Source organism: Saccostrea cucullata, unplaced genomic scaffold (genome assembly GCF_032062105.1).
Source record: "Saccostrea cucullata isolate Sc308-1 unplaced genomic scaffold, CSIRO_AGI_Scuc_v1 ctg17, whole genome shotgun sequence".
Taxonomy (NCBI): domain Eukaryota; kingdom Metazoa; phylum Mollusca; class Bivalvia; order Ostreida; family Ostreidae; genus Saccostrea; species Saccostrea cuccullata.
Genome location: NW_026932411.1, coordinates 218,772 through 350,933, shown reverse-complemented (window position 1 = coordinate 350,933; position 132,162 = coordinate 218,772). Strand labels below are relative to the sequence as shown.

At 33.6% G+C, this 132,162-nt stretch overlaps 8 protein-coding genes and 1 long non-coding RNA gene across 16 annotated transcripts; 2 read left to right on the top strand and 7 right to left on the bottom strand.

Annotated features, from left to right (window-relative positions):
• Positions 1-1,933: 1,933 nt before the first annotated feature.
• LOC134235048 (neo-calmodulin-like) lies at positions 1,934-7,733 on the bottom strand. Its single transcript, XM_062717129.1, has 4 exons — positions 7,644-7,733; positions 6,036-6,179; positions 2,249-2,494; positions 1,934-1,971 (listed from the first exon to the last, which is right to left on the bottom strand). Exons 1-4 carry the CDS (start codon positions 7,720-7,722, stop codon positions 1,934-1,936), a joined length of 507 nt encoding a protein of 168 aa, XP_062573113.1. The 5' UTR covers positions 7,723-7,733.
• A 5,642-nt stretch (positions 7,734-13,375) lies between these two features.
• On the bottom strand, positions 13,376-15,241 carry LOC134235047 (uncharacterized). The gene is made up of 4 exons (XM_062717128.1): positions 15,106-15,241; positions 14,415-14,558; positions 13,783-14,025; positions 13,376-13,579 (listed from the first exon to the last, which is right to left on the bottom strand). Exons 1-4 carry the CDS (start codon positions 15,239-15,241, stop codon positions 13,542-13,544), a joined length of 561 nt encoding a protein of 186 aa, XP_062573112.1. The 3' UTR covers positions 13,376-13,541.
• Positions 15,242-16,981: 1,740 nt separating this feature from the next.
• Positions 16,982-19,517, bottom strand: LOC134235077 (uncharacterized). The gene is made up of 4 exons (XM_062717161.1): positions 19,372-19,517; positions 18,957-19,100; positions 17,225-17,470; positions 16,982-17,103 (listed from the first exon to the last, which is right to left on the bottom strand). Exons 1-4 carry the CDS (start codon positions 19,484-19,486, stop codon positions 17,063-17,065), a joined length of 546 nt encoding a protein of 181 aa, XP_062573145.1. The 5' UTR covers positions 19,487-19,517; the 3' UTR covers positions 16,982-17,062.
• A 1,848-nt stretch (positions 19,518-21,365) lies between these two features.
• On the bottom strand, positions 21,366-23,997 carry LOC134235076 (calmodulin-like). Its single transcript, XM_062717160.1, has 4 exons — positions 23,915-23,997; positions 23,615-23,758; positions 22,634-22,876; positions 21,366-21,465 (listed from the first exon to the last, which is right to left on the bottom strand). Exons 1-4 carry the CDS (start codon positions 23,985-23,987, stop codon positions 21,428-21,430), a joined length of 498 nt encoding a protein of 165 aa, XP_062573144.1. The 5' UTR covers positions 23,988-23,997; the 3' UTR covers positions 21,366-21,427.
• A 950-nt stretch (positions 23,998-24,947) lies between these two features.
• Positions 24,948-31,370, bottom strand: LOC134235046 (calmodulin-like protein). Its single transcript, XM_062717127.1, has 4 exons — positions 31,256-31,370; positions 28,921-28,956; positions 28,405-28,650; positions 24,948-25,197 (listed from the first exon to the last, which is right to left on the bottom strand). The coding sequence occupies exons 1-4, from the start codon at positions 31,368-31,370 to the stop codon at positions 25,157-25,159; spliced, it is 438 nt and encodes a 145-aa protein (XP_062573111.1). The 3' UTR covers positions 24,948-25,156.
• A 7,198-nt stretch (positions 31,371-38,568) lies between these two features.
• LOC134235063 (ELKS/Rab6-interacting/CAST family member 1-like) lies at positions 38,569-44,619 on the bottom strand. The gene is made up of 13 exons (XM_062717150.1): positions 44,409-44,619; positions 44,032-44,318; positions 43,794-43,808; positions 42,534-42,663; positions 42,011-42,115; positions 41,657-41,735; positions 41,346-41,460; positions 40,947-41,131; positions 40,362-40,517; positions 39,936-40,097; positions 39,657-39,815; positions 39,300-39,467; positions 38,569-39,059 (listed from the first exon to the last, which is right to left on the bottom strand). The coding sequence occupies exons 2-13, from the start codon at positions 44,195-44,197 to the stop codon at positions 38,850-38,852; spliced, it is 1,650 nt and encodes a 549-aa protein (XP_062573134.1). The 5' UTR covers positions 44,198-44,318; positions 44,409-44,619; the 3' UTR covers positions 38,569-38,849.
• A 216-nt stretch (positions 44,620-44,835) lies between these two features.
• LOC134235061 (vacuolar protein sorting-associated protein 11 homolog) lies at positions 44,836-70,884 on the top strand. Its single transcript, XM_062717149.1, has 29 exons — positions 44,836-44,865; positions 45,170-45,244; positions 48,725-48,898; positions 48,994-49,044; positions 50,029-50,094; positions 50,261-50,358; positions 50,527-50,671; positions 51,121-51,210; positions 51,684-51,820; positions 52,003-52,144; positions 52,470-52,549; positions 52,733-52,886; positions 53,409-53,555; positions 53,700-53,891; positions 54,208-54,313; positions 54,483-54,512; positions 54,606-54,706; positions 55,133-55,216; positions 55,670-55,720; positions 58,032-58,120; positions 60,416-60,490; positions 60,772-60,863; positions 62,831-62,916; positions 63,276-63,397; positions 65,745-65,843; positions 68,729-68,788; positions 69,083-69,149; positions 69,354-69,419; positions 70,595-70,884. Exons 1-29 carry the CDS (start codon positions 44,851-44,853, stop codon positions 70,661-70,663), a joined length of 2,763 nt encoding a protein of 920 aa, XP_062573133.1. The 5' UTR covers positions 44,836-44,850; the 3' UTR covers positions 70,664-70,884.
• LOC134235060 (uncharacterized) lies at positions 66,165-68,406 on the top strand. The gene is made up of 4 exons (XR_009985318.1): positions 66,165-66,552; positions 67,147-67,202; positions 67,627-67,707; positions 68,134-68,406. It is a non-coding gene; the product is annotated as an uncharacterized LOC134235060 (long non-coding RNA).
• A 2,427-nt stretch (positions 70,885-73,311) lies between the features above and the next one.
• LOC134235059 (potassium voltage-gated channel protein Shaw-like) lies at positions 73,312-106,191 on the bottom strand. 8 transcript variants are annotated; one of them, XM_062717141.1, is made up of 8 exons: positions 106,035-106,191; positions 91,251-91,907; positions 86,521-87,433; positions 85,875-85,910; positions 82,507-82,530; positions 81,012-81,188; positions 79,669-79,842; positions 73,312-75,473 (listed from the first exon to the last, which is right to left on the bottom strand). In XM_062717141.1, exons 2-8 carry the CDS (start codon positions 91,761-91,763, stop codon positions 75,316-75,318), a joined length of 1,995 nt encoding a protein of 664 aa, XP_062573125.1. In that variant the 5' UTR covers positions 91,764-91,907; positions 106,035-106,191; the 3' UTR covers positions 73,312-75,315. The 8 variants fall into 8 exon arrangements, with proteins under 8 accessions (XP_062573125.1, XP_062573129.1, XP_062573126.1 ...); XM_062717145.1 differs by lacking the exon at positions 81,012-81,188; XM_062717142.1 differs by lacking the exon at positions 82,507-82,530.
• Positions 106,192-132,162: the final 25,971 nt, after the last annotated feature.

Sequence of the window (132,162 nt, the reverse complement as noted above, 5' to 3'; positions counted from 1 at the left end):
TAGCGAATAGAATTCACTAAATCACGCCTTCAAATGCTTCCGTTTGACATTAATTTCAGAAAAACCGTGTGTAGAGAGGAACCTGTTATCATGATGAAAATGCCATGAAACAGTTCCAATTATTAGCACAGCACATACAGACTTCTGATAACATGGAGGTGGGACCAGATGTAATGAAGTTGGGAACGTTCTTTGTTAACCAGTTACATCCGCCTTCTTCTATTTGTTATACATAAATACATAATTGTGAAATAATAACAAAAACATTTTAATATTTATATAGAAAAAATCTGAATGAATTTTAGTAATGAAATGTTTGGAGATACTATTCAAGCTCAAAGGTCCATTAAACAATTCAAAATAGAATCAGAGCAAGCATGGACCTCCAAAATATCAGAGGTGGGAGCAGGTGCCATGGTGGTGTAATCATGAAACATACGGAAATAAGGAACAGTATTTAAGCTCAAACGTCCGTAAAACAATGCAAAATAGGCGCAGAGCAAACTCGGACCCCCAAACATCAAAGGTGGGATCAGGTGCCATGGAAAAGCATCGCCTGCTGACCGGTTACACACGCCGTGTGCTGCTGCTCCTTGTCATGATCGGGAAATAAAGGAAACATCCGTCGTCAATTCAGTTTTTGAATGACGACTAACATTAGTATGAAAAACGTCAGTCAGTATTTGACTCAATGACAAATTGTATTTGCTGACAAGGTCATTGTATCGACTATAGAACTTACAAAATGATGACTTTAAACAAGACTGGTGAAATTCATGTTTCATCAGTAAGTTACCTCGTTTTAGAAATCGTTCATACGTAGAGCATGCTCTTACGTATCGAATCAACTAAGATATATAAACTCCGTATGCTTTGTTGTTAGATTACCATTAACGTCTTTTGCCAGTAAAATATCCAAATATGAAACGGATGTGTCAGATTTGTGGTATCTTTTATCTCGAGCTCTACTGGATATATCGTATAAATCTAAATGTAGATTTGAAGGCCACAGTAAGTATTTCCTTCTTTTCAAGCAAAAGATTTTGCACAAATTCTGCTTCATTTGAATACAAAAATATGTCCGCTAATAACGGGGCGCAATTGGTACCCATGGGAATTGCAATAGATTGTTTGAAGACCTGGTCTCCAAAAAAAAAAACACACATAGATATTGACAATCAGGAATTCAAGCATCTTTTTGATGTCAACTTAATGAAACGCTAATATAATATCTGGAGTTTTATTTCAACTTTTACAACACCGAGTATTTGTACGAAAACTGAATCTTTCAATTAAAGAAGATTTGATTTGTCCTCAGTTCATTAATTTATAAATTTATACACTTTAAAAATCAACAATAAAATATATGTACAGTTCTAACAAAATTACTAAGTACTCAACGGTATCTACAAATTAATTCATTAATTTGTGATTAAATACAATATTTGCAATGCTACATAATTTAAAATATGAAAACTTGTATATCATACTTTCTTAATATTGTATATTTTCTATTCAAAATTGCAATTTCTCATCATTTGCATGATATTGAATTACTGTAATATATAGTCAATATTTATATTTACAATCATATTTCTAAAAAAAATCTTTTCAGTACATCAGCTTTATTCCAAATCCACTCTTATTTCCCACATATATTATCAAAGTACCCGTAGTTTTGTGTCAAAAATTAAACTAGAAATAATTTACGATGATAATGTTATCAATTAAACCATCAATGTGACTAAGGTTGCAATTTCTAATATATAGAGAAAAGTAATTATTTTAAAACTACACATACGTATCTGCTATCAATGGATTTTAACCATACTCAACACAAAGATTTCACAATATATGGTATTCAATCTTTTGTACAACTTGGACATGGCTTCGACGATACAATCATCCCTTCCTTTCCCCATCAATGTTATGGTCAAAATACACTATTGCATAAATCGGACTCGATGAATTCTTAAAAGAAATATTAATATAATAAATTTCAAATTCTTTTACAGGTTCATAGGTAACATGTGTTAAGTAAAAACACATTTTGATATAAGTATCAAAATTGAAAATATAGAAGATTTTTCATTTTCAATTATATTTTTTGCACGCATAGGCCTAAAGGGATGCTTAATAACTTTCCTTTTTTTTTTTTCAAGTTTGGGAGATCATGTTATGATAAATAATCTATCAAATGTACTTTAATTAGAAAAAAATAAACCATAATTAATAATCAACCAGTTACCTTCATAGTCGATCTTTCCATCCCCATCTATGTCAATTTCTTTAAAGAATTCCTCTATCTCCTGTACGGTGATATCCTGGTTTTTGTGACAGAGGACTACTTTAAGCTCCTTTAGTGTCACATAACCGTCATTGTCTTTGTCTATATAACTGAACGCAGCCTTCATCCGTTCTCGTTCTAAATCTACCTCCTTGTAGTTTTCTCTCATTATGTTGAGGTATTCTTTGAAACTTATAAACCCATCGCCTAGAGAGATAAATACACGTCCATTATTCACAACAAATTAGATGACTTCTCAAAAGTGTGTAGTTACAAATTAAAAACTAAAAGTTCAATTTAATAAAAGAAGATTTGTTTGTGAAACTCTGGTGCTACTGTGTTTCAGCTCATGGCAACGTTTCTCAAATATAAATCAAACTAAAAGTTCAAGAGAGATAAGAAATTCTGGTACCAAAAGAAAGATCTTTTCACAAATAAAACGTAATTGAATATGAAGACCCTAGTCCCAACCATTTTAAAGGTATGGCTAAGGTTTTCAATGGTAGGCCAGCTTCCAAGGTCAAAAGAGTCAAAATGGTTTAATCCCAATACGAAAGACCTTTAACAAAGTAAATACAATTGCATACGTATATTAATATAAAAGCCCAAGCTCTAACCATTCGAAACTTAAACTCAAGGCAAAAGATGTTTTCAAACGTTGGTCAATCTCAGCGTTCAAAGTAAAAAAAAAGTGTTATCAAGGAGATGTCTTTACAAACGAAATTCACAGGTAAAGTACTGGTATAAAAGATTTAAGAACAATCATTTACACAGATAGATCAAGGAAGATTAAGGTTTACGAATATTTTGCAGTGGAAGTCAAAATCTAAGGTCAGGAAATCAAATATTTGGTATCCACGGATTAAAGAAAGGCCTAACCACAACGTATACCCGTATGACATATGAACCATAGAGCTAACCAATCAAAAGTTGAGAGAAGTATTTATAATTTTGTGGCGAAGCAGACAGACAGAGATCTAGAAAGACGCAAGGAAAAAGCAAAAACTGTATGCCTCGAATTTTCGACTTCGAGAGCATAAATGAAACACATGGAGATATCGAACATTATTCCAGATCAAAAATCCATAAAACAATACAGGAGAAGAGCAAACACGGACCTCCAAAACATCAGAGGTGGGATCAGGTGCCTTGGAAGAGTGAGCATCCCCTGACGACCGGTCACACCCGCCGCGTGTTTCTTGTCATGATCAGGAATAAAGGGAAAATCCGTCGTTAATTCAGTGTATAAAAAATGGACTAACAATAAGTATATTAAAAAAAAAACCTCAGTCAGCATTTGGCCCAATAATAAATTGTATTTGCTGACAAGGTCATTGTATCGACCATAGAACTTACGAAATGGTGACTTTAATCGAAACTGCTGAAATTTTTGTTTCATCAACTTGTTTGCCAATAATTTACCTCTTTGTAGAAATTTTTCGTACGTAGAGCATGCTCTTGCGTATCTAATCAATTGAGATATGTAAACTCCGTATGCAGATGATGAAGGTATATTGCTGCATAAGCAATTCATTCTATATTGTCCTTTTTTAGAAAGAATTTCTTTTTTATTTACCTTCTGTTTTACGCATTAGAATAAATTTTAAAAATCCTATAGAGTAATGTTCAGTTATTCATATCTGTTTTGTACAATTGACAATTAAGATGGAGGAGGTTCAAGTTTTTCTATTTCATTGTTTTTTTTATTTTCATTGCTATCATCTTAATTTCTTTTTGACATATGTAACAATATTGTTTCTATGCTCAGAACTTTATTATTTATAAGAAGAAATTATTTAAATGAGTGAACCGTTTGGATTACCTCCATCAGTCCTTTACGTCTTAAGAACAAAATGTCTTAGCCTTCTTGTCTTGTCGCAATATGGACTATTTCCATTAAACGTTAAGGGCGTGTATTGATTTTTGTTTGATGATTGCCGCTTGGTTCATTTTAATTTATTTATCCTGAAGAAAGACTGCTACCGTTTATTCCGATTCTTAATTAAGTGTAAAATCGCAAACAATGACTAAATAATTCAATATCGTGTAAATTGTTTCATACTACGATCAGTTAACAATTAGTTCATCTGGTTAAGAAATTTTCACATTTAAATTATGAACACCTGCATATGAAATTTCTTTAAGCATTAATATCAAACAGTTTTACAGATCTGCTTTGACATAAATGGCCTACATTATAGGTTATTTTGTCAATGTCGTTGTGACAAAACTGCAAGCAGTCGACGAGCATGTAGCTAATCTCATTATCTACGGCTTAATGCGCCTAATTAGATACGTCAGTCAAAGGTGTTTGGAATACCAATTTAACTTACCTGCCTTAATTTTGTCTTAGGATAAACATTTAAATTTTGTAAGCAATGGTATTTTATTATCTAATAAATCAATTTAAAATTGATGACTTAAAAATTGATGACATCATTTAACAAATTTAATATCTAACAACTAGTAATAAATCAATAAAGAGAGAGGGCTTAAAATTTGTCTGAATTTAAATAATTAAATATCCAATAACTAGTAATAAATCGATTGTTTGTCTTGGTTACGCATATATCAGTATTTTTATCATTGAATATATTTTGTATTATTATGTTTTCCTATATTATGGATCGATGATGTGATGTTTTATTGTAAATATATATATTGTTGTGTGATATGATGTTTTATTGTTTTATTATTTTATTATATTATTGTTGTTTTTATCAGTGATTGTTTGTATTTAACCTTATTTTCATATATTATTGCTTTTTTATGGTTGAGTTTTATTGCAAAGGCTTTTATAGTTCACATGTCTATGCCTTAATTATTTTTTTAATGATACCAACATGTGGATCTAAATTTCTCGTTGATGTCCTTTGAAGTGACGAAAGTATTATCCCAAGTTCTGTTGACTTGCAAAATTTTATGGAAAGAGATTTTAAATCGTTTTTTTCAAGTAAGTTGTTGCATATTTTAAAACGTTGTATGCACTGCAACATGTTTTCCGGCTTCCATATTTCAAATGTGTATTCTTGTGATAAGATCTTTCGTTGAGTAAAAATATTTGACTTTTGACCTTGACCTTTCCTTTAATTTTTTTACTATTTTTGATTTATTCGCGCAAAGGACATTATAAAACATTAAGCCTTAGCCATAAGTTTTGCAAAGGTAGGGCTTCTAATTTTCGTTTAACATTTTTACCTTGACCTTATAGTTTTGCCTACTTTAAAAAAACCGCTATTTTCCTATCAAATATCATTGTTGTTTTTATCAGTGATATGATGTTTTATTGTATTATTATTTTCATATATCATTGTTGTTCTTATCAGTGATATGATGTTTTATTGTATTATTATTTTCATAAATTATTGTTGTTTTTATCAGTGATATGATGTTTTATTGTATTATTATTTTCATATATTATTGTTGTTTTTATCAGTGATATGATGTTTTATTGTATTATTATTTTCATACATTATTGTTGTTTTTATCAGTGATATGATGTTTTATTGTATTATTATTTTCATAATATTGTTAACTGCGTCTAAACCAATCAGATTTTAGTATTTAACATGAAAGTATAATAAATATTATTGTTGTTTATATCAGTGATATGATGTTTTATTGTATTATTATTTTCCTATATTATTGTTGTTTTTATCAGTGATATGATGTTTTATTGTATTATTATTTTCCTATATCATTGTTGTTTTTATCAGTGATATGGTATTATTGTGGTTTATTTCCTCACCGTCCTTGTCGACGTCCTTCATCATCTTGTTGACGTCTTTTTCCGTGGGGTTCATACCTAGGATGGCTGCGGCCTTCATTAACTCCCTCTTAGATAACCGGCCGTCTCCATTCAGGTCTATCTTATTGAAAGACTCCTTTATTTCTGGTAAATAAAGATATTGGAAAGATAGAAATTAAATATATGTTTTAAATACGGTGCTGAATAATTTAATTGTAGCTAAAACACATAATTTCTTTGGATAAAAGATTTAAGTTATATATATTGTATAACATAAGTTGACTACATCACAATGTGTTACGTCAAAATGCGTTGCTTTTGAAATATGCTTAATTTGGCGGGAAGCTTGTCTTATTATTTTGTCTACACTGAAATTAAATTATCAGGAATGGAGCTTATTTTAACCTATGCAATACGATATAACAAAACTTTGGGCAGTTCAGGCTTTTTTACGCTTCGCAATTAATATAAGACATAAACTGTCCCAAGATATGTATATAGTATAACATACGTTAAAATAAGCTTCATTCCTTAAACAAATAAAGAGAAACCGAAATTTTCATTATTTTTGTGGGTTTTTGTTTGTTTCCTTGTAATACATGTGTGTTTCGAAAATATTAATTATTTCAAACGGTCATCAGTAGAATGCTTTTCCAACGTACACAAACATTTACATACGAAACGTTGACATGAATGAATTGTTTGAACATGATACTTAACATAAATTGCTTCCTAATAAAACGGTCTTAAATATTTGTTTTTAGAATTGTTTTTCATCTTCAGATTTTTTTTAGGTCAAACAACTTATTATTGTCATTTTGCCCTAGTTTCGTGACTATATATGACTATCGCGTTTATATTCCATTTCATTTCTTTTTAAAAATAATTTTACATGATTTCATAGAATTTGTACTTCTAAGAATTTCTCTTTTTAAAAAACTACTACTTTTAATGCTTTTTTTAATGTACTAAGTGCGTAACTGCTGGTAATTTCTGCGAATTTGTTATGCTTATTTGCTAAGAGGAATATATCTGGGGCGATGTCTTTTAACTTTAATGAACTGTGGTTGTACTTTATTTTAAAACATATCAAATGACCCAATTTCTGAACAAACTGTCGTTGACGTGAAACATCATACTTATGAGGTACGAGAACACGACTTGTTAATGTTGTTTTGTGGGTGAACGAGTGCGTTGATAACGGATGTTAAAAGTTTCGTCGATATCTGGATCGATATCATGTTCAGTCTCGATGGATTGACTATATGTTGTTATCCAAACATTTTTTAAATAAAAAATGTGTATAACAATCATAAAATAATTTTTAAAAATAATTTTAACACTCAGAAGAAAATCAGCATTTCTGACCTTTTTTTAATGAGATGGAATATATCGAGTTATCGAACAGTACTCAAGCTCAAAAGTCATTTTAAACAATACAAATCAGGAGCAAAGCAAGCATGAACATCTAAAACAAAAAGAGGCGGGATCAGGTGCCACGAGGTAGTTAGCATCCCCTGTCAACCGGTCAATCGCAACGGGTTAATAAAATTAGCAAATGAAATGCATATTTTTTTATTTATATAAATGAAGATATTCTGGACTTACCCTCAAACTGTTTGTCGGTAAGGTCACTGGGTATGACGACTGTCTCGTGTGGTGTTATCTGACTCGTCCGCCTGGCCATCGCTCCTTACTGATATCAATATTCTCATAGATCTTCTCGTCTTGTAGAATTCCAAGAAATAGCACAGATAAATCAGGAACGTGTTAATCAGTCTGAAAATCGTTTCTTTTTTCAATTCAAGTCAGTTATCCTGAATCGGGTGACTACATTTCTTTCAAGGTGATGGATACTCATCAAAGTCGTTCACGAACGATCTAGAAATGGCAAACAAATCTTAGATATTTTTCTACGTTCTTCAATCATTATTGGGAATTTCAATATCTTCACGCTATATCGGCAATTTTTTTATGTTCTGACTTTTTTAAACGTTAGCTAGCCCTCCGGTGTTCTAGAGTATCGATTTATCAATTAGGACTATTTTTGGAAAATTCTTGATCTATGTCAATTTTATCGAACAAAACAGATCCTCGATTGATTATTTTTATTGAAGCTATTGTTTTTAACATTATTTCAAACCTATAAATAAAGACCTTTTATATAAATAAAGGCATAAATAAAAATACATGTCTTTAAAAATGCGGAAAAATACTAAATTTTGACTGAGTCAAATCTGTGGCATTTGTTTTTGAATAAAAAGTAAATTTTGACAGTTCTTTTTCATTGTATCTTTGTCAATAAGATCATTTTTTTAAAAAATAATTTCTGCTTACCTAACCCTGTTATATCACTATAAATATTTATATCAGATAAAATCACAAATGTCGTTCGAACTTTGAATTTTGATTGTCGCACTCTTTTGTCTATTTTTTTCTGAATGTCGGGCTACAATTATTTTGTTAGGGTCGGGCATATAATTAAATAGTTCCCATATAACCAGCTTAATTTAAAACTCTTTAAGAGATTATTAATGTAGGATTTTGTTTAGTAATGTGTTAATATTTGTTAGCGAGATAACAGTGCGTAATAAATCCTTTAATTTTTGAGTATCACATAATATTTACAGAACTCTATTATAATCGTGGTTTAAAAAGTTTTAATTTAGGTATTGTCTTCATAAGGAAGATGCAGTTTACATTTGTAGTGCAGTTGTGTAGAGATAAACTGAACATCACTGCCTTTCATTTCCCTAATTAAAACAGTTTAAAACCGAAACTTTTAAAGTATGTTTTAATAGCGTGTATTTTTACACATTCCAGTAGTCATTAATGAATTTTAACATTTGCTTCGAAACATACATTTTTTTTATTTTCTACATGGTAAAATTTAACACTGGCTGATTTTTCAAAAGTCGAGATTTTATACATTGTGTGAGCCATAAAACAAATTGAATTAATTAATTCATATTATGATTTTAAAAATGATTTAAGATAAAAATTGAAAGAAGTATACTCACACCTCCATGGCACTTGATCCCACCTCTGATGTTTTGGAGGTCCGTGTTTGCTCTGCTCCTAATTTGTATTGATAAAAGGACTTTTGAGCATGACTATTGTTCTTTATCTCCATATCGTGTGTTAACATTTGAACATTTTCAGCTGCTTATGTCTTCGACGTTTTATCATTTATTTATAGAATTCATTTTCATATTTTTTGCACTAGGATTTAATATATCCTTTCAAACATGAATTAAAGGACACCACAAATACACTAGCTTTCTATTAGGATTTTTCACTAGGAAAGGACAAAGGGACAAAAGTGACAACCTAACAACAAACCTTTTATAAAAAACGTGATGACTTCAACTTCCCATGTTTTTGTTGCAATATACATGTAGCACTATCACCTGCTTTAGGAATTTAGGCTTCCCAGTTGATTCGATTCTTCCTATAAAGTATGTGTATTCTATTCTATTTGTATGAAATATATGGAGATATTTCGAATTGAAGATCCAAACAAGAAACTTGTATATAGAGTTTTATTTTTTGAAGAAAAAAAATCGCATTATAAAAAGTAAAAAATAAAAATAACTTATACAGTGTATTCAACAGTAAGTAGATATCGCTGGACAAATAAGTCAAAATGGACTTCCCTGATGTGATCTTGGAGAATTAGCAATGTTCTAGTAAAACCCATACCCTACCAATTCTTATCTACAGATATTATCACGAAATTAAATAATCCCAGAAGTAACAGACTAGACTGAGCGTCAACTAGTCTGGACTTAAAGTGTGAAAAAATTATGAGGAATTTAGATTACGCCATGTTAGTTTAAAAACGCAGAGAGAGGTTCAATTGCTGGTGAATATTTCAAGCAGACCTACTGACATAATTAAAAAATATAACTTTTGAAAAAAAATTGATATTGAAACAAAATTTTTATCATATATTTGAATTTAAATGTTATATAAAATTGCAAATTTTTAAGCAAGTACATGAAAGAAAACTCAAAATATTAAAAATCAAAATTTTGACCCTATTCTCAGATTTAAATCTGATTCATAAGAATTAAATCATTTTATCATTTTGCTCAGCATTTACTTTGAGAGGTGCAATGATAATGGCCTTTTCATTAAGAACTTTACATTTCTCTAAGGTTTTTTAGCACCCATTTTATCAATACCCACGATTACTTAAAGTCAAGGCTTTTCGATATCATTGACAGCTGCTTTTCAATAAAAATGGAACATCGTAAATACTTATTTTCTCATAATTGATCAGTGGTCATTTACAAATTTAAATTATTTTGTACACAGAAGTACTCTGAAGTTTATAATAAAAATATGCTTAAGTTTCTGATTGACAATTTCTATGTGGTTTTGAGACCATGTCTTCTACAATCTATTGGAATGCCCATCGGTACCAGTTGCGCCCTGTTATTAGCAGACGCATCTTTGTAATTGTGCGAAGCAGAATTTGTCAAATATCTTACACATAAAAAGAAGAAAACACTTACTGTGGCCTTAAACTCAACATTAGATTATATTGACGATGTATTGTCAAGTAACAATGGTTATTTCCATTCTTATGTCAATACGATATATCCCGGTGAGCTTGAAATAAAAGATACCACAGACCCTGACACATCCGTTTCATATTGAGATATATTACTTCAAAAACTGGTTATCTAACAACCAAGATTTATGTAATGAGTGAAACATATGGAAATAATGAACAATATTCAAAAGTCCAATAAACAATACAAAATAGGAGGAGAACAAACTCCGAAACATAAGATGTGGAATCAGGTGCCATGGAGGAGTTTGATAATTGATTTATGATATTGACCATTATGTAGTTTTATCTTAACCATTTATACTGGTGTCACACCCGCCCTTTTGTGTGCAAATTTTTTTACTTTAACTTTCATCAAATACTATCCATAAAATAACTTTTTAGGAAAACGTCAATTCCGTGTTTACATAACAGACTTACCTGTTCCATATCGAGGACTCACAAAGGGTTTTACTGGTTTACAGTGGTGTTTGGTGCTTCTTGACTTTTCCCCATAAAAAGTGCTTCCAATATGATTTGTGGTGTGCAATGGTAACTTGAATAATTGATTTATAATATTGACCATTATGTAGTTTTATGTTAACCATTCACATTTTTTGGCCTTGGTCAAGATTCATTAGTTTTGAAATGAGTACTCAGAATGAATATTTTGAACAAATTACAATAACATTAAATGAAATTAAATATTTTAAGTAAAAGTCCCTCTGAAAGGGATAAAAAAAACTTTCAAAATATTATTTTTTGATATATATTATCTTTTTCTCTTCAAGTGTTATGTAAACAATAGTTACATGTATGCTCATTAATATGTCATTCCGATATATCCAAGTGAACTTGAATGAAAAGGATAAAAATCTATAATCGGTATAATTATGTAAAGAGGGAAAAACACGGATCCCTGAAAATTCCGATGGTTGGATAAGTTGCCCAGGAGGAGTGGGCCACCGAGAGCCCTATGTATTGATCAGGTAGGCAAAACTTTCCATAGTCTAAAAAAAAAGTAAATAATGTATTTCCATTGCTAATTTTTTTCTCTATGATAACTCTTTGAAAGTTAGCAGTTTATTTCCTGCCGGACCAAGAGCCAATGCATTGAACTTTCCGTAGTTTAAAAAAAGATTAAATAATATCCCTTGTCTTAGAGCCAAACGTTCAGGTGAATCTTTCGGATAGAAATCAGTCGCTACATGTTGTTGTTTTCATCGTAAACCTTTTCTCTTTTCTATTAGGATGGGATTATAATAGGCTAACAAATAATTTACTTAAAAAATATCTATGATACTAAAAATCTTTAACAATAAAAGTCATCATCGTTAAGAATAGCAAATACTTGATGTCATGTTTATATGGCAGCGTTATCAGATAGTTTTGATTCAAACACGTTCGTTTTATGACCACCTGGGGTAGCAAGCGCCACATTTGGCGAGTTTGACATTAATGTACATAAATAATCTTGATTATTTTTTCAAGAACAGCAATGTCATTACTATTCAGTCTGTCTTCGGGTTAGGCTGGGACTAAATAAGCGATCAATTTGATATGGAAAAAACTTCTTCTTATGGACAGCAAACCTATGGTTAGTCAGCTTTACAAGCATGCATCATACTCCAGTTAGTTTAGATTCAAGTTTACTTAAATCATAACCCCTTGGAAAAGGTTGAGCTAGAAAATGTGATGTTTTGCATTACAGGAATATATTTGAGAAACAGTAGATAGGGCGATAGTGTCCACAAAGAGCCTAGCTGTACATGTATATCGTTCCTTTTCAGTTGCAGAAGTAGGAATGGCCGTGTTTATTCTTGATAAGAAAGAGGGCTATTCATCAATGAGAACATATGTATTTATCCTCACACGGTTTGATTCTAATAGTCACAAACATATCGAAGCATTGCAATAGCAGTATTTGTTGCTAATTTTACAATGCATTCTGAAAATAATCTTTAAAATAATATATTTGATGTGTAAGTGTTTCTGTTTTGATTTAAGCTGATTACAGATCAGATTTCGATAAGGCACAATTTAATATGACCTCTATACAATCAGAAACAGTAATCCACAAAATATCTAAGAAGGTTAAGAGCCCTCGTTGACATCTCTTTTGTTTGCAAATCAAAACATTAACATTCACCTGTTATATATATAATCTAAAAGAAAAGTGAAAATCAAGTTATAAGAAGGTATAAAAATGTTCATTTTCCTTTTTTGCACAATTTCATCAATTAACATTTTATGCTATAAATCATATTTACTTAAAATACCACAGAGTGCAGGTTGGCCTCTCTGAAATTCATCTTCTATACATGTATATATGACAAAATTGTAGAACATGTCATTAAAACAGCTTGCTATCTGGATGGTTAAAGATGTATCGAGGTCAGTGGTTAACTAGTACACTAATCCTGTAAATCCTTAGGCAGGACTCTCGGACTCCACTTTGCATTAGGAAACAAAGGGAGTTGTGTAACGTTTATAGCTGCTTATCACGCTTTTGTGGAACTTAATCATATAATCCTTCTGAGCACTTTAAAATGACATAGTTTGTACATGTACTAATTGGGTTACAAATTCTAGTTTTTTATTCGGAAACATTGAGTATGAAACTAAGTCTTGATAAAAAAATGTTTCAAATGACCATTTTGCCATAAGTACAATTGATGTCCACATAAGGAAAGCTCTTGACATTCTACTTTTTGTGATTTTCTTGTGCCATTATTAATTATCATATGCGGGGAATTTTCTGGTAGAAAGAATTGGTAGTTTAGGCGGCTCTGAAAAGACTCACAGATTCTATTTAGAGAATTTAAATCTTATTCAAGCGTTATTGAGATGTAAAGCCCATTTTTCCATCGATAATTGATTAATCAAACTTCACCATTCAGCCTTGGAAAAGCATTATCCAGTGCTGCAATACGTCCATTCATAGGGTTTTAGAATACTTTGGTACATAGAGATGAATTCACAAAGTCTTCATATGAAAGTAAAAGAATGATATTTAATGCTGATTAATCCCTCAATATAAGAGTATATTGTTATTTAAATGTGAATTTTTTACTGTTTGATACTTAATAATAAAAGTCTTTAATTTGAAATAATAACTTATTTCCCTTGAAAGAATAGTTTATATTAATTGTTATTTACCTGTAAATAGTACCTATTTATTCGCCTTACCTGTGAAGTTTATAAAACCCTGATTGCTTGTGTCAATTTCTTTGAATAAAGATTCGATGTCTGTTGCAGAAAAAGAGTCGTTGTGTTTCAAAACTAATGCCATTTCCTCTAGTGAAATCTTCTCGTCACCATTAGTGTCAAACACTTTAAATGCAGCTATCATCCTCTCTCTTTCAATGTCTATAGATACATAGTTAGTTTTCATGACGTTAACGTACTCCTCTCTGCTTATGAAGCCGTCCTCTGTGTTAGGAATGCAACTCATAAATTTGATATTATCAACAAATACTTACAATTAGTTAAGACTTTTAAAATGAATTACCAAACATATGTATTAACATTAAACTTGTGAATAAAAATGAGAATAAACAAATGTTTAACAAATATTGATTTATGTAAAAAAAAAAAAAAGTTAATTCGTCAACCTAGTAGACATTAGTTAGAATCAAACTAAAAGTGTTCAGAGGAATGATGACCTTAGAAATGATGTTCCTACAATAAAAAATAAAGTGCTTTACCATAACTAGACTATGCATTGTAAAGAAAAATGGTTTTTATGTACATATAGTCGTTATTGTTGAACGTGGTAGATAAAGTTTTCAGATATTTCTTTTCGGGTTGATTTTACTCACGATTACTATCGGCTTCCGTCCACCATGCCTCTAGCTCTCTTTTTGTTGGATTTAATCCAATCAGAAACGCCGCATCCCTTAACTCCTTCTTAGAAATCCTTCCATCTTCGTTTGAGTCAATGATTTGAAAAGTATTCATTATTTCTAAAAGATTGAATGAAGGCAATCGAAAAAGTTAGCATGGTTACTGAAAAAGTATAATTGTTAGGTATTATTCCTTTAGAAAACTTTTATGTATAAAGAATATCAACGTTATATCTTTTGAAAAGTATAGGGTATTTTGAATCATTGATCTTGACTGTCTTTTGATCAATTATAGCACAAGTAAATAATTAATATTTAATATATGTACATCAAATGCCAAAAAACCTTCTTTTTTTGTAAAATACTATCCAAAGGAGAAAACTGCTTTAATTTTCCTGATTTCTTATTATCATGATTATAATAATTATATGATTTATATTGATATTCTATTCTTAAGTATTTATTTATTTATCGCATACATGATGGTGAAAACATTTCAATTATTGAAATTTGTTTTGTTTTTTTAATAACTTACAATTAAATGGAAAAGATGTTTTTGAAACATGTCGAAATTATTCAGTCAATTTTTTTTTTTTATAACGCACTATTGAAAAAAAAAATGTTCATCAGCATAAAAGGACATGTATATATGGATATTATACATCACCTTGAAAGTTTTCTTCAGATAAGTCCTTTGGTTTTTTCGGTTTTTTTAGACAAGCGGAAAGTGATTCTTTTCTTCTCGGTTTCCTAGCAGGGCGAATGATTCCTACCAAGTCTGTGCTCGATGCTTGATTCTGCATGGTGCACATTTGTTCCTCTCCAGTTAATGTTAAAGATCGATAACTGTTTGGTAGTAAGAGTTTTTTCCTTTAAACTATCTTATCCAGGTCCACTTGATGTTTTAACCAATTTATATATGTGTATGGCTATTATATCGCCTAATTTTGATGGGATAATATGTATATTCAATGTTTAATGAAGTAAAAATATAAAACCGAAAGGATAGTGTATCAGTTATAAGAGGAAAGCTCTTAATAAGGGTATTTAAACTATGATTCTTTCAAAACAAAAACCTGACAAACACGACAGACTAAGTGGCGCAAGTGAAATTAGACTTCGGTCACCCTAATGGCCATGAGTGATATTATTCGGTCCCTGACAGATTAATTAATCTTAAGATTAAATGACTAAACCACTTCTGTAAATGCTGTTATACGCAGGCTTTAGCCTAATTCATTCTGACTTAAAAACCGCACTTAATGGATAATTTCTTTTATTATTAATGATTTTATAACCGGGTGTTAAGCTTTTCATAGACCTTTAAAAGCAATTTATATTTTCAAATGATAAATAGATATTACGTACATTACATAATTTGTTTATCTCTGTGCATATTTGCAAGATATTAATTATCATTACCTTTTCAAATTTTGTAAGAAACTTTTTGAATTATCAAGTGTATGATTGAATTCAGTAAAATAAACAACATAAGAATCGCGTTTAATTTCAAAGATTATTTTTTTCCACCGAAAAATATTATTAATCCAATCAAATATTTTATTTGGACGTGAATAAACGCGATAACCTTTATTCAACTGAGAGTGAATGCCATGAGACACCTTCCCCCACCAAGTTAATGTCTAGAGTATTTAATAAATTAATATACGTTTTAATATGACTTAAAAATAGAAATAAAATGATTTTTGGATTTATTTCCCTCTAATACCACGCCCTCATATGAATTTAACTTAAATTCATTATTTATTTTCTTAAATTACTTCATTTTAAGTTTTAAAAATTAAACTTAATTTTGAAAAATATATCTTATGATTTTTAATATCAAAAAACATTTTGTATAACATGTATTGTTAGTTTTACATTTTCATAAGGCATTTTAGCTAGTGAATTTTTACTTTTGGTTTGTGATTATATTGGTGGCACTAGCTCTTGGGCTAATAAGTAGATAAATTTTAATGGCACACTTTTATTTAAGCCAATGGAAAGATCTTTACAAACCTACATCACCCGACACTTGACATCCTCGCAATGCCAATGTTCCTGAGTCAATATGTTGCCGTAGGACCCCCGGCAAATTTTATTTAATAAGTCGTGGGCTGACTGAAGCGACGCCTTTGGGGGAAAAATACAAATCTACTTTGATTTCTTATCCTACAAATCCATTTAGCCATTTTAATATAATCAACTTGTAATACGTGCATTTAAGGTGTGAACTGAATCCTTTCTGTTTACTTTACCTCACCATTATAAAAGCTTTAATTTCTTTGGTGCTTTTCATGAAAGCAGCAAGACCTACATAAATTTTTCAGGGGTCCAATGGCAACGTGTGGACTAAGGACCCCTTACTATGCCAGGGTGCATACATGAAGACGCGAGAAAAGAAAAAAAAACAAATTAACAGAAATCGATTAAAAGTGCTCTCGATGGAAACGAAAACAATCGGGGTTTTTTTCTCATTTTAATTGGTGATGATGAAAAGATGAGACTTCAACAAATGAAAAGAAAATTTCATTTTTGATAACACATGAAATAAAATTCAGAATTGTCTTTCTTTAACATCGAATATCCTCTCCACAATTCTTCGGTGAACAAATGCAAAATCTTCACTGAAAAATCGATGTGCATAGCTTTGAATCGACAAAATCTGAAAAAAGAAAAATGATATTGAAATTTTGATATGAATAAGTAATTTTGCATTGTTGATGCTTAAAACCAATACTATTACAGAAGTTTAATACAAAGTAGTTAAATCTATCGCATTATACCTTTGTAGACAATGAAACCTTTTCTTGAAGTATCTGCTTCTGTGAACATTTTGTCCGCTTCCTCTTTTGAGATAGAACTATTGTTACAGGTTAATATATGAATAAAGTCCACCCTGTGTATTAGCCCGTCTCCGTTCCTGTCTAGAACTCGGAATGCCGCCTTAAGTCTTTCTTTTTCTATGTCTAACGTGCTATAGTTGGATTTCATCACGGCTACATACTCATTGACGTCAATAAAACCATCCTCTATTGTAAAATATGTTTTAAAAGGTTAATTTGTATGGAAGAAGAGTACACCAACCATAATAGTGAATACAATGTATAGTTAGGATAAAGGTTCTGAGCAATTTGTGCTGAGAGAGAGAGAGAGAAAGAAGATAAAATAATTAAGCTTTAAAATGTGTTGGGATAATGTTTTGGAGCAGTGAGCTGCTAACATGAACTTCCAAAACTTTCAGTTGTAGCATGAGGTGCCATGAAGCATAAAACATCCCCTTTTGACATTTCTTGTATTAAAAAATTAATGAAATTTTCATAGAATCAAGAGGACAATATCACTAAGTGATTGTATCAGTGAGAATAAATTTGACCGATTATTATTAGAGGCAAAGTCATGTCAAGGTCAATACCTTTTTCCTGGAAATTAAGAATAAGAAATTACTGTTTCAAATCATGCTATCCCTACTTGTAATTCAAAAGATTTAATGTTTTTCTTTTTGCATAAAAAGATACTACCATATAGGGCCTATAAGATGATATTACCAAATTGACATGCATGGATAATTTACATAAAATGGATATTTGCTAATCCGAATTTCCTCTACTTTTCTTAAATTTTTAGGATTTATTAGTTATTTTTATATGCTTAATATATTTAACTTTTTCCAATTTTCACATATAGTAAAGTTGTCACATAAAGGTACAAAATGATACAAAAACTAAAAGTTTTGAGTTTACAGAATAATAACACTTTTTACGGATTTTTGCTCACTTTATTTGAAGCATTTAAAAGCCACATAGTTATAGTATGTGTGAAAAATCTTATTTATTTGATATATTTTTAAAAATTTAGTCCCTTATTATTAATTTAACTTACATTTGGAATTTTGTCTAGTATTTGATTGCGTAAAAATAACTAAATTCAATTTTCTATAATAATTTTGAGAGGCAGAAAAGAAGATATTTTCATACGCCACCATTCCGCCAAAAATGTAGTCCATGATAGTTTTCAAACGTTGACCATTTCTATTTAAAGTTGTATAATTGTATGATTGGTCTTTTAAAAATTCTTACATCTAAAAATACAAGACATATCAACAAATGTACTTTGAATATTCCATCTAGTCAGAAACCAGAGAAGAATCCTACCTTAATGCTCAGTTTGTAGTTCTTTTCTCATTTATATCTTTTTGGGTAAGAAAACGAAATAAGAAACAAATATGCAATTTTAAATTGTACAAAATTTAAATATATGTAGTCAAGCGGGTTGATACGTTTTTGACGTATCTTACTGTGATGTAGTCAACAGAGAATATATATAAAAAACTAGTTTTTCAGGTAATCAAAATGTGCATTTCAATTAGATTTAAATAATTCCGTTTTGTATGAATACAAAAATAAGTCGTCTAACGATAAATATTTTTTCAATTGAAACTCAAATAGATTGTTGGAAATATTATCTAAAAATACTTAGATACTGTCAATACTCCAATGCTTCTTCATTACTACTCACGATTGGTGTCTGCAATCTTCCACCACGCCTTGATATCTCTATCAGTGGGGTTCATCCCAATCAGAAAGGCGGCGTCTTTTAGCTCTAGTTTGGAGATTCTTCCGTCCTTATTAGCATCAATAAGGGTGAATGTGTATAAAATGTCTGGAAAAAAATACATCAGTTATATAATTCTTTAATGAATTCCATTTAAGCTAAATAAAATTTGGAAGAAAAAAATGTATCATAGCATTTTCTAGATAGAAAATGACGAATATTTAAATCATTAAACTACATGGTTCCACAGCCAAAAAAATTGTTTTCTTCTGCTAAAGAGTATCATTTTGTTCTGTGTTGAGTATACACGTATCATAGTAAAATATTAATATAAAACTGTAGATATATCCAAACCAAATAAAAGAAATATATGACATACTTGCAAACTGTTCGTCTGATAACTCTTCGGGCTTTTTTACTTTTCGTGCGTAAGGAGTGGCACTTATTGTTAAACTTCTTCGTTGACTACGGTCGTTCTGTTCATCATCAGACATTTTACCATCCACCGAATTATCTTCTTATGTTAGAAAAGATTTTCCAATAGGATCTTCACTTCAAGTTTTTTTTCTCACAAATGTTCGAATCATAACAAAGATTCACATTTCCATTGTTTATCAAAATGATGCATTACAGATAGTTTTCCTAATATTTTCGGTCAGAAGTTTTGTACCTTGAGGTCAATTTTGAAATTAAAGATCAGGGAGACATATTTTCAACACTGAACAGACCTTACCCTCACGACTTAATCCTAATTAATACTTCTCTATATTTAACACGTTCGTAATGCTCACTTAGGGTTGAACAGGTGTCTTAAAGGAGTGAAGATTAAATAAATAAAGCATGTTTCTAAATTACCCCAAAAGAACTTTAATTTTTGGATATAAATGGTACACATATCAAAATAAATGGTACAAACTTTGTCAGAAATTTAACGATTAGCGAAGAAATATTAACTTCTGACTGCTTATTACATATTTTATTAGAAAACTGTAAGATATCAATCAAGCTCAATACTAGTATATTTTGGACATTGGTATGGTAGTTTTTCTATTTGAAATATATATTGATGGCTTCTTTTTTATGTTAACGCCATTTACGACTTCAGTTCCATTACGAATCATCATGTATGACGGAATAAAATGTCCAAAATATTACTGAGATTAAGAATTTCCACGAGAATGTAGAAATCCTACTAACACCAACTTATTTGACAGTAACCCTTCTTGATTTAGACATAGTTCTCACACAGCTAATTCTAACGCTTATAGAGTTGACTGGAATAAATTTTAGCGATATTTGTAGACAGACATGCCATTTTAAAATCTGTGTTACTTGTATGTAGGTTTTTTTTTTGCTAAACAACCTGCATTCCCAGCGATATACGTACATGTAAGCAGTAAACAATGTTTTAAGATGCTTCACCTTTGGTTTTATTTCAATACTTTTTTAAAATCGATGTCATAGAGAATGTATCCTTGTGATCACCTTCTACACAAGAAATACTGAAATCTGAATTAAAAAATTAAAAGATATGCATTTTAGAGGGGAACAATCACAACTTTAAAAAATACAGGCACTTTTTATACAATATTAATCTTTTTTCTTAGACTGAATGATGTAAAATGTATGGTTAGTAACAAATCACTGAATAAAAATATATTTAACAAATAGTTCCAAAGAGCTGCATGATTGAGTTTTTGCTTAAATTAAAATTACAATTTAATCAAGAGTTAAAATAAATCTCCATATTTCATTTGTTTGATATTGATGATAGTAGCAAAATCTGTTGTAAAATGCGGATTTGTATTCTGATATTTTTTGATGTAAGTAAAGAATGGTGAGAGCAAGTTCTTTTAATGAAAGGAATATATGATGCACAATAAATACTGAGTAACCAGAAAAAAATCGGGGATTTCACTAAGTTTATCAAAGAAAAGTTATGATATTGTCGATATATTAATTAGCCGTTTTCTACAGTCTTTGACACATCATACTGCACTACTTATTTGGAACAATTAATCAGTTAAAGGGATAAAGGGTTAATTTAGCAGTAAAGAGCTTGATGTTTGTCCTCCATAATTGAGGTCGTAAGTTCATTAAAGTGTTCTTTGTCACTTTTTAAATTAAAAAAAAGTCTCTCAAATTTTTCAGAGTTTATTATTTCATAAGTTATTGTTATGCTACATACGTGATACAATAATCAAAATTATATTTAAGATTGAAATTTACGATGAGTCATTTACACATACTTCTAAACATATCATGATACATATATACATTTCCCATATGTTCATTTTTGAAATGTAATTTATATATAGAATATCTTGAATAGCATGAAGTTATATACAAATTACAGTTTCGTTTATCTTATTATTATTTTTCTGTATACTCTTCATATCATCTTATCATCAAACTCAGTCTAGGAAACGTGTTTCTTAAAAGAGAACATCATACATGTGGTTTGAAATAAAATCTGAAAAAAAAGAAATACGCGTATGTTTAATATTAAGATCTTAATAACAAAATATTAATAAAGTAGAGGAATATCATCTAAAAAATAATACCACACATAATGCAGATTGCACAATTAATAAAATTAACGTCTGAAGACACCCCCGCCCCAGATCATTGTTTTTTTATTTCCTGATGATATACGAAAATGATTATCAAATATCATTATCTTGTTATCTTGCAGACTCAGAGAAATGCTCAGTCCTTCAGGGCACCTGATCCCACCTCTGATGTTTAAGAGATCCATATTTGCTCTGTTCCTGACATGTATTGTCAAATGAACTTTAAATCTGAATACTGTTCGTTACCTCAATATAATTCAATCTTAACTTTTTACTAAATGCACAAAATTACATAAACAAGCCCGTTGTAAATTATCCCATGTTTCCCATTTGTTGATGTCCCTGACATACCCTCCTAACTAGACAGTATGTTTATATTTGCCATTTCATTGTGAAATAAAAGTGTAGACTTAGACATTAAGAATGTAGACTAATCGATTTAAATTACACGAGGACTTCCATGCCAATTTCAATAGTCCTCGCCAACCGACGTCAAACACAAAGGCAGCCGCACGAGATTTACATATATTTGGCCTTTTAAAGACACAAACAATGCAAAAAAATTATTAGTCCTTAGCTCCCAAGTCTATCGACCTCCCTAATTTACATTTTTTTATCAAGAAATAAACTACCCCTAACTTTCAGAGAGAGAGAGAGAGAAAAAAATTAGAAATGGAAATATTTTAATCTAAACTCTTTACTAAATGCACAAAATTACATAAACATTGTAATATTATAAATTGAATTTATATATTATACCATAAAAGCCCCTCTGGATTCTTGTCATATGTTTGGTAATGCACCTCAGATCTTTGCGAATAAGCTTGTTAAAGAAGCCAAAACGATTTTAAAAATAATTTATTATTGAGTAACATATTGTTGACCTTAGAATAAAAAAAATAAATAGGGAGCAATGTACTCAAGTCTTTGCAAATATATTTGTAAGCTTTTAAAAGGAACAAAGAAATAAAAAAAAATAGTTATTAAGTAACAAGTCGTCGACCTAAAGTTAGTTTTTTAATAAGAGAGAGAGAGAGAGAATTAAGATCTTGAGAAGTTATGTTTTACCATTATAATTGATATATCCTTTTCCATCGGAGTCCACTTCCTGGAATAACTTATCGGCTTCCTCCTGTGTGAACACATTATTGAACAACATGACTGTTCGGAACTCCTCTAGGGAGATTTTACCATCCCCGTTCTTATCTATCACTCTGAATGCTGTCTTCATTCTCTCTTGCTCAATGTCCACAGTCACATAGTTATCCGACATGATGTTGATGTACTCTTCCAAACTGATTAAACCATCACCTGAAGTAAAGTCAATTTTTAGTCTGAACAACGATCATGCAATTGAAGACTGCTGGACACATACTTATACCTTCTCAGAAATGACTACACGCTTTGACCTCTTGGTCTTAAACGCAGACGTAGTTGATTTGAAAGAAATTATATATGATGCAAATATGATTATTCGATCCAAACCAATAGAACCAAATTATTACTTACAAATATTTAAATCTCGAGGAAGGAAAATACAAAAAAAAACTTCTTGGCCATACACAACATACTTGTTCACAAACTCTGTACCTTTTTCACTGACATATCTATTTCAAAATCAAAGTCCCACAAGATGTTGTTACAAAAAATCAGCATACAATACCAGGAGTTTTTGCTGGAGATAATTTTTTTTTAAAAATTAAAAGAAAAATTAATATAAATATAGTTTAGCTGAGTTTTCGTATAAATTTGATGTACAGGATTCATACAGTTCTCCCAAGCATCATAAAATCGCAAAAAGTTCCTTCAGTTATTGAAACTTTTAAATCAAACAGGGAAAAAAAAATAATTCAAGTTCAAAACAATGTTGTGTTTGTGTTTGTTCTAAAAGCAGAAGTCAGAATCTTTGATACAGAAAAGCTAAGAGTATCCGAGCTCTTTATCAGACTAAACAAACTGTTACACGTGCTATACAAACTTTACACCCAAGAAATTTCTACAATTATTTGTGGAAGCAGGCATTATCTATATCAGAGTCAGGACTAGTACCGTTAGTATCGGCCGCTATAAACCAGTCCTCTAGTTCCTTATCGGTAGGGTTCATCCCGGCCACTCTGGCTGCATCCCTCATCTCGGCCCTCGACAGACTGCCATCTTTGTTTGTGTCAATCACATCAAAGGATGTCAATATTTCTAGTCAAAGATTAATAAGAAAGGTGTCACCATAATCAGTAAAAATATCGATAGTAGGAGTCCTTTAGTGATGCTTACAGAATTATTTCTTACATTCTAACAATAGCAAGATCAAGAAATAACAAAAAACATGGCTGACACCAAAACATGGCTCACCTTTGAAGTCCGTCTCTGACATTCCCTCGGGAATTTTTACCTTCTTGGACATTTTCTTTCTTCTGCTGCTCATAATCACACACTGTTATGTCCAGTTACTCAATTAATTATCGGTTTAAGCGCAGCTATCTACACGTTGTCGCCTGAACAAGGTAAATCTAGCCTCGATTGAATCCCTCTCTGAATAATTGAATTTCACTATCCTAATTCAGATACTTTTTCTTGAATTACATAACCCGTATATTATCATTACTTTCAGTCAACACCTGTTCAAGAAGGTTTCTTGCAATTTAATAAGTTCTTTTGTTACATGATTTGATAACATTTGGCGAATTTAAACATTACCTCTGTATGAAAAACATAAACTAATTAAAAGACAATATGTAGCGTATTAAGTTTTGGAAGTACTCAAGTAGCATGTCGAAGTTAAGAGGCTTATAGTATCTGCATTATAGGTATCATATAGGGGACAAATGGAGCGGTTATACACAGATTTCACTTGCACAAAGACAAAAGGGTGTCCCTAACCTATGAGTGCAGTATACACAGGTTCTAGGACACTTCAGGTCACAAATAACTTGAATCTGGAACAACTTTGAATCGCTTCGTGCAACCGATTACATCTATGTCAAATTTTAAGAGTAATTAAGAATGAGCATATCGATTTTGCATTACATCTTCATCAAAGACTCTAGTATCATCTTATAATTCATGCAATTTATATACGGAATTTTCATATTTTTTCTCCATTTATAAAAAGCAACCAGCTCTGCATCTTTCCAACAAAATGAGCTCATGCATTGACTTGTTTAAAATGTCCAATCGTTTGTGTCATAGAGCAATATTACAATATTGAAGATATAACCTTTGAAAAAAATTATGCATTCCGTTTTTGCAAATAAAGAGTTTAAATTCATTTCGTCACAACAATCGTTTTAATTACATTTTCTCTACATACTACATTATACAAAGCAAAAATACAAATAAAAAAACATTAGTGTAAAATAATATTACATTATTATTCTACCTACAAATTATGTACATCTTTATGGATATTTTGTCCGTATGCATTACCCTCACTGCTGATATTCCAAGTAAGCAGGTGGATATAGAATATCCCGTACTAGTTATGCATATTATAGTTCACTTTGTCTTTGGTAAGTTCTTGACACTTATTATTGACACTAATTATCATTGATAATAGAATTGATTCGTAGAATCGCCCATATGTATATGATGACATCACTGGAAGACGACTGAGCAAATATGGCTGTCGATAAAATCTAAAACATATTTATTAAAATAGTTAAAACTACAAACAGGGTTCCATACATAAGTCATTCGATTTTTAAAAGTGATATGCTATTCTGAATAATTTTGACTTTGCTCTTGATTCTTTTTTATCATAAATCATACAAAGACAATTGAGTGCTTACATTTGAAAATCACAAGAGCCACATTTGTGTCAGTGGACGTCTTAGTATTTATTGCCATTAAGTCATATCACCTACTAGTTTTTGCTTTAACTATTACTGCTTGTCTGCAATCACAGTAGTGCCTTCATTAAATTCATTATAATGAATATCTGCGCTAATTTTGCCTTTAAGGTTGATTTATACAACTGTACTATATGAATGAAACATATGTAATTAAAATATTGAAATAAAAGTCTTGTAAAACAATATAAAAATATATATGATCAAAGAACCTCCAAAACATCAGAGGTGCATGGATCAGGTGGCATGGCATCTTCGCTAGCCAAGGGTTTCTGATACGTAAATCTCTCCTCATAAACCCTTGGCCTGCGGTGTTCATAGAAATTGGGATTTTTTTCCAGAATTCTGATTGGATCTTCAGTAAAGTTTTGAACTCTTGCAATTGTTTTTTTAAATGACGATATTTGCGATGTGTACATCTTCACTCTTTAATCTGGAAATGAAATAAAAGTTAATTAGACAAGATAACATTCAATTCTATGAATAGCCAGGTGTCATCCAATATCTTTCTAAATATGTGATTAAGAATCCTATATTGAAGCTTCATATTTGTTCTATAAATAATGAATAAAGATAACTCAATTATTTCTTCTTAATTGTTCTAGAAAAAACTTTGATTTAATTTTTTTTTAACACGTGTCTTTATTTCTGTCGATGCTGTAAATCTGTGCGTACCTGATAGACTTTTCGAGATCAGGTGACGGAAAACAATCCCGTCTTTTTACTTCACCGTATGCCAAGGGTTTTGGAGGAGAGGAGGTTTATCAGAAACCCTTGGCTAGCGAAGATGGTGGCATGGAGGAAAACATCCCCTGCTAGACCAAGGATTCACACCCGCCGTGTGCTCCTTGTCATGATCGGGAAATAACGGAAAAATACTTTAATTCAGTGTATAAATAATGGACTAACAATCAGTATGAAAACCGTCAGTCAGCATTTGATTCAATGATAAACTGTATTTGCTGACAAGGTCAACTGTTCACGACGATTAATTTTCGCAATCAAACTTTTTTGGATGAAGGATATGGAGTTTTAGAAATTGCATTCATACTCAAAGTCCATAAAACAATACAAAATTATTGCAGAGTATATAATCTCTGTATGCAGGTGATGAAGGTATATTGCTGCATAAGAAGGGAAGTTAACGATAGAAAAGTTAAACCCATCACGTTTGCTCCATTGTAATTAACTTTTGAAATAATTCTTTGAATAAATGTTTTTACTGTATACGTTAAGTAGTTCTAAAACCAATTGTTGATGTCGCTAAGAGAGTAACGAAAAACTCTGGATTAGCATTTGACTCTTTGATTAACACTTTCATTTTTGACATTTCTTTAAAACCTTTGAACGTTTGCAATGAAATTTTAAATCTTTACATAGTATGGATGTGTACATCAACTTCTTGTCAATAAATTATGAAATAAAAGTTGTTCATACGTAATTAACAACATGAGCACTACTTCTGTATATATACACTATTTTTGTAAAAATATAATTATATATTCCATTCTTAAACATCGGACAAATAGAGAGATAGAAAAGTTTTCACTTAAAAGTGCATCAAACATTTATCTATAGGGGATTTAACCAATGGAATTAACGGTTTTTTAAATTTACAAATACAACTGTTGAAACAGATGTTTCCACCTAGGTATATTTTTATTCTCTTTTGATACTTTTGGAGGATATATCGGTCAACAGAAGGGAATTAAATGACCATTGTTGTTAATAGACGCATACACTTAAAGGACCCGTTGGTGGCGAGAACCAATTCGAATACTAGTAATAGGTGATATCAACTACATGTATTTATATCAAATAGGTAGAATCCTTTATTCGGAAAGGTTATCAACTACATGTATTTATATAAATAGGTAAATTCCTTTATTAGAAAGGTTATATTACCTATTCGAACACGTAATATCTATATGAATGAGTGATACCACCTATTTGAATTAGTGAAACTACAAAATAGCAATAAATACCAAAACAACATCATACAAATGTGACAACAGAAACGATTTTATCAGTAAAATAGTAGTTTAAGCCTTTGACAAATTTATATCAATCCAACTTTACTTCTGTAATTGGCTTTCTTATCATGTTTATCCTGATAAAATAGTTTCTCTTGCTACATTGAAAGTACAATATGAACAAAACAAGATGTATTAGTGACACACAGATGCCACGTTTGGTCTATCATGCATGTACAAGGTTTAAATTTTCAAATGTAGATCAAATCAATGTAGGAAAAGGTAAAAACCTTAAATGTTGATCATGAATACACAAGTCCTATACAACCAATCAGTCTGTAAATGTAGTCGAGGTTAAATACGATGATGGTGCTCAAGAAAAATATAGATGTATGAAATTAAACACAAACGAAACAAAAAAATCCTCCAACTTCAAACTTTCAAAGATTTAAACCAGATTTTGGTATTTTGTTTGGCAATAGTATGACAAATTAAAAAGACTATTTCAAAGGGTAAAAAAATATTGGTGCCAAAGGAAAGTTCTGGCAACTATGAAACCCCTAGCATCAGCCACTCAAAAGTAATGGGCAAGGTATTTTTTTGAGGACAAAAAGATAAACAAGTTAACAGACAAAAAAACAGACAGAACAAAAACTATAAATTTTCGATTGTGGAGGAATAAAAAATTAACTATAGCGTTCTTTAGTACATATTCAATCCTTGAAATTATTGTGAAACTTTTTAGAGATTTTTATTTAAAGTCAGTTTTAAATTAACTACGATGAATTGCACACTAATATTAAATTAATTCATAATTTTTTAGTGAGTATAAACATAAATATAGTTCCCTTAATTGATGCTTTTATTAACTGTGTTAAAAACTTTGATACTATATAGTAAACTACTGGTAACTATATAGTAATTTTGTGTTAAGACAACTCCTACAAACGTTGTATTGTGTGGATCCTCTGAACTGCCACACATTGTAAATACATGCATCAGAACTCTGTATTAAACTTACCTGTGTAATCCAGATACCCTTTTCCTCCGGAATCCACCTCCTTAAAGAGTTCCTCTACTTTCTTTTTGGTCATCTCATTGTTGTTGAACATCATAACGGCCTGGAATTCACTGAGTGAGATCCTCCCGTCCCCGTTCTTGTCCAGGAGATTAAAAGCCGCCTTCATCCGCTCCTTCTCCATATCAATAGAGACATAATTTGCTGACATTATTTTGACATACTCCTCCAAAGATATAAATCCATCACCTGCAAACACAAAATTAGCATTTACAGAACATATCTGGAGAGGTGTTTGTTTTCGTAGTCTTTTAAGTGCTACTTTTATGTTCTTTATGTGTTTTGTTAGTTTGTTGTTTAAAGTCCCTCGCTAGAATTTTCACTCATATGGAGACACCACCATTTGATCTGAGGTCAGCAACGTCAAAAGGATCTATGAAGGAAAAATTGCCTCTAGCAAGTACTTTCAAATATACTAGAAGGTATGGAATTGAGTTGAGGATATAATTGTAAACTGACCGTCTACATCCGCCTTGGCCCACCACTCTTCGAGCTCTTTAGATGTGAAGCTATTTACATTTTGTGATATTCATTTCCTTTCTTGAGAGTCTGCCATCTTGGTTTGCGTGTTATGGTTTTTAACTCACTATTTCTGCAAAATAAAAAAAAAATGATGCATATAAGACTGACATGTAGAAAATTTACAATGTGTAATGTATGATACGTATGGAAAACGGGAAAAAATTAATATGTTTTTGAAAGTACCGAAGCTTCTTCATCTTAGCTCGAAGTCAAGGCTTGAGTTTCTTCACATAGAGTTAAAACATGATCGATACTCGAGAACATGCCCGAGAAGAATTTTGCAATTCTAAGTCATGACACACTAACCAACTGGAGATGCTCTCTCCTCTTAGTCACCTGATCGCATCCAGAATTTTTGGGCGTCCATGTTTATGCCCTGTTCACATGATTGTATATAGTCTGTACTTTCTATAAGATTGATCATTGTCCGTTATCTCCATCCTTTTTCATAGATATGTTAAAATGTAACAGGGATTCCAACAACCTCGTTTACAGCCAGCATTTTGTTGGTAGGGTCGCTATGTAATGACCTTATTTGAAAATATTACATTTAACCACAACACTTGTTCGCATTTTGGCTGACTTTTATGCTTTAATTTAGGCCTTAATAAATATATAAGTTGACTTAGATATCTTCCGTCCAACTGATATGTAGGGCTCACTTCGGGTATTACCGTCAACATGGGGCACTTAATCCCACTTCTGGAATTCCAATTTTTTAATGTTTTATGCCATCGTCATAGATTTTTTATAGACTTTTTTTTTAGATCGAGCATCTTTCGTTGTCTTTATCTTTTTTTACTTTTATTTCAATTCGAAAAAAGAAACTCACTAAATTCGTCATATAAAAAAATATGAGCTGCATTTTTGAAAATTTTATTTTGCTATTAAAATGTGTAATTATGATAAATTTGTATGTAACTTTAACCTTTATGACGAGGTAAATTATTGACAACAACATTACTTCTTAAGTTGTTCGATACAATGACCTTGTCAGCAAATACAATTATTCATTAGTAAAATGCTAACTGACGTTGTTCATACCAATTGTTAGTCCATTATTTATACACTGATTTGACGACGGATTTCTCCGTTATTTACCGGTCATGACCAGGAGCTCACCGCAGGTGTGTCCGGTCAGAAGGGGATGCTCACTCCTCCATGGCACCTGATCCCACCTGTGATGTTAAGGAGGTCTGTGTTTGCTCTGCTCTTATTTTGTATTGTTTTATGGATCTTATGTAGAAACAAGACTTCTATAACAATTCAATATACAGTGTTATATAAGAAATCATTATTTTATAGGACGATGATAATGTAATTTTGATTCAGTTGAAGCTTAAAAAGTTCTTCCATCGCAAATATGAATAACAGAAGTTTATTAACATTACTGTATGTTGAGAAATTTTCGTTGTCTTCACCTTTTTTAAATTTTAACGTTTAAATACATATCAAAATATAAAAGGGTGAATTTAAAACGTGGCGAGTCAAATAATTTCTTAAACAAAACAATTTGATAAAATTTAAAACGGGGCTAAATTGTTTGCAATATAATTGTACCTAAAAAAAAGATATGCACGGAATGGCGAAAATAACAATGTATACAGTATTTTTCTGTCATTGAAATAGTTATTTACAATTTTGCAACAAAAAATTCCAACATCAAAGTTGCAGCTCATATTGCTTTAAAACATCTCACAGATTTGGAGATATAGCAAACTTAAACAGATTACCAAGTGAACCGGGTTTATTTTGTACATATCGTGTATGTTTTTTTTTTTTTTTCTCTGCAATTTTGGCTTTAAAAATCAAAATATTAGACTGATATAGTTAAATATTTTACAGATATTGAGCTAGTTATTTTCGTTTTGCTATAAATTGTAGAAAAACGTCCAAAATGTGGTAAAATTTTGGACTGTAAAAAACAAAATATAAGACTGATATGGTTAAATATTTGACTGATGTTGAGTTGGTTATTGCACTGCCTTAACAGTTAAGTAAACTACAAAAAAAAAAAAAAAAATAAATATATTTGAAATTGACCTCATAAAAATATTTTATATTATATATTTAGATACTTTAAACCTTTAGATAACATGGATTTTAGACAATACCGATATAATTATGACTATGAATATTAAAAATTAACTAAATTTACTTTAAAATGTTTAGAGGGCTATAAAGGCTAAGACTGCCGCCAAATCCATTTATAATTTAGTACACATTATATGTTCAAATCATAAATTTGCTTAAAATGCTGACAAGCAGCTACCTTCAAAATGTTCCTCGGACATTTCCCGGGGTTTTTTCGGCTTCTTTAGGAAGGGGATGACAGATTCTTTTCTCCTCTCCCTTCTCCTGGGTCCGGTACCGTCTTTATTCTCCATGTCTCGACATTAATGTCTCGGAGGAGGGTTTGATCTTTGGAGTACTTTTGAGTTATGTGGCAATTTTTACAGAGTTATGATAATCTTCGGAGAAGGAAACAGGATTACAAAGTTTAGGAGTCAATTCAAGTGGAAGGGAGATTAAGATTTACAGCACTTAGAATAAGACTTGGTTATTTCAAAATAATGGTATTTGACGATTCGTGTGTGTTAAGTTCCCTTTATAGACCATAAGATTAATCTAATTGTAAACTTCAGAAACTAATTACAATTAGGACTGGTAAATAAGGGTAACTTGCCTTGGTTTCTCCTTAATCTTCTCTAACCCGCGTTACTTGTTTATTTTGTAAGTTAAGGCATAGATTATATCTTACATCTTTTTTATACTCGAACTGCATTTAGTCATAATAATTTTGATAACATATGAATCCTGTTTGTTTCACATCTTATTGATAGTTTTGTTGTTCTCTTTGTATTTGTGACGTGATTTTGTTTGGTAATGCGGCTAAATGTGGAACAAACACGATTTAGAATAAACTTTCAGTAAATAATGACCACATAATTAATAATAACATATGTCCATATATTAATATGTCACATACTATTTCTGGATAGTGTGTGTATCTCCCCTCCAAACAGTCTCACTGAGTGACAGAATAATATTTTTTCCTACTCTTAATATGAAGTTTTTAAGTGAAATATAATAATTATGAACAGTAATAAAGCTCTAAGGTCTATTCAAACTAGGGATGTCAACGAATATTCGAATATTCATTCGATGAGTTGATATTCGAATATAAATTTGTGATTCGAATATTCGGATTTTAAGTATACAAGCATCAAAACCCCCCAAAAAATCTGGCAAAAACTGAAGTTTTATCAGAAATTGAATCAAATCACTGGCGGATTTAAGAGGGGGGCGTGGGGGCGCACGCCCCCCCCTAAAATTTTCAAAGTATGATGTGACTAATATTTATAATGCCACATTTTGGTACAAAACTAACCAAATAACTGTTATTCTGCCTGGTTTTATTCTTAAAATACACAAAAATCCAGGAGCTTTCAGGGGCTGCGCCCCCTGGGCCCCCACCATTCAAAGTATGACATAACTAGTATTAAACACGTCGTACTTTGGTACATCACTAACTAATACCACTATTAGTAAGTTATAAGTAATTAAATCGTTTATTATATAGTGGCATGTGTTACAATAAAATGAAAATTGAGAAACATTCAATACATTTATTATTCAAAAATCCGGACCTATATGCTATAATATACTTTTAACAAAAATAATCGAAAAATATGCACTATTATTGTGCCTGGTTTTACTCTAAAATACACGAAAACCCAGGAGTTCGCCCCCTGGGCCCCCACCTATAAGCTATATACTTTTAACAAAAATAATTGAAAAATATGCACTTGTTAATATGTGCCTGGTTTTACTCTAAAAAACATGAAAACCCAGGAGCTTCTGGGGGCTTCGCCCCCTGGGCCCCACCTATATGCTATATACTTTTAACAAAAATAATTGAAAAATATGCACTATTATTGTGCCTGGTTTTACTCTAAAATACACGAAAACCCAGGAGCTTTTCGCCCCCTGGGCCCCCACTGGACCCACTGGGGGCCTATTAGGCGGCCCCCAGACCCCTTGCCTCAACAAAGTTATCCACGCCCCCCCCCCAACCACAAATCCTGTATCCGCCCCTGCAAATTATTATCGTTGACCAACAATAAGATTTTATTTAAAACAAAATTGAAAGACACTCCTCTTGGATTACCTTAAAGGTGTGAAGGGTGTATTTATTAAAATAATAAAAATTATTCATTTGATCATTTAATTAGAGGTATAACAGTGTCCAGTACTTAGAATTAGTTTGTATTGTTGAAAAGACACATTTTTTAAGTAACATACATGGATCCCTTGTTTATGTATACATCATTTAAAATCATTATCAGGAAATTAATTAGCTTAGAGTAATTGCTTTTAATGTTTCTCAATTAGATAATTGTTCTGCGTGGTATAAATCTGTACGGTTATCAATGTACAGTTTGGTAAGATGATTAATTAATCTGGAACTTATTAAAAGAATCTTTTGAATTTTCGGGGGCAAATTTTTTTTAAATATATTTTGGATGTCAACACTTCATATATTCTGTAAAATATTTTAAGAATATACGTACATGTAATTAAAGTGCATTAACTAAACTCTACATGAAATTTAATTCCAAAATAAGGACATAAAACGTATATTGCTTGACAAAAGAGTGAAGTTGTATTATGCAAGATGTATTTATTTTATCGAATATTCGAATATATTCGAATAGTACTATCGAATATTCGAATATCAATTATTGACAATTTTGACATCCCTATTCAAACAATACAAATCCGTGGACCCATGGAACACCAGAGGTGGACCAGGTGCCATGAAGGAGTAAGCATCCCCTGCCGACCGGTCACATCCGCAGTGTGCTCCTTGTCATGATTGTGAAAACAAAAAACTCAGTAGACAATTAATAGTGTAAATTATGGCCTAAAAATTAGTATTAAAAACTTCAGCCATTATTAGTTCTGACGTAATGATAAACTGAATTTGATGACTTTCAGACAGTTGATGCTCTTGTTTTATCACGAAATGCGTCAATTTCTTCATATTCTGAAAAAGTCTACAAAAACAACCAAATTTTAAGGCTATTTTTCAATATTTAATACTCATAGAGCACAACCTCTGATCTAAAATAAACAACTAGTAAATGACAGAACTGTTTCTGAGGATTACAAGACATATTTTATCTTTTAGATCAGAGGGTGCGCTCATATTATTTTTCTTCTTTGAAAGTACTCAAATATATCTGTTTGCATTAAAATTGAAGAACATTGCAATCCCATAAAGCCTGTGATCCAAGACCTGGAGTTAAAGGAGGAAAAATTTTGATAGGAAATGAATGTACTCAGTCTCTACTTTATTTTGATCGATGTTTAAAATGGAACATAAAGTGTTGTGCAGAAAGTGAACCGAGTTTTTTAGTAACAGAAAGATTGTATTTTATAAAAAGCATTACACGAATTTGCAAGAGATTGATTAGATTTTTTGAAAATGTATATTCTGGAGTGAAATTTCTGATTTCACAATCTTCTTACAGAGGTCTGATATTTGAACTTGAGGAAAATTTTGGCCTAACAATTAGCTTTTATGAAAAATTTGTTTCAGCATTTGACTAAATGATACATTGTATTTGCTGACAAGATCACATTGTACAGACCATAGAACTTAGAATTGATGACTTTAAACGAAACTTCTGATATTCTAGTTTCATCAACTTGTTTGAAAATAACTTACCTTGTTTTAGAAATTGTTCATACGTAGGGCATGTTTTTACAGGTGATGTAGGTATATGCTGCATACGGAAGGGAAGCTGACGGTTGAAAAGTTAAAGTAACCACATTTGTCATAAAGCCATGTTGTTAGATGCCATAAACATCTTTTTTATCCAATTATGAAACAGATGTTTCAAGCTCTGTGATACCTTTTATTTCAAGCTCTACGGGATAACGCATCGACATAAATATGGAAATAACCATTCTCAATTGACAATACGTCGTCAATATACCGATATGTCCGGTTGAAGTCATTCGAGCCATAAGTGATTTTTTCACCTGTAAAACTTTAAACAAATATGCTTCATATGAATACAAAAAATAGTCTACTAATAACAGGGCGCAATAGGTAGCCAGGGTATTCCTAATAGATTGTTGGGAGATCTGGTTCTCAAGCATCTTTTAAAATCAACTTCAGAGTACTTGTATGTACAATCACAATGTTTTTATAACAAAATAACTTTGCAAATGACCAATGACACGGTTATGCCTAGGTCACATTTCCCGGCCGGCGGCCGTAGACCGGTGGTAATCGGTGGTAATCCGTGGTGTTAACGATGCTCCAACATCGGTGAAACTGCAAGCAGTCCTAAAGAATCAGTCACATTATCCAGCGATGGATAAACGATGGGCAACCAATGCATTTTATGATAAAAATGGCGTGGTTGCGGATTGTAAAGGCCCAGCGATATAAGCTATCATAAAAATTTTTTTAGGATAATCGGCCGATGTATATTACATCGCTGAATTCATTGGTGAACATTGTTAGCATCGGATTGCACAGTTTGGTCGGACATCGACCGGTGATCGGCCGTTATCTGTTGAACACCACTCACAGATGACCTCAGATTCAACGGACATTAATTGTTATACATCCAATCCGTGTAAAATGTGTTATCATGGGTTAAATTTATATATCAACCATCGTAGATAATTTTAACTACGAATTATTTCCTAATGACCCCACCGATTCGCAAAATCGCCTCAGTCACTTTTGGTGCCCGGCCGGCAACCACGCCATTTTCATCGAAAAACGCATCGGTTTCTCATCGTATACCCCATCGCTGGATAATGTGACTGATACTTTAGTAATTTACGATTTACATTTTCATTGAATAAGCAGCTGTCACTGGTGTCAAAAAGCTTAAAGTTATTGGGAATAGTTGTTATATAGAGTTGAAAAGTTGTAAGTTTTTGTGTTGATGATTTTGGTAAAATTTTTAGATTTCAAATTGTCCAAAAGTTCTTTTGAAGTTTTAAATGTCCACGTCTGATTTACGAATATATTGTTGCCCATTCCGGGAATTTCTCCTCCACTACTGTTAATATTTTATTTGAGGAGTCAAGAAAGAAACTTGGTTGAATATTCACTGTATCAAGTAACTAAATAATAAGTGAGTCGGGCGGCCCAGTGTTTGAAATTCACCGTAAATGTAGCTAGACATAGTACCGGACTGACTGCTGGTAAAAATCATCAGACTTGCCAAAAATCTACTAGCTCTACTAGCCCGAAAAAATAATTTTCTTTCATAAATTTGTGTTTTTAAATAATATGAACGGGGATCTGATCATCAAAACTTTGATCCCAAATCTATAAGCTTACAAATTCTACCCTTTTACTTGTAAACACTTTGCTACCAATACCATTAGTTGTTTGGGGAGCGATTAATCAAATTAATAATTTGGGTGGCTCGGACGGTGGGGCGCACGGTTTTTTCAAACACTTATCAAGTAACAGTACTTGCCTCAATTTAAATTTTAATTCAATATACATGTATCCAAGTTATATCTCATGACACATCTGTTTCATATTTTGATACTACTAATGTTACTGTTAATTGGATCCTGTTCATGGTGTCCTATAAAACAACAAAGTCTGATAAACTTGATAACTTCACCTTGACTTTACGAGCTTGTCAGCAATTATTTACGTTTCAAATGTCTTTGTCCAAGATAAAATTACAAATAGTAAATGTACTTTATTTCTACATAAATCTGACAATGCATCGGTAGGCGTGGTTAAAAAAATCACGTGCGGGGCGGGACAAATAGAGACAGAAGCGGGGCTTAGAGCACCTGGATTGGTGGAATCAACAGCATATAAATATAAGGAATAACGGTCGGATTTTTTGGTTAATTTTTCGGCGTTTATGCACATTATCACGCAGGCCACTCGACTGATCACATTAAAAAAGCAAAAAATTAGATACTTATTCCTAAAATACAATCTGTCATTAATGGAACGATGAATTTTATATTCCAATTATTAGGACATTATTTTTACACTGAATTTTCAACGGTTTTTTTTCCGTTTTTCCTGATCATGACTAGGAGAACATAGAGGTTGTGACCAGCTTCTGGGGAAACTTACTCCTCCATGGACATGATTCCACCTCAGACTTTTTTTGGGTCCATGTTTGCCTTGCTCATGATTTGTACTGGTTCAACAGATTTTGGATTTGATTACCGTATTGTTTGTTATCCCCACATATGATTACATTATACAACAGACCAATGCACTGTAACCAATAAGACTAATATTCAGTTGTGAGGAGCCTTAATTCTCTAAGCTTGTTGTTACAGGTTTGAAAGAAAAAAAACCTGTAAAATTTCAATTCAGACGTTTATTTCCATCTTCCCATACATACTCTCATAGCAATAAATAAAAGATATACATAATATAAGTAAAATCTGGACGGATTAAATACTTCACAGAATTATGAGATTATCACAGAAATAAAACTATAAATTAATATCACAGTAACTAAAGCTTAAAATAATTATAATGCTCTAAATTCACAAATGATAAAACAGTTAAAATTAGTCTTGTTACTTGAATTTTCATTTTTTTTCAATTTTCGTTCACTAAATCAAATGTTCCAAAATTCTTGCACAATACCAAATAAAGAAGTAAGTAGAAGACATGCCTGCTTTCAATACTTTCGTTCATACTCTTGGCAGTGCTGATGTTAGAAAAGCATCTACATGTGTATAATGAATCATCAATGTTGTGTTGGTATATCAATGGATATACAAAATTTATATATAAATGTTTTATACTTTACGTTTTTTAAAGATCTTTAAAATATATGTATGCATATTCTCTATATATTAAAGTAATTTAAAAAATTATACTCTAACAGAATAATTTCATCATAAAGAACTATTATTCAATTGTTAAAATATTGTATTCTATTCTAATTGTACACTTTGTGTAAATGGTTCTAACTGTAAAATTGGTAAGCTCTAATATTTTATCTACAGGAAAATTTGCATCTATGCAATAAACATGTGCTTTAAACAATAACCAATCTGTCGAAATATATCTTTTTATAAAAATCTATCTAGCAGAAAATTTTGTTCTCTCATAAAAATAGATACATGTATAAAAGTAGTAATGAAAATGTAAGGATGTCAAATTGTTTAATATGCAATGCTTTGTACTGGATCATTTTCAGTTCTGTGCAAATGCCATGTCTGGGAATGCTTGCAAGTATTAACACGTACATACGTAATACTTGTTTTACCATCTTCTATAAATTTATCTTTTCTAGGAAAACAAATTTTGTGACAAATGACATTGACCTCATTAACATTTGTGATGACAATTGACAGTTTAAAATGACATTGTGTTTAAAATCTGTAGTACAATATTTCTGAAGTAACAATTTATAACTTGTCACAAAAATATATAGAAGAAATGTCTTCTTTAACATTCATCAGATACAAAAAATGATTTTTTTTATATGAAATTTATCTATGTGAGGCAATGAACTTTTTCATCATTTATGCCTTCTGTTTTTCACAAGAAATTAGTTATTTATCAATAAAAAAATAATTTCCAGTTTTACTGAAAAACAATCATTAAAAACAAAATGTAGCTTTTTTTAAAAATAAAAACATCCTTACTAATTAGTAATTGTAACTCTTCAGATTTTCTTTAAACAACAGTACAATTAACATCATTTTTACTAGACCTTTAACTGTCTAACAATAGTTGTGACCCTGAGACCTGAGTACTGCCTGACCCTGGGGCCACCTCAGTAATGCCTGACCCTGGGACCACCTCAGTACTGCATGACCCCCGGGCCACCTCAGTACTGCATGACCCGGGACGTGGAGGGGGAGTGGGCCATGGAGTGGGACAGGGTCCGCATGTTCTCTGCCAGCTTCTCAAACTCCTCCCACTTCTGACTCTGGACCGTGGACTCCAGTGTCTTCAGGTGTTCTAGGTCCTTCAGTTTGACCTCCATCGTCTGGACCTGGGTCCTCAGCAGGACGATCTCCTTGTCTTTCTGTTCCAGCTATGTACAAAAACAGAGGCTTAATATCATGTGACATAGGGATTGTCAAGGATTGGTAAAACTGTATATTTGTATAAGTGTAATAGTTTCTAAATCAAGAATACGAAAAGCACAAAACTTTTTTTAATTCATTAAAAAAGTAGAATTTACAACTAGGGAAAATTAATACTGTTTATAATGTACAATAAGTAAATGCTTCATTTTCATGGTGCTATATAAATGTAGCAGATTTGTTCTAACCTTTCTCTGTAGCTCAGACACGTGGTCGACCAGTAGCACTTTATCCTTGCGTAGCTGCATGTTCTCCTTGTCCACACTGCTGTGTAGGCTCTCTAACTCGGCCACTCGACTCCTGCTGGTATTCACCTCTAACTCACGCGTTGTCGATAGAGATTCATACTTTGTCAGCTGTTTGTTAAATAAAAATTACATTCTATAATCATGTCTGAATTAAGAATCTAAAAATTATACCTTTGATCAATTTTAAAAGCATTCCTATGAACACTTGCATTGGTATTAATTCTGTAGAAAAGAAAGGTAATTTTTTTTTTTGGAGTCACAACTCACAACAAAGTGAGATAACTCCTGCTGCTTTACCTGATCTAGAAGGTTCCTGGCTTTTTCCTGTTCTTTCTTCAACAGTTCCTGTGTGTGTTGTAACTCAAAGCGGACCTCCTTCTCCCTGTCCTTGATCTGGACGTACTCGGAAATGCTCTGGTTCTGACGAGACTCTGTCGCCTCCCTATAGGCCTTCTCCTGTAGACATTATAACATCTGAGATACATTCTAAAAGTGGGATATTAATGGCCCAAAATATCAGTAATAACTTTATCTGATTATATTTGATGATTTCTCTGTTACACATGGTTAACTCACCCTTTCTAGCTGCTTCTTTAAGTCAATCATCTGCTGGTTCAGTGCTGCGTTTTCTCTGGCAAGATTTGTACTGTCCTCTGTAAGCTTGACTTTCAGGAAGCGGTCTTGGTCAGCTGCCATTTCTGTCTCTTTTAACTTTTGTCTCAGAAGTTGGATCTCTTCCTACATTTCAGTTTTCATGTTTTGTATTGATTTTTTCCAACATTCAAGTGCTTATTTTTTTTTTAAATGTGGCCTAATTTGTACACAACTATAATATGTTGACTATTATTTTTTGCTATTAAATTTACGGAACTTTTCTTCATCACTATTCTTAGAGATTAAAAGATGACATAACTCACAAATATATATATTGTGGAAGTTCAAATTTATGTTGAGCAAGAAGAATAACCTTGTGCTATTTTGTGACCTTGACCTGTATATTACCTTGAGATCACTGGCGACCTTGTCCTGTAGCTGCAGTGTCTGATTGTAATACTTGTCCTCCACCTCTCTCATCTGAGTCTCCATACTCAGGAGTTCCGAGCGCTTCTCATCCAAAGCGATCTGGGCTAAATTGTGGGCTTCAATTCGTTGTTCTAGCTACAAAGAAATTTATCACAGTGAGATTATACAATTCTTTTGTAAAACAAGAGATATCTATATATGAGCAACATTAAACTTAACAAGAGTTATTTCCCATTTATTGGGGTCAACATGGCAGTTTTAACTTTTTATAATGGCACTTGTGGGCTGGGAAGAATTGTTTTTCAAAAATATACTTTATTTTTCATAATATTTATTCCATAAAGATTTTCCCCCAAATATTTCTGCTACACCTTCTTATATTTGGTAGGACAAAGAGGTAAAATTACCTGGTTGACCACCAAGATGGTGACCAACGGGAAATAACTCTTGTTAATATGGGTCTACTGAAAACTATCTATTGGAACTCTTATATTTTTTGGAAATTAATACAGATGTCGAAACTTTATTTTCTATTATAAAAAGATTACAAAAATTTGCCCTTGCCTGAGTTCTTAGGGTGTCGATTTTAAGTTCTGAATTTTTTAGGGCTGTCGAGCTTTTGTCCAGTTCTGATTTAGCGTCCATCAGCTGAGCGTCACGCTTGGCGATTTCACGCTCCATTACATCCTTGTCCTTCTTTAGCTGGACAATTTCGTCCATCAGCATTCTCTTGTCCCGTGTCCTGGAAGCTGGTCACCAAAACAAACAAAACAAAATCATAAAAAGATATTTTTCACAAATTCATTTTTTTTTTTAAATCACTTCAAATGTTCCATAACCACTTCTTTTACGTAACAATAAGAAGAATGAGACTTTTGCAAGAATATCCCTTCTGGAGAGTTGATTTAAGCATTCTCACTGTTAGGAATAAGAATATAACAACAGTACTAGATAAATAATTACCTTCTTCATCAGCCAATCTCTCCATGATTTTCTCTTTCTCTGTCTTTAGTAAAGCTATGTCTGTTTCTTTCCTTTTCACCTCCAGCTGTAGATCATCTATCTCTAGCTGCATGGACTGTATCAGTTAAGAAATATGGAGGTTGAATTAATTAGATTGCTCATTTTCATACACAGATATTGCACATTACATTGAAAAAATATACAACTAATTTGATCAGGTGTACTACGGTTTTCACTTCTACTGACTGGTCAGTAAAACTCAAAGCAATATACTAAGACAATAAAAATGAGTTTGTCTAAGAAGGTCCTACCCTGAGTTTTGCCAGCATTCTCTCTGCCTCGGCCGTCATCTTAGGATGCATTTCTGTGGCTTTTTTCAGCTGTTCTCTTGTAGGATGAAATAAGGAAAGCTAACACAATAAAGAGTTATTTCCCTTTGCTTAGAGACATACCCCGGTATATGATGGTATTTGAAAAATTTTGTCCTGTTAAAAATATTTTATCTGCTTCATTTTTTTCTTCTTATTTTGAAAAACACTTTGATATTATAAAGTTAATATTCATATTCTTACTGTACCTCTGTCATAATACAAACCCAAATCCTATCCTGGTGTCAAAAACGCATTCAATATTCATTATAATGAAAAGTCAATAACAAAGGATATAAATAGTTTGATTCCAGCTCTAAGAAGTAGATTTGCTGCTGGAGATTTTTTATGTACTCTCCTTCCACATTCTCCAGCATGGCACTTCTCTGTAACTTTATGTTTCTACAAAAAAAATATTTATTAAGTGATATTGTACTCCAAAAGTGTTTCCACAAAAAGAAATTATCAGTCTTAGTAAATGAAAACCCATTCATTCCTGAGCAACTAAGATAATGAAAAGTGAGAATTACTAGTATATTCAGTGGATAATAGAGATCTTACCCAGACCCTCCAAGATGAAGTGAAGATTATTTAATAATACTCTATTGTTTTCTGAGTCTCTAAGAATTATCAGGTATATGAGTGGATATTACAAGAGGTTAGCATGTGTAACCTGTCACCCTTCCAGAATTCAAGGAGTGGATATTACAAAAACTGTTACATACCCTCCCAGAATTACCTGATTATACATTACAAGAAACGCTATGTGCCCAGATCTCCCAGAGTTACATGAGTGGATATTACAAGAAACATTACATACCCAGACCCTCCTAGAGTAGCGGCCAGAGAACCAGTGCTCTTTCTGAGGTTATTATTAGATTTCTGGGATTTCTTGGTGGACATGGTTGACATGGTTGGAACTGAGTTTTGAACATCAGTCAGATAGGCACCTGTACAAATTGAAATAAAACATAGTAAGGAATCATACTTAAAAAAAATGACTAGGGTCACAATGCTCACTAATTGCCCTGTTGCTCTTCATCAACATTTTCATCCATATTTTTGTAAATTTGACCTCATATTGTGCCCAACCTTACCCCCAGGAGTCATGATTTAAATATATTGTGGTCCCATTTTAGATTTTACCCAAGGGTTTGAAGCTATGCTTCCATATTGATATGACTATAATCATGGCTTAGTTGTTCTTGAAACAAGATTTTTAATTTAAAAGAGTTTCCATATATTTTCTATGATAATCTTTGATCACCCATTGTTGCCACACCCTACATCTTAGATGAGTCATGTTCAGTGACAGCACTATGTAATGAAGCTTTCACATCAATTTTATCTTTTCTGGCAAAGTTGTTCTTTTTTAAAAGATTTTTTAAAGATGGCGTTAATTTTTCACTAATTCTTGGTATATTCCTTGGAAAGAGGACATGACCATTCATTTGAACAAACTTGAGTCGCTTCAACCAAAGATACTTTGTAGTTTGGTTGAAATTGGCCTAGTGGTTCTGGAGAAAAGATAAAAATTCAAAAAGTAAAAAACAACAATAATGACAGACAACAGACAAATTTGATTAGGAAAGCTCATTTGAACCTTTGGCTCAGGTGAGCTAAAAAGTAAATTCACTGTAAAGTTGTAAACTGCGTATAGGCAAATAACTGATTTTTATGAAACAATATGATAGATGTTTGAAATAGTTTATTGACTTATTATCTAAAACAATATATTAACATTAATAAATAAATTTCATTTCTGAATACAGATTTCCACCAAAAAGTGACTTGCTGGTGTTGGTTGTGATGTTATTGAGGGGCACTCCTAACTCAATTAGATTATTTTTTCGAGGGTATGTGTTATTTGGTGGCTAAAAGTACCACTGAGGCATGTTAGAAAACTGTGTCAATTTGGAAGTGAACAACATTTCTGTTTACAACAGAATCTGCATGCATTTTTTTAAAAATGTAAACACATCACTGACATCAGTAATATCACTGTCATGAAATGTGCTGCATTTCTCAGATGTGCCTGCATAAGTTTGTTTAAATACAGTTATGAATTTGAGAACTTTACTTTCATCTCCATCTTCTGAAAAAAATAATATGTGTTTTATAAGCATGCAATTTCACACATGAAGATCTGAGTAAAAATTTATTTTTACGTTACAATATCTAGCAGAAATAAATAAAGCACTAAAGCCAATCATATTCCTTGTAACCAAATTAAGCTGTTTTGAAATAAATCAAGAACTAGTAGAGAAGAAGCTGTTTTTTAAGTATGTGTATACAGGATTACTCAAACTAACATTTACCTTTCCTAGATGTGTGAGAACGAGCACTGGTGAGTCGGGATGGTGAGGGACTACGAGATCTCAAATTTTGACGAGTTGGTGAGGGACTTCGGAGAGACCTGCTCCATTCAATCACATCGGGACTCTGTGAACCAATCGGCTCACTTATTCTCCCTCGCTCAGTCATGTTTAATTAGGTCACAGATAGTAGTCAAGCAAGCAAATGTATCAGAAATGTGCTTTGTGTCAAATATGTACCTTCATGCACAACACTGTTCCTCCCTGACACCAAGAAAAAAATCGTGTGTCTACAATGTATTTTAGATAGCCTTTCAATCAAATGTAACGTAAATTCTATACGATCTGTTGCTGCTGACACACAAAACTATGTTATGTACCTAACGTCAAAAGTGCAGATCAGCTGTCAGTGTTGAAATGCAATGATTGCGAACATATATAGGATGGTGATTCCTTTGTCTGTATAATATCAAGCTTACAAACCTCCAGTGTGTTTCGGTGATGACTTTAAACTTGCTTGTTTGCCAAAGGTTGATGATATTCTAGACATATCAAAGGACCGAGAGGAGAAAATTTACATGTATGGACGCGGCATCGGTTGAGAGGCAACAACATCAGAGCTAGGATCCATGTTTTCGTATTCAAGTTATTTTCCAATTGTCTATTCCAAAAAACAAACAGTGAAGTTATCTTCAGCATCTATTTTCAACTAAATGCATATTTAGTTTATTTTGACCATTTCTTGATTTTAATTTAGTTTTGTGCTACAATTTACGAAACTACTTGTAAACACTGAGTTATCACGTGACAATATATGGAAAAATGGCCTTCCTACAAGTAGGTGTCTTACTTTGAGTAAATTTTGGCAAAGTTTCTGGCTTTCTTAAGAAAAGTCAGATGTTAGCTATCAGTCTCAGGGAATGTTAACTTCTCAGTGTGTACAATGCATTGAAATTTTATCAATATTAAGAGATAAATTTGTAAAACAACGGGGGAAATCAAAAGCAACATCATGAACTTCAACTTGCATGCATTTTGTATAAATACCGACTTAAATTGTTCCCAATTAATAAATATGGTGGAAACCTCTCAGTGTGAAAAAGTCATTCATCTTTATTGTCTGTATATAATATCATTTCAGTGGAGAAGATTTAATTTTTTTGACAAGGAGGTTCTGAAAGATCCAGAGACTGACCAGGTGTATGACAAGTTAAAGGTAAAGGATTGCTCCAAGCCTCCAAAGGGATATTAATTATATCTCAGACTAGTTAAAAGAAGCAACACAAATATTCTGTACCCACTGATTGAGATTCAAAGCTTTTTGTGTACAAGGTCAAAGATGCGATTTACAGTGCACAAAGCCAACTGTAGCGACATTCCAACAGGTTCATCTGCCTTCTTATAGCTAAGGCGATCATAATTTGATTTTTAGTTTTACGGATTTTTTTTCAAGAAATGTCAAGTCGGAGGACGAAAAAAAAAAAAAAAAGACAAAATCATACCTGTCGACATAGCCGAAATTTTTTCGGGGGAAGGGGGGGTGAGCTAGCAACGACCTTTTGCACAAACAAAAAGTCACACATTTCATTGTAGTATAAAAAAAAAGCAAAAGAACAACTTACAAGATATATATATTTTTTAATATTAGGCCAAAAAAAATAATAGTCTTGTTTCCTGCTACCAGCCAGAAAAAAATAGGGTAGGTAGGTAGGAAAATTATTTTATTTTTTAATTTCATTTTATTTTTTCCAACGGTATTTTTGGATATGAACTACTACCAAATCAAAATGAACATGTCACAGCTAGGTCAATATTATCTTTTAAAATGAAATTCCATGTCTTTTAATGCACAACTCAAGTGGAATTTTATGAAAGTCCATATTTTAAACAAATATTTCATGTTATACAACTTGAGTATATATATTTTTTTCACTTTTGAAACATGAAATTCCTAAAATTTTGAATTTTCCCCCAAATGCTAAAAAAAACTTTAGGGTCGGGTGCTAAAAAATAGGGTAGGTGCCAAATTTTAGCTCTACTGAGAAGCTTATGCGATTTTGCGTCCGTCCGTTTCTTTGCACTTGTTTTTAAACAATTTTTCAAAATGCTACTCCTCCTACATTTTGGTCCAATTTCAATATAACTTGGCACACAAGTAGACTACACTAAGATACATAATTCTGTGTATCGGTGTGTGAATGGTGTTGCCGTGGTTACTAAAAATAGAAATTTCTGTGAAATTCTTTCAAAATGCTACTCCTTCTACAGTTTTAGTCTGATTTCAATATAACTTGGCACACAAGTAGACTACACTAAGATACATAATTCTGTGTATCAGTTTTTGATTTCGATTAACGGTGTTGCCGTGGTTACTAAAAATAGAAATTTCTGTGAAATTCTTTCAAAATGCTACTCCTTCTACAGTTTTAGTCTGATTTCAGTATAACTTGGCACACAAGTAGACTACACTAAGATACACAATTCTATATATCGGTTTTTGATTTCGATGAACAGTGTTGCCGTGGTTACTAAAAATAGAAATTTCTGTGAAATTCTTTCAAAATGCTACTCCTTCTACAGTTTTAGTCTGATTTCAATATAACTTGGCAGACAAGTAGACTACACTAAGATACACAATTCCGTGTATCGGTTTTTGATTTCGATGAACGGTGTTGCCGTGGTTACTAAAAATAGAAATTTCTGTGAAATTCTTTCAAAATGCTCTTCCTCCTACAGTTTTAGACTGATTTCAGTATAACTTGGCACACAAGTAGACTACACTAAGATACACAATTCTATATATCGGTTTTTGATTTCGATGAACGGTGTTGCCGTGGTTACTAAAAATAGAAATTTCTGTGAAATTCTTTCAAAATGCTACTCCAAATACAATTTTAGTCTGATTATAATATAAATGTTGCATGCAAGTAGACTGCACTAAGAACATAAAGAGACTTAATCAAGGATAATTATTCTATTTATCTGTTGAAAAGTTTCAATTTTCAACTGCTTAAGTACTTTTCTCTTCCTTTGCTATAAGTACAAACCAGTAGAGCTTCAGTCTCGACAGAGACTTCTGGTTTATTTTGGCCTTAATACATATTACATGTAGTTATTTATAAAAATGACAACTTTTTATTCAAACATTGTTTATAAGTACCATGCAATTTTTTGAAATTATAAAAATTTATGTTCTTCACTGTATAGTTTGCACGTTCATTAAGAGTGTCATTAATTTTGAATAATATTCAGGGCAAATATCAAAGTTTAACATGGCAATTAAACAAATTAATAAGATTCTGCAGACAGTCTGAGTTTCCAGCTTTGAACTGATGGATGAATGGATTTTGCTCATTATAAGGAGCAAGAGAACTGTTTTCTGGATTTAATAAAGATCTGAAATTGAAAGAACTGGAAGTAGTCAAAACTTAATACTTTATACATTTTTTTAAAGAACATGCGTAATCTAGTGTGAATGAAATACATGGATTCTTAGATCCTGAATTCTTTCTTTTACTCTTAGTACATTTGATATCAAAGCATTATTGTAGTCATGTTCCAATATGATAACTTTATATTTTAAAATTAAGAAACTTTATTACCCTGTTTATAGCTACATAAATTCAAATAAATCTTCTAGAGGTACTGTCAAGTTGCTCTGCAGTTTCAAGGGCTTTTATATGCTGATGTTGATGTAATTTGCAAAGTCAAATCTCATTATTGATGTTCCCTCTGCAGACTCTTTATGAACTACCATGTACTTGCTTTCATTTCCTCGTTAAATTAATAATAAAGTACTGTAGTTCATGTCTTTCCTGATCACCGTATTATTTATGGAGGAATTGTTTTGTTTTAGGTGCATATAAACTTATTTGCAGCAAAGTATCAAGTAAAATCCATATCGCTATTTACCGTCCTTTTTTTGCAAAAGTTCCACATCTGGCATCTCTGTCTTTGATAATATACACTTTTAATGGGAATAAGGAGCACTTACAGCTGCAATTACATCTGGTAGCATAGTTGACACCTTGATGATTACCTGTTATCAGTGGCAATAAACAGATTAGCTACCGAGAAACACTGCATGACCTCCATTTTTGTGTTGACATGTCGGTATTTTACAAATCGAAGTAGGTAAAAAAAAAAAGAAACAGCAATTAAAAAAAAATATTGCAATGGGGAGGGTTCAGAATAAACTCTATAAATTCGAAGTTGACAGCTCACCTTCTTCTATCATTCTGCACATGTGTATTTTTACGTGTCTGACTGTTTGCTTTTATAAAACACAGGTTTGACACGAGCGGCTTGAAAAATTCTGATTTTTTTTTTTTTTTTGAAATGCAAATTTTTAGAGTCGGCGGATCCGTAAAACTAAAAATCAAATTATGGTCGCCTTAGCAGTGTTGTCTCTAAAACCTGGGGCTGGAGAATTTCACACCTGTAATGACGTTATCCCCCAGTACTTATTCTGGTATTTCTCCTCACTCTTCTGATAGGAGAGGAACCCAAGATTCACTTTTACTATTTTAATGTTTGAACTTTAAATTTTCAAAGAGATTCAATCAACATAAGTTACATAACCATTGTCAACTGACAAGTGCTTGCCTCTTTGCCAAATTTTATGAGAAGCAATTTTGCTTTTTTCTTTGCACTTGTTTTTAATCGGTAGTATAATTAATTATTATGTTATTTACAGGATGTGAACATCTCAGCGTGTGTGAGTGGGCGGGGCCAGCTGATCGTGGGGGACCATGAGGGGTACGTTTACATGATTAACAAACAGCTCAGTCTCAACATGTTCAAGGCATACGAGATCAGGGTCTCCCACCTTCACCAGATGAAACAACACAACCTTCTAGTCTCCATAGGGGTAAGATGCATTGTATATTGATTCCACGATGAAGCATATATCTAATTTTACTTCATCTCCAAGAGAAAATGAAAAATGTAAATTTCATATTTCAGGAAGATGAACAAGGAATTAATCCTCTAATTAAAGTTTGGAATTTAGATAAGGTAAACTTTATACATTCTTTTAGTCTGCTTCACTCTTATTTCCAATACTGTACTACGTAAATGATTCAGATAAATGTGATTTATACTAGGCCATATAAAATTGAAATCTTGGTTCTCAGGCCCGCGCGCATCCGTTTTGAGGTAGCCGCATTGCCGATTTTATTGTATTTTTGATAAAATAAAAAGTTGGTGTTGCGGAGACCAATCCGGGAAAAAAAATCCGACCTCATTTGTTTCGTAGTTTAGTATTCAAATACCACTTCCGGTAGTCGTTTACAATGAGAGATTTTGGCTACTTCGTTTGAAAATACATTCGAGGACATTACCTACGATGTTAAAACGCTGTTAAGCAATGGACAAACCAGAAATTTTGACCAGACATGGAAAGTATATCTGTGATTAAAAAAATTATCTTTATGTTAAAGAAAATTCGGAAATTAAAATTAAAAAAAATACCTCCCTCATCTACTTTATTGCCAATAAAATGAAAAATAAAATACCGCCCTCCCGCATCTGTTTTGGAGAAAATTGGCCTGAGAACCAGGGAATTAAATTTAGATAGCCCTATGGCTGAATATTGATGTTTGTTCACTTGTCCAGTACCTGCAGGGAAAATTTTTTCACAGACAAGTGGATATTGCTAGGCTTTGTCTAAATTTTCTTTAAAACTTCAATAATCAGTCACTTTGGAAGTATTAAGTGACAATCTCACAAAGTAAGGAATTTCAGTACTGGAATGCACAGTTTTCAGATAGTTCTATTGAACAACATTTGAACAAAAATTATGTTTCAACAAGTAAATTTTACAGCCAAATGGGGAAATATGAAAAATTCATTTTGATGATCCCTGTACACATGTTTATATACAAACTTAAAATTTTCCTGTATGCAGTACATTAAGAATCATGTTTTTTATCATGTTATTATTGTGCCTGTATTTTGTACTTTATTATGTTATTATTAGGCCTGTATTTTGTGTTACAGATGGACAAAGGTGGACCAATGTGTACCAGAATTAGCAGAGCCATCCCTAATAACAAAGCCACGCCAGTATGTCCTTCATACAATACTGTAAAGAAAAAAAATAAACATCAATATTTATTGAGTCATAAATCTCTTAAAATGAGAGCTGATGAAAATTCAGGAATCTTTAGAGAAAAAGACATAAACATCACATATTCATATTTTAAAAAGTCTTTTTGTTAATTATCTTTAGGTCACATGCCTAACTGTTCATGAAAATTTGAATTGGATGGCTGTTGGGTTTGAAAATGGAAGTGTTCTTCTGTTCAAGGGAGATGTGACAAGAGACAGGTATCTTTCATTTATTTTGTCAAGTGGTGAGCTATTGGCTTATATGGCTTAAAGAGAAAGAGAGAGGGAGAGAGTGAATCAGTGAGTTGCTAAAAGAGAGAAACAGGGGAAAAGAGAAAATGAAGGGTGCTGAAAAGCAACCAACTAATATTTTTGAATTTTTAACAGACACAGTAAGTCAAGGATAGTCCATGAGAGTCCTAAGCCAGTGACTGCCCTGGAGTTTAAGACGCAGGGGAAGAATATTTTCCTGTTTGTGGTAACAGATGCTAATGTGATATCTATCAACATCTCGGGCAAACAGGATATCAAGGTATGTGGTGTTATAGACGTTACATATAGTTTATAAAGGTATGCAGTGGTATAGTTCTTCAAAACTGTGTATTACAATGTACACAATGTCACAAACAGTTAGTGAAATTTAAGTTTTATTTTTATATTTTTTGGTTTTGATAGATTCCTTGAAATTTGGTTTAAACTTTTAAATGATAAATTACTGCTTAAATTAGAAAAATAATTGGAGTGTTTTTTCCCAACTCAATGTTATCTTTATTTTGTATACACTATATTAGTTTACTTTTCATTGAAGACTTTTAAACCTCGGTATTATATATATTATGCTCAGTGTACCTATGCATAAAGTGGATCTGAACCAGTTGTGATTCATAGCCATGGACACTACTCAGAATAGTCACATGTATTTAATAAAATTGAGTAGGTCATAATTTTCATGGCCTTGTAAAATACATGTGTACCTTGCAGAGCACACTGGAGATGTTTGGAGGTAAGCGGGGTGGAGTGGTGATGAGTGACCAAAGTCAGGATAATCAGCTGGTGGTAGCCAGACCTGATGTAAGTGTAACTCACATAGAAATTGCATATGTATGCATCTATACAAGTGTAAGAATTCAAGATAAGGATATAACCTGGATTTATCAAGGATTTAAGATTTAAAGGGCAAACTTTCCACATCAAGATTTGAATTTATCCTCTTAATTACTTTGTAACTGTAAACTGATTTATATTGAATCTATATCTTTGTTAGTCATTAGTTTAGATATGTTTGATATATTGACCCATGGACAATTCTTTTCAAGGTCACACATTGATGGCTAGGGATGTGCATATAAATGGGGAAAGGGAAGTTTTTTCCCTAAAAACAAAAAGAAAAACAAGCTAAAATAAATATAAAATGTTGATTCTACATTTTTTATAGTTTGCTATTCAACTTATATCTTTATAAACAATTTTAATGAATACATGATACAGGGTATAACTACAGTCACCATGAAGGTTAACCCATGCTTTTTATTCTTCCTCTCCAGGCTGTGTATTTCTACCAGACAGACAGTCGAGGGCCATGTCTGGCCTTCGAGGGGGAGAAGTTGAGACTCCATTGGTTCAGGAACTACCTGATTGTTGTGGGGAAGGAGGATAAAACCCTCCCCAGACCTGTTCAATTGTAAGTTGTAACACACATACCGATGTGTAAACCATGTGACAAGTGATTCCTCATTGTATTTTATAGTCTTATTATTTTTTAAACAGAAGTAGCCAAAACACATAATGACATGTAAACCATATGATGTAATGATATCCATTAAGAAATTTGGTTTTATATTACTTTGGTTATTTTTGAAACAGAAGTGGGCAGGCGATGGAGATGCACATAGTGACGGTGTACGATATACAGAATAAGTTTATAGCTTACTCCGCCCCCTTCCCTGATGTGATCGATGTCCTGTCAGAGTGGGGCAGTGTTTATATCCTAGGGGGAGACCAAAAGGTATAGGAAACATCTTATCTCAATGCCGTGTAAAGAATTTTACAACACAAACTCAAAGTTTAATTTAATTGATGAAGGGCATTTCCTTGTTTTAAAAATGAATATTTTATTCATTCCATAATTTGCTAATTTGAAGATGATAAGAAAAGAACTCAAATTGAATCTGCACATTATTTAAACAGTCAGTAAAATGTACTGCTTCATTTAATGAAACATGCATTAATACATATTCAAATGATAAAACTTGTGAAAGATACAAGAGCCATGTTTACATTTTCAATTTTAAGTGTAGCTAAGGTCTGAGTCCAGAAGTTTTGTTTTACAGATATATCAGCTACAAGAGAAGGATACTCAGACCAAATTAGAAATGTTATTCAAGAAAAATAACTACACACTTGCCATCAGGTAAATTTAAACAAGATTCAGAGTTGTCTATCTTTGAACACTGTTAAATTCATGCTTGCAAATGGGGCTTTGAACAAACCTGAACAGGTACATGTATCTAAAGATGTACATATCACCAACTTTTAAATTTATGTTAAGTTTAGTGGTATTCTGTTTGATTACTAGTTTCTTGGTCTGTTTCAGTCTTGCCAAAAGCCAGCATTATGATCAGGAGGGATTGATTGACATTTTTACACAGTATGGTGATCACCTGTACAGTAAGGGGGACCATGATGGGGCCATTGACCAGTACATCAAAACCATTGGCAAACTAGAGGCCTCCTACGTCATACGCAAGGTAAGTCAGATCATGTAATCAGTAGATCAAAACCATCGGCAAGCTTGAGGCCTCCTACGTCATATGCAAGGTAAGTCAGATCATGTAATCAGTAATCAAAACCATCGGCAAGCTAGAGGCCTCCTACGTTATAAGAAAGGTAACTCAGATCATAAAATATTTACATTTCTAATTTTTTCTCTGTGATAACTCTTTTAAAATTAGATGAGTTGATTTTTGATAATTTCACATGAATGGGAGTCCTCTTATATTTTAAATCTGTTTAATAGACAGCATTTTTTCCTATATAATTATATTTACAAATTTATTTCAGATATTAAAAAAAAATGTAAATATAAGGAAACACTGGTCTAGTTTGCTGGGACATCAACAACAGTTGGAAATGTGGGATAATTTACACTCAACAGGCTTAGTCTGTTCTGCAAATTATCCCATGTTTCGTACTGTAAATCTGACATTAATGTACATGTGTATTTCTTATTAATTTAACCACAGATAAATTTTCACCCTTTTGTCTTGTAGTTTTTAGATGCCCAGAGAATCCACAATTTGACAAAGTACTTACAAGCTCTACATAAACAGCAGCAGGCCACAGAGGAGCACACTACACTCCTCCTCAACTGTTACACCAAACTCAAAGACGTCAACAAACTGGACGAGTTCATCATGGTAACTCAGGCTCATATTTAGAAGATGCTATCTCAAATGCTTAACCAAACATAATTTGGCCTTAGTACAAATAGGAGTATTTTAAAGATTAATTTTCTGGGGAAAGAAATCTGTAAAATTCAAAAAAATTTTGTTTTGTGACAGACTAAAGACCGTGAGGTAGATTTTGATGTAGAGACGGCCATTAAGGTGTGTCGACAGGCGGGATACTTTGAGCATGCTCTGTTCCTCGCGGAGAAGCACGGTAAACACGAGTGGTATCTAAGGATACAGCTGGAGGACATCAAACAATATCAAAAAGCCCTGGAGTACATCGGAAAACTAGAGTTCACTGAGGTAAAAATACACAAAATCTGTGTAAATAGTAAAGAGATTTCATATCATTATAAATTAACTTCAGTAAACATAATTATGTTCAGGGAAGGAAGGGAAAAAAACCTATGAAATCATAGAAGTATATGAATGTTAAATAATAGATGCTATGTGTAAATTGTGTAACACAAATTCCATTTTTTGAAAAACTTAAACTTATTTCAATGCTATAAAAACAGCTGATTTTTTTTATTACGCTATAAGACTATAAATTTCTAAGACTCTTGAATATTTCACAGTATATTTATTAATGTTATCCATGAACTTAATCTTTTGTCAGACTGAAGAGAATGTGAAGAAATATGGGAAGGTGTTGATGGCTGAGGTCCCCCAACAGACAACAGAATTGTTAAAGAGGTTATGTACAGACTACAGACCAACAGACAGTTAGTATACAACATCTTCCTCAAGTTTTACTTTCATGCAATTATTTCTGAATTCTTTCAAATAGAACTGACCATTTTTTTTTGCTGCTTGATATGTATTGTATTGTAGGATATTTATATTGTCCAGGCCCTTATACATTGAAATTAAATTTGAAATTTTCCTTTTTAGAGCCATTAATTGATCAAAGCATGATGGATGGTATGTATGTTTTACATTACTTATTGATAGAAATGGTATAAATAGGTTTATTTCAGTTGTGAATTTCTGCATGATGATTTTATTAATTGACAGGGGGAGTGGCCAGAATAGAGCGGGCACCTGCGGAACATTTTATTCATATTTTTGTCAACAACTCGGAGAAATTAACCGAATTCCTGGAACACATGATTAAGGTTAGAGACTCTTACACTCAAAATTTGTAACAATTACAGGACTGATGGTGAGCTCTGGAATAGTACATATGATACATGTATCATGTATATACATGTATTACCCCAAAGTTTGCTTCATTCTGTTTTGTAATAAATTTCATAGACAAGCTAACACAATTAATTGATAATTGTTGATAAAATAAAAAACAGCAGAGCAAACAAAGTTTTGAACATACATCTGTCTCCAACTAAAATGTGTTCTTTGTCCTTTGAATTACATACCGGTACATGTGATGTATATAAACAGGCTTTACATAAAATGTCATATATGCCTAACTCTTTTCACAGGATCTCAGTGTCACATCAAAATTTCTCAGGAAATTAATAAATGCATTGGTTCTGTATTTTTTGTTCGTAATTTTTCATGTATATGTATTTCATTTTCAGGTTCAGCCTAATTCTCCCAGTCTGCTATACAACACATTGTTAGAGCTATACCTACATGACATTGTGCATGAAACAGACAGCACGGTAAGCACCTCCTAGTACAACTAGTATAACAGCAGATACTAGTAGCACAAAGCACTGTCATTACACTGCTAGACAGCACGGTAAGCACAGCCTTGTACAACAGCCAATAGAAGCAGTACAAGATACTGATGTTACACTGCCAGAGCTGTAGCTAAATATGTTAATTGACAGTATGTCATCTATCTAAATGTCGAGTTGAAGTTCACAGCAAGTGTTTTCTTCTTCTTTCGCTAAATGACATCAGCATGAAATAACAGAGGGAACACATCCTTGCACAATATCACATGCTAGCAGTACATAAGTGTCTACACAGCATTGTGCCTGTAAAATACAGCACATTTTTAGAAGATTAAGCGCATAAAGGTTGCATTATTGATCTTTTATTGTACATTTATTTTAAGTAAAAAATATTTTGAAAAAAGCAACTAATGTTGGAAATATTTCTTTATCCAGAGAAAGACAGAGAGAGTGAGGAAAACGGAGGAACTGTTGAAGAATCCAGATGTAAGTTTGGATATTGTTATGTTAATGTACATTATCATTCTATTATAATTGTCAGAGAAAGTAAGGTTTAGATAATGTCTTAGCCAAAATATGACAAACTACCGGTATATAAAAACCAAAAATCTCTCAATTTTGGATCAGTCGGTTTTAGAAAAGTATATGTATATATAGCACCAGCCAGCCATGTTAGAATGAAATTATTTCACTGGTTCCCCTTTACATTTCTACAATTTTATACTATCTGAAATTTTGTAAAAAAAAAGTCTGTACACATTTAACTTGAGGATAGATCTAATCATTTTTAGCTCACCTGAGCCGAAGGCTCAAGTGAGCTTTTCTGATCACATTTTGTCCGTCGTCCGTCCGTCCGTCTGTCTAGCTGTCCGTCTGTCTGTCCGTTGTGTAAAATTTCACATTTTCGCACTTCTCAAGAACCACTGGGCCAATTTTGACCAAACTTGGTACAAAGCATCCTTGGGTGAAGGGGAATTTAAATTGTTAAAATGAAGGGACATATCCCCTTTTGATAATCAATTTAAAGAGAAAAATAGGGTTGGGTCATTAAAAAAATCTTCTTCTCAAGAACCACTGGGCCAGTAAAGCTGAAACTTATGTGGAAGCATCCTTTAGTAATAAAATCTACATGTACTATAAATTGTTCAAATCATAAGACCCCCGGGGGAAGGGCATTTCTTAATGGGGAATCAAAGTTTTATATAGAAATATATAGGAAAAATCTTTGAAAATTTCTTCTGATTTAAGGGCCAGAAAAGCTGAAACTTATGTGGAAGCATCCTGGTATAGTGTAGATTCTATATTGTTCATATCATGACCCCCGGGATTTCGGGGCCACAACTGGGGAATGAAAGTTTTACATAGAAATATATAGGAAAAATCTTTAAAATCTTCTTCTCAAGAAAACTCCATAAAAGCAAATAAAACTTATGTGGAAGCACCTGGTATAATGTAGATTCTAAATTGTTCAAATCATGACCCCCGTTAAGGGTGGGGCCACAATGGGGAATCAAAGTTTTACATAGAAATATATAGGAAAAATCTTTGAATATCTTCTTCTCAAGAACCACTGGGCCAAAAAAGCTGAAACTTATGTGGAAGCATCCTGGTGTAGTGTAGATTCTAAATTGTTCAAATCATGATCCCCAGGTAAGGGCGGGGCCACAATGGGGAATCAAAATGTTACATAAAAATATATAGGAAAAATCTTTCAAAATCTTCTTCTCAGGAACCACTGGGCCAAAAAAGCTGAAACTTATGTGGAAGCATTTGGTATAATGTAGATTCTAAATTGTTCTAAATAATTGTCCCGGGGGAAGGGCGGGGTCACAATGGGGAATAAAGTTTTATATAGAAATATATATAAAAATCTTTGAAAATCTCTCTCAAGAACCACTGGGCCAGAAAAAGTGAAGCTTATGTAGAAGCATTCTGGGGTAGTGTAAATTCTAAATTGTAGGAATCACTGTTTCCCAGGGGAAGGGTAGGGCCACAATGGGGTATCAAAGTTTTACATAGAAATATATAGGAAAAATCTTTGAAAATCTTCTTCTCAAGAACCACTGGGCCAGAAAAGCTGAAACTTATGTGGAAGCATCCTGGTATAATGTAGATTCTAAATTGTTCAAATAATGACCCCCGGGGGAAGGGTGGGGCCACAATGGGGAATCAAAGTTTTATATAGAAATATATAGGAAAAATCTTTGAAAATCTTCTTCTCAAGAACCACTGGGCCAGAAAAAGTGAAGCTTATGTGGAAGCATTCTGGGGTAGTGTAAATTCTAGATTGTAGGAATCATGACCCCCGGGGGAAGGGCCCATTATAGGGGAATCAAAGTTTTACATAGAAATATATAGGAAAAATCTTTGAAAATCTTCTTCTCAGGAACCACTGGGCCAAAAAAGCTGAAACATATGTGCCCATGGAAGGATCATGGGGTAGTGTAGATTTCAAAATGTCTAAATTATGATCAGTGGGGTAGGGTGGGGATGCATTATGTATAACAAGGGGGAAATCTGGAAAAGAACAGAATGGTCAAAGCTTCTCAGGTGAGCGATGTGGCCCATGGGCCTCTTGTTATTGCCATCCTACACAGTTACTCTGGTAAGCATTGTGGCCTATGGGCCTCTTATTATTGCCTTTTCACATGTCAGCCTTAGTGTGTCAGGGGATCATCAGGACATTAGTTTTATAATAATGAGTTATTATGGATTATCTTTATCATCATTTTCCATACTTTCTACAGTGCAATATGCAGTCATTCGACAAGGTTTGACCTTGATATGTTCTTTACAGGCAAAGTATGACCTAGATCAAGCCATGGTTCTCTGTCAGATGAATGACTTCAAGGCTGGCATTCTCTACCTGTATGAAAAAGCTCACCTGTAAGTACATGTATTTATAGAACTCACTTGTAAGTATTTAAAATAGAAACTCGGAACAATCATTCATTTATAGATACATGTATCTGTATACAAATAGCTGACATGTAAACATCCATCAGAATTCCCATATTATCCCCTCTGTTCTAATGACTTTTTTTTTGTCTTTCATATTTTTTTTTATTGTTCTTATGACTTATTTCAACATAAACTCACAGAATATAAGTTCTAGTGTCTTTTTTATACTAAATAAAGCTCTAATCAACTTAGCCCTTATAGTTCACAGTGAGGTCAAATCTAAAAAAAAGTTAAATTAGATTCTTATCTTACCTGCGAAGTGAATGCAAAAAGTTCCCCCAATGCATATTGGGAATTCCCTATAATGAAATTCTTTTCATATCATTTGGGTATGAGTTAGAGCAATTGGTAGCTGTGTTATATGAATGCATTTCCTTTTATATTTATGGAAGATGTCAAAAGTATTCATCTAAATGTAGAATACTATACCTCCCGTTTTCTTGGTGGTTGGGGGGGGGGATGTTGACATTTATCATAACCAATGTAATCATGGAGAATTGTGCACTTGTCGTTGTCAAATACAGTCCACTTGCTTGAAATCTTTGTTAATATTGGTACAAAAAAAGTATTTGTGTGCTCCAGGTCAAATCATGTGACATCTACAGAGATTTTATGATGAGTGGCTTCAAAAATAACTACCCTAGTGAACAAAAAATAGTTTTATAGAAAAACGGTATATTTTCAAATAAAAGTAGAAGATGGTGTAAAAAATAGCGTTGACTTCCAACTAAAGTGGTAGAGTTAACTGGATGGTGTGGGCTATATAACTTGATTATGGAACTAATCAAAGGAGGACACTCCTACGTAGTGTTCAGAACATTTGACCTTAGTGTGTCATTTCACTTATATTCCATCAAGTCCAGGGTCACTGTCAGATAAAGAATAAAATTCTTTTCTGGTCTACATACTCCATACATCTCATTCCCACTTCAACTTTTTAAGTCCTCATTGCAGTTTTGTAAATGTGATTTGATTTTGCCTCTGGTCTTAAATAATCTTTGAGTACAGTTATGACATCAAATGTTTCTCCAATAGGAAATTATAAATTGGACCCTGGATTTTGGTCTTGTTCTGCCAGTGACCTTGAACTTGTGTTAGTTTGTTCTGTGTTAGGAAAGTAAGTTTTCAGTTGAGGTTTGCACAAAATATTGGCTGTAACATTTTATTAAATTATAAATCAAGTTGGGTGATAGTTTTATTTTACCTGGTTTTAGCATGTAAAGGGCTATGTTGATTATAGTGAATAAAATTTCTCTCTTACTAGAAGTAAGCTGAATGCAAATACATTTATTTTACATACAATCTAAAAATACATTAGCAGCATTACCAAGACCCTGTGGAATGGTAGCTCTCTCATGAACACATTAGATTAAAATTTTGGAGAGGGCTACATCATTGTAGCTACATGTAACTCTCATGCTTTGGTTATTCCGATAAATAGTTGCTAAAATCATTATGGTGCCAGCCCGGGCCTGCTGTAGTGGGGCCAACATTTCTTAAATCCCTCTGTCAGTAGAAGTAAAGGTAGCTCATGTGAGCTTTATGGCCCTTGGCCTCTCAGTGCAAATCCATTGATCAATTTTGTGTAATTAATCATCAGAGTAAATTACAGTTTAGAAATTATTATAGAGATTACTTTTGCTATTTTTATGTAAAAAAGTATGATAAAGTTCAGATTAATGTAATGTCGATGTCAAAGTACTGGGTTACCTACAGAATGATGGGAAAAGGGCTTAATATCCTTAAAGCCGTAATCTCAATTAGAAATTAATGAAGTAACAACACACGAGAACTATAATAAGCCATACATCATAGAACACTGATGTTATATAAATCCTCACTCCCCTGTGGAGCTCTGGCCTATATAAAGGAGAACAAACATCAATAAATCATCAGAATTATATTTTTTTGTACAATATCCTATATAGCTGACATTAAGATAATTGTTTTATGGCATAATGCAATGATATGAATTTAAGTTTCATTGATCTATGTAACACAGGGAACTTCTGTTTCTTGAATTTTTTTTATCTCAGTAAAACATGGTCTTTTTTAATCTATGTAAGAGCATTTTCTTTCTTAATGTGGGGGTGGGGTGGGGGTATTCGTCCCATTAGGACAGTTCAAGTTTCCTCTGGTCTTTCTTCTTTCTTCGTGTCCATTACTAAATAATGTTATATCCTTAATATTTTTAGTCTCATCTTTATCTTTTATTTTCAGATACCAACAGATTCTACGGTACCATATGGAGCATGATGACTTTGTGCATGTCATTGAGACCTGTAAAAAGTTTGGGTGTGTATTGATGAATGTAATCATATTCTCTTTGTTGTCGAATTAAATTTTCTTGTTTTGATATTAAACAATGGAACTTCATTATCTCAAACTTGATAGGGCTGAAAAAAAGCAAGGTTTAAGATATCAAGGCTGAAAATCATAAAGAAAGAGTCTTGGGATTTCCTGCTCATTTTCACTTATAAATAAATTGTATTCCAGATATCAATTTTGGAGATAAGGTAGCTTGTCAATGGACATCTATGAATTTGTGTGAGAAAATAAGAAATCTTCCCTTTCAGACAACAGGACTCCAATCTGTGGGTGCAGGCCTTGTCATACTTTGCCAGGAAAGAGGACAACTGTAAACCTCAGCTGATGGAGGTCCTGTCTCGTATCCTTATATAGCAACTCTCATCCCTTGTCACAGTGTTTAATGGCTCTTATATACATAGAGAACTCTAGAGTCATCCCTAGTCACATGTCTAATGGCTCATATACATGATAAGGAACTCTCATCCCTAGTCACATGTCTAATGGCTCATATACATGATAAGGAACTCTCATCCCTAGTCACATGCCTAATGTCTCTTATATACATAGAGAACTCTAGAGTCATCCCTAGTCACATGTCTAATGTCTTTTTTATACATAGAGAACTCTAGAGTCATCCCTAGTCACATGTCTAATGTCTCTTATATACATAGAGAACTCTAGAGTCATCCCTAGTCACATGCCTATTGTCTCTTATATACATAGAGAACTCTAGAGTCATCCCTAGTCACATGCCTAATGTCTCTTATATACATAGAGATCTCTAGAGTCATCCCTAGTCAAATGTCTAATGTCTCTTATATACATAGAGAACTCTAGAGTCATCCCTAGTCACATGCCTAATGTCTCTTATATACATAGAGATCTCTAAAGTCATCCCTAGTCAAATGTCTAATGTCTCTTATATACATAGAGATCTCTAGAGTCATCCCTAGTCAAATGTCTAATGTCTCTTATATACATAGAGAACTCTAGAGTCATCCCTAGTCACATGCCTAATGTCTCTTATATACATAGAGATCTCTAGAGTCACCCCTAGTCACATGCCTAATGTCTCTTATATACATAGAGATCTCTAGAGCCATCCCTAGTCAAATGTCTAATGGCCCTTATATACATAGAGAACTCTAGAGTCATCCCTAGTCACATGTCTAATGTCTCTTATATACATAGAGAACTCTAGAGTCATCCCTAGTCACATGCCTAATGTCTCTTATATACATAGAGAACTCTAGAGTCATCCCTTGTCACAGTGTTAAATGGCTCTTATATACATAGAGAACTCTAGAGTCATTTTCTTTCTTAAAGTGGGGGTGGGGGTGGGTGATTACCTATGTTTAAGCTATTTTAGAGCCCAACATCCCTAGTCACATGTCTAATGTCTCTTATATACATAGAGAACTCTAGAGTCATCCCTAGTCACATGCCTAATGTCTCTTATATACATAGAGAACTCTAGAGTCATCCCTAGTCACATGCCTAATGTCTCTTATATACATAGAGAACTCTAGAGTCATCTCTAGTCAAAGTGTCTGATGTCTCTTATATACATAGAGAATAAATTGTATCCCTAGTCACATTTTGGAATGTCTTTTTTAATGGACATCTATGAATTTGTGTAGTCACATGCCTAATGTCTCTTATATACATAGAGAACTCTAGAGTCATCCCTAGTCACAGTGTCTAATGTCTCTTATATACATAGAGAACTCTAGAGTCATCCCTAGTCACATGTCTAATGTCTTTTTTATACATAGAGAACTCTGAGTCATCCCTAGTCACATGCCTAATGTCTCTTATATACATAGAGAACTCTAGAGCCATCCCTAGTCACATGCCTAATGTCTCTTATATACATAGAGAACTCTAGAGTCATCCCTAATCACATGTCTAATGTCTCTTTTATACATTTAGAACTCTAGAGACACTCTTAGTCACAATGTCTAATGCCACTTATATGCATGTAGATCCCTAGAGGCATTCTGAGTCACAATGTATAATTGTTCATATATAGTTATATACATATAGAACTCTTGAGTAATTCCTAGTCACAATGTCTAATGCCTCATATATACATGTAGATCTGTAGAAACATTCTAGTTTGGTTTAATTTCAATGTCTAACCGTAGTTCTAAACAAAAAAATTTATGAGTCCCGAGTCGTAATATCTAACTTTTGGTTAGCTGCAATAATGTAGCCCTCTCCAATTTTTTCATCTGAAAAAGGAGAGTGCTACATTATTGCAGCTAACTTTTGGTCTACATGTAAAATTACTTACTACATATATTACTCCTTAACACAGATAAGAAATTGACAAGAAGAATCTATTACCACCATTACTTGTAATACAGACACTGGCCCACAATTCCACAGCAACCTTGTCTGTTGTCAAGGTAAAAAAAGATCATTACTGATCTCTCCTAAATATTTGTTGCCAAGCACCATTTTATTCAGAGAGTTTGTGCTGTATATATATAGTTTCTGTTTCTTTGTTTTGTTCATCATCTGAAACCTTTATCTATTAACCTTTTTATTAAACTTAAATATGAATGAACATTAGGTTTGTGCCTTCTCCTGATAGTATACCAATATACTGTACAAAATGACTCAGTGGACTTAGGCCTGCATAATTGTTTATCCTGATGGCATTTAATCCACTATTTGGAGGATAATGTTAGGACTGAATCCAGACAATTTCTCCCCATAGAATTTTACTATCTAAGTGTTATGTAATATTACTCCTGGTTTTCAGGACTACATTATCCGAAGGCTACAGATGGAAAATGATCAGATCGCTGAGGACGAGAGATTAATAAAACAGTACAGAGAGGATACTGATAAAAAACGAGCTCAGATTGAGGAACTCAAAACAACGTGAGTAGAATTAATAAAACAGTACGGAGAAGACACCAATAAAAAACGAGCTCAGATTGAGGAACTCAAAACAACGTGAGTAGAATTAATAAAACAGTACAGAGAAGACACCAATAAAAAACGAGCTCAGATTGAGGAACTCAAAACAATGTGAGTAGATTTAAAACAAGATTTAGTTCTAAAGGAAAGCAGTGGGAATCATCAATGTTCATGGATCTTGTTGGTTACCCTTACCCAGGAGTTAAAATTCACAACAAACATTGATATACTGTATACAGGGAAAATTTTGCCCCCATTTTATTTTCACCCCTATCGCCCTACCCTCGGTCGGGCGAATTTAAAAGGGGGTGAATTCATAGAATACACTACAATTTCTTAAACATGTTAAACAGAACTGTGACTGGATGAATTTAAAACGGGGCATAAATGTTTGCAAATGTGTAAAAGAGTGAAAAAATGGCCCTATATTCTGTACATGTTCATATTAAATTGGCATATTCAAAATTTAGCACAATCAATGGATATCGTGTTGTTGACGTAATCATGAATTAGCGCTACACATGTTCGTGCCATATATTCTATTTATAAATGAATTCTTAGTGGTATTTATGAATTAGCGCATCCTCGTCTGCACCAAATATGAATCCCGCTATTTTAAGTGCACATACAGTATACATAAAACATGAGCATTGTAATGTTACATTACTTAGACATACAAGGTACCTTCAAAATAGGTTCCCATGAACCAGTAACATTTTGGATATCCATTGACCACTATTACCAATGATGATTACCCAGTGCCTGTACTTGTCTGTCATATTTACTGGTCGAGGGCAGTCCTCAGGATAATTAAGTATCTACCATAAAATCTGTTGTTTAATGTTTTACAGAAAATAGAAATATTTTTTTGGTCATCAACTACGACCAAACATGCTATCCTTAACTATGATTAGGTCATAACAGCCAATGAAATTAAATAGCAATAAAAGTACCCTTTACAATGGCAGGGGGAATTACTTTCTTAATATTGTTAAAGTTATTTTCATCAAATAATGTTATTGACATTTTAGCATGCCTCTTATTGGAGAATATCTCGAACTAAGTCTGCCTTTATTTGATTATTGGAAATAATACAAGTGTGTGTGAATGTTTAAAATTGAACAAACATTGGAGACACTAAAATGTCTGGCATATTTTTCAAGAAAACAAGTCAATAACAGCACTGTAAGAATATTAATATCACCCCAGGCCTTGGCCTTTTAGGATAGGTTCAGTTACTTAGACGTAAACATCTTTTCATTTTGATTTCAAACACTTATTCTGTATGTAATGCTCTTTTCAGTATAAATATTGCTTAACCATTAAAAAAAATGCCCCACTGAATTCTTTTGTGAAACCTATCTTAATGTATAATGCATCAGAAATTGAAAAGTGCCCAAGATACCTTTGAGTTTTTTATTGCAGTGGAATCTCATTAATTAGTTATAAGTCAGAACTGGAGAAGGTAATTAAAAGATGTCAATATTTAAAGATAAAAAATTAGTCCAGATTTCTCGTCAGTGTCAGGCTATATTGAGAATCTGAAAGTGGTGAACTCGTTAATTATTAAATTGATTACCAGTACAGCAGGAAACTTGATCTGGGTGAAATGCAGGTATACAGCATACTGTGGAATGGGAGGTGTGTGAAGTGTGCATTGTACTGCAGCTGTTTGCGGAGATCAGTGTAACCTGATGACATAGCAGTCTGTACAATCAATATTGAATGTTAATTTAAAATACTTGTCCCTGGGTATCAGAGAGTTTGGAATTTAAATCTTGGTTCCACTGAATAGAGGACTTGGTAGTATGGTTCATATTGTTTACATGTAACATGGGAGAAGTGATTTTGGGGTTTATTTGTGATTTGGGATGGAAGAATTTTAGATTGAAATATTTTATTATAGGGAGCCATATATGTTGTATCCAAAACCAAAAAAAATCATAAAATATATTCCGATTTTAGGTACATATGTAGAATATGAGCAGCAGTTGTTTTTTTTTTCAGCTGAACACTTTGGCCCTTTTTGAGTCTTGACAATCAAAAAATTTAGCCCTAGTGGAACTTATTGTATTGCTATTTATTTGAAAAAAATTTCGTAGTTTTATTTCCATATTTAGAAAATAAAGTATTTTTGTAAAGAAAAAATTAAATCATTTTTTCTAAATGTCAATCAAGCAGGTGGTCACAAAATATTTGTGGGTGAGGTGAATTCAAAACTCAATGCGAAGTGAAAGTACATGCACATGCATTTATCAATTTTTTTAAATAACAATCAGTGATATTGTTCCTAAATGTCTGATTTCAGGGCCAAGGTTTTCCAGGCTTCGAAGTGTAACATCTGTAACCATCCTCTGGAGCTTCCCTCTGTACATTTCCTGTGTGAACCACATTCCTACCATCAACAGTGAGTAAATAATACCCTTAATAGTCTTAAACATATTCAGCACTTAAGTACAGGGGGTATTTATAATAGAGAGGTTGAGATTTTAAACTTGTATATGTACTTGTGCATCAACTTCGACGTACACATACACATTTTTGTAATTTGTCAGTTGAGATTTTTATGACATGTAACATGTACGTGTACACCACGATTAGAGTCTAGGTAACAACTTTTTAGAAGTTTTGATACTCAGTTTGATTTTATGTAGCTAACAAAACATGATTAAAATAAAAGCTCATGAAATTAAACATCTTAAATAATGTATAACAACTACATTTTCACACATAAATTGACTGATTTTTGTCTCGCCTGCGACGAATGTCGCGAAGCGAGACATAGCGACCATAGATTCCGTCGTCGTCGTCGTCGGCGTCCAACTTTTGGTTAACCCAAATGTCAAAGTTTTATAAACTGCAATAACTTTCTCAAATTTTATTCAGTCTTCTTGAAATTTGGACACAATATTCAGTATGGATAAAAATTTATATCCCAAGTATGATTTTGAAAAAAAAAATTCAAATTTTTCCGTATTTTTTCCTTAAGTTGGACTTAGTTTTTTCATGATAATTTATGGTGAAGACCTATATTCCAGCAACTATAAGTTATAGGGATATGATAATTAGTCAGTGGATACATCATGGGTAACCACAAACGTCAGTACCAGAATTAGGTCATCTTGAATGAGTGACTTTGGTTAAATTTTTGGTGGAGGTCCATATCTCAGCATCTATAACTTATAATGGCATGATGATTTGTCATTGTACAGGTTATAAGTAACCAACAACATCAGTACCAGAATTAGGTCATTTTGACCTACATTTTTCTGCATGAATGACTTTGGTTAAATTGATAATGGAGGTTCATATTTCAGCAACTATAACTTATAGTGGCATGATAGTTAGTCTCGCCTGCGACGAATGTCGCGAAGCGAGACATAGCGACCATAGATTCCGTCGTCGTCGTCGTCGGCGTCCAACTTTTGGTTAACCCAAATGTCAAAGTTTTATAAACTGCAATAACTTTCTCAAATTTTATTCAGTCTTCTTGAAATTTGGACACAATATTCAGTATGGATAAAAATTTATATCCCAAGTATGATTTTGAAAAAAAAAATTCAAATTTTTCCGTATTTTTTCCTTAAGTTGGACTTATTTTTTCATGATAATTTATGGTGAAACCTATATTCCAGCAACTATAAGTTATAGGGATATGATAATTAGTCATGGATAATCATGGGTAACCACAAACGTAGTACCAGAATTAGGTCATCTTGACCTACATTTTTCTGCATGAGTGACTTTGGTTAAATTTTTGGTGGAGGTCCATATCTCAATCTATAACTTATAATGGCATGATGATTTGTCATTGTACAGGTTATAAGTAACCAACAACATCAGTACCAGAATTAGGTCATTTTGATTTTTCTGCATGAATGACTTTGGTTAAATTGATAATGGAGGTTCATATTTCAGCAACTATAACTTATAGTGGCATGATAGTTAGTCAGTGGATACATCATGGGTAACCACAAACATCAGTACCAGAATTAGGTCATTTTGACCTACATTTTTCTGCATGAATGACTTTGGTTAAATTGATAATGGAGGTTCATATTTCAGCAACTATAACTTATAGTGGCATGATAGTTAGTCAGTGGATACATCATGGGTAACCACAAACGCCTGTACCAGAATTAGGTCATTTGATACATTTTTCATGAGTGACTTTGCATTTTATGGTGGAGGTCCATATCTCAGCAACTATAACTTATAGTGGCATGATAATTTGTCAGTCTACACATCATAGGTAACCAACAATATCAGTGGTAATCTTCACCTACATTTTCTGCATGAATGACTTGATACATATACAGTGGATTTGATTTCAAAATGCAAGTTCAAATTATTGCGACTCATAACACGTTGTGTAAACCATTGTGGTTTGCTATGAACTACTAACACAAACATATGATACAGTGTTTTTAAAGTGTACATAGTATTTCCAGCAGTTATTCGGAGAAACTTAAAGTGGACAAAAAACAATCTATCTCTTGTGAATAATATGAAATATGGAAATTTTAAACTGTACAGAAGATATTTAACCTACATGATGCATTTGGATCCTACCTACTCTTGTGAATAATATGAAATATGGAAATTTTAAACTGTAAGAAGATATTTAACCTACATGATGCATTTGGATTACTTTTCTGTTTACCAGTTGGCATATGCAGTGCAACACATTGACTAAGAGGAAAATGTTGTGTTCATCAGTATGCAAAAGTTATATATTAAATCCATATAAAATATACCTATAGTCAGTCCAGATAGAAACGTTTTACAGTTCTTATTAAGTCCATGACAATATCTCTTTAAAAACCAGCAAAATGACTCGATCCACTTTTTGAGTTATTCCTTCTGAAATGTCAATAAATGCTTCAGTTTATCAGACAATCATTTCTTACTAACCACAGCGACAGCAGGCGAGACACAGGGTTGCGGGCAACCCTTACGTACTTTTATTATTAAAGCTACACGTTTGCACTAATGTGTAGACGCCATTCTACAAGTTCTAAGGATGTGTAGAAAACTCGTCATCACTAAAATTGATGATGTAATATGCGAGGAATTTAGGTAATTCCCATATCAGACGTACCCGTACACGTATGAAATCTCAACCTCTCTAATATTCTTATTGAAAGGACATGAAGGTCTAATATTGCAATGGCAGGAAAAACTTGATTAGCTCACAAAAATATTATTTTTTTAAGAAGATCAATTATAAGAATATTCCAATGAAGAATTATATTATTGACATGTACATGTATCTTCCTGTATGTTTTTCAGCTGTTTTGAGAGCTATGCAGAAAATGACTCTGAGTGCCCTGTTTGTGCGGCAGAAAATAGGTAGGAACATTAATACAGTTGTCTTAGCATGCCAGACAAAACAATATCCTTATAACATATACAAAGCTGTTATGTTTATACTTCTTGATAAGTATTGTGACAGGTTAATGAATTTGTAAGTAAATAAGTACACTGTATCTTACTTCACTGAGTGTGTCAATCAGTTCTGTTGTATTTGGTACATATTGTAGATAAGTACTGACTCAAGATGTCTGAGAGACCTGACTCAGTGTTATTGTGTTGAGAGACCTATATTCAGTTAACCTTAATCTTACATCTGTTTTTGTTTTTTAGGAAAATCATGGACATAATCAGGGCCCAGGAACAAAGTAAAGACCTTCATGAACAATTCCATAATCAGGTAAACTTACAGCTTCACAATCATATAAATTTGGCAAAGTTTGTCTACTCAGTAGATATTGTATTAATAGACAACTTTTTGGCCAATAAGAAACATGCAATTCATTGTCAGAGAGTTGGAAAGAGGGTAAATTTAGAGAATTATACAGAAAAACTTGTTTATATGACAATGTTGTTAATTCAATTTTTTTTTACTTTTTTTAAGTTACAAAGATCTCAAGATGGCTTCTCTGTTGTGGCAGACTACTTTGGAAGAGGAGTTTTTAATAAGGTAATACTTAACCTTTATTGACTGGGTTTGAAAGCAATATTGGTTTTGTTGGATGTAAGGTTTGCAGGTTCGACAAGACAAATTTTGCCACAGTCAATAAATGCTGAGTTAGACCTTTAAATTTTTTTTTGGGGGGGGGGGGATATCTTGTGCTGGCTTCCTTAAGGTAAATGTCATTTACCGCTCTGCTTTAGAAACTGGGTCAAATTTGATAAATTTTGAACTCCAATGAATGCAAGAAGATATAGCTGATCATGCCCAAAGTGTGAGGTAAAAGCAATCAAATACTCTAGACGTACTATTTTCCACGGGGTCATAATTCCGCGGAATCTCGATTTCTCTTGAATCCGTGGGTAGAAAATTACGCAGAATTCTTAGACTCTCACTATATTCCTTACAAGTACTTTGAGTATGATGAGACAAATTTCCGCGGACATTTTGTGACCGCGTACATTGCATATATTAATACCACGCGGAAAAAAAGTACTTCTACAGTAACTCAGTAAGTCCAACAAGATTACCAACCAGTCTAAAATTGATTTTTTTTTTTATGCTCAGTGAAACATTAGCATTTTTTTTTCAATACATGTTATCAAAGGGGTCAAATTTTAAAGGTATAATACAATAATTAATGATTTACAGTTTGTGTACTAAAAATGTAGGGGTCTGCTTTTTCTGTTTTCCATTCAGAGCAGTACATTTTCTTTTAATCAAACATGATATTTATGCTTTAGTTATTTATATAGAAAGTAATCTAAATGATGTTTTATTCAAAGGTCATGGAAAATTCTTTTTTATCATCTTTAAAGCTCATATTGATTTTAATACAAAAACATGATTTTAAATGAAAAAATCTTAATGCTTAATCTAAGATGCAATTGGTTGCTGTACAGGTTTTTCTATTGTAAAAATGTATCTGGAGTTTCATAAATTAAGTAGATACATCTTAATGTTTTACTTTTCTTTAGCTATTATAATGGTATTACAATTACCTATTTAAAAAACCAGAATTAGATTGATTTGAACAAAGTATTGAGTAACAAACTGTCACAATTTTAACTACACTGTATATTTTGAACTTCTAAGACATAAACAATTAATGGAGCTATTTTCATATCTTGAACTTCACTCAAAAACTGTTATAAATTTAAAGATGATTGCATCGATGATTTCAGGTCACCCTAATTACCGATTCACCAGCAAGACAACCTCCAAAAGCGGCATCCACAAGTAGATTTGTGTGACATTAATTACAAAGGTCAAGGTCATCATGCAAACGACCTTGAACAATTTGTTGACTGCCTCCAATAAAAGATGCTACAAGATGGAATGGAATTCCAGGACCATCGGAGAGATTGTTTATGTTTTGTCACAGAACAGAACCATCTGTGATTATCTAGTGCAATATTGTTAAAGATGTTATAGCAAATAAGATTTTATTGAATAAATAATAACATATGTAAAATATTGTTTGTTTAATTTATGTTCATTAATTAACTTTGAAGCTGTTTTACAGTCAAATTTAGTATCTCCAACTCAGTTGATCTGACAGAAACTTATGGGGATACCAGTCAACAGTTTAAAAAGATGAGGATTACTTACTATCTTGTAAGAATCATAGATTCTTATTGATGCATCCAAAACATTCACCATATTATTGTTTGAGTTGACAAACTATTTATGCAAATCCTGTTATCTCGGACAAAATTGACAAAACAAGAGGTGCACAGAAATTGAATAATGTTTACAACAATAGACAAAAGCTCACTTTAGCTTTGGCTCATGTTAGCTAAAAATGGAGCATTATATACCATTTGTAAATAAATCAAGGTCAATAATATGTTTATCCTATTTTATTTACTCGCTTCCAAGAGAAACACACTTGGTTCCAAGAGAAACAAACTGGGTTCCAACTATGTCAGAAAGTTTGTTCTTTGGTTCGATATTTTTAACTCTTTAGTACAAGTAGTTCCATATTCACTTTTTGCTTACTTGAAAGCTGAACTTTTCTGATCACTCACTGTCAGATGTCTGTCTGTCTCCTACCTTCCATCTGTCCGTATTCTTTTCACATTTTCAACTTCTTCTCTAGAACCTTTTGCCAGTTTAAATAAATAAAATATCTCTTGGTAAAGGGGATTCTAAAATATTAATATGAAGGACAAATCATCCAACCAAGGGTGGATAATCAAGTAAATGCAAAAATAAGGGGGGGGGGGTAAAAATCTATAGAACCACTGGGTCAGAAAAAGCTGAAACATGCATGGAAGCTTCTTGAGATGGTGTAGATTCTAAATTTGTTTAAATCACGCCCCCAGGGATAGTGTGGGGCCACAATAAGAAATGAATATAAATATAAGGAGAATCTTCTCACTGGACCTGAAAGACCAAAAATAAGAGGAAAGCTTCCCAAGGTAATATTGAAAGTGAATAATAGTAATTTACATCAGGTGTCCCAGGGGTGAGATGGGGCTACATTAGGTATCTTATAAAGAAAAGCTTTAAAACTCTTCACAAGAGCAGCAAAACCATGATGAATCTTAGTACTAGTAATGTGGAATCATCCTCTAGTAATGCAGATTTCTTTTTCTTCAACTAAAGCCTCCTGTAATTAGGTTGAGGTCAATAAGGGCAATCAAAATTTTACCTAAGAATAGATATACCATATAACCTTGTATTTCATAATATTGCTGGGAAAAAGGCTTGCAGAAAAGCTGGGCCAAAGGGATTCAGTTGAGCATTGTCTCCCATAGCCCTCCCTGTTTTAATCACAGCAATTTCTTTTTACCAACTCTTGTTTATCTCCCCTTGGAAGCGAGCTTGAGCCTTTTAAGCCCAGGGATAGGTTGAAACCACAATAGGGAATCAAAGTTTATGGGAAAATTCCTTTAATATCTTCCCAAAAACCAATGGTCCAGAAAAGTTGAAACTTGTGTGAAAGTTTGTTGGGGTAAAGTAGATTCAAATTTCCAAATCATGACCCCAGAGGGTAGGGTGGGGCCACATTAGAGAATCCAGGTTGTACACTGAAATATAAAGGAAAGCTTGGCAAGAATAAGCTGACACTTATATGGAAGCTTCTTAGGGTAGTGTAGATTCTAAATTCAAATCATAACCCCCGGGAGTAGGATGGCGCTACAAGGGGTAAAATCTGGTGAAGAACTACTCAGGTGAGCGTTGTGGGCCAAGGGCCTCTTATGAATTGGAATTTCCTCTATCCAATTATGCTCTGTGTCGGCTCTAGATTTATAATCAAAACTGGCTTACTGGTTCTTGAGAAGATTGTTGAAAAATATGAAAAGTTTAAAGATGGGCTGACGCTGGGCAATGGGTGGTCAGAAAGGTTCACTTTCAAGAGCTTAAGTTTATAAGCTCAGTTAATTTGAAATTTTCACTAAATGAGTGACTTTTTCAGACGACCCTTCGGCAATTTAATCAAAGTGCATCGTAATCAATGTCGGTACATTTCTCAAATCGAGTCTAGAACTCGGAAAATAATGCATTTCTAAAGCTTTATTGTCTCCCACAGAATTCAGTGGGCACCTGGTGTACACAGATACAATAAAGATTCCTAGCTATCTGTTCCTCCTCACACAATATATGTTTTATTATGACGACCTAACTGATTGAACCATTGATTTCCGGTAAACAGGTTAATATAGTCGTATCAGAAAACACCAGCTTGTATGTTTTAAAGTATTTTCCCGTACTCCTTCTTTTAGATCATTGATCGCCACTGAAATTACTGCGACATCACTCAGATCTTAGATTGATGCGCGCTGAAATTAATCTGTCTTGAAGTTTGACTGTACATTCGCGTGCTGTGTAGCCACAGGGCAAAAGTGGGAAAGACACAGCGACTGAAATTAAACTAGATACACAATAACGAGGCTGAATAAGACAATGATTTATTATCATTTTGCAGTTTCTGTAACAAAGTGAAAATGTCCAGTTTTTACAGAGTCAGTTCATAAGACAGCAAGTTAAAACCCCGTCAGAGGATTTCTATATATAGATCAAGATCAGTCGTTAATAGGAGGGAGGAAAAAGGGCGGCAGAGTAAGAAGTGTCTGTAATATATGAAAACTCAAGACGTGCTAAAATCTGACAGGATTTGATTTTCTTTTTGTAATTGATATGATTATCCTCATCCTTTTGAAGCTATTTTCTACAATTAGAACAACTCTACATGTACATCCGTCTACAGTCTGTTTGGGAGTTGATCGATATTTCTGCCTGCAGTGATCTTTTGGCATTTTTTTTTCTATGCTGTATTTTCTTTGAGTGAATAGAAAGTTTACCTTTCGTAGATAAAAAAAAAACATTGCTACACAGAAAGCCAAAATGGATAACAAGTTTATTTTCTGAAACAAGTTTTTCTTTTTAATATTGTCGAATACAAATAATCACAATGAGTTGCTGTTGTTTGCGATAACTATTTCCGAATATTTAATATTGATTTTCGAAATAAAAAAGCAGCTTATACAAAGATGCAATGATTTTTTCTTCTTAAAAAGGTGTTTTTTTGTGTAGCATATGGTTTAACAATAAAAATTTTTGTTTGTATATAAAGGAATATTGGGTGTTTGACTGGCTATATTTAGAGGGGAGAATGAGAAAAATAAATTTCGCTGTGTATATATTTATAATATTATAAACAATTATATACATGAACCACACACACGATTGATATACATTGTTCAACAAATAGAACTGATAAGTTCCGTTTCCGGTCTACAACCGGAAGTACTCAACACTAGGGGAAAAGAAAAATAAAATTCTACAAGAAATCAACAGCATATTTAAAAAATCAGCGTATCTCAACAAACCACTGGGGTCACTCAGAAACATTAGCTGTGCCACTAAGCACAAAAATGAATTAAGTGACGCCTACCCAGGTCAATTTACCATGACAATATTAGTTGGTGCCTGTAGAAACGTACAAGATATAAACTACAAGTGCTAACAATGTAAACTAGTATACTTTTTCTTATTCAATTTAACTCTAATTCATAATTTGTGATTCATATTTATTCTACTTTGTAAACTTGAACATTTTCTATTAACAAATTTTGGAGTTTATCCTAGTTTAATATTTGTCTTCTAAAATTTTACTCTATGGCTGAATATCATGATAATTGAATCTTTAAACTGTAGGAAAAATCCAAATAATAGGCGATTTTGAGACACTGAGTCTAAAAGACTTAAAAACTTTTCAACATAAAATTCTTGGCATTTAACTACATACAGTGCGTAAAGATGTACACAGCAAGATTACTCAGTTGTGGAGAATCTTCCTTCCATGTTATGACAATACTGAAGCTGTATATAATATCGTTCGGTTGCGTTGTACATGTTAACAAAACAAAGGACTCGCTATCAGTCAGTGATAGCATTCTCAGGGGGTTCGTTGCAAATTGTTTTGTGACCAATTTTAACTAAGGAGGAAACGGTAAACAATTTTAAATTGTGCACATTGTGATATAAGTATTGGTTTCGTATATGGGGAATAACTCTGATTTGACACTTTAAACTGATAAGAATCTACATTTTTTGCCATTAATGAAATTCTCTAGTTAATTACATGGGACAACATTTAATATGTGTAAAGGGGTCAACATCACAGACGTGGGAAGTGAATGAATTCAAATATTTGTTTATATAGAAATATAGATGGAAAAATCATCACATTTCTATGCATGTTCCTAACCTACACCAGGTGTCGCTTTGTCATGTGAAGCAGAACACGAGGACATTCTACAGGTAACTAGCCATTCTCCGACAGTCCCACTTCCGGTTTCGAAGAGCAGACGTGACGTCATAAACTTTATTTTCCGATATGTCTTGCTCGGCTGGAAGTCACTTAACTGGACGACATAGCGACACGAAGCCTGGGTTACGTGTTGACAGCCACTAGATTGTTGGACTTTGGGGGTGAGGTGGAGGGGGAGTAGTGTCTAGGCTCCGTCGCGTTGTTCACGGCTGAAGAGTTTGATATTTTGGAGGGGTCTGTTGCAGCACCATCTGTCACGTGAGCACTGTTCACTAAGTCTGCTGCAAAAAAAAATTATTAAAATCAAATGTAGTTCCTGATAGACATAACGAAATTGTGGACACCGTTCAATAGTGCAAAATACATGTATCGTTTAGAAATCCAAATCTGGATTCTGGTATTAACCTAAACTGTTTGATTGTACATGTATTTGTATTTTTACATCCGAATTTTTGAAGCCATTGTTATGAATCACCCAATAAAGAATTTATTGCAAATTTTCTTTTTAATTTCCATCCTCAAATAAGAATGGAATAAACGATTCCTTCCATAGCTTCGAAAAAACTCTTTCTAAAATCAATCGACAAGTATTTTATTTACATGCAACTGAAATTTATTGGTCATGTATTTGCTTGTTACATTGTAAAATCGGGAATCTTGATTTTTTTTCCCCAAACGTTTTACCATCATAATGGCATGATTTATTAGCGTCACGTGATGCAAATTGGTCGTCACGTGATACACATTTTTGTCCCCCGCTTGAAAAGTGGGGGATATTAATTTGGGTCTGTCCATCCGTCCGTCTGTCTAGCTGTCTGTCCGTCTTTCTGTCTGTCTGTAATGCTTTCGTTTCCACACGATATCTCGAGAAGCCTTTGAGCTTTCGCAATGAAATTTTGAAAAGCAACTCCCTATGGGCTAAAGAAGAACCCAATTAATTTTGAGGTCAAAAGGTCAAAGGTCAAGGTCATTAATTTGCAAATTCTGTCTGTTATAATACTTTCGTTTCCGCGCGATATCTCGAGAACCCTTTGAGCTTTTGCAATGAAATTTTACGTAACAACTCCCTGTGGCCTAGGGAAGATCCTTATTGATTTTGAGGTCAAAAGGTCAAAGTTCAAGGTCGTAAATTTATATATTCTGTCTGTATGAAACACTATCCTTTCCGGGAGATATTTCAAGAAGATTTTGAGCTTTTGCAATGTAATATTATACCAAAACTCCCTAGGACGTCTCTCGCCCCTCTCAAAGTGTCCCGCCCCTTTTGTTTTATTAGTATTTATTGTATTACGTCGCTATTTTTAGCACAGGGGCATAAAGAGAGTTATTACGTATAAAACAGGTTCTCAGTGGACTTTATTAATATTCTTATTATATCTATTAGAACTGTTTAATAAAGGTTAAATTAGACACCATGCATCGTGTAAAATTTTGACAATATCGTGAATATATACAAGTTTGTGACTTCATTCTTGCATATAATTTTCGTAAACGTGAAGCAGTTCCGTGGTCTAGTGGTATGTCTCTCACTTCACATGTGAGAGGTCCCGGATTCGAATCCCGGACGATCCATTTTCTTTTTTTTTCCGAAATATTTTTTTCTACTAAATGATAGTATTCAGCATGTGAAATGAAAAAATTTATGAGGTCTGGTTTGTACAAACTCATAAATCATCATTAATGTGATAAATATTCCATATAAAAAGAATCTTCTATACACATAATAAAGAATAAGCAATCAAATCTTTATATTTATATTGGCATATTTTATTTGCTTCAGTATACATGTGTATATTTAATAATTCTACAAATTCAGTCAAGGGGGTCCGACCCCCTCTCCCCCCGAACTGCGCATGGTTTACTTTTTCCCTAAGCGGGGGGACACAAATTCTCTGAATTAGCTTGTATAATTTGGTGTTCTTCCATTCCAACCACAACAGAACTGATGGAACCACAGAGGAACCGTTTCATTAACACCAGGCCTCCCTCTCCTATCGAAGTCAAAAAGTAAAGGGTTGACGTTTTTTATAATCTGACTGACCTATGGGGGCAAGTAACAGTCGTTTTCCTCCTTTTTCACCCACCCTTTACTAATCTATTACAGTTTACGATGGTCACCCCACTAAGTAGAGAAGATAAATAGATCTTGACAAATCTCTTATGATCCATAAAACCTGCAGCAGACCAAATGCAGACAAATGAACAATTTTGATAATTAACAAACAAATGACTATTTCATGTGTAAAAAGAAATGGGAGCGGAGCTATAACTTTCCATACAGGAAGACCGATGCGTAATATCAATGTTCAGTGCGTCTTCAATGCATAGAAAAATTTAGCTTCCTATTGTTTGAAATATTTATTATCTATCTTCTTTTGGGCTTGTCTTGTTAAATGATTATGGAAAATGACCCTCTCTTGTCGTAATTATTAATGTATAGGGAATACTTTTTTGTTAGATGAGTCGGTTTACGTGTTTAGTCTGATTGCTTGATACTTTGATAGCGTGCAACAGAATAATCTTGAATGATTAAGTCGATGTCATTAAAGTATATAGTTAGAAGGTAAACAGTTCTTTTATTTTGACTCGAAAAGGTATTAAGTATAATTGACAAATAAAATGACTCGTTTGAGTTTTCAAGAAGATAAACTTGACAAGAAGGTTCTCTTTTTTTTTAAAGTGATAAGAAAAAGTAATCGATATCAAAAAGCTGTAATTAATACAAATCCGTGAACACGGTGTAAAACATGTCAAGTTGCATGTAACTCTTTTATGGAATCAGGTGCCTTGGAGTTGTAAACATTCCCTGATAACTAGTAACGCCTAGAGCCTAATTATGTATAAATCAAGTAGACAGAGTACTCTGTATTGACGCACAGGACGTTTAACAGTTCGTAACAACATGTTTTCGAGGTTGGCAGGGTTGGTCTAATTAAAAGACAAAAAGACCAAACCTCACAAATTCTCTCTTATCGATGAAGAAGGTTACATGTTTTGAGTCTCTGATCAACTGTTTAACAACTAAAAATTTAAATTCTAATGAATCGATTTCGACTTCCTTTATCAAAATTTTCCCGAACTTTTTCGTAGTCCTCTGACTTTTCCCTTTATTCTATGAAACTCGGAACTCGAAAGTTACCCGCTAGGTGTCGTTTTTGGATCACTTCCGTAATTTCTGGTTTGACATTTCCAAATTTTTCACATTTGACGCTGAATACTCGGATAACTGGGGAATGTCTGGGCAATTGAATGGAACGATTAAAAACAAAAATATCCACCGAAACAAGATATCATGACACATTTTGGTGACATATAGTAGTTATACGATATTTTAGGCCCGATATTCAAGAGGGGTCCGATGTAAACAACCGAAGTGACTTACCTTCTCTATTTTATAATACCAGGGTATGACTTTTTTTTAGTAAATCGTTAAATCTATGTTATTTTTTTGGATTTTTCATATGGAATACGTTGTAAATAAGTACTAGAAACATTATTCATGACAAGAAAAAAAAAGAAAAAAAAAGTTGACCAGGGGTGTACATGTATATAAGGGGGCGGGGGGTCCTGTCCACAAGTATCCACAAGTACCTGTGACCCCACTTTTGATATATCCTTGATAATTTTTGTTTTACAAGTATATCAACTGCATGACTTTTGAATTAGAAAAATACGTAGTATTCTCAATATGTTAACTTTCTCTATACTTTAAGAACTGTAAAGTAAACTTCATTAGTAAGCTTACTCGTGATTATAGAACAATAAAGTAACTTGACTTGTAAACTAACTTGACTTTGAATACTATACAAGATTAGGTAACTTACACTAATCTACATAACTACTAAGTTAGCTATATTAATAAATTGTTTTTTGACATTTAGAATGTAATTATATGTAGTACGCTTTCAGTGGTTCATTAACTTGATTGACTTATTTTTGACTTAGTGAAGAATACTTGATAAGTTTAAAAGTTAACTTACTCTAAACTTGAACAAAAAGTAGCTAGATTAGATAGTTCTCTCCTTTTGGATTTTGTCATAACGAGGTTTGACTTTGTATAAACTAGAATAAATAACATTCTTGTCATGGATTTTGTCATGAGGTTTGACTATGTAAAAAATAGACTAGAATAGATGAAGAACTCTCCTCTTGGATTTTGAGATAATGAAGTTTGACTGTGTATAACGGAGATGAGATACCGTTCTCTTCTCTTCAATGGTTTTTGGCATAACGAGGTTTGACTCTGTATTTAGTGGACTAATAAGATAACGTACCCTTCTCTTGTTTTTGGCATTGCAAGTTTTAACTGACTGTGTATTTAGTGGACTATTTAGATAATAACGTTCTCTTTTCTTGGTTTCTGGCATTACGAGGTTTGTGTATTTAGTGAACCATTAAGATAACGTATCCTTCTCCTTGTTTGGGGGATAACGAAGTTTGACTGTGTATTTAGTGGACTTTATTTAGATGACGTACCCTTCTCCTGGTTTTGTGGTGACCCGGTGGTGGTGGCAGTGGCGGGACTGGAGACAGAGTTGCTGTTGACCCCAAGGCTGACTGATGTGGGGGTCGTACATTTACTCGCTCCCACAGGTGTGCTGTTAAGGTTGGCGTTTGGCGCCATAATCAAGCTCGTGATTCCTGTGGCATCTATCAAAGAAAAAAACATACCTAGATACATTTATAAAGTCTTATGTCAGCTGTATATTCAGTGTAAAGTTAGTCACAGTGTACCAAGTCCATTTACTTGTTAATACTTCAACGGAATTCTGATTTCAAGTTTTTAAAAAAGAAACAAAAATGCAGTAAGATAATGATAATGTATTGGTTATATATATGATATAAACCGATTAATGTATATATCTTAAACCTATGAACTGCATGTTTTTGATATTTTTAACCAATGCTTATAGGATTTTTTTTTGTATGTATATGATATAAACCGATTCATGTATATACCTTAAACCTATGAACTGCATGTTTTGGACATTTTTAACCAATGCTTATAGGATTTTTTTAATTACTCAGAGGGAATCATCTTTGTAAGAATAATTTTTTTAAATTTTATCCAAATTTAAACTACAGGGCTCTCAGAGACAAAGAATGTTGCTGAAGTTGTAAATATGGCGGGCATTACAAACAAGTTATAAAATGACGTTAATTTGAAGCTATCGCTCTGTCTTTGCGGTTTTTTTTTAAATGTCTGTCTTTAAAATAAATAAACCATTCTTTATATTTGTGCAAAACTTCCTTACATAAATACTGGCTAACTTTTTTTTTAATTTTTGCTATAACACCGAGTTTAACGCTTCATTGTGTATTCTGGTGTCTCCCTGTCTTTTGTAATCTGCGTGTTTATATACAGTAACCATTATTTACCAGCACTCACTCCGCAGAAATCGAACATTCCAATCTCGGTAACATTAACGACAGCATGCAACTCCAACATGGATGGTGATATCGATTTTAAGTAAACATAAAGTTAGAACTACGCTTAAAAAGGAGAAGATCTACAACTAAAATGCTGTAAGCCACATTGAATGCAAGCCGTGCTTCGCTACACGCAAAAGCTTGTTGTTTCTGTAAACCAGTTGTAAGTAGCGGAAATTATTTCCATGGTTTTGTTCGTGATTTGAAATCTCATAATATAACAACATTTATAGAAATCAATAAATACAAGATAGGGGGAAAAAATCTAAGCTAGTTTTAGAAGTAAATATGGTTCTATGAATTCTTATAAGTAAATTAAAAAAGGATTTTAAGAATTTTAAACAGAACAATGACGACAAAAAGCCACAAAACTTCCTCAGAATACAAACCAGTTGGCTTAATTTCGGTAACTTTTAGAGGGGTTCCGGGGTTAGAACTTATTTCCACTAGTCGCGGGGGATTCTTGTCTACCACATGGGATTGGGGTCGGGATCGAGGTACCGTATTATCCTCTTTATCGGTGTGATTTATCATCAACATCGGGATCGATTCCTCTCCTGCTCGGCCTACAGAAGCAACACAAAATGCACATATTAGCACACAACAACATGCGATTAGTACAAAACCAGCAAAAATAAACAATATCTACCATCGTCTACACGGAAGTGTTAGCAAGTACAGAGTCACATTCTACCATGGAAACAGTTTTTATTAATAACCAATGGCTAATTTTCCTCCTCGCAATGGGTTAATTAACTGTACGGGCTGCTTTACAAACTTTCTCTTGGTAAATCAGCTCAGTCTCAGTAAACCTCTTTTATAAGATATAATTATCAGATTGGCTGCAGTATTTAATGTTCTACAAAGATTTGTTAAAACGTAAGCGGAAAATTAAGATTGTAGCATTTACAAAATTAAAAGTGCTATTTCCGTAATCTACCGTCATCTTGCTCTACTCTGTTTAATTAAAAGAAGACTTGAGTTTCATACAAAAGACTAGGCTAAATTAAAGATAGACAAACTGTTAGACATATGAATGAAGAATAAGTCCCAAATACTTATTGCCTTTCTTAATTTCTCTATACTGTAGTAGATGATGCTTTATAGCAGAGCATTTAAATGCTGTAATTAAATTTTATAAAAAAAAATCGAAGATATATAAGTTGTGATAATTTTCTAATGTTAGTAGTTAATTTGCTTAGTGGAATAAACTGACCAGCTCGTGTTATTAGTACAGAATATAACTGTTAAAGATATTGGATACACGGTGTCTATTAATCATACAGAGTGGCATGCATTCAATTATTCGCTTAAATACATGTATCAGTAACAAAATCAGCTTAATACCAAAAATTCAGTGTGTTTGATATAATATATAAATATACAATGTGACAAGTGGTTGTTGCAGAATATAAGACTCCAGTAATATTGACCCAAAACTGTGAGTAAATAAAAAGCTTGAGAACTCAAAATGGAGCCAAATCCATAAGTTATTGTTTGATTCAACATGGCATCAACCAGATTGAGTAAACAGTAGAAAGTTAGAGTGGAAACTAATGGTGAGAGGGCAGACGATAGCAAGTCTTTAGTTACTACACAAATACTTCAGATAAACCTCGCTGATTGCCTCCTGGGAAATATTATTGTGATTTCAGAGCAAAAATGGTAAGCATTTCCAATCAATTTCCGAGGCATGTTTTTAACAATGTCGAAACAATGCAAACCGATAGCGAAAAATTGTGTTTGTTTGCGCATTTGTAGACATAAGAAATCACGGAGATCTTGCTATCGCCATCAGTATTATCTTTCAACAGATTTCCCTGACTTGCATATAGCAATCAAGAAAAGTTCTTTATCTCACGGCAAAATCATGGCATACTATACCTAGGTAATACCCGTACGGATATGCTGCAGAGGAAAAAGAACGGGACACATTAGCATACGACAACAAGCTCTAATGGTCACGCAACTCTTTAAGTTGTCAATATATTAACTTCTATATCATACAATTCATCCTCTTAACTATTCACTACTTGTGCATTTATCGATGTTAGTAATTTCTATTTCCTAGGCTACACGTAACACTATAATACATGTTATAATAGACATATACAATTTATAAAAAGCATATTCATATACGAGGTGATTTGTTATCTTTTAATCTAGACATTGATTGGTGTTTATTGTGATTATGTACAGATGGAGCTTTCTAATCTACATTGTGTTAGTAGGCATGCAATGTGAAGTTGGCCGAAGGTGACCACGTTACCCATGCAATACGCGGCCGAAGAGCCACCTGGTGAACAGAACCCTGAAATTTTTAATTAACATCCTGTTATTTAAAACTTGGTTAAGTTTAATTGAAATTAAATATATCGATGTTAAAATATAGCCAAAAATTTCCAATGTTGATACAATTATTCCACTTCTGTCACTCCCAGAATGGAATGGATTGTTTTAATAGAGGCTCTAATTTCTAATGAAAATTGCGCTTTGGCCTTGAGAGAATTTAATTATATAAAGATTTACAAACTGAGTTTATCTCGATCCTTCTCAATAAAGAGTACCTGCCATTTCTCCGGAAAGAATGTTCTCAGACAATGATATATTGTAGAAATCACAGTGTTAATTGTTTACCTTACTAACATTTGAAAAATTCACGATAACCATGATAATGAATTTCATTGCGTTTTGCTGTAAAATAATGAAAAGAATTTCTTTCATTTATCATTAAAATCTATTACATTTTTTACAACAATCTATTACATTTTGTACCATTTTAATCGTACTAGAGTATTGTTCCATTATATTCTATTACATATTGTACCATGTACTGAGGATTCTTACATCTAAAAGCCGATCATTCCAGTGTTTAAAACTATACCCTTTATCTGAGACTTCGGCGTTCAATTCCTTATAATGTACAGAAATTTGAAGCTTGGTTCATTTGTAGAAGTCTAGCCACTTCAAAACATAACCATCTATATTGATTTTATGTCTGGTCGTACAGTCATGCTAAGTAAACATTGTACATGGTAAATTCGTGAGTTCTGGTGATCACCACACGGAATGTTTTGTGACGTATATAAAATAATTAAAATAACCCAAAGAAAAGTAAAGAAGTAATCGAGATTTAGATAAAGTTGTTAGACGCAAGTCTTCAGGATCAGAGAAATTTAATTGTGCTCCTACAAAAAGTACATGCTAAACTCGAACCCAATCCGAGTTCAAATCAACTAACAAAAACAGTGTTTAGATGAGATTTAACATTGAGAAAACACACCATGAAAGGTCAACTAGAGGTTACCACTGGATATAAATAGCTGCGTTATGAAGTAGCGAGCATTGCTTTATTGCCTCTTTGGGGTGATTATGACTTGGAAGAATTATAATTCTATAGATTAATACAGATCGCAGGTTGTTTCGTTCCTGTTCGATGACTGTTGTTTACATTTGTTGGCTTTTACTTGTTCAATCATTGCCAAAATCATCGCCTTGAACTCCAAACCCTTGATAAAGCAAACGCAGGATTCTAAATAATACGTTTAATAGAAATGTGCTTACTATGAAATCCCAGTTGACACTCTACAATTAAGTCAGAAACAAAACTTTTTTTTTCTTTTTAGCAAATTTAGATTTTTTTATATGAAGTAATGAATTATATACTTCAAACTGAAAGAAGACGGGCGAATAATTCATTGTTTGTGGCACAAAGGGCATTTTGCTCACCTTTTCTACCCATATTCTTTAATGACATTTAATACTAAAGAGTCTTATTCACTAAATACGAGGAAAAAGTGATTGACTTGTGCGATATTGACCCAATCAGCATCCAAACATATGTCGTTTTAATTCTAAAACAGCTGTTTTTCTGAAAAAGTATTCCATTCTCTTTGATCATTTTTTTTTTCGTGACAACATGTACAAGGCAATTCCTCGTAAACCAGCCCATGGATATAATTACCGCGTCATTGCACTATAAATATTTAAAGCAATTCTTGTGTATAGTGTAAATTCAATTTACACAGAACATGTGCAATAAGATATGTACGTCATGGGCATAATAAACAAAGTCTGAATTCCATCTGTCAACAATGTGACTTGAATTGTGAGTTGAAGTCTTTGATTCAATGCTTATCTGGGTCTTAATGAGACAAGGTTTAAAATATTTACTTAAGGTTCCTCTTGTAGGTGAAATTGTTAGTGTTTATTGTATTGGCATGAGGTCTAGGGTGTTTCTGTCCGTATTTAGAACTAGCATTGTTTAAATCTAACATGTCCAATTAATTGACTGCTTCTGACAGATAAGTTGATGTTACAGGGACTTCCACAACCCTGTTTAAAGTCATCATTTTGTAAATTCTATTGTCATAATAAAATGGCCTTGTTAGCAAATATAACATCCCAAGAGGTTGTTTTTCGGCTGACATGTTTCATTAGGCCTTCGTTTTTATACTGAAATCGACTATGGAACGTTCCGACTGCCTGCTCAATACATAGAGCTCACGTCGGCTGTGACAGGTCGACAAGGCAGGGGATGCTTACTCCTCCAAGGCACCTGATCCCACCTCTGGAATTCCCAGGAGTCCATTTTATACAATCTTCACGGGTTCGTATTGGTTATAGGATTTTCTTAATCAGTCGATGAATGTTCGTTGTCTTTACCTTTTTTAATTCATTTGGAGCTTATAAGAATTATAAGATAATAAGATTTTGTTATTCCTGGCGCTAGATAGCAACGGTAAATTAAATAAAAGGCAAACATCTCATAGTGAATATATAAAATATGTAGTAATGTAAAGTCACCGAGAGAGCTTACCCCAGTATTCGAAGAGATTTTTCTGTGGATAAAATTAATCATGGATAATTGGTAGCGATTTCATTTTGGCACGCGTCACGCATACGGTATGTTTTACTGTACTTGCAAAAAGACTCTTCACTGTACGTTCCAACAGTTTAAATAAAAAAAAATTATTGTTACTGTTAAATTGTACGAGTAAAAAGGACTATATTTGTATACATTTTTTGCAGCACTATCTAGAAATAACCTAGGATGACGTGTATAATTTATAAAAGCAGAGATTTGCAAAGATGACTCCAGAAGATAGCGTGACACATGTTTACAAAGCACATTCAAGTTGTTAGTCTGATGTATGTACATGTTAGTAAGAGACGCACAGGAAGTTTCCTAGAGTAGTATCTACAGAAGCGCATGCGCCACACATAAATACAGAATGTTTCCGGTAACTTACTACGGAAGGGCATCAGTTGCTGTATACAACCTTGGTCTTTTCGATAAAAATAAGAGGGTTTTAGAAACAATCAGTCAAAGCAATCAGATTTATATTCATATCTGTAACTGTGGCATATCTAAACTGATTTTATAATAAAAGTATACCAAGAAGACTTGTTTTCTTAATTTGAAAAAAAAAATTGTGCTGAAAAATCTCATTGTTCTTAGTACAAACGTGAATCTAATCTATTGAAAGTGCCACTCGATCACTCAACTAGTTTATAAACTGACAAAAGTAAAACAGGTAAACATGTCCTAGACTATATACTACTCAATAACTGCATAAGTTGACAAAGAATTAATTATTACAAACAAGAAAACTTATTAATAAGAGAATCAACAATTGTTAGCATAATCGAAATTAATCTCTACGGGATAGGAATAACATTTGTCATGTATGACGTTTCTGTAAGGAAAAACATGTACATCTTCAAATCTGAACTATATAAGATTTTAAAAAAAATCATGCACGGTCAAAAATTAGACACTCCTACACTACTCCCAATGAACAATTAAAATGCGGCAAAGCGATTGAATCGACAAGAAAATCACATTGGAAGGAATTTAGAGAAAAACACGTCGATGAACACTTTGCAATTACTCACCCATTCTGTTTATTTTGTGGTCTTGCTGTCCTACGGGAGGGTGTTTTATAGCGTTCCTATGCCTGTTGATTGGAGGGGGTCCTCCTCCCGGCCCCATCCCCTTTGGACCCTTCGGTCTGGGCAGCTCTACCGGCAGAACTCGCCGTCTTTTCTTCGGTAGTTTGGATCGTGCCTGTGTATGGGAATAAAACAGGGCAAAGTTGCTCACGATAACTGGTACCGGAAGTGCAATTGTTAGTACACCCAGCAACGCACAGAGAGCACCAACAAACATTCCGACGTATGTTTTCGGTGCCATGTCTCCATAGCCTACAGTTGTCATAGTAACTATTGCCCACCACAGTCCAACCGGAATTGAAGTGAAATCATTATCCGGGTTATATTGAATTCGTTCCGCATAAAATATCAAAGCGGCAAAAATCACAATGCCTAACACTAGAAAAAACACCAGTAGAACAAGTTCCTTCGCACTTGCTTTGAAGGTATGAATAAGAATTTTCAGCCCTGCAGAATGGCGGGTGAGTTTACACAGTCGCATAATACGGATTATACTAAAAAACTCCAGTATATCATTTTCTTGTTTCAGCTTTGTCAACATAAAATCCAAATAGAATGAAAGTGTGGCAATTATGTCGATGATGTTCACCGGTGCTTTCAGAAAATCTAACTTATTTGGTGCAACTATCAAACGAATTATTATTTCAAATGTAAACCAAGCATTGCTTGCACACTCGATATAGAAAAAAGCCTGGTGAGGTTCTGTTTTCTTTTTCTCTAACCGCCATGACATTTGCCCGTCGGAAGTGTTCGAAGTAGTATTCCTGAGCACTGGCACTCTCATCTCAGGGTGAGTTTTCAAACAGAAGGAGAGAATAGAAACCACGATGAAAAATACTGATACAACGGCTATAACCTGGAAAAGGAAGAGAAGTTAAACTTTGTCTGGCTAAACAGCCTTAAACTGTAAAAATATTATTACATATTTTATAAGTATAATGTATATCTAACTGTAACATCATCAGTATCAGTATAGGCAGTACTTTATATCTAATGAATAGATATCCACAATTAGAAAGTTTAAGCCTTTACTGATGAAACAATGTAAATATGAATTATAAAGAGTACAGAACATTTTTGTACGTTTTTTTTAGTATAAAGTATAAATACATGTATATACGTATTTGCATCTTTACCATGGACAAACACTGTTTTATTACTATCAATTACATGTACAATATCATACTTTCAAAAATCTTGATTTTGCAAGCACTGTTTATAAAAGAAATAAAATCAGATTCTCTTAAATTAAAAGGAAGAAAAACGAAAGCTCAAGTTTTTCGATCATGTTTGAAAACCTATTTTTTCATATATTTATCATCATAAAAAACATATCTACAGAAAATGTATCTCTTATTTTCAAGTACCTGAACTCGGCCATTTGGCTAAACTGGAAAGTAATAATGTAAATATTTTGAAATTGTAGCTAATTATTTTTAATTTAAAAATAATTAAAGACCCAATTTTTTTTTACCGTACGGTTACCTGAGGAGGGGGAATGGTCCACGCAACAGTGGTATTATTTACCTGGAGACCCCCAATACCCAAGATGTCAAAAATCTATATACACGTAGCATTACACAGGAAGTCTGTGTCTGGTGATCAGGGTCAATATTCCGTGTTTCGTGTCTAAATTTGAGTGAAACTACTTGAAATAATTGAAATATTTCAATAAAAAAAAAAAATTATAAATACTTTCAGTGATATATAATGAAGAAAAAAAAATATATACAGAAATATCGTTTTTATATTTAAAAAAAAATGACAAATTAAAGAAAAGAACACAGTGTAAAACTACAAAGTAAACATATCTTTTTAAATTAAACTTGTGTAAATATCAAAATTTTAAAAAAAATTATATAATTAAATATTCCATTCATAGGTAGGCCTATCCGTCGTGTGAACATATACAATGTACCGTACTACGATAGGAATATTGCCTACGTTCTGATCAACAATAGTGTCGAAAATATTCCCCATTTCCGGGTGTTCGTGTGTTTAATTTTTTTTTATTGTTTGCAAGATTTCTTTTATACTTGTAAGAATTGATATTTGGCTGTATATATACACTTTTTAATTTCGAATATTGGGTATTGACAGATGTAAGGAAATTTAAAAGTTACATTATATTTTCATTTCAGAACTTTACAACGGAACATGGTATAAAATATATACGTAGATAAAACATGGGATAAATGATTTTTTTTATCCGTGCCGTTTGTGCTAAATATCTTTTCTTATTTATCATATTTCAATTTTAATCGACAATTAGCGTTTCTGTGCACGGACTGGTCTAAATTCTACAGAGCAGATATCTTGGACGACATATCGCCTAAAATACAATATAGCCGTTGAGATTAAAAGCAATTATTTTATGAAGTCATGTTTTAATTATCTACTACTTTAAAATAAAATTTTACCAAGATTCTTTTTTTAACCCCCGTGTATACAAGGCGGCTACATAAAAGTGTTTGACGCGTGACCAGGCAATCGTTTTCAAAGGACATTTATCGTAGTCAATCAAATCAGAAGCTATTGTTTTTTTAATGATTGACAGGCGGTAAATTATTGATCTTGAATCAGGTAGATTTTGGGGGCGTTAACATAAAATTGGGTGTTTAACACAGGGAAAGGACCCGGATGGTTTCCCTTTTATACGAATGCTTTACTTATTGCACTCTGTACTTTATTCAACCTATAAGCACATCAGCTGAATTTGTGAGTTATGATGTTATCATTAGAACACTATTACTGACGAAACTCCTTTTACTGGCGAGTAAGACCTAAGATCGTGTTCGATTCGTCCTGCTGCACCGAGATTGCTCACACGTGGAGGAATGTCTTTGTTGTTCTGAAACAGACAGCTCAACTGGTTGACAATTGTTCTATGTTTGGCCTAGGATGTGTAATCAGTGTATACCACTTGTGTGGTTTCTTTTACATTGTCTTATGTTATTGTTCCTCGGGAATATCTAGAAGCAAGAGATTAACAACTCTTATCCCGCGGCTTTTGTATTGGAGATGCCAGTATTGTGGCACCGCGTCTTCTTTAAGATCAACTCTTGGTTTGCCAGATAACGGCGTAACAAACAAATAAATGAGGTGGTACAAAGACACCACAAATATTTCTCCACAGCTGTTACTTCTAGCATTAATTCAAAAAGTCATTTTAGTGTCATTCTCTAGGAAATTTGAGTGCCATTCTTGATTAAGCTTTCACCTCAAAAATGCAGATTAACCACTACATGTATACATATTCTTAGAAATACTTTTTTTCAACGAAGATGGTCCATTAAAATTGACATCAAAGATAGTGTAGAATTTTATCAATTCTTTTTTTCTTCGTTCAAATTATTTGTAGTGTTTAAATAAAGTTTTCTCGTATTTTAAATATAGAAATATTCCCTTTGCCTACCTACATGTGCGCTTATGAATGCTACATCTTCGGCGTTTGCTGGGTTTTCAATTCTAGTGATTGTATATCTGACAATGGCAGATGATGGATGTTAACGGTCTATGACTGTCAAGAAGGCACAATTTAGCTTCAAAGCCTGATTATTTACACAGAAGCAGTTTTTTTTCTGCCATAGGTTCTGACTTCTGGTAAAAATATCATTCAATAAACAAGCTGGCAAAATGAACGATTTCCAGAGACCGGGAAAGACTAGCTAGCTATAACTGTCAGTTTAATGCTTTACCCTCGGGTAATTGGTGAACTCTTACGCTTGTATTGACTTCACAAACATTACACTGAAAATAAAAATCGGCAGACTCGAAAGACAATAGTCCCTTGGATACTAAGCTTGGCCAAAGTTCAGTGGCTCGTGGTCGGGGTCTAGAGGGCATATCAATGTTTTTCAAATTAAATACGGATATTGAAAAATAATCCCAAAAATGCAGGCATTTGTCATAAAAAAAATAATGATTTTTTTTTACGGGAAATAAGTTTTAAAAAGATAATTTCTATCCACAAATCACTTTGTTACAAAGAACATGGGTACTTAGTATTTGGTGCTTAATACATGCACTAACAACAAGCGTGTTTTTACTTAATCTTCAAAGATAAATTCCGAGTCAGAAACAATATCAAATTTGATGATGTATTTGATGAATGTGTTGTGTTTGTAAGTAATTTTACAAGCAGATTATCTGTTAATCCTAGTGAATTGAGGTTATTCCTTCTAATTGACCGACTTAATTCGGTACACGAGTCGTTCATCAATCACCTTAAATTACATCTGTCAGCGTCAATCATTTTTTGCAAAGAAGGTGTGAGTAAAAATAACCATAAAATGTTTTCGCTGATTGTGAAGAAACAAGGATTGGTTTTCATTATTTACCCTCTGAAAGAAAGAAGCGATTCAACATCCTCTTTCAATTTACGCGGACTAATGGAAGAAATTAATTTTCTGCAACTAAAATATTGAATGATGAGTAAGAAAGGCTTTTATTTTGGTTTCTGATTTGAAGCTTTGATTAGAGTGATGATAATTTTTTAAGCTCGTACGACAGAAGCAGGGTTAAACAATGCCTTCTTCACGATAGCATTCCTTTAAAAATAGATTGAAAAACAGTTGATTTGCCTTAAATAAGACGACAAGTTTTTTATTCTCCGAATCATGTGTTCCGTATATGAGTAATCTCGCCAAGTCTATAAAAACACGTTCTCTTACCTTGGCAGCATTGGACGAGTAGGGTTCGTCAAATAGGGCCCAGATCTTGGGCTGGATCCTTTGCCAGCAGTTTAACTCCCCTGCCCTATATTCCTCCTCCCAGCCGAATTTCTTCATGATGTCCTCCTCCGTCGGTTTGTCCGTGTCGAGGTCCAGTCGGTCTAGAATCGCCAGCACGTCTTGCGTGTCCCTGTGCTGGGTGTACGTCATCCAACAACACGGCTCTACTTGGTTAGAGTCCAGTCCCCAGAACTCCAGCTCCTCCTCAAAGAGAGGACCGCAGACGTCCGTGGGGTAATGGAGTTTCCCCGTCCTGTAGTAATTGAGAATTTGTGCGAACACCCCAGGGTGACGATCAAAGAAATATTCATTAAGTATAGGGTCGTAGTTGGCCAGAGCCTCCGTGAGACGTGACAGACGGGTGGCGGGGATCTTCTTCAGGGTGGCCTTGTAAGTCTCGTGGCGGATCCCGCCAACATTCAGTATGACCCGATTGTCATCGATCGTTGTCATTGTTTACAGAACGTTCAAAAACTGACGTTAAACATGTACTCCAAAATTTTACAGAATAACAGCTAGAACTGTGTCACTTTCACATCACAACAACGAACTGTTTCTTTCTTTTACCCATGTTCCAGAGAGCGGTGAACGACCAGCCTGGAAGACAAATTAATACAATCAACGCACACTTGTCAATATTTCATAAAGGTTCCAAACTTAATTTTCTTCAGTTATGGAAATACGATTATATCATAAATAGAATAACATAAAAACACTGTACAAAAATGTTTATTCGTGTTATGACAAAATGTTAAGACCATTAAACCTTTTGAATTATTAACGTCAAAGTCGAAAAAAGCCTATAGATTCACGTTCATTTGTTCAGAATTCAGGAATGATTAACTCAATTCACACAAAACAAAAAAGGAGTATTGAACAACGGTTAAGAACATCTAATTCAAAACTGGGAAACTTCGACAGTGATAACTCTTTTTTGAATATATTTAAATAGAACTTTTTGCGGAAAAAGACTTTCTACGTCAATATATAAATTCAATGCAGCATTGAATAAAAGTGGCGACTCGTCACCATAAATTCAACAAAATGTTTAACAACAGTTACGTACGTGTATATTATTAGTTATTAAGAGTCCAAAAAATAAAATAAGTGTACAGCAATAGGAATGCATAAAATATTCTCAATCAGAAACTGTTACAACTTGTTACCTCTTAACTAATTCAGAATATTCTTCAACAACACGAATTCCCTGACTTAAACCTCAACGAGTACATTCAGCAATATCTTGTCATAAAATTCAATCAGAATATTCAATGCAAACAACTTATTGGCAGTTATTCTTCAGATATAACAAGTCCTTACCATAAAAAACAAACGGCACATTTACCTTCAGTAACAATTTCTCACCATAAAATTAAAACACTTATCACAAAACATTATACTATGACCTCAATATACTTCAATAGTATACAAAAAACCGTTGAAATCGTATTTGTGTTTAATTAATTACAAGCATCATGATTTGACCCCTTTCCTGCTAGTTTGGAAAACTCTCTTGTAAAAAAAGTCTTTTTCAGGTTCCCACCACTTATTGGATTTTTCGTTTCTATATATATTTTGTTATACAAGTATATACATGTATCACACACTATGACTTAAGATTTTACCTAGCGGTAAATAAAATATTAATTTATTATAGTAAAGGTTAGAACTCTATATGTGATTACCAAAAGTCTCTGACGAGACTGTAGCTTTACTGGTTTTTACTTATTCAGGTAAAGTAAGATAGCTCTTGGACTGGAAACTATGGTACAGCAATAAATAATGATGCATGTTTCTTGATGTAGTCTCTTTCTGAGAGAAGTTTAATTGCAACTTGACAAAAACAGTAGTAGAAGTAGTATATTTAGAGAAATATACATTTTTTTTTATTTTTACCATAGAAACAAAGTTAATCAAGCTCAAGAAAATCACGAAACAGATAAACATGTACAGAGGTACATGTAGTCTACTTGTGTACCATGTTACATGAAATTGAACTATAAAATGGAGGAGGAGTAGGAACACAATTATATTATAATAGTGAAGACTAACTGCGTACCAATTTAACTTATATACCAATATATAAATTAAAAATAACATTAGAATTTAGAGGAGAATATTCAACATCTTTTTGATAATAGACAGACAGACTACGCGGACACGTTACCATGCAACAATTCTTAGAACAGGTTTCTGTCCAATAGATCAACAAATATGTTTTAGCTGTCACAGGCTATTTCGCCTTTCACTTTTACATAGCAGTTTTGGGTGTGTGTGGTTTATTTGAAGAATTTACGCTTTTGTGAAAATTATTTGTGCAGAAAAATACTTTCTTTGCTTTTCAAATCAAGCATATCGTTATAAATTCTGAAGAACAACTTGCCAAAACCTCTGTGTAAATTCTTCCGGAAGGAAAAAAAAAAACGCGTTCTATTTAGAAATCTTTGATCTTAAGATTTTTTTGGCAGAATTCAATAAAATCAAACTCAAGGAGATTTGGTTATACAATCATGATAAAATGTCATTTTTCGACACTCTATTTATCACTTTTCACAGAAGATTTAGAAGATTTCTCTCTTTTTTCAAATAGAGGGAGCTCGAGGTAGCTCTATATTGTTGAAGTGTCATATGTAAATCTAAATTCAACTCAACTTCTGGAAAAAGATTATTGCACTTCACCATAAACAACAATTAATATGCCAGCCTATTCTATAAACTAACTTCCGACAAAATGTATGTAATCACACTTATACGATGCATCGTACATATTTATTCGTCTTTATCAAGTTTAAGTTGAGTTAAACAGACGATCTCGATTTCCGCAGCTCGACCGCCGGCAACTACAAAGGGATAAATATATCATGGAATATAAACATTCTGATGATAAGTCGAATAAATCTCAAGACCTAGATCCGATACACACACTGGTTAACCCTGATGACTATAGCTAAATATCTACACACTGTTAATATCCACCAACAGATCTACATACAGTAGTCAATATCCACAGACACATTACATCTAACTAGAGTCAATATCCAAAGACCTGTCTACAATATCCACCGACACATGAAATCCACCAGCAAATCCACAAAATCAATATCCTCCGACATATCGGATCCACCAGCATATCTATATACGAACAATACATCATATCCACCAAATCATCATGTCTAGCAACACATCTTCTGTCAAACAGTATCTACCAACACATCTAAACACAAACAATATCGACCATTACACCTCAGCACAAAGACAATATCCACAAAGACATCTACACGCAAACAATTAATATCCAACAAGACATCATATCCACCATCATGTCTACCACTGAACATGAAATTCTGTAAATTACATTTTTATCGCAAGGACTTTATTTTCGCGCAATTATGCGAGATAGTTTGGTCGCAAAAATTTCATCCTCGCGTTTATTATCATTCCTAAAGATTATATAGAGCAATAACCACAGTTCGTGAAAAAATTGTTTCGCCAAATAAAGGATCAAAACTATCTCTCTTGGTCGTTTCTCATATTATCACATTCAATGAATGATGTGCATGATTATATAATGCATTGAACTTTATTTTAAAACATTGAATAAACAATCCTTTGGTTTAAACAATATTTACTCAGAATACTGAATATAGATTGCATATGGGCAACAGGCACACAATTAATGTTTATAAATACCCTCTTTATACAAGAAGTCAAAGAAGCAAATACGATTACATGTACTCAGTGAATATATATTATTACAATACGGGTAAACACAAACACGCACCCTCGCACACCCTCCACATCCTCTTTTACATTATATCTTAAAGCAGCAAATTAGTAAATGGTTAGTCAGAACAAAAAGTTTAAACAAAAAGCTTAAACTAAAGAAATTAAAAGAAAATATTTGGAGAAGATTGTGATGCAATTTGGAAGAAAAACGCTGATGAAAGTGGATTGGAGAACGTCTAAACATCCCCTCCTTGTCTGACGTGAAAGATGTACTTTAAAATGTCTAGGTTAGACAGCTTACGATTAAAATTACCTCCCTCCATTCAGTTAGGTTTTGATATATACGATGTCAGGTACTTGATTCTGTTCCGTTAGATTTGACAAAATCCTTGTTTCTCCTTAACAGATAAGAACCTCGGATACTAGATCGCTTTACTTAATCCTAAACTTCATTAAATATAACCGCATCCTCTTGTGTTTTACAAGTTGTTTTATGAAATAATTTTTGAAAGTGAAGTGGTTGAATTAAGAGCCTAAATAATGACGCTTTCCTTTTATCGTCTGGTCATCATTTGTGACGTATTACAACAAAATAGATTCGTATTTTTTTTTCTCAAAATAAGGTCATCTGAACATCTTGCTCTTGTTATTCTTATAGAATCCATGATCTTGAGAGCAGGACTTCCATTAAAAGTGGATTTTCCATATTTTAAAAAGAAAAAGAAAGTATGCCCGAAAACATAAATAGAAAGAATTCCTAAAGATCTAAAATGTTGTAGGTGTACATGAAAAGACTGAAATATGTTTTCAAGAGAAGCATATCTTTAACGTAAGTTCACGTACCAAGATAACAAAAATAAAGCATTTAGTATATTCATCAGAAGAGCATTCTCAGCAATAAACGTCTTTGATGAATACATAGTATAAGCAAAATTCCAAATTAGTGTCCTTTTACTGCCATTTGCGATCGGTCTTTGCTCAAAGATGGTTTATATAAATAGGTCAAAGATGAAACACCGTCCATGTTTGCCAAGAGCATCTGTTAATCTTAAATGAAAAATATTTTTGTTTGCAGAGTAGCGCTGTCTGGCAAATATCCTTGATCCAATACTAAAACATCAATTAATCTGCATATGTATTTGTAAATAAAATGACGCAGGTAATGGGAATAATTCTAGCCATCTTCTAACCGCAAACCATTGTCATTCGGTATATGTGTATCGTACATATTTATTGAGGATAGGTCCAACGACTATTACAAGTCAATGAAGTCAATCGTTAAATCAGACATTAAGTATAATTTCTGGGTTAAATGTATTATATCATTGTAAAAACAGGTTTTTGTTGGTTAAGACATCAATTCACATATTTCACATATTTGCAGAATATCCTATACACATTTCACTGTTTAAAATGCAATAAACATGTTCATTAAAAATGTCTTAGCAGGCAAAACACACATGACTCGAATAGTATTTTTTGTCCATACTCTCTATATAAGATACATATGTACAGTGTATATTTTTATTTCAAACTAAATTCAAGCTAACCTGTGCACAATGTATTTTTTCTATTAGTTCATTTTGTTCAGAAAAAACTACCTGTTCCTATATTGTCGAGTCGTGACATACTGCAGAAGGGTCTAATGAATTATTCATTCAAGATTGGGTTTCTTTTCACTCTTATTCACTCTTAATCATCACACTTTATCGTATTAAAATAACATTGATTTGTTGTAAACGTAACGTGTTTATAAGATATATCATTATCCATGTTATCTTTGACGAAAATCTGAGATTTTCTAAAATCATTCATCAGTACAAGCGCACAGTGTAATGAAACTGCATGATAAGCAAAGTTCATCCCATTAAATTTACATTGTTCGGTGTTTGCTTATATAAATATCAATTGCATGGTATCTTGTTTTTACTTAAACACAGAAATAGCAAATTTGTTCTATCTTTAATGGTAGTGGTAGGATTGTTTAGTTTTACATGGTAGTGGTGTGCTTGTTAATCTTACATGGTAGTTGTGTGATTGCAAACTCTTAAATGGTAGCGGTGGGATCTTTCAGTCTTACATGGTAGTGGTGGGATCCTTTACTCTTACATGGTAGTGGTGGAATTGCATACTCTTAAATGGTAGTGGTGGAATTGTTTGGTCTTTCGTGGTAGTGGTGGGATCCTTACTATTAATATGGTTAATTTGGGATCATTTACTTTCTACATGACGGATTGTTTCCCTACAAAAAATATAGGTATTGCTAACTTTTACATAATAGTTAACAGTTTATTTGGTCTCACATGATAGTACTTAGAAATGTTCAGTGTTACATGGTAATGATGATATTTTTTCAGTTTTACATCAATGTGGAAATATTATTCAATCCTACATGGTTTTGATGAATTAGCTGATTGTTCGTTCTTTAAAGCCCCTCTCGAGAATTTTTCACTGATATGGAAACGCAACCACTTGCCGGCTGAGGACTACAAATGTATATTCGGCCCTTACGGTCATTGAGCAATGAAGGATCGCTTTCGTGCCAGCACCTTCTGCGACACGAGACCTCGTTTAATAAACTTAATAAATTTATGGTATCATCCCAAGGAACAGCCTCAACGTTCTGCATTAAGATTTGAACTCGCGACGTAGGGATCAACTCCTTACTTCGAGACTCTAGAGCAGACGTTCTAACTACCTGGTTTTGTTGGTATTGTTTAGCAGCATTCAACATCGAACTCCATGCATATTACGTCACTTCCGCTTCACACAAGGACAAACTAACACACACAAACATACACAAGAGCGTTATTATATCCCATCCAACTCCGTTACGAGGGAATAATAATAATTGACCTTGTTGAAGAATATGATACAATTAGACAGAAAAGGGGAACTCTTAAATGATCAAAAGTTACGAAACTTCTCTCATTAGCCTAAAAGTTTTATACCGATACAGCGTGATGAAGAATGTTAGCCATTCTCTATAAATAGTCCAGGAATCGTGGGGCGATGTAGTATAACCAGAGAACTAAGTATGAGATTCAGATAATTGTATTCAGGCTGATCAACAAAATCAATGAAATGCTTCGTCAACATGGAAGGCTCCCTGGATCCTTTAATTAAAAGTCGGCGGGTTTAGGAACACATGTCCTAAGACAACGAACGATGGGAGTCCTAAAACAGTCTTTTAAGAATTTCTAGGACAGCCAATGAGGGAATTCCTAAAACAACCAATGATGGAAATCCTAAAACAACCAATGATGATTCCTAGGACAGCCAATGAGGGAATTCCTAAAACAACCAATGATGGGAGTCCTAAACAACCAATGATGGAAGTCCTAAGACAACCAATGATGATTCCTAGGACAGTCAATGAGGGAATTCCTAAAACAACCAATGATTGAAGTCCTAAAACAACCAATGATGGGAGTCCTAAACAACCAATGAATGGAGCCCTAAAACAACCAATGATGGAAGTCCTAAAACAACCAATGATGGGAGTCTTAAACAACCAATGAATGGAGCCCTAAAACAACCAATGATGGGAGTCCTAAGACAACCTAAAACAACCAATGATGATTCCTAGGACAGCCAATGAGGGAATTCCTAAAACAACCAATGATGGAAGTCCTAAGACAACCAATGATAAGAGTCCTAAGCAATCAATGATGAAAGACAGCCAACGCTGGAAAACCCAGGACAACCAATGATGAGAGTTCCAAGACAGTCCATGACGGGAGTCCTAATACAGACAATGATTTAAGTCCTCAGATAGCCAATGATTGAAGTCCACAAATAGCTTAAGATTGGAGTTTTAAGACAGCCTTTGATGGTAGTCCTAAGACAGCCTTTGATGGTAGTCCTAAGACAGCCAATGATGGGAGTCCTAAGACAGCCAATGATTGGATTCCTAAGACAGCCAATGCACAGATTCCTAGGACAGCCTTTGATAGGAAATCTAAGAAGCTAGCTAATGATGGGATTCCTACAACAGCCAACGACGAGAGCCCTAAACCAATCATGCAAATAGGAGTCGTCATAAGACAGATCTTGATGAGAGTTCTAAGACAGCCTTTGAAGGTAGTCCTGAAAGAGCCAATGATGGTCGTCCTACAATTATAGCTTTTGATGGGAGTCCTAAAGCAGTCAATGATGGGAGTCCTTAATCAACCAATGATGATAGACCTAAACCAGCCAATGATTGAAGCCCTAAGACAGCCAGTGAGGGGATTCCTAACACAGCCAATGATGGGAGTCTTAAGAAAGCCAATGATCGCGGCGTATTGGATAACCAGATATGATGCAAGATATCACAGAAATGGAATAAAATTCCAGCTTTGTATCTAATAACAAAGAATTGCGATCAATAGAACTACTCGTCAACTTCCTAATAAATAATCTTATGGACAAAGAGAGATTTATCATGGCTCGCAACTGGCTTCTAATCACTCTGAAATCCAATTCTTTGGCATGGAGACGATGGCATTCGATTTTTAAACTTTTAATGCCTTAGTTTAGATCCATCGTTAAAAATACAAATACACCTTAAAGAATTCAAAAGACCATAAAGTGACTACAAATGAATTCCGGGAGTGTTTGAAATGAAAACTTGCATACAAAAATGTGTGTCCATAACGACTTGGCCAAGTACCTTCCTGAGACCAATAAACATGGTGTTAGAGTCGATAGATCGCATTAAAAGCAGCCCTCGACAAGCGATCGCATGATAATCGATAGAACCAGCTCATTTAATAGGGCTTTCAATATGCATCTGTCTCGAGTAACCCTTAAATTCTGGATGAAATGGACAGCTAATTCTCTGCCGTGGCATATACATTTCCACAAGGAACTCTTATTTTCAGATGAGAAATATTTTTTTTCTCCGAAGAATAGGTCAGTTATATGCTTCTGATTGATACTGACAAATACATTGTAGACCATCAAAATCCTGGGTGTCGAGTGGTTACGACCCGATTCCGTGTTCGACCCGCGTGGTAACGACCCAAGTGGTTTCGACCTACTTATAATTATATACATACAGGTAAACAGAAGGGTTCACACTATAAGGTATGGTGTATACCTTAGGTATACACATGGTTACACGGTAGCTGTATGGCTTCAGGGAGGGATACGTGTCAATTATTGGTTGTCAACATTGAAGTCAATAGTAAACTTGAGATTGTTTTTAGGACAAGGATGCAATTAATATCATTTGAAATATATAAATAATTTATATTTGAACATTTTTCCTTAAAAACTAATCAGCCCTTTGTGGGATAATATACGAATTTATGGTCTATACATGTATATTAAATGGTTTAAATAAACATAATTATTTAGCAATATTTTTAATAATAAACAGTCACGAGCGGTTAAAAAAATCTGAATATTTTGAATTAGACCCCAAAAAATGTTTTTAAACTATCGAAATTGTTATAATTAATATTGCTTCGGAACAAAACCACTCGGGTCAAAACCATGCGGGTCGAACAAGGAATCGGGTCGTACCCACCCGCATTCAAAATCCTGTATACATAACGTGTACTTAATTACGATAATTTTGATTACTAACTAGTATATAATGTGGAGCTTCCATTTCACATGTGTTTCAAGGCTTGACAGTTTATGAACCTAACACTCAATGCTCTTCCCTTTCAAACAAAATCTCTTAAGTTCAAGCCGGGGTAACAATGAACATTATCCTCCTTAAACCAATTAACATCACCCGCTTTAATCCTAGGTGCGGAAATGACTAACGTGTTGCTATTTTTAGAAATCCTTTAAGCATATGAAGTGTGTACAAGACTCGGAATGCTTTTTATCAGCTAAGGCAGACGGTTCTTGTTTAGCATGGTTAGATTTCTGAAATATTTATACATGTTAACACTATTCATAGTCGCATATACTTCTTATCTCAAAGAAGATTTCCAGTGTTTGTGGGAGGAGGACAAAACTCAATCACGGGGGGTAACGAAATTAATTTCCCATATCTTAATTAATACTAAACATTCACCGACGCAGCTCGAACAGAAATCTCAGGCTTATACAATAATTCATTTAAAAAGTGCATCTTAGGTAGTCTAATCTGATCATATACACAAGGGTGAATCTGAGATTTTGTTCACACTGGTAAACTGGGTGACTGCTGTATCTGACATTACCCATAGTCTGTACAGAGATATGGCGGATGAATCTGTGGTCTGTTGCAGATCTAGAAAATTAATTTTCGGTGTTCCTACCAGCTTCTGCTTATCAAAGACATGATATTGATCAGAGATGGATGAAAGAGATGTTTATATTGTCGAAACGATTTCCCCCAAAGCGGATCTCACAGATTTACAGTTTCGATCTTGGTTCGCTATATCCCCAAACTCCACCACAGGTGTTTAAACAAGCTTTCTCTCCATTTCCGCTGATGAAATCATATATATTTGATTGAATGTCTTAAATATTATCAATGAAAAACAGTTAGTAAATTCTCTCTAACTTTAAAATTGAAAACCACGTTATCTAAATCTACTTCCGGTTTCTAGCCATTAACACCCGTGTTGATTAAACGCCGATTAGTACTATATGGTTTGGAAAAAGAATATATTTCTCTTAAATTTTGTGTGTTTATTTAACGTCCCTTCGAAAAAATTTACTAACATTGAGTTGCCGCTTGTCGGTGGAGGGCTGCCAGTCTAAACCTGTACTCCGCATTTATGGCAATTGAGCAATGAGGGATCATTTTAGTGGCAACACATCCGGAGACTCGAGACATCGGTTAACACGGTTTCATCCGAAGGACCGGTCTCTCTTTCCCACAGTGGGGTTCGAACCCGCGACATACTCTGCGAATCCATACTAAGCAGAAGCTTATATAACAATACAAGAGAAAAATTCTAAAAATAAATATAAAGTAGAAGACAGGTCTTAAAAATATATCGATTGTTTTTCATTGAAATGCCACATGCTTTAGACTTCAATTCTTTACTTATCAATAGCACATCATGTCGACATAACTAGATGAGAAAATAATTGATTGTAAAAGGTAGTATGATTGTATTAATGTATATAGCAATAATTAATTAAAACTTTCACCGTGCTCCACTTTAAACTTGTATTTCTTCAATAAAAGAGAGAAGGAAAGAGAGTTGAAAGCTCCGAAATTTTCTCATCATTGTTTTTTAGGGATAGGGATAAGTTAATTGGCCGTACTTTAGAAATATTTTCCGTTTTCTTTTTTTCAATATCATTTGCTTTATCATGACAATATTTTTTTTAATTCCTCTATTTATGTATTTATATAAGTAATACCCCCACCCCCAAGTGAAGCGCTTGTTCACAAAGTGCGATTGTTTAACTTAAATCTCTTTAAACAAATAGTAATTAATCACTTTCCGACCGTTTCTTTTTTTTTCAAACAAGCCCGTCTATCAACTGTAAATCATCCAATAGGTGTCGCCCCGGAGCCTCAAATAACAATAGGGCTTTCAATTGGAGTAGAATTACTAGATAAATTATTTATAGCAAAAGATGATAAAAATTAGAATCGATTCCAGAATCATTTTAGGATACCGCTAGATGTTTGATAAATTGCTTTAAAGGAATATTTAAAATATCAGATAAAATGATCAATTTCCAAAATTCATTTTGGTCGATTTGGATCCAATTTCCAGAAATGTAGAACTATATGATCCAAAGAGTACTGTGCTTTATAAAACTATTCCGGAGAGAGAGAAAGAGACTGAGTCTGAAAGAGGTCTATTCAAACTATTCGACTCTCATTAGAGGTTTTATAATTGACCTAACAAAAGTTGCGCCATTTAAAAATGTCAAACACATGCCTTCATTTCCCTTATCCTGGAAATATCCTTGGGTGACGTACTAGTATTCTGGATTGAACATTTCATTGGAACATTTCATTTTGATTCTGCCAGACCAGGTGCTAATGAGATAAGTTAGAATAGCCTTTTTTTATAAGTACATGTAAATCCTTCTACTGTTTTCTGTTACTGACTTTTTATCAGATGATTAATATTTGTTAAAAATCAAATTTCTTCAGAAAGAGCTGTAAATCGTTTGCTCTTATCGCAGTAGGTTTCACCTGCTGTTAGTACTAAAGCCATGTTCCATTTTAACAGCAGTGGTTTGTCTTGACAAATGACTTCGGTCCTTCTGGAAAAAAAAGCATGCAAAAGTGACCCCCCCCCCCCAAACTAAAGACTGGGAATATTTAACCTGTAATAAGTAGTGACAACTTCAGGTCTTCAGAAGTTCATTGTCTTTAGAGAAAGAATATGATTAATAACACTCTCATAAATCTAGCATGTGTGTATACCAAAATGTGTTTCATATTGGCGGATGAGGAATACCCAAGCAACTTATTGTTTACAGTAAAACAACAATAAAGCTAAAACCAACCTTACAGCAGACCCTGTATACCGATTTTATCTACTTAATTTTTATCGTAGGTCATGGGTACCTGCCATTTGCTAGTTCTTCCAAAAGAAGGTTCAAAGTCTTCCAACGATTATGAATAGAAGTTACAGTTGCTTATTTAAATGGTCAAAATACTTGCAATTAAATTGATCAAGTAATTTATCGTGGCTTATTGAAATGAATCGAAAATTAAATTAGCAAATTTGTAGTTTTAATTTTTTTTTCTTTTAACTTGGAATGAATCTCTTGCCTTTCAATCAGCTGAAAGTGACATTAAATCTACTGTAAGGTTGTTAAATGGCAGAACTCTGTCATTTAGACTTAATGACCTTTGCAGGCCTTTCAGTGACAATTCAGTTACATGAATGGTGAAGTTCTAATAGAAGATTACTCTAACTGCATAGAAATACCATGAAATTAGAACTCAATCTTTGGTGGACAAGCACTTTGACCAAAGATTTTTGTTTTCTTATAATATAAAAGTTGTTCGTTCACATCTTATTTCCTTATCTCTTCTCAAACATGAAACCAGAGGTAAAATTTTCGGTTTCGCGAGGAAATCATTATTTGACAAAAAAATTTGACTTACTTTATACATTCGCAAACTGCTTCATGGAGAAATTAATTGTACAGCTTTTTTCCTCAACTTGCTTTGAGAGAATTTGCTTAAGAAATTTAAGTCTTAACAAAACCTTACCCTTTTATGAAACCAATCTTACGCCTAATTAAGAAAGAAAAAAAATCCGCTTTCGAAGTTTGAATTTAATTGTCTTGTTTTCCTCTAATTAATATCTAAAGAATCGCAGAAAGGAAGAATCCTGCGAGATATACACGTAGAAATCAACTGAAGCCAAAATTAAAGGAACGTCACAATTTGAAATCCTTATAAAATAGCACAGCTACATGTATAGGCCAGTTCCCCTATTGCGTGACCGTTTAAACCTGTGAAAGCTGGATAGTAGTAATGCTTCTGACAGGTGCTTGTTTACTAATTCATTAATTAATTATGGAAACAAACAACTGCGTCGGTGCCTGATTGCATTATCTACGTAGATCATACTCATACAGATCCATTCATCCGATGTAAAATCCTCGCGCCTTTTTATCACGATAATCGTTCGCCCCCCTATTAGTCCTGTCGACTTTTCATTTCAGATATCTGGGGTTGTTCAACATTATGTATACATGCCCATTGATCGGCTTGATAACACGTAAAAAGGAATTCTAATTACACACAGCATCAGCACGGCATATCAACAGCGATAGCAGGTTATATTTCTTTGCATACCGGTATTTTAAAAACATATTCTATTTCAATCAATACAAAATCACTATCTTTTGATATGCTTTCCTAATAAATTATGTAAGTATGATAAAGAACTTTCATTTAAATCGAAATTCCAGGAATAAAGTAACAGGAACCAGAAATCAATAATCAGTATAAAATAAATATATATACATGTATATTAAGAAGAAAAAAACATAAAGTAAAAAAATTAAAAGTAATATTTGGACATTGAATTTTATTAAATTTTCATAGCCTGCTACATGTAAATGTAAAAAAAAAAATAGTAGCAGCTTTCGGATACATGCAGTCAGGGAAGTGTATACTAACTGGTCCAGTATATGCATGTACGTCGATTTTTTTTAAAATACATACCCCCCATTCCTCCCTAACTCAGTGGAGCTGATCTTAAAGAGTTCATCTCTACAGTTACATGTAATTTTACCTTGCATGAGCCCAAATATAATTTTACCTTCACATATATACCCAGAAATGATATAAAAGGTGTTAATTCACGATAATTTTCCTTCTTCCACTCAACCCCCTCTTACCATTTCCCCTCTCTCCATCCCTATCTCCTACCCCCTTTCTCTCTCCCCCCTCTTTCTCTCTGCTTGTCTACGTTTCATGTCTTTTTATTGGTGGCATCAACCTCGTCGGTTACTCCATAAACCTAGTAACCAATGCTGAATATTTAATGGAAGCAGAATACGTCGAGAAAATGATCACCAATTAAAAAGAAGACTCCTCTCAACCGTGGAGACCTCGTAGACGCTAATCATTCTAAATATCACACATGATGCTTCATTCTCATTTATTAAAAAAAATATTTGAAACATATGCACAGACAATAATTTTAGAAGATAAAAAAAATCTAGTCTGTATTTTTTTTATCTTAAAATTCTAAATCGAAATCTCTGTATACATATTTTTCTGTCGTGAAAACAAAACTTATTGACAGCTTATAGAATCTCGAGCTAACCCCCGACTGAGGAAAGAGAATCGATTTAGATCAATATATGTTAATTTTACACTTGAAGCCCCCCGATTTGTACAGACCTCTCGTACAATCACGGTCCCCACGGGGGAAATTCCAGCACTGGTCCAGATGAACCCGGAAACGCAAGGTCGAAAATTAGGGGGCCATAAAACTTGTCAGTAAAATCATAATCTCATCTCTAAATGGATACAGCGGGCCGCGTTCCCCCCGACTCGAGAAATTTTAAACGGATCGTGGGGGAAGCTTTATCTACTAAGATAGCGGCAGTAAAATAAAAGCTACCTACCTGTCAGGGTGAAATCTTTCCCCAGAATTAAGTAAATCCATAATTGCTTCTTTTTCAAACACTAAAGTCCTGGTGAACCGACTGAAAAGAGAGGAATATAGTGATTATAGATCCGCGTTTCAGCAGCCGGTTCCGAGTCTCTGTAGAATATTGATTGCGGGCGATTCCATTAGCTAGCGGAGATGGCAGCACTGCGTTCACACACAGAGCTCCGAATCCTCAATAGAGGAAAGTATTGATATCGGTGTATACTATTTTACTTTTATAGCATTTTCAATAATTTTTCTACTGCTTGGCTATCGGTCTTTTATTAATGATCCACAAAACAATATTTACTCATGGTCGGTAGAATATCTTTATCGATCCCCATTCGGTGACTGTTCGACATCTTTTAAAACACCTTAATTTAGAACAAATTTATATTATATTATTTTACCAAAAAATGATCTGTATAAACCTTTGTGAATTCTTGATGATGACTTTCTCTTTGAAGATAACAAAGACATCATTTCTAGCTCATAAAGCGTTTTATATATTGGTAATGGTATCGGTTTTTCCAGACGTCTCTATCTCGGAACCAGATGTTGAGGGCCTTTCAAGCATTTTAAACGGAATCGATTCATCGATCTCAACCACCCACCACACAATGAGCACTGGTGAGAATTGTTGAAGGGCATTTGGTGTCTAAAGACTTGGTAATGAAGTTGTCCATGACTGTTAACCTGGCCCATCGACCGTCCACTGATCTTCTGCGACAGCCATTAACTTCCCCGGAGTTGCGGGTACGACAGACCCAGTGGTATGTCCAAGGCTCGCAATCATAAACACATTTTCTGAAATTTCCAAGTTGTTCTGTTGGAAACCACTTAAATGTAGGAAAAGAGCGTTCGAATAACTATGATTTTCCCCCATTTTCTTCTGTTTTATTTCCTGAGGATGTTTTTTATTTAAATAATATTTTGGATGATGATGAAAATTGGATAAAATATACAAATGTGTTAAAACGTTCCCACTAGAACTATTCCATGTTATGATTAAGTATAAACAAATTAAGAATAACAGAACCATCAAAGGTCTTGACCAAAAATTTAACATGTACCACAAACAAATGATCCGTGTCGGGGATATCGGGGGTTGGAGGGCGTTATTCTCTTAGGTTGATAATTGTTTTATAACAAACATTCCAAGTCAACAGGAAAATCTGAGGCGTACACTGATATCACTGCTCTCACGTAAACACAAACAGAAAATGGTTGCTCGTATTTCTCTGTAAGTTTAAAATTTTAAAATTATTTAACATTTTTACTGGTTGATGAAGTAAGGATGTTTCTGACACAATGATATGACGTAGTCCGGGAAAGTTCGATATGACGTAAATATACTAGCATGTCACCTGCTAATGAAATGTAATCACAGTTTTTAAAATAGTTCAATGCGTATGTGTGACGTTAATCATATAAGCATGAAACCGGCTACTGAAATATACATGCAGTTATACAATAGTACATTAACAGGTATGTGACGTATAATATTAGCATAGCAGCTCTAAACAGCACTTTGAGACCAGTATCAAATTGACTCCTCCTGAAATATACAGTCACTATATTGTGACAGTTCTATATGACGTAAATATTTATTTTAGCATATCAACGGCTATTAAAGTATACAGTCCATTCGATGCTGGACAGTGTAATATGACCTACATAATTATTATTTCTAAAAGACCACATACCATTCAATTTAGAATAATCTTATAAGTCAACATTCAAAGAACTTTAGTTCTTCTCTTATAAACACAAAAAACGTTATCAAATGTGATTGTGACCTTTAATCCTTTCTCCACACAGTCAATTATGTCATTCAATCATTTAAAACAAAGAGTTATTTATCTCAATTTCTTAAAACTCATTTTCTTCTTCCATAGGTCAGATGGCGCAGTGGTTATCTACAGGCCCTTTCACAATTGGCGCACGAGCACTTTACAACACTTTGCGATCGGAAAATTTTAGCTTCGCACGAGCTATAGCATACGTTGCACGATGTCTCGCATTCATTGCATGTGTTTTAGTGGTCGCATCAAGTCTCCTCAAAATAGTCAACATGCCCACTATTCAGACGCGACCAAATGCGATAAAAATTATCGCAATTCAACTTTCCTGCCCAGAAAATTAGTACGAACGTCTTACAACGTTTTATGTAAATTCCTATGAAAAACTTAGTGATTTTGCACGATTTTTTAACAAACTTGATCGTAAGATGAATCGCAGCTGTCTTTGCGTGTGTTTTGCGAAAAAGATTTTTAAAGATTGCTAAAGATTATATATTCATGTAATCTTGCAACGTTTTACCATCATTGCTTGATTTATCACCTTCAATTGCCATGCTTTGCAACAGGCATATATACCGTGTATAATTATAAGCATCTTAACTATGTCAACTGAAGAGCGTCGGAAACGGGTGGTATATATACTGTACCCGGCCCTCTGACTCGCACAAATTTGAATCTACTATGGAATGCTTCCATGAGTTTCATCTTTCCTGCACCGCACGTCCAATTTTTTGTCGCACGTTTTTAACAAATTCGTCCGATTACCTGATCAGGGCGTGCAATCCTATCGCATTATCATACACCACTCGCTTTCATTCTACAACAGTCGCATATAGACGCAAGATATATCGCAAGATTTAATGCACAACAGTAGCTTATCGAGCAAATTTCGTACGAACACTTTTTGCATATGCGATTATTTTGGCACACAGTCAATTATGTCATTCAATCATTTAAAACAAAGAGTTTTGTCGCTTCTGCTCGTTTTCTTCCAATTGTGAAATGGCGCAGTGGTAAAGCGTCTGCTCTAGAGTCGCGAAGTAAGGAGTCGATCCTTACGTCGCGGGTTCGAATCCCACCGTACGCGTGAGACGTGGAAATTGTATAAACCGAGGTCCCGTGTCGCAGTAGGTGCTGGCACGAAAAAGATCCCTCACTGCTCAATGGCCCTGAGAGAAGAGTTTAGGACAACATTTGTAGCTCTCCACCGGCAAGTGGTGGCGTCTCCATATGATTGAAAATTCTCGAGAGGGAGTTGAACAACATACAATCAATCAGTGTTGATAGTAAAACCGGTTAAGTAAAAGCGGCAAGGTGTACGTAACAAAAACTTTTTTTTAAAAATCAACAAAACAGGGACCACTTGTCTATTACTGTGTGACCGTACTTGTCTGTTACTATGCGACATGACCTATATGATATGCTGAGTTAACAGCAGATGTTAAATAATTACTGTTTTATCTATTAATGAAGAATAAAAAAAATCAAAGCAATTAAAGAGGCCTTTCCAAAATATTTTATTATAAAAAAGCCATAACCATTGATTATCATTATTCATTTTAAAGTTACATTGACTCAAACATTTACATTATTACGACAATGCCAAGTCAGCCAAGATACGTATATCTGGTTGCTATCGTCTCCGGCGCAGTGGTGATGGATTGTTTCTTCCTTGTAGAGAATATGGAAAGTAACTGTATTTCTTAATGGTATTTGATCGTATGGTTTCTCAGTATTTTGATTCTGGTTGACTGACCGCGAGACTGACGACATGCCGCCATGACAGAACGATAAATATCAAACCGCCATCTACCCTTCTTCCGGTGCTGCTGAATTGAAAGAGGAAGTCCTAGATGACCTGCGATACCGAGCCTCTGATCCCGTGACTTGCCGGGACCTACATATTGTACATATATCGGGGCAGAAATCAATATACACTTCTGACAGATGCGTTCTTCTTCTGTAATATACATCACAGGGCCAGGAGACATCAAGCGTGGCTTTCATCCTCTGAAAATTCAAGGAATCCATTTTCTGGGTTAATGGCCTTCCTGTGACACAGCAGAAGCTTCCATTATAAATCGCTTTATAAAATCGGGGTTTTGACGATCCCTGTATATTGATCCAGTCAACACGTTTAAGAAGTCTGATTTCGACTTGTGCAGCATTTTTTTTTTCGGTTGCACAACGATGTACAGTTTAAGAAAACATGCTAGTACCTAATATGTAGTGTACTATATAAATTATAAGTGGTGGTCAAAGAGGTACGATTTCAGGTTTCAACTTCCCAGATGAATGTAACATTTATGTGTACACTGGACAAAAAACTGATAACTCCTAATTTTATCAATTTATTGTATGCTGTTTAACGTCTCTCTCAAAAATTTTTCACTCATTTGGAGACGCCACCACTTGCCGGTGGAAAGCTGTAAATTTTGTCCTATGCTTAGCACTCATAGCCATTGAGCAGTGAGGGATCTTTTTCGTGCCAGCACCTACTGCGGTTTTATAAGGCCTCATCCAAAGGACTGGTGTTCACCTCCCAAAGTGGATTTCGAACCCGGATTCAATTGATAAAGAAAAGATATTTCATTAAAACGAGTAGATGAATTAATATAACAAAATTTTAAAATATGTAATAAATAGAGACTTTGAATAGGCGATATATCTCCCATTTGAATAGTGATGACTCCGTTTTCGAAAGGTGAAGCCACCTTTTCGAATAAATGATATTAACGTACTAGTAGTTGAATATGTAATATTACCAATTCAATATTGCTTGTTAAAAAGATTATACACCACTTAATGATAACCAAAACATCACCTCATACTCCGGTGAGCTAAAATGTGCAGCAATGGGGATAAATTTTTTTAAACTAATTTTCCAAAAAAAATATACGTATCGTATTTATGAATAAATTTACTGCGTCACAATGCCGCCCACTTGGCGCATTGGTTAGAGCATCTGCTCAATAGTTGCAAAGTAAGGAGTTGGTTCTTACAATCCCGGTTACGAATCCCACTGCGGGACCGGTGTCGCATTATATTTGGTCCGCCTCGTTTAAAGGTTCGGGGGGACTTAATACGATAACATATAAGGCCCGCCTTTTATAAGAAAAGGTCCTTCGGAAGTTCTTGCACTTTGAAGATTCCTTGGTGCTCAGAAGCCGTAAGTGCCGAGTACAGGTCTAAATTTGGAGCCCTTCACCGGCAATGAAACAGGCAGGGAAATATTGAACAGTATTCAAGCTAAATCCATTAAACAAAACAAAATTGGTGCAGAGCAAACACGGACCTCCAAAAGATCAGAGGTGGGATCAGGTGCCATGGAGGAGTGAGCATTCCATTCCGACCGGTGACACCCGCTGTGAGTTCCTTGTCATGATAGGGAAATAACGGGAAAATCCGTCGACAATTCGGTGTGTATATAATACTAGTGAAGTATCTAGTGAACTAGTGTCCTGTATACGTATATTATGTCTGAGAAACGTAAGTAAGCATTTGATTTAATGATAAATTGTATTGCAAGTAGGGCATCTTAATGAAAGTGATAAGTTCTCGAAGGGACGTTAAATAAACAATCAAAATACGTCGCTCACACGAAAACCGATGGTACTATCCGTCAGATGGTAAAGTTTTTTTTTATATTCAGTTCCACAGGAAAAGTGTATTGTACCTGATTACTCCAATGCTGCTGATTGTAAATGTTTACGTGATTAAGTCCTATCAGGGAAAAAAAACCTGACTCTAAATAAAATTTTCTACGTTGTCTGTGTAGCCAAACAATAAAAGTTTACTTTCATTGCCCGAAAGCAGCATTACGTATTCATTTGGTAATTACTCGTCTGTGTTATATAATCCTTGGTTATTTTTTCCTTTTTGATTTACGTGTTCTTGCCGCAGTGTAAGATCTTAGTACCAAAGAACCTGCTACATTTTTTCTTAGGACTGTCTTTGATGTAAATGTTGTAGGGCATCTTCATGTAATGAAAGGTCCCCCACCGGCCCCTTCATTATACACATTGTTTTGCAACATTGTCAAAGCCTACAACGCTATTTTGCACATTAATTTTTCTGCAGAGGATGAGAGCAACAGGATATTTAATTGAACGAGAAAACGAAAAAGAATGTTATGTGTATAGATTCGAAAGAAAAATGAATGTTTGGTTTAAACGAGGAAAACATACTTGCCTGGAAATCATTATAATAAAAGATTGTCATAAAGATTATTTATGTAGGCTAGCAAAAGGGCCAACTGAGGATAAAGTAGTATCCTGTGTGGCATCTGATTAATTAAATTCATGGAGATCAGGGTTAAGTTGGGTAGAGGTTGCTGTTTTATATTTTCTCAAAAGTGAACAAGAGATCGGAGAGCCAGGTTTAGTATTATAGTTTGACCAGGGACACTTACAAGAGGCAAATAACCATGTTGTATAGTCTGGTTTAGGTAACAAGTATTACCAAGGTTTTTTTCATCAATCCAAAGAGGCAAGTGGTGGTACCAATTGACAATTAAGCAGCTAAGTTTTTCGTGTATCCAAGAGGCATTACCTGGAGTAAATGTACAAGCATTGCTCTTTGTGTGCTTAATTGTAGCACTAGGCAGGTGACAAAGGCATATCTGTTTATATTGAATACCGGCATCTTACACACTAGGCACGGCAATTGTGTTTGTGTGTCATCTCTGTAAGACTTAAGGAAACCAGGTTTTATCCTATGTAGATCAGATTGAGTGAACTGCTTTGGCTAAAATGCATTTAAGTTATCTGTATGGGGATTGTCAAAGTTGTTTGAGGTGAGCAAGCCTTAAGGTAGACCAATACAGACTTAAAACTATAAGCCATCCCTCTGGTATCTTTAAAATGAAAAACAATTTCCTTTAAAATTCTGTGGTAAACATGATTTTAGTTTAGCAAGTTGGTTTTAAAATTCTGTGGTAATCATGATTTTAGTTTAGCAAGTTGGTTGTCCTGGGTGTTCTTTCCATCCGTGCTTTTGTTTGATGCATGTAAATTTATTTTGATTTGATGTCTTCCTGTAGTAGGATAATTCCTCTCTCGTCAATACGCCGTGTTAATTAATAAATTCAACATCACCGATTTATTTATAAGATTTTCTCGTTACAGATATCCATGAGGAACCATAAAGAGCTCTGCTGGTAATGAAAAATCGGATAAGTCGGCAGGATTGACACGTTCCCAGTCCATTTTAGTACAATGTTATATTTCAACTAATCAAATTATGGATGTGAAATATGGATGAGACATTGCTCATTATAAAGGAAGGATTCTTGTCCAGTTCATAACTAAATAAAATATATTAAATATGTTTGTTTTATGTATCATATATTTAGACGTAACAGATTTAAAAGATCATATTTCTCTTACCTTCTCATAATTGTACAACTTTGAATATACTACTATATGATAAATAGCTAGGACTATATATTGGGGGAAACTGTGATGTTTGAATATATCTTCTTTTTTGCTTTAAACGATCACTACCTAACAATGAATTTAGTCAAAGTTTTTAACAATAAACAAGTTTAAAAAGTTTCCATTAATAAATTTGTATCCAAGTTTTGAAATGTAAGGAATAATCTTTTCCAAGTAAACTACAATTTTGTTAGCTTTGGAAAGCTTTCGACCCACGAACAGATTTAAGCAAATATCAAGTTAAAAAATTCTCTCTTCCAAAATGGCCAAAGCTTTTTGGTTTGTATCATATTAACTGCTTCAGCATATATGAAAATAAAAAAAAATTAAAAAACGAGGCACATAAAAATAACGAATATACCCCCCAAAATTAAGAGAAAAGCACGGATACAATCAGTAAATCTATTTTTATATTCATACGAAGCAGAAGAAAAAAAGCAAAACTTTTTACTGTGGCCTTCAACTCGACATTTAGAATATATTGACAAAGCAGTGTCGATAAACAATGGTTATTTCAATTCTAATTGATCCAGGTGAGCTTGAAATAAAAGATACCACAGAGTCTGTCACACCTGTTTCATATTTGGATATTTTACGAAAACGGTAATCTAACAACAAAGCTTTATGATAAAGGTGATGACTCTAAACCTGCAATACACGACGTCTCTTTTGATTCATTATTACCTTATGAAAATCAACAGTTATGTCTACATCATATTCGCACCAAACTTTACTCTGTCCCTTTGAAACTTTTAAATAGTCTTCTTGAAAAGGCCAAGAAAAGTCCAATTTTTGATTCTTCAACATCAGAATATAGGCTCGGATCTGTGATTATGGATATTGCAACTCATAGGCGTTTTTAACCCGCACGTTTTGCGGAAGAAAATGCAGCTAAAACAATCCGTCTTTTCCTTAAACTTAAATATGCCAATAAAGGAATTGACGCGGTTAATATAAGTAATATTCTTCATCACAAAATGGTCCAGTCTTGTATTCCACCATATTTCAAGTTAAAGACTACACCTTGTATTTCCTACAAATATACATCGACCATTGCTTCTAAAATTTTCAATTACAAAAAAAAACTTTACATTCTGAGTGTCTTAAACAAAACCTCCATCGTGTTCATGTTCTTTTTCGCCCTATAACTATAGTCCTGCTGGACACGTTATTACAGGTGACATAAATATAGTTAATAATGAGGACCTTAGATCCCTTAATTTAAAAGGTCCTAAATACAGGGAACCCCGATCCTTCAACTGGCGTCGGAATTTCTTAAATATTATGGATTCTGTTGAAAATTACGCCAGACGATGGGCCAGATATGAAAAAGAAGACGTTGACATCTTGGCAGAGTGGATTTAATGTATCAAATCCATGTTCAAGGCGCGTATTAAAAGATTAAGGGGCAATATGAAAACCATCTATCCTTCTGTGCTCAATAATCCAGAAGTTAAAAAAGAATTCGATACATTACATGGTCAATACGTACTGGTCCCTGCCGACAAAGCAAGTAACAACATTGTCTTTTTTTGTAAAGCTCATTATATAAATTGTATTTTAGAAGAACTTGGATTTAATTCTACAAGTGGTAATCCTATTTATACTCATACTTTCCTTTCTAAGGAAGAAATTTTTCAAAATCGTATGTCAGTTTTAAATACTTTTAATATTCCACCGAGCCAAAATGAAATTGAACTACACTATATATATTGGTTTCCGAAACTTCATACAAATACTTACAAACAAAGATTCATTGAGGGTTCCAGTAAATGTTCAACCAAGCCTCTTCCGTTACTCATCACTAAGATATTGACAGTAGTGAAGGAAAAACTTCAAGAGTACTGTGCAACAATATATTCAAAGGTGGTGTGAATCGGATGTGGATACTCAACAATTCCAAAGAACTTTTAGACAATTTGAAATCACAAGATTAAAAACTTACGACTGTTCAACTTTATACACAACCATTCCCCACGATAAATTAAAGTCCAGGCCTTTTGATATCATTGACAGCTGCTTTTTCAATAAAAATGGAACTCGTAAATTTACTTACCTGGTCACCGGTCATTTGCAAAATTATTTTGTTAAAACACATTCTGATTGCAAACACAGTTACTCTGAAGTTGACATCAAAGAGATGCTTGAGTTTCTGATTGACAATATCTATGTGGTTTTTGGAGAGCAGGTATTCCAACAATTTATTGGAATTCCCATGGGTACAAATTGCGCTCCCTTATTAGCAGACATTTTTATATTCATATGAAGCAGAATTTGTGTAAAATCTGATGCGTGAATAGAAGAAAACACTTGCTGTGGCCTTCAACTCGACATTTAGATACTGTAAATCACTTTTTATTCGCGAGAACTTTATTTTCGCGTAATTACGCGAGACGGTATACTCGCAAAAATTTCATTCTCGCGTATAATAGAATTCCTTAAGATTATATAGAACAACAAACACAATTCGTGAAAATTTTGTCTCGCTGATCAAGAGTCAATGACTATCTCGCGAAAATAAGGTGTCGCGAAAATTAAGTGATCTACAGTATATCGACGACGTTGTCAATTAACCATGGTAATTTCCATTCCTATGTCGGAACGATATATCCTGCTGAGTTTGAGATAAAAGATACCACAGAGCCTGACACATCTTTTTCATATTTAGATATTTTACTTGAGAAAGACGTTAATGGTAATCTGACAATCAAGCTATATGATAAACGCGATGACTTTAACTTTTCTATCGTCAACTTCCCTTACTCATGCAGCAACAAACCTTCATCACCTGCATACGGAGTATATATATCTCAGTTGATTCAATATGCCAGAGCATGCTCTACGTATGAACAATTTCTAAAACGAAGTAAATTATTGAAAAGCAACTTGATGAAACAAGAATTTCAACAGTCTCGTTTAAAGTCATCATTTCGTAAGTTATATCGTCGATACATTGACCTTTTCAGCAAATACATAGAGGATATTCAATGTTTTGTAGTTGAATATGAAATTTATTTCACGAGTGGGACAGGATTTTTTTATATTTTCACGAGTGCGAAGCACGAGTGAAAATATCGAAAAATCCTGTTTCACGAGTGAAATAAATTCCATATTCAACTACAAAACATTGAATTTTCTGTTAATTACATTTTCTTTGATTTTCCCTTTGCCAATGTGTATTTTTTTGTAATGCAGTCTTAGGTACATGACGTCATAGTTGAGCGGTTGAGACGTCATAGCTAAGTGAAAAACATTGTAATCATGAATTTCAGCAACATATTTGGGAAACTTTCGCAGTTTTATTCTATGACAGAATGATTTATTAAATCGTTTGCTATCTTATAACAGGTTAAGGAGTATTTTTACAACACTTTTGGTGAAGGGAAGGAAAATCGAGAATTTTCCCGCACTTCTGATATTCTTTCATATCGTCATTTTTATTCTATGGATAAATTACAGTATTTCACTGTTGAAAATGTAATAAAATTTATCATTGAGTCAAGCGCTGACTGACGTTTTTCATACTAATTGTTAGTCCATTATTTATACACTGAATTGACGATGGATTTTTCCGTTATTTCCTGATCATGACAAAGAGCACACGGCGGGTGTGACCGGTCAGCAGGGGATGCTCACTCCTCCATGGCACCTGATCCCACCTCTGATGTTTCGGAGGTCCGTGTTTGCTCTGCTCCTATTTTGTATTGTTTTATGGACTTTGAGACTGAATACTGTTCGTAATCTCAATATCCTTTCTCTAACATTTCAATCGTACTAGTATTCACTTACGTAAGCAGCACAATACTTTTATCACATGCATACAAGGTTTATACCTCTCAGATAATGCGATACCCAAGAGCATGCTTTACATTTGAACAATTTCTCAAAAGAGGTTAATTATTGACAAACAAATTGATGAAACAATAATATCAACTCATTTCCTAAGTTCTAAGGTCGATACAATGACATTGTCAGCTAATTCAATCGATTTATTATTATGTTGACTGACGTTTTTCATACCAATTGTTAGACCATACTTTACACAATGAATTGTCGACGGATTTTTCGGTTATTCCCAGATCATTACAGAAGAAAACAAGAGGCCCATGGGCCACATCGCTCACCTGAGAAGCTTTGACCATTTTGTTCTTTACAAGATTTCCCCCTTGTAATACATATTGTGACCCCACCCTACCCCACTGATCATAATGTAGACAATTTGAAATCTACACTACCATAGGATGCTTTAATCCCCATTGTAAAACTTTGATTCCCCATTGTTGCCCCGCCCAACTCCCGAGTGTCATGATTTTAACAATTTGAAATATACACTACCCCAGGATGCTTCCACATAAGTTTCAGCTTTTATGGCCCACTGGTTCTTGAGTAGAAGATTTTCAAAGATTTTTCCCTTATATTTCTATGTAAAACTTTGATTCCCCATTGTGGCCCCGCCAACCCCCGGGGGTCATGATTTTAACAATTTAAAATATACACTACCCCAGGATGCTTCCACATAAGTTTCAGATTTTATGGCCCACTGGTTCTTGAGTAGAAGATTTTCAAAGATTTTTCCTATATATTTCTTTGTAAAAATTTGATTCCCCATTGTGGCCCCACCCAACCCCCGGGGGTCATGAGTTGAACAATTTAGAATCTTCACTACCCCTGGATGCTTCCACATAAGTTTCAGCTTTTCTGGACAAGTGATTCTTGAGAAGAAGATTTTTAAAGATTTTTCTTATATATTTCTATGTTAAACTTTGATTCCCCATTGTGGCCCCGCCAACCCCCGGGGGTCATGATTTTAACAATTTAAAATATACACTACCCCAGGATACTTCCACATAAGTTTCAGTTTTTATGGCCCACTGGTTCTTGAGTAGAAGATTTTCAATGATTTTTCCTATATATTTCTTTGTAAAAATTTGATTCCCCATTGTGGCCCCGCCCAACCCCTGGGGGTCATGATTTGAACAATTTGGAATTTACACTACCCCAGGATGCTTCCACATAAGTTTCAGCTTTTCTGGCTCAGTGGTTCTTGAGAAGAAGATTTTTTAATGACCCCACCCTATTTTTGTCTTTTTGTGATTATCTCCCCTTGTGAAATTTTAACAATTTAAATTTCCCTTTACCCAAGGATGCTTTGTATTAAGTTTGGTCAAAATTGGCCCAGTGGTTCTTGAGAAGAAGTCGAAAATGTGAAAAGTTTACAGACGGACAGACAGCTAGACGGACGGACGGACGGACGACGGACAAAATGTGATCAGAAAAGCTCACTTGAGCCTTCGGCTCAGGTGAGCTAAAAAGCGGGTGTGACCGGTCAGCAAGGGATGCCCATTCCTCCATGGCCCCTGATTCCACCTCTGATATTTTAAAGGTCCTTGTTTGCTCTAGAGCTGTTCCTTATCTGTTTTGTTTAATGGACTTCTGAGCTCAAATCTGTTCGCTATCTCTATACACATGTTTATTAAATCAAACACTTGTAAATAATAAAGTAAATAAAAGAAAACAAATTACATCAGGAGAAAAATGGTACACGTATAAATAACAGCATTTAAATCAATAATATATAACACTACCTAAATTATATAATAAATGAAAAATAACAAACTACACTAATAAATAAACAAAAGTACACAAATAAATCATATACTACATTAATAGATTACAAAAAGGTACATTAGATATTCAATAAAAAAGCAAATTTCTCTCATAAATAACATTCTAGCAGTTAACTGCATAAATATAGCATATAACATAGCATAAATAACATAGCCCATTAATAAAAACAAAAACCATAAAATAAAAAATAACGCATTATTTATACAACTTATCGCTAACATACTGAAATATGAACAATATATTTAACTAATAAAGACCATAATATGCTAAATTAATGATGTTTTCAATTTTTGGTTGTAAGCGTCATTTAATTGGTTAAAAATTAATTTATATTGTATAACCCGTGTTGCCTACATCACAAAAGCGTACGTCATTTTTGAAAGACAAAATGATTTAATTTAAATATTTCGTGATGGAAAATGAAATTATAAAAAATGAATATAATACCTACCCAGTTATAAAAGTATAGCAGATTATGCTTTATTTAAACTGCTAAGAGGTTTATAAAAACTAATAAGCACGCAGAAATAATCCATCAATAAAAGAGAGAGCAACGAAAAATCTCTTTGGGTCGATATTTACAATGAGTTATCGAACATATGTCAGGTTTGATAATTTGGAGATCAAAGTTTCTTTACCAATTCGATGAAAATTATCATGTTATAGGATGGAAAATCTTATATATATATATATATATATATATATATATATATATATATATATATATATATATATATATATATATATATATATATATATATATATATATTTATATATATATATATATATATATATATATATATATATATATATATATATATATGAAACAGTTCTGCAAGCCTATTCTTATAATTATCTGAGTAGCATTTTGGTCATCCCCTGGTCTCTGTCTTCTATGAATTAAAGATTTCATTGAATAACATATGCGAAATGTGTTAACACATGGCCAATTCACAATGAAATGACAGTTGAAACACTTTCTTGACTTCATCAGCTGTAAAGTTAGCTATACGTATACTAGTAATTTGCATAGGTACGCTATTGTAAACTATATCAACTTTTATATAAATACACAACCAATTCCCACAATAATTTTTTTTTACAACAGAACTAACGACTAAGACCAAAAACTTCAGGTTATTATAAAATTTTGCAAAATTAATAATTATCTTTGAAATTATTTGTGTAAAAATATCTTATCACGTTCCTTTTAAAATGTTAAAAATAATTTTTGATATAATATTAATTAAACAGTTATATGAAGAAATTAATTTGGTCTTAAGTGTCGTAAGTCCTTTTGTAAAACGGGCCCCAGGCTTTCCGATATCATTGACAACTGCTTTTTCCATAAAACTGAAACTCGAAAACTTACTTACCTTGTTTTTGGTCATTTGCAAAATTATTTTGTTAAAAAGCAATCTGATTGTACACACAAGTACTCTGAAGTCGAAATCAAAAAGATGCTTGAGTTTCAGATTGACAATACCTATGTTGTTTTCGGAGGCCAGGTCTTCCAACAATCTATTGAAATTCCCATGGGTACCAATTGCGCCCCGTTATAAGCAGACCTTATTTTTTTTATTCATATGAAGCAGAATTTGTGCAAAATCTTATGCATGAAAAGAAGAAAACACTTGCTGTGGCCTTCAACTCGACAATTAGATATATCGAGGACGAATTGTCAATTAACCATGGCAATTTTCATTCTTATGTTGATACGATATATCCTGGTGAGCTTGAGATAAAAGATACCAAGAGTATGACACATCTGTTTCATACATCTGTTTCATATTTGGATATTTTACTTGAAAAAGACGTTAATGATAATCTAACAACCAAGCTCTTTGGTAAACGTGATGACTTTAACTTTTCTATCGTCTATACCTTCATCACCTGCATACGGAGTTTTCATATCTCAATTTATTAGATTTGCAAGAGCATGCTCTACGTATGAACAATTTCTACAAAGAGGTAAATTATTGACAAACAAGTTGATGAAACACGAAATCAGCAGTCTCGTTTAAAGTCATCATTTCGTAAGTCCTATGGTCAATACAATGACATTGTCAGCAAATACAATTTATTATTGAGTCAAATGTTGACTGACGTTTTTCATACTAATTGTTATCCATTATTTAAACACTGAATTGACGACGGATTTTTCCGTTATTTCCCGATCATTACAAGGAGCACATGGCGGGTATGAATGGTCGGCAGGGAATACTCACTCCTCCACGGTACCTGATCCCACCTCTAATGTTTTGGAGGTCCGTGTTTGCTCTGCTCCTATTTTGTATCGTTTTATAGACTTTTGATCTTGAATACTGTTCGTTATCTCCATATATTTCCTTTTCAGTTTACAACGTCTAAAGACGAACTAAAATGCGTCATCCAAAAGTTATCCAAAAGTAAGAGGGACAAATTGCCTTCATAACAAAACAACGTTAACAGTCATTTCACAAACTTGAAGTAGAGGGTTGAAACCCCATTGCGGTTAAAAAGAAATGGACACTCTTATTTACCTGTAACTCCTCTCAGTATGCATGTTTAAATAAAAAGGGCGCATGACTGGGTAAAATGACGTACTATGTTATAATAAGATATGACGTATCATGATTGTGATGCAATTATTTATTCTGTATGTAAACAGAGAATGGGAAAGGGGAAAGATTTATCACAAAGGATCGTAAATAGTTTTCAGAGTGGAATAAAACACTCAGAAATTGCAAAGTGCCTAGGAGTAAACCGATGTACAGTTTGTGCATTGATAAAGCGATATCAGGAACGGGGGTCGGTGGAGAATAAGGCAGAACGGGGAGAAAGAAAAAACGATCAATTTTGTGGTTAGTAAAAACACATCGTGTCGAACCTCTGAAAGATATCACTGCCAGATTCAACCAGTTTCGGGGAAATACTGTATCTGAAGTAACTGTTAAAAGATGTTTGTTCCGAAATAAATACCACAGACTGGTATGTGGACCAGGGGGAAAAGGCATTGGAAAGTTGATGGTGACTGGAATTGTGTTATTTTTTCTGATGAATGTAAGGTGATAATTGGAGAAAATAATCGCGTATATGTGTGGCGGAGACCCGGAGGGGAGTGGATGCCGCAATGCATTAGTCCCGGTCGTGGCGCAAGGGTTAGTCTTATGATTTGGGGGTGTATCTGCTGGAATGGTTCAGGTACTCTGACAGTTGTCAATGGCATTATCAATGCTGAAAAGTACAGGGAAATACTTGATAATGAACTGTGGCCAGTTGTTGCCCAGCATTTTCCAGAGAATGACTTTATTTTTCAAGACGACAATGCGCCAGTGCATCGCGCAAGGATTGTGCTAAATTTCAAAACTGAAAATAATATTCGAGGAATGTCGTGGCCTGTCCAATCCCCGGATGCTAACATAATTGAAAACTAGTGTGCAAACAGAATTACCAACGCAGCGGATATAGAACAAGAAATTCGGAGAATATGGACCACCATCCCCATTCATTATATACGGAACCTTTACAGATCACTTCCACAACGAATGATCAAGATTATTAGATCAAAGGGTTATGCCACAAAATAATAGGTAAGTTTCATTAATACCAATCTGTTTATAATGCGGAAGTCAGTTTTTTATTTACCAAATCCGCAAGTTGCTATTAACTTGACGACGCCATTTTGTTTATAATATATTATGATCCGCCGTTGTAAGTCAAATTAATAAGATTTAAGTTGATATAGTCCGAATACAACAAAATACAAATACGACAGAAGATAGACTCTCCATCCACCCCTTGGCCTCGGCAACTGACCGGTGAAACAGTGTCGGTGGAATACGTGGCCTTCCAAATCCAACATCTTGATGGCAGGCAACAATTGTCTGGCGACCTCACCTGATCCTGCATCCCTACAATTTAATGTAATATGACCGATTTCTCCTTAATTAGCCAAAACCAATAATTCTGGGAGCAGACCTATCTCGCTTTTAAGTATAGCTTTCCTACATCCCGATTTGGAGAATTTTGCGCGCCGCGGACAATTGCAGGCAGTGATACCTATTTCATCAATGACTACACATTCTGGCAGGGATACAATTCTAAGCTCCCAAGCTCCGATTTATTGTCTGGGGAAGTTTGGAAAGGTGGGGATGTAAATTTCAAAACTCTTCCGTATAGATCTGCTGGGCGCTACCGGTCTGGCTCCTACAAAGAAGCCAATGCTGAGGCAACTCATAAATGGCAAAGGTATACAGCAGATGGAAATTACTCAGACTACCATGAAATGATCAGAGAACTGGTGTCTAGAGTCGCGAGGTACGGCGTTGATTCTTACGACGTGAAATGGAATCCCACTGTGGAACGTGGAGACTAGTCCTTTGGATGAGGTGGTATATTACAGTATGCTCTTACTCAAAAAGATCGATGCCTAACTACTCAAAGGCCAAAAAGTTGTGCCGAACACAGGTATACGTAAACAGCAAAAGTTGTGCCGAACACAGATATACGTAAACAGCAATTTTCAGCGATGGCGTCTCATGCACATGAGTGAAAAATTCTCGATAGGGCAAACAAGGCATTGAATACCGGCGATTATGTTTTGAAACAAGTATTCTTACATCTGCAGTGTTGTGTAAGAGCAAATTAAATTAATGCCATTTTCACGTGGTGAGTTTCATTTAAATTATAATGATATGAAAAAATAATGTACTTGAGGCATTGAAAGAGTGAAACATTCGGAAGGACAGATTAAGAAAAAGAGAGAGATTTCGCATTTTTTATGAATGAACTACATGGAGATAACAAGCAGTATTCAAACTCAAAAGCCCATTCAAACAATACAAATCAGGAGCAAAAGCAAACACGCATTCTAAAAATTCAGAGATGGGATCAGGTTACATGGAGGAGTAAGCATCCCCTGCCGAACTGTCACACCCGCCGTGTGCTCCTTGTCATGATCGGGAAATAACGGAAAATTTGTCGACAATTTAGTGTGTAAATAAATGGGCTAACAATTAAACGAAGAACTTCAGTCAGCATTTGACTAATGATAGATTGTATTATTTCCTGACAAGGACATTGTATCGACCATAGAACTTAAGAAATGATGGCTTTAAACAAGACTGCTGAATTTCTTGTTTCAACGATTTGTTAGTCGATACCTTACCTCGATCTTATAAATTGTTCATACGTAGAGCATGCTCTTGGGTATCATAATGCTATTTTTGCACCATTCACGTGCACATTGCTCACAGTTTCAATCGTTTATGAAATACATAATTTTGCAGTCGACGGCAATATGTACCGGTGGACAATATATGCAGTGATGGTAGATACATATTGTCGACCAGACCATATGTACTGAATGACAAGATTTAGTGTCAAACTTTTGGAACCAGGTGTATTTGGTAGAGGGCCTTTTGTCCAAATGTTCTGTTATACCAAACAGCTGACATACTTTTACTTGCTACTCTTGGTTGTAAACAGAATCTTTGTGGTTATTTATACCGATTTATTTTTGTTTATGATACATTAACACTTTTAAAGGGCTTTGGGTGGAACTGCATTTATTTTAAATTTGAATTTAAAAATAACTTTAAAGATCTATATCAAGTTACTATATAAAAACAAGATTATGAGATCAAAAAATGATTTATTTTTCTGGTCGTGATATTTTCTTGTATACAAACAATTTTCTTTAATTGTGTAATACACCCTGAATTTAAAGGGAACATAATTGATCAATTAAACATTTTTTAAAGGGTACAGTGAAAAGTTAGACCTTTAAACCCCCTCCCCTGCTGAGCAGAATATTTTCCTGGTGACGTTCATCCCACATTCAGTTTTTTGAATGTGAAAGTGTTAAACTATCTTTATTTTGTTATATATACATTTTAACTGAATGTCAAAATTCCAATAAAACGTGTTTCGGCATCACCGCGGGTAGACCACGTGATGTGTAATTCACTGATTACATCGAGATGCTGACGTCACTGTTTCCGCCTGTTCAAATAACAGAATTGATTTTGTCGCTTGTCTTGTTCAGTTGACCTTTCACCACAGATACCCAATCACAATTCATTTAGAAAAAGATACGATATCTTGTAGTTTGTTTATTTTCTCGTAAGATGTCTTTAAAAAAAACTAAGTATTCAGATTTATTTCTGTGACATAACTCGCGCCATCGGGGGCTTGTTGGTTCTAGAAAGGTTTAAAAACACTTGTATATTACGGTTAAGTGTATAAAAGTCAAATAAAGTATGTATAAATACGTATAATCTTCTTTGAGTGACCACTGAATCTGACCTTGAATAATCTCCTAATTAAAGTTAGACCTGAAAACGCCGACATGGAGGTAAGTTTTTGTAATTCTCTTTTTTGTCTCTGCATACAACTCTTCTATCTCTCACAGCTTCTCCTTCAAAGTAGTGTCATTTTACTGACTTGTAGTAAACATTTTTAAACAAGTCAAACGACATGATTACATGAATTTTTATCGTAATAAAAATTGGTTGCCTGTAGCATTAACAAAACGTGTATTATTGACAATCATTTTTTTAAAAAGTTTTAAATTGATTTATTTTTAACCCTGGTTGATGGACTGGCCACGTGTAAATTAAAAAATAATGATACGTGCTATGTTCAATGTATCTTTTAAAAAGTAGAGTTCATGATTTGACAGTCAAAATAAAAGCAAGTTATTGATGGGATTTTCGACACAGATCCGTTAATGTTTGCTGATCCATTTTTCTCATTAAGACCATATTAACAGAGACCCCATTCTTTAATGCTGTATTTGGCGTTTTGTTACAGAGTCAACTAAGACCGATATTTCATAGGGAGTGAAACTACAATTCTTATAATTTTTTTTAAAGTAGTAAAGTTTATATATATCAGAAATCAAAACGATTATATTTGTTATAAATCTACAAATTTTCAATGTGTTTTGATTTTAGCACAGTTTTAGTAATAGTATGTATTGCCACAAGTACATGTACATGTATCTTTATTTTATGTTAATGAAAAAAAAAACCGTAATATATAATTTTATTTATTGATAATAAATGTACATCTTTTTTTTTGTATGACAAGTCAAACGTTGCAATCTAACAAGTCAAACGTTCCAATTTAATATTCTTTTTCATTTGCTTTTAAGATAACGAACAGTATTCAAGATCAAATGCCCATTAAAGAATACAAAATGAGAGTAGAGCAAACACTGACCTCTAAAACATCAGAGGTGGGATCGGGTGCCATGGAATTAAATATTTAAACATCCTGCCTTGTCGGAACTGTATGTCACCTTTAACAAAGTAAATGAAATATATATACACAATATCACTCATAGGGTTTTTTTTTGTACAACAAATTAAAGATTGCTTGTACATATGTAAATATTTTAAATATTTTGAGGTGGTAAATACCACACTTTTCCATTCGTATTGTATTTTTTTTTTTATATTTTTGTATAATTTTCTCTTTGTATTGTATAAGTTATATTTGTATTCTGCATTATATAACATCTCGCTCATTTTCGACAATGAAATCGTTCATTACGAAATATAATCAAACAATGCTTGGATACAATACAAATGGAAAATTAAACAAGAAACTATACAAGTAAGAAATCATTCAATACAGGGAAAATATAGAATACAAATAAAAATTACCCAATACAAATGAATTTCTTTTAAAATACAAATTGTAAATATAGAATGCAAATAAATGTAATACAATTCATATGGCAAATTATACAATTCAAATGAACAATATTTTTATTTTACAATTCAAATGGAAAATTATAAAATATGAAAATCATTTAAAAATACGAATGGAAAAGATTGAATAATGCAACGTTTGACATACCATATATTTGTTATAACTGTTCTAAAATTATATTAGGCGACATCTGTTCAATACTTTATTCTTGTCCATGCACATTTTATAAAACTGATTTAGGTGGTCAATTCCTATTATGTCCTTCAATTTTTCCTAAAGAAAGGATTATATGCGTTTTCTTATCAATTCATTTTAAAGTTCTGTATTAATTTTATAGTCTAAAAATCATTTAACATATTTATTTTGAATTTCTAGTATTAGAATCTTAAAAAGAAGTAAATATATATTCATACCGGCACAAATTTATTTAATTATATTGCAATCTTGCAACTAGTTCCATATCGGATTTTAGGCTGGGGGGGGGGGGGTATTTAATTTTATTGCAATCTGGCAGCTAGTTCCATATCTGAATTTAGTTTTTTTCCCTTACAAATATTGTATCAAAGCTAATTTATTTCGTATAATTCTGAAGAATTTAATTCAAGTCGAGACACCTGTACTTTTACAGCAAGTAAGCTGAAATTTAAGATATCTAATGCCCGATTTGAATGTATAATAAGGAATTCTGACCAGTTCGAAGTGTCTTACATGTACTATATACTCAAATTGTAATTTATTAAATCCTTTGATTTTTTAACAATGGGTGTTTGAACTTCGAAACGTTGTTTAAATAAATGGTACCCAAAATGAAGAAATATTGAATGGCTTGTTTACCAATCTGCTAACGGCGTCTGTGCTTTCTCACATTATTTGCCAGCTGCTTGTGAAAATTACTTTTCTTACCATTCATGTTGTTATTCTGTAAGGAGGGAAATGCAATACTAATGCATAATTGCTGAAATTTTACCACCCTTTTCAGTTTTATTCTAATAAACCTACTGAGAATTCAAAATATTAACATTAACATTTTGGCAAATAGCATGCTTGTCCACAAGATGTACATTATTTAAACACTGTGCACGCATTTAAATTTGAATAAGAGAATCTATATACACTGAAATTACAAGTTTTTCTCTGCTTGAATTCCGATTTGTGTGATGTAGGCAAACAAGTAAATATACAGTTACATTTAGAAAATCCCTTAAAACTAATTGGATTTTATTTTTTCTTTAATAAAATAGAGGTACTGTAACTAAGCACTGAGCTCGCTAATGATACCCCGACCTCTCATGATTATAATGGCAAATGTCTCACAGAGCAAAACATGGACCATTATAATAAATAGGGAGGCGGGGGTATCATTTAGTGAGCTTAGTGTTCACAGTATCTTTACTTTTTTTAAAAGTCAAACTCGATTTTAAAATCACTTCTGAGAATTTTTTATGCTCGGTGGTTGCAGTAAAACTTGAAATACCCCATTTAGTATTTACATATATGATGGGGTAGTTCACAGCTTTCTTTACACGTTTATCGTGTTTTGAACTACTTATATAACTTACTTTTAAACAAAATTACCTTTTATATTGATTTCGTTTTATCAGACTTAAATTTCAATTACTCATAGAAAGGACAAATCTGATAAAGAAAATGGTCTTAAAGTCTAGGAGAGGATAGGACTTTCCGGTAAATTACATCAATCGCGTTTCATAGATATCCGAGATTTAAAACAATAAACGATTAATTTGCCAATTATAAATTTGAATATAAGACAGTTTAAAGTCAATTTAAACCCTTACATGGCATATACGCATTTCTACGCATCTGACTTGCAAAGCAAAATTCATAACAATGTGGAGATATTTGTTCAAAATCGGTGAAAAGTTAAATTTGAACATAAATAGTTAAAATCATGTAAATCTACACTTAATTTCGTATTTTTATTTTTGCTTATATACGCCGTACATAAGCTTTAAACAATATATAGCTTTGTAGAAACACAGAAACCAATCAAATTGCTTTCTCGATCATAACCATTGCAAGCTAAATTAAAATAAAAAAGAACCTAAAAGTACTGTGAGCACTGAGCTCACTAAATAATACCCACGCCTCTCATATTATTATTATGGCAAGTCCATGTTTTGCTCTTGGAAACGTGAGATAAGTGTCGGATCAACAAGTAAAATAGGAGGTGCACAATGGCATTATGTAATAAAGAGATAGATACCCTTCAATAATATAGAAATAATGGCAGTATTAAAGTTTTGCTCTGGGAAACCCAAAATATGTGTCCGATCAAAGAGTAGAATAGGAGGTGCACAATGGCACTATGTAACAAACAGTCTTTGCATAGAAACATGGAGATAACGAATAGTATTCAAGACCAAAAGTCCATAAAACAATACAAAATAGGAGCAGAGCAAACACGGACCTCCAAAACATCAGAGGCGGGATCAAGTACCACGGAGGAGTGGGCATCCTCTGCCGACCGGTTACGCCGCCATGTGTTCCTTGTCATGATCCGGGAATAAAGGAAAAATCCGTCTTCAATTCAGTGTATAAATAATGGACTAAAAATCTGTATGAAAAACGTCAGTCAGCATTTGACTCAATAATAAATTGTATTTGCTGACAAGGTCATTGTATCGACCATAGATCTTACGAAATGATGACTTTAAATGAGACTGTTGAAATTCTTGTTTCATCAACTTGTTTGTCAATAATTTACCTCGTTGTAGAAATTGTTCATACGTAGAGCATGCCCTTGAGTATCGAATCAACTGAGATATATAAACTCTGGACGTATGCAGGTAATGAAGGTATATTGCTGCATGAGTAAGGGAAGTTGACGATAATAAGATGAAAGCCATCACGTTTTTCATAGAGCTTGGTTGTTAGATTACCATTAACAACTTTTTCAAGAAAAATATCCAAATATGAAACAGATGTGTCAGACTCTGTGGTATCTTTTACCTCAAGTTCCCCAGGATATATCGTATCGACAAAAGAATGAAAATACCATTGTTACTTGACAGTATCTAAATGTCGAGTTGAAGGCCACAGCAAGTGTTTTTTTCTTTTCACGCGTACGATTTTGCTCATATTCTGCTTCATAGGAAGACAAAAATAGACCTGCTAATAACGGGGCGCAATTGGTACTTCATTCAGTTGTATAGCAGGAATTGTGGAAAAGAGATGGGTACCCCCAAAGCGTAACAGACGGACGGACATTCCAATCACTATATACTCTACCACTTTTCAAGCGGGGGGTTTGAAAATTATTACTGTTTGTAATTTAACAGTAATGAGAAAGAATAAACTTAACTATTGTTCGTTTCCTAAGTGGGAGAACAGTCGTCATCAGCGGTTATTGCCGTTGATTTCAATGGAATTTAAAAGGATAATTTCTGTGCAACACCTGTACGAAACATGTAACACTGTATGTTATGAACGGTCTAGTAGGTGGTGTAACAGTCTCAGCTTTATAAACTGACCGGATAAGTGGACGGCTTTTGCTGAGTAAGGGAACTTGGCACCGGTTTTTCATCCTAGAGAACTTTGCTATAGAACCATTGGCAAACTTTTCATTGGTGTACTTTAAAGATTCACTAGCTTCCTCAGCATTAAAATGCGGGGAGCCAAAAAAAAATGTCAGAGTAAGAAAATCGAAATATGAGGCAAATACTAATGACAACACAAAAGAACAAGACAGTACAAGATCGCAAGGGATATAACTGCTGCATCTCTCGCTTTGTAGCTACCTCGCGTTGTCTTTCTTGTTTTCACGTGCTTTCTCCCTCCAATTTTCAGTTCCTCTTTCCAGTTGATAGAAGAGAAACTATTTTTGTCAGTATGTTTTTTTAAAAACTTTTTACCCGCATATTTTTGCGTTTCTTGATATTGCAAGTCATTGTTCATTCATTCCATTGTTGCAATGCAGGATTTAGAAACTGTATTAGGCAGTAGTTATGTAATAAAGGACTCTTGACAATAACTCGCCACTTAGGGCTGTACAATGTATGACGTAGAAGGTAGACGGGGGCTTAAAGATAAGCCAATACCACCGGAGCCGGTTATTTCGATTTTTAATTAAACTTTTATTCTCATGGCTTAGATTTTCATTATAGTAAACGGTTGGTTGTATTTAGAGCACACTTATCTTTCGGAAGGTTGTAGATTTTTATCATTAATAATCTATTCCCAGACTTTAATTCAATAAAGAAAAAATTAAATACATGCCAGATATTACTTAAAAATAAATGCCAATATACAAAAGACCAATAGCTAAATTATTTTTATATATTTTTTTTACACCTGAGTGCTTAAGTTCGAGTCCCGGTGTTGTAGAGTAGGATTTCCCCATAGCCAGCTTCCCCCCCCCCCCCCCGGAAATCGTACTCTAGAGTAGGATTTCCCCCATAGGGGAAATCTCACACCAGAACCAAACTTCCCCCTCTTTCTTTCTCAGAGTAGGACCCCCCCCCCTTTGTTATAGGGTCAATATAAGCCACATCCGCAATATTTTTGTGAAAAAAAGATAAACGACTAACTGATTTTTAAAAGGTAAATGGGTGTTTTTTTTATCGACTATTGTAGGAATTTTCATATATTTCAAATCTTGGAATCTCAACCAAAATATATAGCTTTCAAACGAAATGTAAATATTCTCAAAATATGATGAAACAAACAAAAAATTGATGTCTGGATTGGTCTATATTTTTTCGACCTATTTTTGGTTGTAAATGATTATTATAATAAACTTTAAAAAATATTAAGAAATTGAATTAAAGAAACTTCCTATAATGTTCAAATTTCCACCTTTCTGTAACCCTTCTTATTAATCTACCAATATCTCCAGTCGTTTAGAAAAAAACATTGCGGAAAACTGTTAAAAATTGAAAAGGTCGTAATGTCTTTAAACAATTTAAGCGAAACGAAACGCAGACTTGAACTTTAACTCATTAAGATATACTCCTTTACCAAAAATCAGCTCAACGTCTTCAGGCATTTAGAAAAAAAGTGCGGAAAACATTTTGGGACACACACACAGACAGAAGGACAGATAGACGGACGGACAGATGCAGGGGAAACTTAAAGTCTTCTCCAGTTTCATCAATTTATTTGATTTAAAAAAAAAATGGTTTGACGGTAGCCAAGAAAAATTGGATTAAAATTTTCCTGTTAATTTTTCGTATACGTATGTTTAACACATCTGGTCACCATTTTGAAGAAGGGACACTTGTAGCAATGTTCCAACCATTCCTTCTCAAAAATAAGTGCAGCAATTATATTCACTGGGGGGGGGGGGATTGGCTCTAGGGCAAATCGCACTCTATAACTACTACACAGAGTAGGATTTCCCCCCGGAAAATTGACTCTGGCGTGGAATTTCCTGGGGGGAAATCCTACTCTAGAGCCAGTTTTCCGAGAAGGAGGGATTCTATTCTAGAGCCAGTTTTCGGGGGGAAAAGATTTAAGGGAGGGAAACCTACTCTACAAGACAGGTATAATCTTGACTTTCGACAAGACTGTAAACCAA

Coding starts and splice junctions, on each gene's coding strand:
- LOC134235048 (XM_062717129.1), bottom strand. CDS start 7,722: ATGGCCAGGCGGACGAGTCAGATAACACCACACGAGACAGTCGTCATA. Junction 6,180..7,643: donor TACCGACAAACAGTTTGAGG/GTAAGTCCAGAA, acceptor TTTATTTACCAG/AAATAAAGGAGTCTTTCAAT. Junction 1,972..2,248: donor TGGAAAGATCGACTATGAAG/GTAACTGGTTGA, acceptor ATTTCTTTTAAG/AATTCATCGAGTCCGATTTA.
- LOC134235047 (XM_062717128.1), bottom strand. CDS start 15,241: ATGCAGAATCAAGCATCGAGCACAGACTTGGTAGGAATCATTCGCCCT. Junction 14,559..15,105: donor ATCTGAAGAAAACTTTCAAG/GTGATGTATAAT, acceptor TCAATCTTTTAG/AAATAATGAATACTTTTCAA. Junction 13,580..13,782: donor GGGTTTTATAAACTTCACAG/GTAAGGCGAATA, acceptor TTTCATATGAAG/ACTTTGTGAATTCATCTCTA.
- LOC134235077 (XM_062717161.1), bottom strand. CDS start 19,486: ATGTCTGATGATGAACAGAACGACCGTAGTCAACGAAGAAGTTTAACA. Junction 17,471..18,956: donor GAAGATTGCAGACACCAATC/GTGAGTAGTAAT, acceptor ATTTTACAATAG/AGGATGGTTTTATTGACGTC. Junction 17,104..17,224: donor AGGTTTCATTGTCTACAAAG/GTATAATGCGAT, acceptor TTCTTTTTTCAG/ATTTTGTCGATTCAAAGCTA.
- LOC134235076 (XM_062717160.1), bottom strand. CDS start 23,987: ATGAGCAGCAGAAGAAAGAAAATGTCCAAGAAGGTAAAAATTCCCGAG. Junction 23,759..23,914: donor GTCAGAGACGGACTTCAAAG/GTGAGCCATGTT, acceptor ATCTTTGACTAG/AAATATTGACATCCTTTGAT. Junction 21,466..22,633: donor AGGATATATCAATTATAATG/GTAAAACATAAC, acceptor CTTTTTTTTCAG/ATTTTATTTCAAACCACATG.
- LOC134235046 (XM_062717127.1), bottom strand. CDS start 31,370: ATGGAGAATAAAGACGGTACCGGACCCAGGAGAAGGGAGAGGAGAAAA. Junction 28,957..31,255: donor GTCCGAGGAACATTTTGAAG/GTAGCTGCTTGT, acceptor TCACATCTAAAG/AGCTCGAAGAGTGGTGGGCC. Junction 28,651..28,920: donor GGCCAAGGCGGATGTAGACG/GTCAGTTTACAA, acceptor TTGTGTTTGCAG/GTGATGGATTTATATCTTTG.
- LOC134235063 (XM_062717150.1), bottom strand. CDS start 44,197: ATGACTGAGCGAGGGAGAATAAGTGAGCCGATTGGTTCACAGAGTCCC. Junction 40,518..40,946: donor TCGACACCCTAAGAACTCAG/GCAAGGGCAAAT, acceptor ATTTCTTTGTAG/CTAGAACAACGAATTGAAGC. Junction 39,468..39,656: donor CCAGGAACCTTCTAGATCAG/GTAAAGCAGCAG, acceptor TTTAACAAACAG/CTGACAAAGTATGAATCTCT.
- LOC134235061 (XM_062717149.1), top strand. Junction 45,245..48,724: donor AGGTGTATGACAAGTTAAAG/GTAAAGGATTGC, acceptor TGTTATTTACAG/GATGTGAACATCTCAGCGTG. Junction 65,844..68,728: donor CCACATTCCTACCATCAACA/GTGAGTAAATAA, acceptor TATGTTTTTCAG/CTGTTTTGAGAGCTATGCAG.
- LOC134235059 (XM_062717141.1), bottom strand. CDS start 91,763: ATGACAACGATCGATGACAATCGGGTCATACTGAATGTTGGCGGGATC. Junction 81,189..82,506: donor TCCGTACGGGTATTACCTAG/GTATAGTATGCC, acceptor TTGCTTCTGTAG/GCCGAGCAGGAGAGGAATCG. Junction 79,843..81,011: donor TACCGAAATTAAGCCAACTG/GTTTGTATTCTG, acceptor TTTCTTTGATAG/ATGCCACAGGAATCACGAGC.